The sequence below is a fragment of the Macaca nemestrina genome, chromosome 11, assembly GCF_043159975.1.
Source record: "Macaca nemestrina isolate mMacNem1 chromosome 11, mMacNem.hap1, whole genome shotgun sequence".
Classification (NCBI taxonomy): domain Eukaryota; kingdom Metazoa; phylum Chordata; class Mammalia; order Primates; family Cercopithecidae; genus Macaca; species Macaca nemestrina.
Genome location: NC_092135.1, coordinates 104,051,550 through 104,191,537, shown reverse-complemented (window position 1 = coordinate 104,191,537; position 139,988 = coordinate 104,051,550). Strand labels below are relative to the sequence as shown.

Below are 139,988 nucleotides of genomic sequence, written 5' to 3'. Positions count from 1 at the left end.
CACAGTGGCTCAAGCCTGTAATCCCAGCACTTTGGGAGGCCAAGGCGGGCGGATCACGAGGTCAGGAGTTTGAGACCAGCGTGCCCAACATGATGAAACCCTGTCTCTATTAAAAATACAAAATTAGCCAGGTGTGGTGGCGGGTGCCTATAATCTCAGCTACTCACTCGGGAGGCTGAGGCAGGAGAATCAGTTAAATCCAGGAGACACAAATTGCAGTGAGTCAATATTGCACTGTTGCATTCCAGCCTGGGTGACAGTGAGACTCTGAAAAAAAGTAAAAATTAAAAAATATTTGACAATACCCAGTACTCAGTAATTTATTATTGTTTGCTGTTGACATTAACATTTTCTTTAAGAGTATTTCTTCATCTGTAAAATGAGAATAAAAATTGTAAAATTTGTACCTACTTCTAGCCTCATAGAGTTGTTTTGATGATTATGTCAGAAAGCTTGTAAAAATCTTAGGCCTATTTCCTGACATATAGTAAATGCCCCATGTGCTAACTGAGGATGATCATTATAAGAAAATTTCATAGACTATGAGGGAAAGCCATGCCTAAAATAATCTCCAGCTGATTAAGAAGTGCATTCCTTTTTGTTTGTTTTATCTGAGACAGAGTCTCACTGTGTCGCCAGGCTGGAGTGCAGTGGCACGATCTCTGCTCACTGCAACCTCCACCTCCTGGGTTCAAGCGATCCTCCTGCCTCAGCCTCCCGAGGAGCTGGGACTACAGGCGCGCACCACCACGCCCAGCTGATTTTTGTGTTTTTAGTAGAGGTGGGGTTTCACCATGTTGGGCAGGATGGTCTCAAACTCCTGACCTCAGGTGATCCATCCGCCTCAGCCTCCCAGAGTGCTGGGATTACAGGTGTGAGCTCTGCATGCCCAGTCAATTTTTGTATTTTTAGTAGAGATGGGGTTTCACCACATTGGTCAGGCTGGTCTTGAACCCCTGACCTCAGGTGATCCACCTGCCTCGGCCTCCCAAAGTGATGGGATTACAGATGTGAGCCAGCATGCCCAGTCTGGCCACCTTTTATAAAAAGATGAAGATGTTAGAATTCCTTAATAAGATTCTGGCTCTGCTACCCAGACTGGAGTGCAATGCATGGCATGATCTCAGCACACTGCAACCTCCATCTCCTGGGCTCAAGCCATCCTCCCACCTCAGCCTCCCAAGTGGCTGGGACTACAGGCACATGCCACCACACCTGGCTAATTTTTGTATTTTTTGTAGAGACAAGATTTCACCATGTTGCACAGGCTGGTCTTGAACTCCTGAGTTCAAGTGATCTGCCTGCCTCAGCCTCCCAAAGTGCTGGGATTACAGGTATGAGCCACTGTACCCAGCCCCGAATAAGTTTTAAATAACCAATATTTTAAAATATAGCACTTTAATTAGTTTGCTGAATAATTTAGCCCAAGGGACAAGGATGTTAATGAGAAAACTGACTAGATTTCAGATCATAGATTTTAAGAGAACAAGGATTCCAAAACCAAATACCCTCTGCTTAAAGTGTCTTTTTGTGTTTTTTACTACTGAAAATGTTTAGAGATTGACTTACCTATTGCTGATATTCAAAATATCTGATATCTTAATATTTTTAAATAACTCACACTAAAAGCATATGTTGAAAATGGCAATGTATAGTCTGAGACTGGTGATTAATTTATAATATTGGTACCTAAAGAGATACTGAGATGAATAACTTATTAATTTCCTTCTTAAAATCATAATTTTGGATCTGTAAAGGACTATACAAAAAAAAATCTAGTATTATACCTGCATTTTATAATTGTGGAAATAGAGGCCAGAAAGAATAAGAGGCAAGTTAGGGGCAGATATTGGGTTTGGATCAGCTCTTCTGACGCCTGATTGTGTGACATTACAAAGCCTGAAATTCAGCTCCAACATCTATTAAACATTTACAGAATATCAGCTGGGCGCAGTGGCTCTCACAAGGCCAGGAGTTCAAGACCAGCCTGGCCAAGATAGTGAAACCCTGTCTCTACTAAAAATACAAAAATTAGCCGGGCATGGTGGCAGGCACCTGTAGTCCCAGCTACTCTGGAGGCTGAGTCAGAGAATTGCTTAAACCTGGGAGGCGGAGGTTGCAGTGATCCCAGATCGTGCCACTACACTCCAGCCTGGCGACAGAGTGAGACCCCATCTCACACACACACAAAAAATTGCAGAGTATCTACTGTGTGTCAAGTACATTAATTACCCAAGACTACAAAGAGAAATACAATTTAGCTAATGTCCTCAAGAAGCCAACAATATACTAAAAGAGATATGTAGGCATCAATTATAGTAATGATATAACATATTCTAATAGAGGTATGTACATAACACAGTGGGCATGGCTAGTTGTCTTTGTTTCTGCTGTTAAAACAGAATATCACAGATTGGGTGATTGATTGATTGATTGACTGACTGACTGAGGCAACTCTGTCACCCAGGCTGGAGTTCAGTGGCATGATCACAGCTCACTGCAGCCTCAACCTCCCTGGATCAAGCAATTTCTCCTGCCTCAGCCTCCTGAACAGCTGGAACTATGGGTGTGAGCCACCATGCCCCACTAATTTTTAATCTTTTTTTTTTTTTTGTCTGAGACAGTCTGAGTCTGTCGCCCAGGCTGGCGTGCAGTGGCACAATCTCAGCTCACTGCAACCTCCACCTCCCAGGTTCAAGCAGTTCTACCTCAGTCTCCTGAGTAGCTAGGATTACAGGCGTGTGCCACCATGCCCGGCTAATTTTTGTAATTTTAGTAGAGACGGGGATTCACCATGTTGGTCAGGCTGGTCTCGAACTCCTGACCTCGTGATCCGCCCGCCTCGGCCTCCCAAAGTGCTGGGATTACAGGCACAAGCCGCCGCGCCCAGCCAATTTTTAAAAACGTTTTATAGAGACGGGTCTCACTATGTTGCCCAGGCTCATCTCAAACCCCTGGGCCCAGGCACTCTCCCACCTTGTCCTCCCAAAGTTCTGGAGTAACAGATGTGAGCCAACACACCAGGCCCAGACTGGGTAATTTATAAAGAAATTTACTTCTGCCCGCCCCGCCGCGGCTCCCCGCGCGGGTGGCTGAGGTGTAGTGCTGCGACCCCCGCACCCCTGGGACATGGCGCTGCGAGTTGCGCTCTGCCCGCTGAGGCCCTGGCAGCTTGGGATGGGCGCCGTCCGGCTGCTGCGCATGGGACCCGCTCTGCTCTTGGGAAGGGTTGGGAGATGTTTACTGTAGTCTGCCTGAAGTTGGGACAAAATTGAACAAACAAGATGAGTTTGGTGCTTTGGAAAGTGTGAGAGCTGCTAGTGAACTCTGTTCTCCTTTATCAAAAGTAACTGAAATTAATGAAGCTCTTGCAGAAAATCCAGGACTTGTAAACAAATCTTGTTACGAAGATGGTTGGCTGATCAAGATGACACTGAGTAACCCTTCATAACTAGATGAACTTATGAGTGAAGAAGCGTATGAGAAATACGTAAAAATCTATTGAGGAGTGAAAATGGAACCCCTAAATAAACTAGTGTGAAATAACGCAACGCAGCAGAGTTGTCTTAAATTAGTAGTGGATGGAAGACTTAGAATAGCAACTTTTAGCATTACCGATGGGATAAAAAACTACTGTTAACACTGCTAATGAAAGAAAATGCGTTTTAACTTTCTAATGATTGTAGATAAACATAATATGTGTCTGTTTCACAATATCCTATCATTCTTAGACTAAGCTTTAGTAATCAGAATTCATGAAATTATCCATGGTAAAAATTAGTTATAAAAATTACATAATTAAAAGATAACATTGTTATTTTTAAGCCTCATATAATATTGTAACTTGTGTATGTCCATACCTGGATTTGGGATTAAATACTTAATGATCTTTCCATTGGAAATAACTGGGAGTGAAGAAGTTTTTATTGCTTGTACAATGTCAGATGAATAACAACACTATCTTAATTTTGCAATACACTGCATTTGCTGGTGCTACTTTTATACAGTGAAGCAACAGCTTTGCAGCAAAATAATAAAATACTTCTTCATTAAAAAAAAAAAAAAGAAAGAAAGAAAGAAAAGAAATTTACTTCTTACAATTCTGGAGGCCAGGATGTCCATGATAAGGTGCCAGCATCTGGGAAGGGCCTTCTTGCTGTCCTCCCATAGCAGAAGATGGAAGGGCAAGGGAGAACCAACATGCTCCCACAAGCCCTTTTTATAATGGCATCAATCAAATTCGACGCCAGAGTCCTTGTGACCTAATCATCTCCCAAAAGGCCCCACCTCTCAACCCTGTTGCATTGGGGTTAAGTTTCCAACACATGAATTTTGGAGACAACACATTCAAAACATAGCATTCCACACCTTGGGCTCCCCAGATTCATGTCCTCAAATGCAAAATAAATTCATTCCATCCCAACAGCCCCCAAAATGTCTTAACTTGTTCCAGCATCAACTTTAAAGTCAAAGTCCAAAGTCTCATCTAAATCAGATATGAGTAAGACTCAAGGCATGATTCATCATGAGACAAAAGATGTACATTTGCAATGTTTGTCATGTCAGACAAAACAAAAATATGTAAATATCCATCAATAGGGAACTGCTTAAAAAATTGTATACTCAAAATGAAACATGCAGATGTTTAAACTAATGAGCTAGATCTCAACATGCTAATATGGAAAGAGCTTCAGAATGTATTAAGGACATAAGTGTACAATAATGTGTGTATATATGTATATGCTTATGTGTGTATAGAAAGTATCTCAGCAGATACAATAAAAACTTAATTGTGATTACCCCTGGATCAATTAACGTAGTATAGTATAAGGAAATGAATTTTATACCTTGATCAAACATTTGAAAAATTTTACAATATATTGCTTTGTAATTTTAAAAAACAACATATTGTGGCCAAGTGCGGTGGCTCAGCCTGTAATCCCAGCACTTTGCAAGGCAAGGCAGGCAGATCACCTGAGGTCGAGAATTGGAGACCAGCCTGACTAACATGGAGAAACCCCATCTCTACTAAAAATACAAAACTAGCCGGACGTGGTGGTGCATGCCTGTAATCCCAGCTACTCAGGAGGCTGAGACAGGAGAATCACTTGAACCCAGGAGGCAGAGGTTGCAGTGAGCTGAGATCATACCGCTGCACTCCAGCCTGGGCGACAGAGTGAGACTCTGTCACAAAAAAATATATATATATATATTTTTATATATATTATAAATATATATATATTATAATATTTCCATGAACTTCATCATGGAAATATTATAAACTTGAGTGTCCTGGATTAGAAAACATTACATGTTTCTATGAATGAAATATTTAAGTATTCAAATATAGAAATAAAGCAAACATGAAAACCATTCTTTCTGATTAGGTATGAATGGAATATACTTTTAAGAATCTAGGACTAGGCATGGTGGCTTACTGCCTGTAATCCTAACACTTTGGGAGGCCAAGGCGGGAGGATCACTTGAGGCTAGGAGTTTGAGACCAGCCTGGGCAACACAGTGAGACCCTGTCTCTACAAAAAATTTAAAAATTAGCCAGGTGTGTGGCCGGGCACGGTGGCTCATGCCTGTAATCCCAGCACTTTGGGAGGCCAAGGCGGGTGGGTCACCTGAAGTCAGGTGTTTGAGACCAGCCTGGCCAACATGGCGACACCCTGTCTCTACTAAAAATACAAAAAATTAGCTGGGCATGGTGGCAGGCATGCTACTTGGGAGGCTAAGGCAGGAGAATCATTTGAACCCAGGAAGCCAAGGTTGCAGTGAGCTGAGGTCATGCCATTGCACTCCAGCCTGGGTGACAAGAGCGAAACTCCATCTTAAAAAAAAAAAAAAAGAATCATCACTAGGCAGCCAAAATTTATTTACCCAAGTATTTTCTTCAGGAATTTTCTAAGAACTGGAAAAATAATAACTAAATTGACAGCAATCTTTCTCAATTATGGGAAAGTAATTGCTAATGGTAAAACAGGCACTAGAATATAGTCACCTTATTCTGAATAACTGTGCTGAAGCTGCATTCTCCCTGAGTCACGTCATCAAATTAAAGAGGTGATTTCAACAGCAGCAATGATGAACTTGAGTCAGCAATGTCCTGGGTGCTAGTTATTGTATGTATGTTTTTTTTTTTTTTTTTTTTTTTTTTGAGACGGAGTCTTGCTCTGTCGCCCAGGCTGGAGTGCAGTGGTGCGATCTCGGCTCACTACAAGCTCCGCCTCCCGGGTTCACACCATTCTCCTGCCTCAGCCTCCCGAGTAGCTGGGACTACAGGCGCCCACAACCGCGCCCGGCTAATTTTTTGTATTTTTAGTAGAGACAGGGTTTCACCGTGGTCTCGATCTCCTGACCTTGTGATCCGCCCGCCTCGGCCTCCCAAAGTGCTGGGATTACAGGCGTGAGCCACCGCGCCCGGCTGTATGTATGTTTAACAGGACTTTGACTTACTAAGTCTGTGTAGCACTTAGGCTCTTTCTGAAATTTCCATACCTGCATGTTTTACAACCCATTGAAGTTATAGTTTTTCAATGATATTTCAAAATTGGGCAAAATGATCAATCTATGAGCAGGATTTGGAGCAATCATTATATCCTACACTATTTACTGAGTGGCAACATTATGAGATATTGTACACACTGATGTGTGTGTTAAGGGAGGAAGTAATGGGATCAGTTCCCCAGATTTAAATTCTGGCTCTACCACTCCCCAGCTATGTCATCTCTATTACTAATACCTACGAAATGGGGATGTTGATAATAATAACACCTACCTCACAGAGGTCTTTGGAAGACTAAATAATCTGTGTAAAGTTCTGGGCAGGAGTAAGTGCTTAATAAATGTTAGTTGTTTTTATTGCATGACACTTAAAAAAATTCTTCTGGGCCAGGCGTGGTGGCTCATGCTGGTAATCCCAGCACTTTGGGAGGCCAAGGCAGGCGGATCACCAAAGGTCAGGAGTTTGAGACCAGCCCGGCCAACATGGTGAAACCCTGTCTCTACTAGAAATACAAAAATTAGCCGGGCATGGTGGCACACACTTGTAGTTCCAGCTACTTGGGAAGCTAAGGGAAGAGAATCGCTTGAACCCGGGAGGTGGAGGTTGCAGTGAGCCCAGATCGCGCCACTGCATTCCAGCCTGGGCAACAAGAGCAAGACTGTCTAGAAGAAGAAAAAAAAAAAAAAAAAAAAATTCCTTCTAAGAATTTCATCTTTTAAAAAGTATGAGGAGGGACACAGTGCCTCAAGCCTGTAATACCAGCACTTTGGGAGGCCAAGGCGGGAGCATCACTTGAGCCCAGGAGTTTGAGACCAGCCTGGGCAACACAGCAAGACGCTGTCTCTAAACAAAAAAGAAAGAAAGAAAGCGAACACTGAGTATTCTGTGAATTAGTATGCAACCAATCTGTAATTCAGTACTAGAATATAAAGCATTAAATGACTTTTTACACATAATATATTTTGTTTTTTACACATAATATTTTATATCAAAAATTTTATTTCCAGTCAGTCAACAGTAATAATGAGAAAACCTTGATTTTAGAAACTACCTCCCAGACAGAAAGTAAGTATATAGGCCAGGCACAGCGGCTCACACTTGTAATCCCAGCAATTTGGGAGGCTGAGGCAGGCGGATCACCTGAGGTCAGGAGTTTGAGACCAGCCTCAACATGGAGAAACCCCGTCTCTACTAAAAATACAAAATTAGCTGGGCATGGTGGTGCATGCCTGTAATCCCAGCTACTCGGGAGGCTGAGGCAGGAGAATTGCTTGAACCTGGGAGGTGAATGTTGCAATGAGCCAAGATCGCGACGTTGCACTCCAGCCTGGGCAACAAGAGCGAAACTCCATCTCAAAAAATAAAAAAACAAAAATTAACTGGATGTGGTGCCACACGCCTGTGGTCCCAGCTATTTTGGAGGCTGAGGCAGGAGAATTGCTGGAACTCAGGAGGTGGAGGCTGCAGTGAGCCGAGATCACGCCACTGCACTCCAGCCTGGCCAACTGAGTAAGACTGTCTCAAAAAGAAAAAAGAAAAAAAAAACAAAAAGAAGAAAAAAGTAAGTATATAAATATGAGATAGTACTTGAGTTATCACTTAAGGTTAAGCTACTAAAAGCAATATCCCCATATTTTGAATTACGACCTTATATCACCAATACCTACTGCAGTACCTTGCACAGATATTCAATAAGCACTTGTTCAACGAATAAATGAATAAAAAGTAAAAGCACACTTACAGCCAAGAATATGAAGAGAATGTTTACTTTTTTTTCATTTAGGTCTGGCAATGTAATTCCCAACCAATGATCTGAATACAGGTCATATAAACTGAGCTCTCTGGACAGCAGAGTAATGCATCATGCCAAATTGTAATTGTTGCTTTTACAACTGGTAAAAATCTGAGCTGACAGACAGATGGATTAACAAGAGTTCTTCACTGTTGCTGGAGGACAAATGAAAGTCAATATGCTACCAATGGAAGATTAATGACATTACTTTTATGGAGCTAGATAAATGTGCAAATATATTGCAGATTTTAAAAAAGTTACCCACGGCCGGGAGTGGTAGCTCACGCCTGTAATCCCAGCACTTTGGGAGGCTGAGGTGGGCAGATACCTGAAGTGGAGTTCGAGACCAGCCTGGTCAACATGGTGAAACCCCATCTCTACTAAAAATGCACACACAAAAAATAGCCAGGCATGGTGGCTCATGCCTGTAGCCCCAGCTACTCAGGAGGCTGAGGCAGGAGAATTGCTTGAACCCAGGAGGCGGTGGTTGCAATGAGCCAAGATCGCATCACTGCACTCCAGCCTAGATGACATAGCAAGACTGCCTTGGAAAAAAAAAAAAAAGCTACTCACTGGAATAAGAAGGAAGAGTAAAAAGAAACATGTTATTTAAGGGACATTTTACCTTTGCCTGATTTATGTGGACTGATTGTCTTATTAGTCTAAATATGTTCATGTGGTAGGCAGAATAATGGCTCCCAAAAGTGCCCATGTTCTAATTCCCTAAACCTGTGAATATGTTACCTCAGCTGGCAAGACGGATTTCTGTAGATGTGATTAAAGTAAGGATCTTAAAATGGGGAGATGATCCTGGAGTACCTGCGTGGGCCCAATGTAATCAGAAACATCTGTATGAGAGTGAGGCAGGAGGATCAGAGGTAGCAGATTGGAAGATTCTATGCTGTTGGCTTTAAAGATGGAAAAAGGGAACATGAGCCAAGGAATGCAGTTAGCTTCTAGAAGCTGGAAAAAGCAAGGGAATGGATTCTCCCATAGCCCCCAGAAGGGATGCAGGCCTTTTGAGATCTTAATTTTAACCCAGTATAACCCATTTCAGATTTCTGTCCTCCTGACCTGTAAGACAAAAAATTTGTTTTATTTTAAGTTACTCAATTAGTGGTAATTTGTTAGAACAGCAAGTGGAAACAAACTCATTAATCTGCATCTAACCTATGAAGATGCTGATTTGAGATAAGATAGTAAATGGGTGTTGTTGTAAGCTGCTAGGCTTGAGGTAATTTGTTACAGCAGCAATATAAAACTATACGACTGGTGGCCAGGCCCAGTGGCTCACACCTGTAATCCCAGCACATTGGGAAGCTGAGACGGCAGGATGGCTTAAGCCCAGGAGTTCAAACTCAGCATGTGCAACATAGTGCAACCCATCTCTACAAGAAATAAAACAATAGCTAGGTGTGGTTATGCATGACTGTAGTCCCAGCTATTCAAGAGGCTGAGGTGGGAGGATCACTTGAACCCACGAGGTGGAGGCTGCAGTGAGCTGTCACTGCCCCACTGCACTCCAGCCTGGGCAACAGAGCAAGATGCAGTCTCCAAAAAAAAAGGGGGGAGAAAGAAAGAAAGAAAACAAAACTACACAAACTGTCTGTAATAACACATTTTGACATCATGTACTCCCTGATAGGACATTATGTCTGAGATTCTTGCCAAAAATGTATTAACTCATCTAATCATGGGAAAACATAAGACAAGCCCAAACTCAGAGACAGTGTACCAAGTAACTGACTAGAACTCTTCAAAAATGTCAAGGTCATGAAAGACAAGGAAAGATGAACTCTCCGAAAGAGAAAAAGGACAGTAGGTCGAACGTAGTGGCTCATGTCTGTAATCCTAGGACTTTGGGAGGCTGAAGCAAGGGGATCGTTTGAATCAAGGAGTTCAAGACCAGCCTGGGCAACACAGCAAGACCCCATCTGTACTAAAAAATAAAAAATAGCCAGGTATGGTGGTTCAAGTCAGCAGTCCCAATTACTTGAAAGGCTGAGGTAGGAGGATCACTTGTGTCTAGGAGTTCAAGGCTACAGTGAGCTGTGATTGTGCCACTGCACTCCAGCTTGGGCAACAGAGGGAGATACTGTTTCAAAAAAAGAAAAGAAAAGAAACAAAGAAAAGAAAAAAGAAAAAGAACATTAGTGGGAAACTGGTGAAATCTGAATATGTCTGTACTTAACAAGATGACAATAAAATATACTTGAATTATTTCTCTCTAGAATTGGGCCAGTCTATGTAATCTTAAGCAATTCACTTGCTAGTACTTGTTTTTTCCAATTGTTAAGATGAAAAGTGTCTAATGTGCTTTAAGATTCTTAGCTGAAATAGTAACAGTTATGTTGCTTACTGTTTTCATTTTAATAATTCTATTTCCCTTTAAGATAGCTTAATTTTGGCCGGGCGCGGTGGCTCAAGCCTGTAATTCCAGCAATTTGGGAGGCCGAGACGGGCGGATCACGAGGTCAGGAGATCGAGACCATCCTGGCTAACACGGTGAAACCCCGTCTCTACTAAAAAAAATACAAAAAACTAGCCGGGCGCGGTGGCGGGCGCCTGTAGTTCCAACTACTCCGGAGGCTGAGGCAGGAGAATGGCGTGAACCCGGGAGGCGGAGCTTGCAGTGAGCTGAGATCCGGCCACTGCACTCCAGCCTGGGCGACAGAGCGAGACTCCGTCTCAAAAAAAAAAAAAAAAAAGATAGCTTAATTTTGGAAGAATTAGTAGTTAGTGTGCTTCAAAAGACTTTTTTTTTTTTTTTTTTTTTTTGAGATGGAGTCTCGCTCTGTCGCCCAGGCTGGAGTGCAGTGGTGCAATCTCGGCTCACTGCAAGCTCTGGATTCAAGAGATTCTCCTGCCTCAGTCTTCCCAGTAGCTGGGATCACAGGCACACACCGCCACGCCCAGCTAATTTTTTGTATTTTAGTAGAGATGGGATTCACCGTGTTGCCCAGACTGGTCTTGAACTCCCGAGCTCAGGCAATCCACCCACCTCGGCCTCCCAAAGTGCTAGGATTACAGGCGTGAGCCACAGCGTCCGGACTGCTTCAAAAGACTTAACATGCAGTCGGCAAGGTGGCTCATGCCTGTAATCCCAGCACTTTGGGAAGCCGAGGCAGGTGGATCACTTGAGGTCAGGAACAACCTGACCAACAAGAAGAAACCCCGTCTCTACTAAAAATACAAAATTAGCCGGGCGTGGTGGCATGTGCCTGTAATCCCAGCTACTCGGGAGGCTGAGGCAGGAGAATCGCTTGCACCCGGGAGGCGGAGGTTGTGGTGAGCCAAGATTGCGCCATTGCACTCCAGCCTGGGCAACAAGAGTGAAACTGTCTCAAAACAAAAACAAAACAAAAACAAAATCAAAACAAAAACAAAATCAAAACAAAAACAAAAACCTTAACATGCCTCAACATTATAATAATTTCGATGCAATAGTACAGATTAATGAACGTAAATATATGCTGGGCGTGGTGGCACATGTCTATAATCCTAGCTACTTGGCAGGATTGCTTGAGCCCAGGAGCTCGAGACCAGCCTGGGCAACATATTGAGACCCTGTCTCTACAAAAAAACAAAAAATTAGCCAGGCATAGTGGAGCACCTGTGGTCCCAGCTACTCACTGCTTAGGAAGCTGAAGTGGGAGGATCACTTGAGCCTGGGAGGTCGAGACTGCAGTGAGTCAAGGTCTGTACTCCAGCCTGGACAACACAGCACGACTCTGTCAAAAAAGAAAAAAAAAGAAAAAGAAAAAAAGTGACTCATTGAGTTCTTTTTTGTTTCTTGGGACGGAGTCTTGCTCTGTCACCCAAGCTGGAGTGCAGTGGCTCGATCTTGGCTCACTGCAGGCTCTGCCCCCCAGGTTCACGCCATTCTCCTGCCTCAGCCTCCCGAGTAGCTGGGACTACAGGCACGCGCCACCTTGCCCGGCTAGTTTTTTGTATTTTTAGTAGAGACGTATTTTCACCGTGTTAGTGAGGATGGTCTCGATCTCCTGACCTCATGATCTGCTCACCTCGGCCTCCCAAAGTGCTGGGATTACAGGCGTGAGCCACCACGCCCGGATGATTCATTGAGTTCTGTACTGAAAGACAGAATAGTTGTATGGTTACCATGGTAAAGTTGAAAAATCCTAAATCAAATCATAGTAAATCAGGGGCCATCTGTACTAAATTGTCCAATTTTTTTTTTTTTGAGATGGAGTCTTGATCTGTTGCCCAGGCTGGAGTGCAATGACACGATCTTGGCTCACTGCAACTTCTGCCTCCCGGGTTCAAGCAAGTCTGTGGGTTCAGCCTCCCGAGTAGCAGGGAGATTACAGGTGCCCACCACCATGCCCAGCTAATTTTTGTATTTTTTGTAGAGACGTGGTTTCACCATGTTGGCCAGGCTGGTCTCGAACTTCTGACCTCAGGTGATCCACCTGCCTCAGTCTCCCAAAGTGCTGGGATTACAGGCGTGAACCACCGTGCCCGACCCAATCTTCCTGCCTCAGTATCCAAGTGATGGGATTATAGGCATGAGTCTCTGCGTCCAGCCAACACTTCATTGTAAAATGACTTTGTGTTTGATGATTCTGCCAAATTGTAGGCTATTGTAAGTGTTCCAAGCTCATTTAAGGGAGGCTAGGCTAAGCTATGATGTTTGGTGAATTAGGTACATTAAATGCATTTTTCACTTAATATTTCCAATTTGCAATAGGTTTATCATGATGTGACCTCAAAACACCTGTACATTGTGGAGGCTTTTCGTTTTTGGTTTGGTGTTTGCTTTTTGATTTTATTTCAGAATAAGGAGTTAGCATGTGTGGTATAGTATAGTATATATTTCTTACTATATATATATATATGTGTGTATCTATCTATTTGCACTTTGTCCCTGCTTTTTGACACAGAGCTCTTAAAACTGCAATTTCTTGAGCAATAGGGATGATAGGAGCGTTGTTTGTTCTAACATTTGGTCTCCGTCCCCAGTTTCCGACACAGAGCTCCTTAATCTCTTTGAATTTCCTGGTTGATAGAAGCATCTTTGGTCTACTGAGGTTTCTTGCTGAGGCCCTAGATAGCTTCAGGATGGGGCCTGGTCACCAGAAAGACTAGGCCTTGATGAGAAGCCTGGAACTTTCAGCCCATCCCCTCAATATGTGGGGAAGGGAGAAGGGCTGAAGACTGAGTTAATAATTGGTCATGCTGATTCGACAAAACCTCCATAAAAACCCCTACCAACAGGTTTAGGGAGCTTCTGGGTTGGTGAACACATCAAAGTGCTAGGAGGGTCGTGTGCCCGGAGAGGGCGTGGGGCTTCCAGCACCCCTGCCAATATCTTGCTCTCTGCATCTCTTCTGTTTGGCTGTTCACAAATTGTATCTTTTATAAACAGCCAGTAAATATTAATATAAGAGTGCTTCTGAGTTCTGTGAGTCATTGTAGCAAATAATCAAACTGAAGGGGGAAAGTTGTGGGAACTCCCTGACTTTGTAGCCAAGAAGTGTGTGTGGGTAACCTGGGGACCCGATACTTGCGAATGGCATTGGAATTGAGGCCCCTCTAAAACCTGTGGAGGCTGCTGCTAATGCTGGGTCCTTAATGTCAGAATTGAATTGAATTGTAGGATACCCCGTTGGTGTCCAGAAAGTTGGAGAATTGGTGTGAGAAAAAATTCACACATTTGATGTCAGAATTTCTGAGGAAAATAGCTCGGCATGTAAAACCATAAATACACAAAATCCTTTCAGACAGCTTAAAAGAATGAACATGTTCCAAGTTTTCGGAACTCAACTCAAGATAAAGAGATAGAAGCAAAAATGAACTCAGTAATGTATTACTCTAATAGTTTGATTCGGAGAAAATAAAAACTCCCTTCTAACAGAAAAAAAAAAAAAGTGACAAATGGCCTGCATAGCGCAGTTACGTGAGCTTTCTAATAATGCAAACGGGAGTCTGTTATTTCCCTACAATTTTTTTTCTTAGCTTAATTTCAGAGAGAAGGACACAAACTGTAGAAATTGAACGATAACTTATCATATCATTGATGATCATTGTATGAAGTATTCAGTTTGCAGCTCATAAATTTAGGTAATATCATTCTTCCCCTCCTCCTCAATAGAGAGAGACATAATGGTTACTGGCTAGCTCAGTGCTGGCTTAACGGCCTCCTCTGAGGTTAATGTTAACATCATTCTGGACAGGGCAACAGGAAGCATCTGTATATCTTACCACAAAATGAGATGATCCATTTTCCCCCCTATTTGAAGTATAAATTCTGTTGGTATTAAATTACTTAATTGCTCTTGCTTTATATATACATTTAAAATATTTAGATATATCGTAGTAATAGCCTTAGAGAAAATTAAAATGACTTATGATTATGTAAATATTCATTTAGTTTTTCCCAGTTGGTCAATATAGGTTCTTATTTTTTTTTCTCTATGATTTAAAGGACACTTGGATTATGAAAGCTATTCTTACAATCTTTTTTTGTTCTTATGTTCTAGAACCACTGATGGTGACAACAGAACTCAGGGAATGCAGTCAACAGCTGCCAAGTTACCCAGAGGAGCAGATGGTATATCTGATCATATCCTTCAAAATATGAAAAGGGAATACTCAAAGATGTTTGCTCAAATATGCTAGAGTTTCCACACAAAAGGCAATAATGGCAACCATATATATTTTTTCATCTTGTATGTTTGCTTTTTATTCCAGGTGATTCTCTTATATTCTATTTTTTAATTTTTTGACCTGTAGAGCTAGTAATCTTAAAATAACCTAGGATATGCACACGTTTTGAGTATTTTTGGCAATAGAAATGCACAACAGAAATAGGTCAATAGAAAAGAAAAAGAATACTTAATACCACTCCCAGATTTTTAAACTAGATTAGAGTATGGCCAATTGGAATATAATTCTTGAGGGTGGCTGAAATAACTTCAATTGTACAGATATTTTGCTAATCATCTTGGACTTCTGCAGTGAAGTTTGTTAGAAAGTCCAAGCTTGACTCCTCAGACTCCTTCTCATTTAACCATCTAAAAGCCATATCTTAATTATCAAATAGTAAAGAATCCAAAATCTCAAATATTCATTAATCCAACAAATATATATGGTGTATATTTCATCCCAGGCACTGTTCAAGAGGCCAAATGAACAAACCAGACAAAACAAAACAAAAAAAGACAAAATCTCTAGCCTTCATGGAGCTTGTATTTTTTAAAAGCTTGTGTTTATAAAAGCTTACATTTCAAAAGGATCTATATAAAAATAAATAACCCTAAAGCAATAATTCTTTTGTCTCTTGCCAGACTGAAGACACTTGCAGACAGGAGCTATTTCCCCAATATCTTTACCACCTGTGCCTAGCACACTGTAAGTAATTTACAGGCACTTCTTGAACATGTATGTATGTATCTATTATTATTAAAAAAATTTTTTTCCAACCTTTTCAGTCCAAGTGATTCTCCTGCCTCAGCCTCCCAATTAGCTGGGACTATAGGCTTATGCCACCACAAGTGGCATATATATATATATATACACACACACACACACACACACACACAAATATACACACACATACACACACACGTATACACACACATACATATACATATATATACACACACACACATATATACATATATATGTATATATGTATGTGTGTATACGTGTGTGTGTATGTGTGTGTATATGTGTGTATATATATACTGGAGGCAGAGTCTCCTCTATTGCCCAGGCTGGAGTGCAGTAGTGTGATCTAGGCCCACAGCAATCTCCGCCTCCCAGGTTCAAGCGATTCTCCTGCCTCAGCCTCTCGAGCAGCTGGGATCACAGGTGTGCACCACTACACCCGGCTATGTTGTAAGACGGGGTTTCACCGCGGTAGCCAGGCTGGTCACGAACTCCTGACGTCAGGTGATCTGCCTGCTTTGGCCTGCCAACTGGCTAATTTTTAAAATTTTTTGTAGATACATGGTCTCACTATGTTGGCCAAGCTGGTCTCAAACTCCTGGCCTCAAGTGATCCTCCCACCTTGGCCTCCCAAAGTGCTAGGATTGCAAACATGGGCCACTGTGCCTGGCTTGTGGTGTATTCTCTATGTACTCTTTCTGAACCCCTTTTTGTATTTTAAGACCTTGATTGAGTCTGAAGGGCACCAAAATCTCAGCTAAACTTAAAATTTTATCAATTATCTGGGTATTTAAGACTATCTGGGGCTGCGCGCGGCAGCTCACGCCTGTAATCCCAGCACTTTGTGGGAGGCCAAAGCAGGCGGATCATAAGGTCAGGAGATTGAGACCATCCTTACATGGTGAAACCCCACCTCTACTAAAATGCTGGAACCTTGTGCTTTACCCACTATGCCATTTAATCCTCAGAATACCCCAGTGAGGCAGGTGCTATTATTATCTCTAGTTTTACAAATGAGGAAACTGAGAGGGTAAGAAGTGCTATGGTCTGAATGTGTCTCCCGAGGTTTATATGTTGGAAACTTAATCCCCAAAGCAATGAGGTTGAGAGGTGGGACCTTTATGAGGTGATCAGGTCATAAGAGCTCTGCCCTACTGAATGGATTCATGCTGTTATCACAGAAGTAGGTGAGTTATTGTGGGAGTGGGTTCCTGATAAAAGGATAAGTTCTGCCACCTTCCTCTCCTTCCTCCCCACTTTCCCCCCTCACACATGTGCTCTCTTGACCTTCTGCCTTCTGCCATGGGATAACACAACAAAAAGACAATTGTCAGATGTCAGCGCCATGCTCTTGGACTTCCTGTCTCCAGAAGTGTAAGAAATAAATTTCTCTTCTTTATAAATTTCTCAGTCTGTGGCATTCTGTTATAGCAGCATAAAACAGACTACATGAGGAGCTTGCCCAGGATTATACAGTAGGAAAATGGTAGAGCCAAGTTTCCAAATCAGATGGCCTTGACTCCAGAGATCAAGCTATTAATCACTACAGCTCCTGTTGCACATGTAGAAAAAACCCCCCAAAACTAACAAAAGCTAGAAAACAACTCAAGGTATTAGAGTAACAATAAGGTCAGTATAGACAGCTTGGCATCAGAAGGCTTCAGGGACAAGACTGTGAGCAAGTCATCAGAGCAGAGTGGGATTTAATTGGCAGAGCTGAGAACAGAGAGCACCAAAACAAGAATACAGGCATGAGAACAAGAATGGCCATGACTAGATGTGTGGTGCAAAAAGAACATTAACCTAGTAGAAGGATGAGATCTAGTAATTTTTAGTAGACTCTTATCTGTTTTTTCTTTAAGAATAGAAGAAAATGCAAATACCTATAATACTATCATATGGCACCCAGGTATGCATAAATAAAATTCAAATTAGCCGGGCGTGGTGGCAGGCGCCTGTAGTATCAGTGACTCGAGAGGCTGAGGCAGGAGAATCGCTTGAACCCTGGAGATGGAGGTTGCAGTGAGCCAAGATTGCACCATTGCACTCCAGCCTGGGCAACAAGAGCAAGACTTCATCTCAAAACAACAGCAGCAAAACTTCAATGTATATGGAGTAAATAGTACAATTTTCAGTTACTGAGGTCTTTTTTTCCTTCCTGGGGTACTAGAACTGGCTTTACCATTTAATATCTTTGATAATCTTTCCCTTGACCTGAGTTTAAGTCAGGCTATTTGGGTTGTGTTCATAGTTACTCTTTTTTGTTTGAATGCGAGGATTTTCCCTGCATTTTCCCATTCTTACCATCAAACTCTGGCAGTCTATAACAACAACATGGCGAAGATGTTATAGCACAGGAAGTCCAAACTTATTAATGGGCTGTGTTCCCATGAACATCACTGTAAATTAGTTGTTTGGAACCTGGAATTTATTTTCCCATGGAAATAGTGGTTAAATTCCCAGCGGGTCTACAAAAGCTTTCTTAGCTAGGAATGCAGCAGAAATGAACACTGTCACCTTTGTGTTAACCTCTGCCTATTATTCTGAGGTCTCAATGGATTTCTCACCTTACTTCAATGTTTTAGCTAACCACCACTTTTGGGACAGTTTTTTTCATTAGATGGAAAAGGCTGACTATCACTTCTGATTCCACCACCCAATTGTTCATACTGCTTTGGGGTGTTTCTTTTTACTAATTATTACTGAAAACATGACTTCAGTTGGGGAGCTGTTTTACTTTTTCCAAGGTTAGGAGTCAGTAAAATAGCCCAAGAATGCCTATAGTATACAGTGTCTACAATGTCACATTTTCCGCCTTTACTATGATGAAAAGGCAGCACAACACTGACCATCTGGTTCCTGGAGGGTATCTTTTGGCCTTTGTGGGGGTTTAAAAACAAAACCAGGCCAGGCTCGGTGGCTCACACCTGTAATCCCAGCACTTTGGGAGGCTGAGGCAGGCGAATCACGAGGTCAGGAGTTCGAGATCAGCCTGACCAACATGGTGAAACCCCGTCTCTACTAAAAATACAAAAAATTAACTGGGTGTATTGGTGGGCACCTGTAGTCCCAGCTACTTGGGAGGCTGAGGCAGGAGAATCGCTTGAACTCAGGAGGTGAAGGCTGCAGTGAGCTGAGATCACACTACTGCACTCCAGCCTGGGCGACAGAGTGAGACTCCGTCTCAAAAAAAAGAACAAAACAAAACCAAAAACCCACTTCTTGGCTTCTGGTATGAAATCAAAGGTCTAACTGCCTCAGGTTAGATGTTAGCATTAGGGAGATTACCTGATCAATGCTCATGTTTATTTTGACTACAGCTGAATATATAAATATATATACATAATAAGTGTGTGTGTGTGTATATATATATATTTTATTATTATTATTTTTGAGACGGAGTCTCATCTGTTGTTTGGGCTGGAGTGCAGTGGTGTGATCTTGGCTCACTGCAACCTCCACCTCCCAGGATCAAGCGATTCTCTTCCCTCAGCCTCCTGAGTAGCTGGGATTACAGGCGCCCGCCACTATGTCCAGCTAATTTTTTGTATTTTTAGTAGAGACGAGGTTTCACCATGTTGGCCAGGCTGGTCTCAAACTCCTGACCTCATGATTCACCCGCCTCGGCCTCTCAAAGTGTTGGGATTACAGGTGTGAGCCACCACGCCGGCCTTTTTTTTTGAGACAGGCTCTCACTCTGTTGCCCAGGCTGGAGTGCCGTAGTGCGATCACAGCTCACTGTGACCTCCAACTTCTGGGCTCAAGTGATCCTCCCTCCTCAGCCTCCTAAAGTTTTGGGACTACAGGTGTGAGCCACCATGCCCAGAGCCTTGAATCTTTGAAAAGAAATTTCATAGTCAGTCTAAAGCTATGATGTGTATGTTGGCTAAATACAGTGTTTATCTCAGAAACACTTTCTTGTAACCACAATAAAACCAAAATCTTTGTTTTAGGTAGAAACATTACCAACAAATGTTTGCAAAACAGAAAGGCTTTAAAGTGAAAAAAATTTGAGTCTATGGCCATCATAATAGTGTGGCTTTGAAAACTTTCAGGCTATGTACATACCCCATTTCTATTCCCTCATCTTCTTGGGAGTTTTTTTATTTTAATTTTTTTTTTTTTTGAGACAGAGTCTCACTCTGTTGCCCGGGCTGGAGTGCAGTGGTGCGGTCTCGGGTCACTGCAAGCTCCGCCTCTCAGGTTCATGCCATTCTCTTACCTCAGCCTCCTGAGTAGCTGGGACTACAGGTACCTGCCACCACGCCCGGCTAATTTTTTGTATTTTTAGTAGAGACAGGGTTTTCACCGTGTTAGCCAGGATGGTCTCGATCTCCTGACCTCGTGATCCACCCGCCTCGGCCTGCCAAAGTGCTGGGATTACAGGCGTGAGCCAACGTGCCCGGCTCCCTGGAGTTTTTTTATTTTTAATTTTTTGAGACAGTCTTGCTCTGTTGCCCAGGCTGGAGTGCAGTGGTGAGATCTCAGCTCACTGCAACCTCCGCCTCCTGGGTTCAAGAGGTTCTTTTGCCTCAGCCTTCCTAGTAGCTGGAAGGCTAATTTTTGTATTTTTAGTAGAGATGGGTTTTCACCATGTTGGCCAGGCTGGTCTTGAACTCCTAACCTCAGGTGATCCGCCCACCTTGGCCTCCCAAAGTATTGAGATTACAGGCATGAGCCACCGTGCCTGGCTGATATTTTCTTAATAACTTTTTAGTATACATAGTAATGTGGTCAATTTTTAGTAATTAGGCAGGGTGCAGTGGTTCATGCCTGTAATTCCAGCACTTTGGGAGGCCGAGGTGGGTAGATCATGAGATCAAGATGGAGACCATCCTGGCCAACATGGTGAAACCCCTCTCTATTAAAAATACAAAAACTAGCTGGGCGTGGTGGTGCATACCTGTAGTCCCAGATACTCAGGAGGCTGAAGCAGGAAAATCGCTTGAACCTGGGATTCATAGGTTGCAGTGAGCTGCAATCACGCTACTGCACTCCAGCCTGGCAACAGAGTGAGACTCTGTCTTAAAAAAAAGAAAGAAAGGGCCGGGCGCGGTGGCTCAAGCCTGTAATCCCAGCACTTTGGGAGGCCGAGACGGGCGGATCACGAGGTCAGGAGATCGAGACCATCCTGGCTAACACCGTGAAACCCCGTCTCTACTAAAAATACAAAAAACTAGCCGGGCGAGGTGGCGGGCGCCTGTAGTCCCAGCTACTCCGGAGGCTGAGGCAGGAGAATGGCGTAAACCCGGGAGGCGGAGCTTGCAGTGAGCTGAGATCCGGCCACTGCACTCCAGCCCGGGCTACAGAGCAAGACTCCGTCTCAAAAAAAAAAAAAAAGAAAGAAAGAAAACTAAAATAATTAATACCAAAAGGTAGATCAATTAAAGATTCTAATGATATTAAAATTATTAAGGTTGTTGGGCAAGGTGACTCACACCTGTAATCTCAGCACTTTTGGGAGGCTGAGGGAGGAGGATCGCCTGAGTTCAGGAGTTTCAGACTAGCTTGGGCAATATAGCAAGACACCATCTCTATGTAAAAAATAATAATAAAAATAATTTAAAAAAAAATATTGCCCGAGTGCAGTGGCTTACACCTGTAATCCCAACACTTTGGGAGGCCGAGGTCAGGAGTTTGAGACCAGTCTGGCCAACATGGTGAAACCCCATCTCTACTAAAAATATAAAAATTTGCCGGGTGTGGTGGTGGGTACCTGTAATCCCAGCTACTCAGGAGGCTGAGGCAGGAGAATAGCTTGAACTCCAGAGGCGGAGGTTGCAGTGAGCCGAGATCGCGCCACCGCACTCCAGCCTGGGCAGAGCGAGACTTGGTCTCAAAATAAAAAAAAAAATTAAGGCAAGCATTTCCTACTTCAACTAAAGGCCAAACGGCTATTTGTGAAATGAAGGCATAATAGAATAAGTTAATAATTTATAACGTATAGTGCTCATTTTCAGGATCAGGAATAAAGTCTCTGTTAATCATAATGTGTTTGTTATTTTTGTTATTTATTTGCATTCCTCAAAACAACTGATAGATTAGGTGCTAGACTTCATGCATGTGAAATAAGCAACTGGTTGCCACCATTGAAGGAAAGGGGCTCCAACAGTTGGCTACTCAGTTTGTTTTTGGCAAAGAGGGTAGAGCAGGAACCTAGCACTTCAGGCATAGTGCACAGAATTGTGACAGGCACCTTGGACACTCTAAACCAGGAGAACTGAGAATCTTACTGGAAAGCTTTTGGGCCAAGAAGGTACATGATCCCTGACAGGAAAGACAATTATCCCATCTGTATTTTTTTTTTTAAAGAAAAGAAAAAATGTAATACTTTTTGGAGCTCTTACAGGAATTAAATAAGAAAACATAGATAAAAGCATCCAACAAGGTTATCAAGATGCATTAAGTGCTCAATAATGTAGCCAAATCTGAGTAGTGGAAACTTTATTGGGAAAAAAAAATAGCTTCCTCAAATTGTATCAGTAGTTTTAGCCCGGGTGTGGTGGCTCACGCCTGTAATCTCAGCACTTTGGGAGGCAGAGGCCGGCGGATCACCTGAGGTCAGGAGTTCAAGACCAGCCTGGCCAATGTGGTGACACTCCGTCTCAAAAAAAAATAAATTAATTAAAAAATTAAAAAAAAAAACAATAAAAATTGTATCAGTTTTGTTAGCATTTGCAGATTCTACAAATCAGACATAGCAATTTTTTTTTTTTGAGAGTTTCTCTTGTCGCCCAGGCTGGAGTGCAATGGTGCGATCTCAGCTCACTGCAACCTCTGCCTTCCAGTTCAAGTGATTCTCCTGCCTCAGCCTCCAGAGTAGCTGGGATTACAGGCGCCTGCCACCACACCCAGCTAAGTTTTGTATCTTTTTTTTTTTTTTTTTTTTTTTTTTTGAGACGGAGTCTCACTCTGTCGCCCAGACTGGAGTGCAATGGTGTGATCTCAGCTCACTGCAAGCAAGCTCTGCCTCCCAGGTTCACGCTATTCTCCTGCCTCAGCCTCCCGAGTAGCTGGGACTACAGGCGCCCACCACCACGCCCGGCCAATTTTCTGTATCTTTAGTAGAGACGGGGTTTCACCGTGTTAACCAGGATGGTCTCGATCTCCTGGCCTCATGATCCACCCGCCTCGGCCTCCCAAAGTGCTGGGATTACAGGCGTGAGCCACCGTGCCCGGCCAATTTTTGTATTTTTAGTAGAGATAGGGTTTCATCATGTTGGCCAGGCTGGTCTTGAACTTCCGACCTCAGTGATCCACCCACCTCGGCCTCCCAAAGTGCTGGGATTACAGGCGTGAGCCACCATGCCTGGCCTCAAGTCTTGAATATTTCGCTCAATTGATGGATAAGTATCATAGATTATAGCTAAGCAGAAGTCAAACTTTATAAAGAGGAAAGCACTGAAATGCTAAGCTGATGCAGCATAGCCCTATCCACTGGTTTCTTTGGTCACAAGGGGTATTGCAAAAAAGGGTGTAGCCAGCTTAATGCAAACAAGCACATTTTATTTTAATTTTAATTTTTGGAGAAAGGGTCTCGCTTGGTTGCCCAGGCTGGTCTCAAACTCCTGGGGTTAAGCAATACTCTCACCTAGGCCTTCCAAAGTGCTGGGATTACAGACATAAGCCATGGAATCTGGCCAAACACATTTTAATTTCCTGAAAAATTCAAAACATATCTATAAAGTCATGTCTTATATAAAGAAAAATAAGTTGTTAGAAAACACGTTTTTCAATTTCACTAGAAGTAATTTTCCTTGTGATAACTAATGTGTTTGATGTCTAAATGTTTAAAAAAAATATTGTAAATAGAACATAACTTCACAACTGAGTTTTCGAAGATGGTAAGAATCAGTTAATTTTACTTAACTTTTCCACCAAACAGAGAGGAAAAAAACCACAGAAGAAAATCCAGAATATTTAGGTAAGTACTATATTCAAAGTTATATGATAAAGGTTCAGCTAGAAACTAATAAATATTCGATATATGCATTACATCAACTCACTTTTAAATTAGGACAATTTCTAAATTTGGAAGTTACTTCTAAATGCTGTGTAATAAATTTTACAAAGAAATTAAATATTCTACTGATTCAGGGCACTAATATAACAAATTCATTCCTGCCAGGTTAGTCAACATGTGTCAGAAAAGTAACTTTTAATACAAGATTTAAATCATCATCCCCAGTAGAACATACAAAGATAGTCCATTCATTTTCTATTATTTTTCTCTTTCTTCACAAAAATTGAAAAATGTCTCTGCAATTCATTATCCTCCAACAAGCGTCCTATTGGAATTGATGCAAATGGGTATCCTTTGTCCCTCTCACCTCTATGCTAACAGCATTGTTTAACCCTGATCCCATTTATCTATTAAGCTTTGCTCATTTAAAAAAGTAAATTCATGACATCCACTGCAATATACAAAAAGTCACTCATACATGCTGGCAGCACATTGGAAGTTCTGAACTAACTAACAAAAATAGCCACATTTCTCAATTCTGTGACACAAAAAGCAGACAGCAACATGTGTAATGCACCAAAATCTAGCTAGAGTTTAAAGAATCTAAATAAATAAAAAAATTAAATGCCTGGATATAATTCTTAATAAACTATTTTACTTAAAGAAAAATCTAAAGCTGTCTTTAAAATCTCTTTCCAGGTTTACTGTATCCTTTCTTCATAACAGAATTTCCAGAAACAGGGGTCGTTTGTAAATCCCCAGTGATATCTGCCTTTATTTGCACTGTGGAAAATGACACACTGTATCATGCCTTTCTGGACAGTCCATAGGTTTTATTTACATTGCTTTGAGACAGAGACGAAAGACATGTTTTTTACAATTGTCTTACAGCAATCTCAGTTTTGAGAGTAACATGTAACAAATTTTCATATGCAATATATGAAAACATGTAAATATTTATATATACAATAACATAACTAGACAAATAAATGAAGTTACTATTAAGTCTCTTTAAGTACAAATTTACAAACTGACCACCAGCCACAGAACTTAGCCCTGTAATGGAGAAAGATTATTATTGGCCTGAAAAAATATTAAAATAGCACTGTCACTAACATGAAAAAAATTAGAAATAGAAAACAGAATACAGTAATCACCGGAAAACCTGTGTCTTGTAATGATTTCTTTCCATCAGAAGATGCAGAAACATTTTTCCCCCTGGAGCAAATGAAAACGTTTCTCATGCACCCCCAGTTTCTTCCCTGCTTTCTCCCCCAGGCGCCGGTGTAGACTGCCGGTGTGGACTTTTTCCCAGAGATGAGGAGTAAAAATTTGTACTTTATCGGGAGCGGGTGCACTTTTCCCCCTGGCCCCCCTTTGCTCTGCCTCCAAGATGGTAGGAAAGTTGTCGTTTCGGAGGGCAGAGGAGCAGCTCTCTGGTGTTATGTCCTCGCAGTGCCTGTAGTGGTGCTGTAGGAGGCTGCTGCCTCTTCTTGTACAGCCCCGGCAGCCCTGCCTTCTTGGCTGGAGAGTATATTCAGGGATTTCCCCTTAATAATCACCGACCCTGGGAGCACTTTTTAGTTTCCAAAATAAAAATATGATCCTCACCCCTCTTGCTTGACAGGGAAAGGCTCTCGCCGGAGCCCAGGGGGGAGCAGTAGCAGCGGCAGCCGAGCTTCCTAGTCCATTGCCAGCGCCTCTCACTCTGATCTGTCAGCCCAGCCGAGGGAACAGGGGGGAAGGAGAAAAAAAAAAGCAACTGAAAGGTAAGCAGAGGCGGCCCCAGGCCCGGCCCACATCCCCGGGCTCCCGTAGGGCGGCGGGCTGGGCCGCGCAGGCTGGGCGGGCGGCGAGCGCGCTTACGTGAGGCCGGGGATTCGCCGGCCCACGCCAGGCCCCGGGCGGAGAATGAAAGGGTGAGTGGGGCCGGCGCCCGGGTGGTGGAGGCCGGGGGCCTGAGGGCCTCCGGGGCGCCCGCGGGCGGCGACGGCGGGCGGGCAGGGGTCCAGTCGGAGCCGGAGTGGGGCGAGCGGTGCGGCCTGCGCGGGCCAGGTGGGGGTGTGCGGCGAGATGGGGGGGCGCCGGTAGGCCTCGGGCCGGTAGGCCCCACGGGGGCCGCGCCCTGCCCCCGCACCCCGGGCCTCCGCGCGCCCCCTCGAGTCCCCCGGGGCCTCCAGGTGGGACAGCGGCGCTGCGGGGCCGAATCCCGCGCCGGCCCGGAGGCTCTCCCGCGGGGCGGCAGGCCCGGGCTGCCGGGACAGGGGCGTCAGGGCCTAGGAGTGGGGAGTGGGGAATGAGCGCCCGGCCCCCCTTTCCCCCGGTCTCTCGCAGACGCCCCCCAGATTCCGGTAAGAGTTGAATTTATTTATCCCCCTCCTCCGCGCTCCGGACGGCCAGGCCGGGGCGGGGCGGGGCGGGCGGCCTGGCGGGCGTGGGGTCGGGTGGAGGGGCGGTGAGGAGTCAGGTGCAGCCGCGGCCCAGAAAGTTTCCTTTTAGGTCGGAATTGGGGGCCGCTGTCTCTCCGGGGAGCCCTGGTCCTAGCGCCCGGGACCCCCCCCAGGGCGTGGGGGAGCGCACTCGGCTGTTTTGAAACTCTTTGCCAGTTCCTGTCCATTGAAGAAGGTACTCCGCCCCTGCACCCCTCGCCCGCGCCCCACCCAACTCCCCGCGAGCCCGTTCGGGGCTGCTAACTCCAGCCTGTTCCCCCTAGAGCCCCCCAGGTTGGGGAGAGGGCCTTCTCTTCCGGTTTGGAAAAGTTTGCAAGGGGTTTCTTAGCTTTATTAGTGACTGGGGTTTTTGGGGTGGGAAGGAGGAGGTAAACTCAGGTGGTGTTTCTGCCGGCCAGTCTTTCCCTATTGCCTTTTTTAGCCCTTACCCCACCAACTGGGGGTGTTATTTTCAGCTTGAGTACCCACCCCCTTTCATCCCGATTCCTTTGGGTCCAAAATCCCCCTTCTGGACAGCTCCGGCGGAGAGGAAGATGTAGGGAGCAGCGAGGAGACTGTCAGTGAGAGGGGCAGGATCAGGCAGGGTTTCTGGAGCAGTCCCCAGATGTAGGAGTTTCCCCTCCTTTTTGGTCACTGTCCGGTAAAACCAACACCGGAACAGATCCCAAGGGGGAGACGTGGTTGTCAGATGGCTTGGAAGCCTCCGGGATTGGGAGGAGGGAGAGGAAGTGGGCAGGGCAGCTCCCGAAACAAGGTCTACAGTTTAAGGATCAGTAGTTCATTTATTCTGATAATCACTATTTAGATTTATGTGACATTCTTATATTCGACCTAGAAATAGAATAATGGAGATTTTAAGGAAACCTAAACTTGTTATTGCCATAACTCCGAAGGGTCTGTGGAAGAGCCCTCGGAACCTCGGAAAACTATTTTGGTTTTGGGGGGGGTTGTGTGTATGTATAACATTTAAACGGAAAAAAATATAAAATATATATGTTTATGTATATATTTTATATGCATATATATACACATACATATTTTCACACACACACACACGTATGTTTTCTGTTTAAATTGATTCAATTTTAGCTCTATTTTGGTGCCCTGAGCTCTGAACGTTAAAAGTAATAAACATAAATTTTCAAATGTCAATTTTCCGCTTTTCAGGGACAGGATGTTTCCCGTGGCTATGCTTACCTCCTTGTTGTTGTTGAGTGTTGAAATTGAAATGTTAATGAACCCTTCCACCCCCCACTGCCAGCCCCCATTGTGGGCGTGTTTGGAGAGGTTATTTTGCATCGTTTAATTGTTGGCTTTTTCCTTTTTTTTTTTTTTTTTTTTTTTGGTGAGCTTAGGGCAGAGTGTTGTGTTTGTGTGCGGTGTCCTGCTTGGTAGCAGGCTGGAGTTTGCTGGCAGGAGATGTCCCACATTCTGCCCGCTCAGTACCCCCAGCACTGTTAGTGAAAAGCTGCCACTTGCAGGGCAATGGGTAACCCACGACTTTCAGTGCTGACTTCTGTGAGGCTTCGAAGTGAGACTCATGTGATTCTTCTAGGTGTGTGCCTTTCGTTTCCTTTGGTCTGCCTGAGATCAAATTCTTTTTCTCCACAATGGTAGATATCCGGTCATTTAGCATTGAGCTTAAGAAAATCTTGATATTTGAGATTGTATGGATCTGATACAAAAATGCAAATTACATTTAATGGTTGTTTTTAAGTTTGTTGATTAATTGAAATTGCTTATTCACTTGGACATTTTCATAAACATGTGTGCCAAAAATCGTTACTTCTATTATAGTTTGTCCTTATTTTTAGAGCATATACTGAATGGAAAAAAATCATTCTTAGTCGTTTTTCTTGGGACATTTTAAGGTTTGAAAAAAATTATTGCCTCATTATTTGGTATTCAAAGGTGTATTGTTGATTTCACATTCTTAAGCTTTCCAAAACTATATATGTACAAATACCAAAAAAGTTTTGTACTTTTTCCCACCCTATCTCAAACATGTATTAATTTCCTAACCTGATTTCCTAATGGGCTACTTTATTTCCTGAAGGAATGACAGGTTTGATACTTTTAAAAGTTACATTCCATTTGAAATTAATAAAAGATTTTCAGGTCAAATACTGAATTAACTTTAAATTACTAAGGGAATATGCTTGTTTACTATTAAATGTTAGTTTAAAAAGTAAATGGTTAGTATAATTACAAGTCTGAAATAATCAAGTTTTCTTTCCTCTGGAAGATTTTTAGGAGAAAATTTGTATACCCCATTCTGACGTTTTCTCAGCAAATTATGTTGCTACTGTTTTTAGAGAAATAAAAAATTTTAGTTTAGAAGGAATTAAACATTTCTGAGAGCACCCAAAATTGACATTTCAAAAAAATGCTAAACTATTTGTTCATACCTGAGATGTTCTTTGAGGGTTAGCAGCTCTCACTCTCCAGGTTTGGTACGGTGGTTATGGCTAATGAAAAGTCATTTATATTTGATTACAGTTAGAACAATATTCTCAGACAATTCTCTTCCCCCCTCCCCCACACCCAGTAACTGGTAAAACAATGGTTGAATAGGTGAGACTGGGTTGGAGGCAGCAAATTGTCCCCAATGCTAAGTCAGTTTAACTTATACATGCAGCTCTGTGTTAGGCAAAACAAACAGCAGCAGAGTCTCCTCACTCCTTCAAGCAAGAGTTTGTCCCAGAGGTCCTGACTGTAAAGGCTGATTTTTGACAATGCTCCTGGCTAGTTTGAGATACTGAGGAAATACTCAATTTAAAACCTTAAGCCTCACTCTGTTCCCTCCTTGCACGTAAGGTGACAGACTACTTGGTTCTCATCCTTTCACAGAATGTGATTTAAGATGAGTTTTTAGGCTGGGCGCGATGGCTCACGCTTGTAATCCCAGCACTTTATGGCTCACGCCTGTAATCCCAGCACTTTGGGAGGCTGAGGCGGTCGGGAGTTCGAGACCAGCCTGACCAACATGGAGAAACCCCGTCTTTACCAAAAATACAAAATTAAAATTAGCTGGGTGTGGTGGCGTATGCCTGTAACCCCAGCTACGCGGGAGGCTGAGGCAGGAGAATCGCTTGGACCTGGGAGGTGGAGGTTGCAGTGAGCCGAGATTGCACCATTGCACTCCAGCCTGGGCAACAAGAGCGAAACTCCGTCTCAAAAAAAAAAAAAAAAAAAAAAAAAGACGAGTTTTTGGTGAAATTTTATTTGTAGCATGACATCCTACAGTGACACCTTTAGACTGGGCTTTTTGAGTTCTGATCCCAGTCCTTCCGCTGGGCAATTTACTTAATCTTTGGTTTCTTTAACTGAAAATGGGAATAAAATTCTTCGATATAAGGGTTAGATGAGATAGCCATGTGTTTGGCCCATAATAGTATTAATTAAATGTTAATTCCACTAGCCCACTTTTCTTTCTTTTTTTTTTTTGAGTCAGGGGCTCACTGTGTTGTCCAGCCTGGAGTACAGTGGCATGATTACAGCTCACTGCAGCCTCAACCTCCTGGGCTCCAGTGATCCTCCTCAAGTGTGCCTGTAGTCAGCAAGGACTACAGGTGTGTGCCACCATACAAGGCTAATTTTTGTATTTTTGGTAGAGACGGGGTTTCCCCATGTTGCCCAGGCTGGTCTCAAACTCCTGGATGCAAGGGATCTGCCCGCCTCAGTCTCCCTAGGTGGATCATGACAATTACTTAATCTGATTAAGTCTCAGTTTTCTTCATCTGTAAAAGGGGATAATAATAGTACCTACTTCATAGGGTTGCTGTGAAGACTCAATGAGGAATTGAACGTAAAGCCTTTAGAATGGTTCCTGGAGCATAACCTTTGTATTTTCTTGGTGCATAACTTTTTCTGGTACATAACTTTTTTTTTTTTTTAAGATTTTTAATATTCTTGATGTGAATTTTTAATGAGTTCTTGCCTCAGTATATATTAATAATACTAATAAGTATTTGAGTACAGAAAGAATATTATAATTACTTTAATGGGGCAAATAAATCTATTTTTGCCAGTAAAAAATTGTGCAGTATGTTCAGTTTCAGCGGCTTCATGTTAGTGTAGTCTCTGCTGTTTGAATTTGGAACTGGCCAATATAAAGGTATGGTAAGTACACCAAGGGCAAAGGAGCTTAAGGTGGGTTTGCTTCACTCTTTGTTCCCCTCTTTCAGGTTTTGAAGTGTTCTTGTGAGTCCCTACGAACCATAGTGTTGCGTGGTTTTGAAGGCACTGAGCAGTTTGTGGCCTTGATAGGCTCACTTTAGAGTCCTGGGCATGTTTACGTGACTTGATTGGTAGGAGCAGCTGCTGGTTCATTCATTTAACAGATTAGCTTCTTTGTTGTAGCTCTGAGCTTTGCAATACAAAGACACATTCTCTGCCCTTGAGGAGTTTTTAGTCTATTGGAGAAGAAAAATAAGCTGACATTTACAATGTCAATGTGAATGTTAAGTGATAGCTTAGCCTGGAGGAATATTCTTCTATTCTGGCCTAAAGGGCAGGCTAGGTTTTAAAGTGAGGGCTTTACAGGGGAAGTTTCTGTCCTAAGCGAATGGGAGGAGTTAGGCATTCCAGAAGGTGTGACCTGTAAGTAGGAATCACAGTTTAGGGACAAAAGACTATCCTGTGTTGCAAATTATGGTTCTGTTACCGCCCTGGAGTTGGAGGAGGAGGGGAATAAATAGTGAGAGGGAAAGGTCAGTCTGGCTAGGACCTAAGGAGTTTCTGTGTTAGGGTAAGGAGTTTGGATTTCTTTTATGTTACAGGCACACCCTGAAAGCCTTTGGCCACATAAATTACTTGAGATTTAGAGGATTTGAGTTGTACAGAGTAGGAAAAAGGAGAACAAGACTGTAATTAGACTAGTGAAGCAGCTCCTGACAAGAGATTTGAAGAGGGTTTGAACTAAGGTGGTGGCAATGGCAATTAAGAGGAGGAGGTGGCAGAGGCAGGTTAAGGAGGTAAGGCGATCTCAGGTGGACTGGATGTAAAGATGGGACTCATCCTCACAGATGGCAGCTGAAATGGCAGAAGGAGATAAATTTGGGCTAGTCAGTGGTTCTTAGTGTTAGACACTTCTCCAGAAAAATCCACATATGCAGTTGTATACATTTGGTTTGAAACCTGGGGTAGGCTTGTTACCATGGCTCACAACTGTAGTCCCAGCACTTTGGGAGGCCAAGGTGGGCAGATCACTTGAGTTCAGGAGTTTGAGACCAGCCTGGGCAACATGGTGAAACCCTGTCTCTACAAAAAATACAAAAATTAGCCAGGTGTGGTAGTGCATTTTTGTAGTCCCAGCTACTCAGGAGGCTGAGGTGAGAGGATCACTTGAACTCAGGTCAAGGTTGCAGTGAACCTTGATCACACCACTGCGCTTCAGCCTGGGCGGCAAAGGGAGAACTTGTCTCAAAAAAAAAAAAAAAAAAAAAGATAAAAGTAAGCCTATAGAAATGTTTTGTTTGACCTACCCTTTTTGTGATGGTCTCTGATTTTTCATCAGTGCCTTTTCATATATGAGGAAATAGATTTATAAAATAATTTAGGGTTACATGTCTTTTTCTTTTCTTTTTTGAAACAAAGTCTCACTCTGTCGCCCAGCCTAGAGTGCAGTGGTGCGATTGGCTCTCTGCAATCTCTGCTTCCCAGATTCAAGCAGTTCTCTGCCCCAGCCTCCCGAGTAGCTGGGATTACAGGAGCCCACCACTGCACCTGGTAATTTTTGTGTTTTTAGTAGAGACAGGGTTTCACCATCTTGGCCAGGCTTGTCTTGAACTCCTGACCTCATGATCCACCTGCCTTGGCCTCCCAAAGTGCTGGGATTACAGGTGTGAGTCACCATGCCCGGCTGCCTCAGCCTCCTGAGTAACTGGGACTATAGGCACGTGCCACCACGCCGGCTAATTTTTGTATTTTTAGTAGAGACGGGGTTTCACCATGTTGGCCGGGCTGGTCTTGAACTCCTGACCTCAGGTGATTCACCTGCCTTGGTCTCCCAAAGTGTTGGGATTACAGGCCTGAGCTGCTGTGCCCGGCCCTATCTTTTTTTAAAAACACGAAAGAGCTGGAAGTTCTGGGTCTACCTTTTTTATTTTTTTAAACTTTGCAACAACTTGCTGGAAATAATTTGAGCAAAGTTTGCCAAAGAATGCCCCTGGCCTACTCTTCCAGCCCATGTAGGCATTTCATCTTGCACCCCTGTAAAGTAAGATTAAATGAACTTTGGAGTATACTGGCATGGAAGCAAGGGGGCCAAGAGAAAAGAACCCACTGACTGGTCAGAAAGGAGAGATTTTCAAGAAAGAGAAAGTGGTCAGCAGTGTCAGATGCCGCAGAGAGGTCCAGTTAGCTGAAGACGGAAAAGTGTGTGTGGAATTCAGTAACAAAGAGGCCATTAGTTTCAGATTTTTAGAACAAAAGAACTTTGAGGAGTAGAGCTACAACTTAGTTTTTCTTCTTTCCTCTTGTCCTGTAATGCAGGGTTTCTGTAACAACAGAGAGTGACTGTGACATGGATAAGAACTCAGAAAGCATTTGTTGTGAAGGATTATTAACTGAACTAATAAATACTGTACCCAGATCAGTCAAACTGTGCTCATTCTGCTAGTGTTTTCCATCCCAAGAACATTAGTATTTAAGTGCTCTATAGAATGTAGGAAATATTTTTGATATTAGATTTTTAATGAGGATTATAGGAAACTATTCAGAAAACCACTAACAGCTAGAGAATGTGTTTTAGTCCTACAGATTCTAGATCAAAATGATAATACAAATAAACCACTACTTAACTGCTTCTAATGGTAGTTTTTTTTTTTTTTTGAGACGGAGTCTCTCTCTGTTGCCCAGGTTGCCCAGGCTGGAGTGCAGTGGCGCGATCTCGGCTCACTGCAAGCTCCGCCTCCCGGGTTCACACCATTCTCCTGCCTTAGCTTCCCGAGTAGCTGGGACTACAGGTGCCTGCCACCACGCCCAGCTAATTTTATTTTATTTTTGTATTTTTAGTAGAGACGGGGTTTCACCGTGTTAAACAGGATGGTCTCGATCTCCTGACCTCGTGATCCACCCGCCTTGGCCTCCCAAAGGGCTGGGATTACAGGCGCGAGCCACCGCGCCCGGCTTCTAATGGTAGTTAATATTAAGTGATTACTATATGCTGGGGTTACAGTTCATGAAATACCTAATTTAATTATCCTAAGCAACTCAATGAGGTACATACAATTACAATCTTCCCTTTACAGATGAGAAGACTGAAGCCTAAATAACTTGCCCAAGGTCTTATACTTAGTAATTAGCAGAACCAGATTTGAGCCCCCTCTCTGATACCTGGCAGAGCCAATGAGTGATCTCTTTTGCTGCATAAACTATCCTTACCTTTCTAATAGAGCAGGGAAGGACCTAGTGTAAAGTTCATTGAAATTCCTAATGCAAACTTATTTGTACAATGCTGTGTCTGAGTACAGTATATGGCACATACTAGACATTCAATAAGCATTATTTTAAAATATTCTGGTTTGAACTTGATTATAATGAATGTTGTTTATATTTTTGAGTGATAAGCAGTTTTCTCACTGCTTCTTTCTCTTCCAGTTACATCAGTTGATAGATTTTCATCATTCCTCAGTCTGATTTTATTATTTTTTACATTTATAATATAGATGTTAGGTTCTTAAAATCAATATAGCCATCTGTTTAGTATCTCATTACATTTTTATGCTTCATCAAGTTGAATTAAAACTCATTTAAAAAAGATATAACATGGAAAAATGTTTTTAAGAGTTTATGATACTCTAAATATGATTTTAACAGGATCCACTCTTTCTGGGATAAGTAAATATTCTTTTCATTTGCATTAAGTATTTAAGAAAACAAACATTCTGATAATTTAGTAGGCTGATGTTAGTTTTATTTATTTTATTTTGTTTATTGTAAAGACAAGGGTTTCACTACATTGCCCAGGCTGGTGTTGAACTCCTGGGCTCAAGTAATCCTTCTGCCGTGGCCTCCCAACATTCTGGTATTACGGTGTGAGCCACTGTGCCCAGTCTCACACTAGGGTTTTTTGTTTTTTTGTTTTTTTGTTTTTTTTGGTATGGAGTCTCACTCTGTCGCCCAGGCTGGAGTGCAGTGGTGCGATCTTGGCTCACCGCAACCTCCACCTCCCGAGTACAAGCAGTTCTCCTGTCTCAGCCTCTGGAGTACCTGGATTACAAGCATGCACCACCACTCCCAGCTAATATTTGTATTTTGTAGAGACTGGGTTTCACCATGTTGGCCAGGCTGGTCTCGAACTCCTGACCTCAAGTGATCTGCTCGCTTCAGCTTCCCAAGGTGCTGAGATTACAGGTATGAGCCACTGCACCTGGCATCTCACGCCAGTTTAAAAAAAATTATAAGGTACGGACTGGGCACGATGGCTCATGCCTGTAATTCCAGCACTTTGGGAGGCCAGGGTGGGTGGATCACTTGAGGTCAGGAGTTTGAGAACACCCTGGCCAACATGGTGAAACCCCTCGTGTCTACTAAAAATACAAAAATTAGCCGGGCGTGGTGGCACATGTCTGTAATTCCAGCCACTTGGGAGGCTGAGGCAGGAGAATCACTTGAAAAAGGGCAACAGAGGTTGCAGTGAGCCGGGATTGTGCCACTGCACTCCAGCCTGGGCAACAGAGTGAGATTTTGTCTCTCAAAAAAAAAAAAAAAAGTATAAGGTATTTCGTAGATCTAGGCTCTTTAAAAGTGGTAGGATATGAAATTACAGATGGCAATTAGAGAAAAATAGTGTGGCAGTGAAATGAACATGTTTCTTAACTAGGAGAATCAAAAGAACAGCAATGACATAGATTCCACATGGAGGTGATAAAGTGGTAGTCCCAAAGAGAATAATGTTCATATTTTTGTCAAATTGTTTTGTGGTTGTCATTGGAAGACTGAAAGGGCTGCTGGCTGCTTTTGTTAAAAGTGTATCTTCCTTACTTTTCTACTTGATAATGTCTTATTCCTCTGTATTTGTAAGAAGTAAGAAGCTATGGAAATGAATTGTTCAATTTTCCTATTAAACTCGGTGTATAATATCAAAGAGGATTTAAAAAATTTTTTTTTTTTGAGACGGAGTTTTGCTCTTGTTGCCCAGGCTAGAGTGCAGTGGCGCAATCTCGGCTCACAGCAACCTCTGCCTCCTGGGTTTAAGCGATTCTCCTGCCTCAGCCTCCCAAGTAGCTGGGATTACAGGCATGTGCCACCACGCCCGGATAATTTCGTAGTTTTAGTAGAGACAGGGTTTCTCCATGTTGGTCAGGTTGGTCTTGAACTCCTGACCTCAGTTGATCCTCCCACCTCAGTCTCCCAGAGTGCTGAGATTACAGGCGTGAGGCACCGTGCCTAGCCCCAAGGCGGATTTTTATTAAACCTAAACCTAATCATATTTCCTACTGTTTTTTTTTTTTTTTTTTTTTGAGACAAAGTTTCGCTCTGTGGCCCAGGTTGGAGTGCAACGGCGTGGTCTCAGCTCACTGCAACCTCCGCCTCCCGGGTTCAAGCGATTCTCCTACCTCAGCCTCCCTAGTAGCTGGGATTACACCCACCATCATGCCTGGCTAATTTTTGTATGTTTGTAGAGATGGGGTTTCACCACGTTGGCCAGGTTGGTCTTGAACTCCTGACCTCAGATGACCCGCCTGTCTTGGCCTCCCAAAGTGTTGGGATAACAGGAATGAGCCTCCGTGCCCAGCTATTTCCTACTTTTGAATTCTAGTATATGGATATTTATGCTGTTGAAATATTTCTTCTGTGAGACTTGAATATTTTCTATTCTCAGTAATGGTTATTTCCATTTTTTGGTAATAACAGTGTATATTCTGCTGCTGCTCTACAGTGCTTAATTACCTGCATTTTCTCCTTTAAGGGAGCATAGGTCTGTTTATATGCTAAGCAAGTTGTCTCCACCGCTGAGGATGATATTTGCTAGAATTGTTAATAAATTTAGTTTGGCTAAGGTTTTTTTTCTTCCCTTTTAAAGTGATATTCATCATGTATTAAAAAGTAGAGCTTGGCTGGACGTGGTGGTTTACGCCTGTAATCCCAGCAGTTTGGGAGGCTGAGGCAGGGGGCTCACTGAGACCAGGAGTTTGAGACCGGCTGGGCAACATAGTGAGACCACCCCCCTTTTCTAAAAACAAAAACAAAAAAAGATAGTTGCTTAGTTTTAGCCTTTTGGTTGCATGAATTAGGAAATGTGATAGGCTGAGCGTAGTGGTTTAGGCCTATAATCCCAGCACTTTGGGAGGCCGATGCTGGTGAATGGCTTGAGCCTAGAGGTTTGAGACCATCCTGGGCAACACGGTGAAACCCCATATCTACTAAAGATATGAAAAATTAGCTGGGCATGGTGGCATATTCCTGTGGCCCCAGCTCCCTGGGAGGTTGAGGTGGAAGGATCACTTGAGCCAGGGAGGTCAAGGCTTCAGTAAGGCGTAATCACACCACTGCACTCCGGCCTGGGTGGCAGAGCAAGACCCTTTCTCAGAAAAAAAGAAGGAAAGGAAAGAAGGAAAGAAAGAAAATGCGATAATATTTATATATCAGGGTCTAAAAGACATTTGATTAAGATTACATGGGCTTTATATATTGTGTGTTTCCATTCTTATTTATATCTTGCACTGAATGCCAAAGAGCGAAAGTTATGTGAACATCATCTTTAGTAAAATCAGGGTAAAAAATGCCAGCTGTGGAAGGCTAGGGGTAAAGAGTGAAAAATATGTAGGATTTTTTTCTGAGAACTGCCTTAGTGCGTTTGTCATAACTTCTTTATTTAAAAAGGAGAAGTTTATTAACGTAGAGAAGACCAGATATTCATCGGTTTCCAGTTTACAGAACAGTGATTTTGATACTACAGTAATACTCAATTAGAAGAAATTTAGGCTGGTTGTGGTGGCTCATGCCTGTAATCCCAGCACTTTGGGAGGTGAAGCAGGAGGATCACTGGAGGCTAGGAGTTCGAGACCAGCCTGGGCAATGTAGTGTGACTCCATGTCTAAAATAAATTAAAAAGTTAGTTGGGCACAGTGATGCATGCCTGTAGTCCCAGCTACTTGGGAGGCTAAGGTAAAAGGATCACTTGAGCCCAGGAGCTTGAGGTTGCAGTTAGCTATGATTGTGCCACTGTACACTCTAGGCTTGACAAGAGAGCAAGACTCTGTCTCTTAAAAAAGAAAAAAAAAGAAAGAAGAAAGTTAGATTTCAAAATCATTACAAATTATTATTAATGTATTTGTTGTAAAAAAATTCTATAGTAAGTATGCTTTATGGTTTTGATATTATTGTGGAATATTTTACTATTCAAAATTTTAAAAGACATTTGTGGTTAATGATAGCAAATACTGACATCTCTATTCTTCCTTCTCCAAACCAACTTTAAAAATAGGGAGAATTAGAAACAGAAACTAAACTGAAGCTTTGACAATTACGGTAACCTTGTAACCAAAATATATGAATTATGGCCAGGCACGGTGGCTCATGCCTGTAATCCTAGCACTTTGGGAGGCCGAACTGGATGGATCATCTGAGGATAGGAGTTCGAGACCAGCCTGGCCAACATGGCGAAATCCCGTCTCTACTAAGAATACAAAAAAATTAGCTGGGCGTGGTGGTGGGCACCTATAATCCCAGCTACTCAGGAGGCTGAGGCAGGAGAATGGCTTGAACCAGGGGGTGGAGGTTGCAGTGAGCCGAGATCAAACCATTGCACTCCAGCCTGGGTGACAGAGCGAGACTCTGTCTCAAAAAAAAAACAACAAAAACTCCCTCAAAAAACCCAAAATATATGAATTAGTACTATTAAGTGCAGTGAAAACTGAACCAGGGCAAGAGAAGATGCCAAGACAGGATGATTTCCTCTATAGACCCAGGCAAAGTAAAGGAAGAAACTTTCTCCCAAGAAAGTAACACACCCCGAGGACAAAACCAGTAATCCCCGTGCAAGGATGGCAAAGTTGGATCTGTATGTTGGGCTCCCTGTGTGGCAGGAGGGGTTGGGCTGAGTTACAAACCGTGCAGTCCTACCAGTTTTGTAGGAAGTTCAGAGTGGAGGAGAAACTGGCAGCAAGCAGCCTTTCAGCTGCTGATCTTGGTCATGTGAGGAGAAATAAAGCCTAAATTATCACCCCACCCCCAAATCTATGCCATGTGGGCTCCTGTGAGTTAGGGAACATAGTCCAGCATGGAGTCAAGCCTCAAGGGAAAGTGAAAAAATAGTTCCTATGGTGGAAGGTGGGGGTGAGACATAGCTCCTCTGAAACTAGAGTTTAAAAATGAGCTATAAAAGCTCAAGAAATAAAAGACAACAGAAGGATATAAGAGTGAGCTGTTGGAATCAGGGTACAAAATAAGAGAAAAGTAACATTGCAGAAACATTCAAAGCAGCAAATATCAACTGTAGCTGGGGGTGACGGAGGCAAGCTTGAGAAATTTGAGCAACCCAAAATGGAACAAATAAAAATGAAGAAAGACTAGAGAGAGTGATAGATAGGGAATACAGTAAATCTAGCATGCCAATAATTGATACCCCTGAGGCTGTCGGCAGAATAAATCAAGCAGAAAGCAATGTCAACACATTAAGGAAGAGTTTCCCACAAGAAAAGAAGATTTGAAGGCAGATGTGGTAACATGCACCTGTAGTCCCAGCTACAGTGGAGGATCGCTTGAGCCCAGGAGTTCAATCCAGCTTGGATATTATAGTGAGACCTCATCTCTTTTAAAAAAAAAAAAAAAGGCGTGGTGGCTCATGCCTGTAATCCCAGCACTTTGGGAGGCCGAGGCGGGCAGATCACCTGAGGTTACGAGTTCGAGACCAGCCTGACCAATATGATGAAACCCCATCTCTACTAAAAATACTAAAATTACCCGGGCATGGTGGCATGCGCCTGTAATCCCAGCTACTCAGGAGGCTGAAGCTGGAGAATCGCTTGAATCCAGGAGATGGAGGTTGCAGTGAGCCAAGATCGCGCCATTGCACTCCAGCCTGGGCAACAAGAGTGAAACTCTATCTCAAAAAGAAAAATATTTAAAATTTTAGAACAGTGTCTAGTCTTTAAATAGACTTTTACTGTTAGGTCAAAATGCAAAAAAAAAAAAAAAAAAAAAAGAAGAAAGAAAAAAAATCAAATCCCCTAGAAAATCAAGAGACTGGCCTCAGGCTTTTTGAACATGAAACAATATATACAAAGTCAGTAGATTAAAAAATGTACAACCCAAGAATTTTATGTCCAGACAAGCTGTTAAGTATAACACCAATTGACATCTTTTGTTTTCTTTTCTTTTTTTGAGACAGGGTCTCATTCTGTTGCCCAGGCTGGAGTGCGGTGGTGCAGTTTTGGCGCACTGTAGCCTCGACCTCTCAGGCCCAAGCAATCCTTTCGTCTCAGCCTCCCAAGTAACTAGGACTACAGGCATGTGCCACCACACCCAGCTAATTTTTGTTTTGTTTTGTTTTTAACAGAGGTGGTGTTTTCCCCATGTTGGCCAGGCTGGTCTTGAACTCCTGACCTCAAGTGATCCACCCACCTCACCTCGGCCTCCCAAAGCGCTGGGATTACAGGCGTGAGCCTCTGCACCTGGCCTAATTTTTGTATTCTTTATAGAAATAGGGTTTCGCACTGTTACCCAGGCTGGCTTTGAACTCCTGAGCTCAAGCAGTCTACATGCCTCAGCCTCCCAAGGTGCTGGGATTATAGGCGTGCACCACCATACCCGGCCAACATGTATTTTCAAATGGAAAAATCATGGCTTATAGTTTCCACAAATCAGCTCTTGGCAGGGAAAGAAAAGAGAGGAGACTGTGTTATAAACTATTAAATCAAGAAGTGAATGGAAGACTAAGTTAAAAAAATTATTTTGCATTGAATAAATTTAAATGTAGAACTAAGAACAACAACAGGAAAAAGCCTTGAGAGTTAGGGCTGCGTAGGTCGTTGCAAGTCTGGAAATTTTTCTCAGTATTTATAACATGGGATCAATTGCAGTAATGCTGATAAGTATACTAATTTTCTTAGTGTGGAGTAAAAAAGTGTTATCTAAAGGAGATAGACTGTAATTCTTCTAAGAAAACAGACTACAGTTGACCCTTGAACAACTTGAGAGTAGAGGTACCAACCCCACATGTTGAAAATCCACATTATAACTTTTTTTTTTTTTTTTTTTGAGATGGAGTCTCGCTCTCATTGTGCAGGCTGAAGTGCAGTGGCTCACTGCAAACTCCACCTCCCAGGTTCAAGCAATTCTCCTTCTTCAGCCTCCCGAGTAGCTGGGATTACAGGCGCCTGCCACCATGCCCGGCTAATTTTTGTATTTTTAGTAGAGATGGGGTTTCACCATGTTGGCCAGCTGGTCTCGAACTCCTGACCCCAGGTGATCCACTCGTCTTGGCCTCCCAAAGTGCTAGAATTACAGGCATGAGCCACCACACACGACCATATTAGAACTTTTGACTACCCAAGAACTTAACTGATAGCCTACTGTTAACTAGGAGCCTTGCTGAAAACATAAACAGATTAACACATATTTTGTATAGGTATTATAATATTACAAACAGTAAACTACAGAAAAGAAAATTATTAAGAAAACCATAAGGAAAATATATTTAGTATTAATTGGAAGTGGATCATCATAAAAGTCTTCACATTAGATGGAGGAAAAAGAGAAGGGTTGGTCTTACTGTCAGGGTAGCAGAGGAGAAAAAAAATCCACGTATAAGTAGAACTACACAGTTAAAACCTTTGTACTGAATATAGTGAAATGTATAAAGGCTAAAGGCAATACAAAATATAATAGGATTAGGATGAAACAGGTCATAAATATAAAATTATAAATTGGATAAACTCATTTATTAAAAGAAAATGACTTGGACCAGGCAGGGTGACTCACTCCTGTAATCCCAGCACTTTGGGAGGCCCAGGCAGGGGGATCGCTTGAGACCAGGAGTTCAGGACCAGCCTAGGCAACATGGTGAAAGCTCGCCTCTACAAAAACTACAGAAAATTAGCCATGTGTAATGGTATGTACCTGTAGTCCCAGCTACCCAGTAGACTGAGGTAGGATTGCTTAAGCCCTGGAGGTTGAGGCTGCAGTGAGTGGTGATCGTGCCACTACACTCCAGCCTGGGTGACAAGAGTGAGACACTGTCGGCCTCAAAAAGAAAAGAAAAGAAAAAAAATTGCTCAAAAGTAAAATGATTCAGATTGGGCAAAAAGTCAAACCCAACAAGAGTTGCATCTAAAAGGGATCAGCAAATAACATGTTAGTAAATAGTTTATCTTTGTGGCCATATGATATCTGTTGCAACTACTAAATTTTACCACTATAGCACAGAAGCAGCCATGGACAGTATGTAAATGAATGAGCATGGCTGTGTTCCAATAAAACTTTACTTACAAAAACAGACAGTGGGCCACATTTGTCCTGTAAGAAATAGTTTAGTTTGCTGACATGTGATCTAAAACATAATGTGGCTAGGCACAGTGGCTCATGCCTGTAATCCCAGCACTTTGGAAGGCCAAAGCGGAAGGATATCTTGAGTGCAGGAGTTTGAGACCAGCCTGGGCAGCATAGCAAGACCCAGACTCTACAAAAAATTTAAAAAATTAGCCAGATATGGTGGCACGCACTTGTAGTACTGGCTACTTGAGAGGCTGAGGCAGGAGGATCTCTTGAGCCCAGAAGTTTGAGGTTGCAGTGAGCTATGATCATGCCACTGCAATCCAGCCTGGCAACAAAGTGAGACCCTGTCCTCAAAATAAAAAATAAATAAAACACAACACAGTGCCTCAAAAGTTGAGAACAAAAGTACGGGCAAAGACTCAGTTGACAAATTCAAACCAAAAAAGCAATAGTTCAAATATTTGTGTCAGACAAGGTTGAATTCATCACAAAATGCATCAGTTGAGTTGCATTTGTTGTTGTTGTTTTGAAACAGGGTTTCCCTCTGTTGCCCAGGCTGGAGTGCAGTGGCACCATCTCGGCATACTGCAACTTCATATCCTTTTCTATCCCTACCCTCAGATTTCTTTCTATGATTTGTAAAATCCTCTCATACCTACAGACATGTAGATTCCTCTTTTTTCTTGAAGTTCTTATAGGTTTCTTTGAACTAATTTGTGAAAGATACGTGTGTGTTTGGCTTGTGGGTGAGTAGAGCAAAGATGTTGAAAAATGAAAAATGGCATGGATTTACTTTGAAATATTTCCTGTCCCAAACATCCAGGGCAGCTAAATTTAAATGTTTATGTTTTATAATTTTCAAATTTAAAAAATTTTAATGGACACAAAATAATTGTACATATTCGTGGGGTATATAGTGATGTTTTGATTCATATAATGTATAGTGATCAGCAGGGTAATTAGAATATCTGTCATCTCAAACATCATTTTTTTGTGTATTGGGAACATTCAATATCCTCCTTCTAGCTATTCAAAACTATGTAATAATTATGGTTAACTAGAGCCATCCTACAGTGCTAGAGAACATTAGGGCTTATTCCTCCCATCTAGCCATAATTTTGTATCCTTTAACAAATCTCTTCCTATTCTCTTCTTTCCCCTACCTTTCCCAGTCTTTATCTTGTAGTCTGTGTTCTACTTTTTACTTCTTTTTTTTTTTTTGGAGACAGTTGCACTCTGTTGCCCAGGCTGGAGTGCAGTGGCGCCAACTCAGCACACTGCAACCTCCACCTCCTGGGTTCAAGCGACTCTCCTTAGCCTCCCCAGTAGCTGGGATTACAGGCGCCCGCCACCACACCTGGCTACTTTTTGTATTTTAGTAGAGACAGTATTTCACCATGTTGGCCAGGCTGGTCTTGAACTCCTAAGCTCAAATGATCCACCTGCCTTGGCCTCCAAAATGCTGGGATTACAGGCATAAGCCACCACGCCCGGCCTGCTTTTTACTTCTAGGAGATCAACTTTTTTAAGTGACTACATAAGTGAAAACATGTGTGTTTAATTTTCCATACGTCATTTATTTCACTTAAGATAATGTCTTCTAGTTCTATCCATATTGCTGTGAACAAGAGAATTTTTTCTTTTTTTTTTTGGCGGGAATGGAGTCTTGCTCTGTCGCCCCTGCTGGAGTGCAGTAGTGCGATCTCGGCTCACTGCAACCTCCACCTCCCGGGTTCAAGTGATTCTCCTGCCTCAGCCTCCTGTGTAGCTGGGATTACAGAGTGCCACCACCCTCAGCTAAGTTGTGTATTTTTAGTAGAGAAGGGTTTCGTCATGTTGGCCAGGCTGGTCTCAAACTCCTGACCTCAGGTGATCTGCCTGCCTTGGCCTCCCCAAGTGCTAGGATTACAGGTATGAGCCACTGTGCCCAGTGCCCGAGAATTTCATTCTTTTTAATGGCTGAATAGTATTCCATTGTGTATATATACCACATTTTCTTTATCCATTCATCTGTTGTGGGACACCTAGTTTGATTCCATATCTTGGGTATCATCAATAGTGCTTTGATAAACATGAGAGTACAGATATCTCTTTGATGTATTATTTCCTTTTCTTTGGAAAAATGCCTAGTAGTGGGTAGTTCTATTTGTAGTTCTTTGAGGAACCTTCATACTGTTACTTTCTTTCTTTTTTTTTTTAAAGACATAGTCTCGCTCTGTCCCAGGCTGGAGTGCAGTGGTGCGATCTCAGCTCACTGAAGCCTTGACCTCCTGGGTTCAGGCGATCCTCCTGCCTCAGCCCCGAGTAGCCGAGACTACAGGCGCATGCTACCAAACCCAGCTAATTTTTGTATTTTTAGTAGAAACAGGGTTTTGTCCTGTTGACTAGGCTGGTCCCGAACTCCTGACCTCAAGTGATCCACTTGTCCTGGCTTCCCAAAGTGCTGGGATGACAGGCGTGAGCCACTGTGCCCGGCTCATACTGTTCTTTATAGTGGCTATACTGGTTCACATTCCTGGTGTACAAGAGTTCCCTTTTTGCTGCTTCCTCACCAGCATTTGTTATTTTTTGTCTATTTGATAATAGCCATCCTAAGTGGGGTAAGAGGGTGCCTTACCCCAATTTTGATTTGTATTTCCCTGATAATTAGTGATGTTCAGCATTTTTTCATATATTTGTTAGCCATTTGTATGCCTTCTTTTGAGAAATGTCTGTTCAGATCATTTGCCCATTTAAAAATTGAATTGTTGGCATTTTTTTCTTTTGAGATGTTTGTTTCTTATATATATTCTGGATATTAATCCTTTGTTGGTTCAATAGTTTGCAGATATTTTCTCCCATTCCATAGATTGTCTGTGCTGTTGGTTGTTCCTTTGCTGTGCAGAAGCTTTTTAGTTTGATATAATCCCATTTGTTTATTTTTATCTTGTTGTCTATACTTTTCAGATCTTAACTCATAAAATCTTTCCCCACATCAGTGTCCCCTGTGTTTTCTTCTAGTAGTTTTACAGTTTCAGGTCTTACAATTAGGTCTTTGATCCATTTTAAGTTGATTTTCATATGGGGTGAAAGGTGGGGGTCTAGTTTCAGTCTTCTGCATGTGAGTGTCCAGTTTCCTAGCACCTAAATTTAAATTTCTCGTCCAATTTTTTTTTCTTATATTCTCATAAGGTGAAAAGAGAAAGCTCTTATTTTTTACATTAATGTGTGATTAGATTTACTTAGTAATGAATGTGATTTTTTTCCTTCCAGAAGAGAAAATGTGATTTTTATTAACTAAGGTAATTTTTCGAGTTTTTTTTTTTTCTGCTACAGTAAGTGAAGTATTTCTTGAGAAGAATACAAATTCTCTACTTTTATTACTGGCAGGTGGAATGTAGTCATGTATTACAAGAATGAATACTTATGAATAGTAATTTGTTTCTCCAGTGTTTACCATATACTAGGGATGATACTTAGTATGTTGCATATTTTGTATCACTTGATCCTTCCAGCATCCTGATGATAACATAGCTACTATTATTATCCCTGTTTTACAGATGAGAAAACTGACATTCAGATAGGTTAAATGATTGATTCAAGGTAACACAGCAAGTGGCAGATTTTAGACTTGAACAACCGTGTCTTCTGACACCTCCAGCGTTTATGTATCTTGTCATTCACTGGTAAAGGAGAGAGTATTTCTGGACTTTTTCAGTAGCTGATATCTGAGCTGTTCCATCAGCCATCTTGATGGCTGGAAGTGCAGAAGAGGATGGGCGAGACTCCATCAGCTCACTAAGATCCTGACTTGGCAAAATAGATACAGTTTCATGATAGACTAGATGGTGTTGTAATATATAAATCCTACCATTGGGCCTTTTGTGTGTAGTTTGGTAGTGAGTATTGTGTAATTCCCTCCTTCCATTTTCTCACTGACTCTGAAAAGACTCATAAGCCATGATTATTATACTACTTAGTGTGATTGGAAGCACCACATGGTGCAGAACTCTGAACTGAATGATGTAAGTATGGTCAAGTGACTAGTCTTTGGGCCTGAGAAGTTTATTGAGATTGGATAAACTTCTATCCCTTTATTGGGATAGGTGTAGGGAAATATAAGGGAAAGAACATTTTTTAATGGCAGAAATTTGCTTTATTTTGTATTTCATAGAAACATTTATAAATTGCCAAATATTTTACCATCATATCAAAAAAAGTAGAATTTCTGAGAGAAGTTTGAGGTCTACCATTTATTCTGCTGGCATTGTAAAGGGATGTGGGTTCTGAAAATAAAGTATAGCATGCAAACATCAGTAATGAAAAAGAGACCTACTGCCTGTGACATTCATTTGGTGGAAGAGTTCTGCTGCTTTGAGGTATTTGTAAAACTTAACCAGAGCAAATGTTATTTAGTTCAATTTGGGGGGATAAGGTAACTTAATTTTTTGTCTTGTTTTGTTTTTGAGATAGATCCTCACCCTGTCACCCAGGCTGGAGTCCAGGGGTGTGATCTCGGCTCACTGCAACCTCTGTCTCCCGGGTTCAAGTGATTCTCCTGCCTCAGCCTCCCAAGTCGCTGGGATTACAGGTGCCTGCCACCATGCCTGGCTAATTTTTGTATTTTTAGTAGAAATGGGGTTTCGCCATGTTGGCCAGGCTGGTCTCGAACTCCTGACCTCAGGTGATCCACCCACCTTGGCCTCCCAAAGTGCTGGGATTACAGGCATGAGCCATGGCACCCGGCCAACTTAATGTTTCATAATGTCTTATTTTCTTATTTAACCTCATTATTGGGATGTTGATTTACAGTGAAGAATCCATTGCATTAGTAAGGGTGATACCATAGTATTTTGCTTCCTGGGTGAACTAGCTTTGCTGATTTCTGTTTGTTAACTAGGCCTTTTGATATTTTTGTAGACAATCTGCTTCATCTTGATTCTGCGGCATTCCAAACTGTGGTATCCTTGGGGGCTCTCTTAACATTGCTATGGTGCAGAAGATTTAAAATCAGGTATGGCTGTGGGGCCCGAAGTCCCTCAGTGAAATTCTCAACTTAAATCTGCCTTATACTCTCTGATTTATCATTTGGGTTTCTTTTTTTGCGGTGGCCTTTTAGCTGATGTTCACAAGGAATAGAGTCACGTGATGTATGAAGGGAAACATATACACTTCTCTGAGGTTGACAATAAGCCCTTGTGCTCATATAGCCCCAAACTGTGCAAGCAGAGGCGACTCAACGGCTACGCCTTCTGTATCAGACACGTTCTGGAGGACAAGACTGCCCCCTTCAAGCAATGTGAATATGTGGCCAAGTATAACAGCCAGCGCTGCACCAACCCCATCCCCAAATCAGAGGATCGTAGGTAAGGGCTAATCATGAGACTCAATCCTTGATTTCATTAACAGGCTTGGAATTTTTTCTTTTCTTGTTTTTTCTTCTCTTTTCTCCTGTTCCTCATTTCTCCCTCCCTCCCTTCCTCCACTTATATAAATATTGAATTCTGGGGGTAATCTAAGTAAACTATGGAATACTTTTAAAGATGACATATGGCAGTTTTTAAAAATAGAGTAATACATTTGGGGGATTACTTAAAATATGTTTCAGTGTCTTCTTTTTAATTGATTTCATGGACTTCTAGAATTTTTAAAAGATTTTTTTTCCCCTCAAAGTTGCTGCTTGAAGTCTTAAAACGGATTTGTTTGGTTTGTGACCTTATAAAGTAATTCCTGATTCTCTACCTAGTTTTCTCATTTGCCTAAATGAGAGAAATTTTAAGAACTAATTAGGTGTTGTAATTAATGATAGTAATTTTGGAGTTTAAAATCTATGCCTAGAAGTTAGTAAAGGATATATACTTAAAAACATTTTTTTAAACTACTTGGCTCATTTAGATTTATTTTCTATCAGACTTCTCACCAGTGTTTGGCATGTTTTATAACCTTACCTTTTTTGATTAAAAAGTGTTCCAAATAGAGTATGTTTACCATAATTTGGAAACACTATTTTCACATTAAGGGTCCATTTTGCCACTAGAATGATGAGTTTATGCTTTGCTGACTGGAATTGTGTTTAAAGGAGTCTTATACTGGTTATTCATCTTTCATATTGTTAGGAAAATTTACACTATCTTTCATATATAATCTCTTCTCCGTGCCTCTTTTTCTTCAGTTCTCCAGAAACTATATAGATCATTGCGGGACTTCATGGAGAGATACATGCTTGTTTCCCAAAAGTTTCAAGATACTTGTTATCTCTAGGTAGAAAATTTGAATCTTAAAACATACACACAACCTTCATCCATGTTTCTATACATTAGCAAATGTGACTTGCATAAATTGCTTGGACAGGAATCAGATATTTTATGTCATGAATACTTTTTATGCTTGCAGTATGAAATAAATAATTTGTGTTGGTGGAGATCTCACCAAAATGAGTACAAATAGTTTAATGGGGATTTAGGGAATACTCTTTTAGAATTTCTAATGAGCACTTAAGGCTTCAGATTACAATACCTGAAAGTTAGAAACAGCTGCTTAGTGGGGCAAGAAATAAAATTTTAATCTCAGGTGAGAAAGGGACCTGTGTATTAGGCTAAATATATCTATCTAGTTAGTTTTTAGCAGACTGAAAATGGTAATTTCTTACTGCTGCCTTTTTTTAACTTGAAGAATGGATGAGCTTGGATTAATTTTTTTTTATATCAAGCCCCATTGTAAACACATTTCTAAAATTTTATCTTAAAATCAGCTTATCATGGTTACAGTTGTCAGTGTTGGATTTATTTTCAGTTGAGCCAAAGCAGGAATTATCTTAATAGCAGCAAGCACTGAGTGTGATGGCTCACACCTGTAATCCCAGCACTTTTGGAGCTCAAGGCGGTGGATCGCTTGAGCTTAGGAGTTCAAGACCAGCCTGAGCAACATGACAAAACCCCATCTCTACAAAAAATACAAAAATTAGCCAGGTGTGGTGGTACATGCCTGGAATCCCAGCTACTTGGGAGGCTGAGATGGGAGGATTGATTTAGCCCAGGAGGTCGAGGCTGCAGTGAGCAGTAATTGTGCCCCTGTACTCCAGCTTGGGCAATTGAACAAGACCCCATATCCAAAAAAAAAAAAAAAAAAGCGAGAATTCAAGTGAGAGTCCTTATGAATTTCTTCAAAATATTCTCTGACGCAACTGTATTCACCTTTGTCTTTGAAATAGTTTGCTCTTTTGAGAACAAGATAAGGGAAAGGACTTTCATGTTTCTATCTCAAGAGAAGCTGTGCTTAGTAAGTGCTATTTTTTGATGGCGTCTCACTCTGTTGCCCAGGCTGGAGTGCAGTGGTGTGATCTCGGCTCACTGCGAACTCTGCCTCCTGCGTTCAAGCAATTCTCCTGCACCAGCCTCCCCAGTAGCTGGGATTACAGGTGCACACTACCACGCCTGGCTAATTTTTGTATTTTTAGTAGAGATGGGGTTTCACCATGTTGGCCAGGATGGTCTTGAACTCCTGACCTCAAGTGATCCGCCCGCTTCTGCCTGCCAAAGTGATGGGATTACAGGCATGAGCCACTTCGCTCAGCCGTAAGTACTAAGTTATAAATTTTTCTTTTTTTTCTTTGAGATGGGGTCTCATTCTGCTGCCCAGGCTGGAGTGCAGTGGCATGATTGTAGCTCGCTACAGCCTTGAACTTCGGGCTTCGAATGATCCTCTTGCCTCAGTCTCCCGAGTAGCTAGGACTACAGGCACAAGCCACGTGGCCGGCTGAGTTTTGAAAACTTTTTGTGGAGATGGATCCTTACTAGGTTGCCTACGCTTCTTTCGAACTCCTGGCTTGAAGCAATCCCCCTGATTTGGCCTCCCAAAGTGTTGGGATTATAGACATGAGCCACCATGTCAGGCCAAATTTATTCTTTATTAAATTTTTTCCTGTTCTTGGAAAACTTTTTGGTTAGTGCAATTATCCCAGCTGCCTCTTTCTTTGCTGGCCATTGCTTTGTGAATCTGTTCTGTTTTAAGATGTGTATGGGACCTACCTCAAACCTGCTAGGGAAGCACATGTGTGCGTGCGCGCACACACACAGTGTAGATTCTCTTTGCTGGCTAGAAACCTTTTTCTCTTTTTCAGTGACTGCACATGACAAAGAAAGCTTTTTCTTAAGAGGCCTGTCTTAAAGAGTGCATCTGATAGATGTATTTCTAAGACGAAGCAACAAAATACACATATTCTGTGTGTATGTGAGATTTTCTGACTATTTGGTGAATCTGTATTTTTAGCAATTACTAAAAAAACATTTTTATGATGAAGCCCAGTGAATTTGAGGATTGACATTTTTTACTTTAGTGGTCTTTTCCCAAACTGTGTTTGTAGAGCTATCACCTATATGCTACAATAAAAATAGGTTCTCTTTTGTTTTTGTTTTTGTTTTTTGAGGCTGAGTCTCACTCTGTTGCCCAGGCTGGAGTGCAGTGGCACAGTCTCAGCTCACTGCAGCCTCCACCTCATGGATTCAAGGGATTTTCCTGCCTCAGCCTCACAAGTAGCTGGAATTACAGGTGCTCGCCACCACACCCCACTAATTTTTGTATTTTTAGTAGAGATGGTGTTTCGTCACGTTGGCCAGGCTGGTCTCAAACTACTGACCTCAAGTGATCCACCCGCCTCGGCCTCCCAAAGTGCTGGGATTATAGGCATGAGCCACCTTGCCCGGCTGGTTCTGTTTTCTTGGATTTTTTTTTTTTTTTTTTTTTTTTTTTAACTGAGACAGGGTCTTGCTATGTTGCTCAGGCCAATCTTGAACTCCTGGCCTCAAGGGATCCTCTTGCCTTGGCCTCCCAAAGTGCTGGGATTACAGACATGAGCCACTGCGTTTGGCCCTGGGTTTCATTTTCAAATAACTTTGGGAAACACTGCCAGATGGGTACATTTTCCTCTTGGATCTTCATAATGTACGATATACAAAGTGCTTTGAGTAGTTGCACATCAGTAACAAAAAGCAAAATCCTTCTTTAATTTTGTTTAAGCCAGCATTTTCCAAATTTATTTAAGCATGGAGTAGTGGGTTTTTTTTTTTTTGTTTGTTTGTTTTTGAGACAGAGTCTTACTCTGTCTCCCAGGCTGGAATGCAGTGGTGCAGTCTCAGCTCACTGCAACCTCTGCCCCTGGGTTCAAGCGATTCTTGTGCCTGAGTCTCCCGAGTAGCTGGGATTACAGGCATCTACCATCATATCCGGCTGATTTTTGTATTTTTAGTAGAGATGGGGTTTTGCCGTGTTGGCCAAACTGGTCTCGAACTCCTGGCCTCAGGTGATCCACTTGCCTTGGCCTCCCAAAGTGCTGGGATTACAGGTGTGAGTCACTGCACCTGGCCCTTTTATAGGTTTTAAAAATAGCATGAAGAGTATGAAGACCACAATAAATACCTACCTTTTCAATATCCACACAGATGAAAATTTACAAGCATCAAGACCATCCAGGAAAACATGATATCAACAAATGAAATAAATAAGGCACCAAGGACCAATTCTGGAAAAACAGAGATATGTGATCTCTCAGACAGAGAATTCGAAATAGCGGTTTTGAACTTAATTTTGCTCATTTTTTTTTTTTTTTTTTTTTTAAGTTTCCACAGGAAAAGTCCATGTCAAGATGGCATCACTGGTGAATTCTCTCAAGCATTTTAAAAAAATATTTTTATTTTATTTTTGCATAAGTTACTGAGGTACAGGTGGTATTTGGTTACATGAATAAGTTCTTTAGTGGTGATTTGTGAGATTCTGGTGCACCAATCACCCAAACAATATACTTGCTCGTTGTTGAAGACTAATGAGAGTCTTCATGAACTTTGATTCAGCTGGAAAGAGTCTCAGACAAGTTAATCAATTTCTATAAAGCTTAGTTTCCTTGTGTGCTTTAAGGGCATTATTTTAGTGCCTACAGCAGGTAGATACTACAGGAGATAATTCGTGTACTTACATCTGGCTACTGAAAAAGACATTTCACCTATAACCCCATGAGTCATCTTTTACTTTCTTGTTTCATTCTCTCTTTCCTTCTGTCTCTTTCTCTCTCTCTGTATATATGTGTCTAAAGCACAGTAGACACTTGACATTCTTGAGGGTTTTATGTCATGAGAGCTTTGTGAATCTCCAAATACCTTAATGGCCTTAGAAAATATATATATTTTTCTCTATAAGAGAATTTTAAGTGATGTTTTAGACTCTTGATGAGTTACTTTGTATGCTATGAATAGAGAATAACAAAGCCATGTGAGAAGCAATAGCTGAGCAGTTATCCAGGGCCACTCAGTCACTGAATGACTTGCTTCTGTCTGGCCACCCCTGTGCATGTACAGTTCACATATTTGCCTCATCAAAATTACACTGACTTTGAGGATTGCTTGAGAGTAGTAGAGGTTTGCATGTTAAGTCGCTGGCTGCCAAGAGTCACTATAGTGATGCAGTTTGTAACGTATTAGGATTCATATGTAGTTTTATGTTCTACTTTAAAAAATATGTATCATGAATATCTTCCCATGTATGTGTGTATTTTAAAGGTACTGCAACAGCCACCTGCAGGTACTTGGCTTTATCCCGAAAAAAGAGAGGAAGAAAAAGAATGATCCTATAGATGAGGTGAAGGTCAGGCACCAGATGGATACCATGGCCTTTAGCCTGACAGTGCCCACGTTGGCCTTGAAGATGCCCAACGGACTGGATGGAATGTCCCTCTCTCCACCTGGGGCAAGGGTCCCTCTCCACTACCTGGAAACTGAGTTGGAAGACCCATTTGCTTTCAATGAGGAAGATGATGACCTAAAGAAAGGGGCAACTGTGAGAAAGAAGTTGCAGAGCAAGTTGGCCCAGAATCGGCAGCGCCAGAGAGAGACAGAGATTTTAAAAGTTCGACAAGAGCACTTTAGTCCCCCTCCTGCACCTTCACAGCAGCAGCCTCCGCAGCAGCACTCCCACCTGTCACCTTTATCCACTTCTTTAAAACCTCCAGCGCCACCGCAGGGTTCAGTCTGCAAGTCACCTCAACCTCAGAACACCAGCCTACCAATGCAGGGAGTGGCACCCACCACACACACTATAGCACAAGCACGGCAGTTGTCTCACAAGAGGCCTCTGCCCCTCCTGCCATCCAGTAGGGCTCCCACTGTGGACCCACCCAGGACTGACCGGATCCTCATGAAAGCCACAGCCTTCTCTCCACACTTCTCATGTATAAGCCGACTGCAGAGACTGGTGAAACTGTGCACCCAGAAACATCAGTTGGACACTGATCTGTTTCCCCATTTAGGTGAGTTATCTATTTTATCGTATCATAGATACATAATATGACAGAATGTGTTCTGTTGTGTGGAGCTTCCCTTTCATAATCACCCCATATGTGATGGGGGTGGAATCACAATGGGGCAGAGCGGTGCAATGGAAGATTCTGTATTTAGGTAGACCACCTTAAAATAAACACAGTCATCCCTCTACATGTGTGGTGGATTGGTTCCTGGACTTCCCTCAGGTACCAAAATTTGAGGATGCTCAAGTTCCTGATATAAAACAGCATAGTATTTGCACATAACCTATGCACATCCTCCCATATTCTTTAAATCATCTCTAGATTATTTATAATACCTAATATAATGTAACTGCTATGAAAACAGTTGTTATACTGTATTGTTTAGGAATAATGACAAGAAAAAAAGTCTGTATATGTTCAGTACAAATGTAATCTTTTTTCTCAAATATTTCTGATCAGCGATTGGCTGAATCCACAAATGTGGATCCCATGGATACAGAGGGCCAACACTGGAGGGCGTAATACTTGCTGAACAGGATACAGAAATAGAAGTTGGGAATTTAGAATTCCACACATAGCTTTTATTTGTAGTGATAGCAGCATTAAAAGACAGTTGTGTTTGGTTGTATGCTTTTGTGAGTTTAGCACCTATGCATCCAGTGAAGTTCTTTGCGTGTCTTATTCTAGGAATGATCATAGCATTGTTGATATCTACTGACAGTTTTAAAACATTTTTTCCTGTTTAAAAAATTCGCAAGGCAGTACCTGTTAATGATTTAAAAGTGAGAAAATACAGGGAAAACTTGTAATTTAATGTAGTCACATGTCTGTTTTTCTTTTGTTGCTTCTGAATTTCCTGTCTTGCTGAAGAAAACTTCCTCGATTCCAAGTTTATACAGATATTCTATGTTTTCTATTAATAGTTGGATTGGTTTTTATCATTTAAACCTTTAATTCAGTTGAAATTTATTCTCAAGGCCGGGCGCGGTGGCTCAAGCCTGTAATCCCAGCACTTTGGGAGGCCGAGGCGGGCGGATCACAAGGTCAGGAGATCGAGACCACAGTGAAACCCCGTCTCTACTAAAAATACAAAAAATTAGCTGGGCGCGGTGGCGGGCGCCTGTAGTCCTAGCTACTCAGGAGGCTGAGGCAGGAGAATGGCGTGAACCCAGGAGGCGGAGCTTGCAGTGAGCCGAGATCGCGCCACTGCACTCCAGCCTGGGCAACAGCATGAGACTCCGTCTCAAAAAAAAAAAAAAAAAAAAAAAAAAAAAAGAAATTTATTCTCAAATGCAATATGAGCTATGATTTTCACTTCAGGAAAAATTATTTGCATAATGTGACAGCAATAGAAATATGAGCAAAGATAGAACATGAAGAGATGTGAATAGTCAGTAAACAAATGAATACCTCAATCCTCTCAGCAGGCAGGAAATACAAATTAAAGCGACAATGAATTACCAGATTGGCAAAAATGATATCCATTGTTGGTCAGGGTCAGGATATGGTATCTCGTACATTGCTGGTGAGTAATTTAGCAATATCTACTAATTTAAAATGTATGTATAGGCTGGGCTTAGTGGCTCATGCCTGTAATCCCAGCACTTTGGGAGGCTGAGGTGGGCAGATCACCTGAGGTCAGGAATTTGAGACCAGCCTGGCCAACATGGTGAAACCCTGTCTCTACTAAAAGTGCAAAAAAATAGCCAGGTGTGGTGGCGCACACCTGAAGTCCCAGCTACTTGAGAGGCTGAGGTGGGAGAATTGCTTGAACCCGGGAGGTGGAGGCTGCAGTGAGTCGAGATTGCGCCACTGCACTCCAGCCTGGGTGACAGAGTGAGACCCTGTCTCAAACAAACAAACAAACAAACAAACAAAATATATTTGTAGCCAGTGGACTCACTTTTGGGGCACTATCCTGTGGATTAAAAAAATCAAAATGTAAGGATGTATGTGCAAGGATGTTCACTGAAACATTGTTTGCAGCATTAAAAACCTGCAAAGCAACAATTATTGATAGGAAACCTTGACTAAACTATGGTTCATATGTGTTTTATGAAATATTATGTAGCAGACTGGGTGCAATGGCTCATACCTGTAATCTTAGCACTTTGGGAGGCCGAGGTGGGAGGATCACTTGAGCTCAGAAGTTCAAGATCAATCTGGGCGACACAGTAAGACCTCATCTCATTATATAAAAAAAAGAGAAAAGAAAAGAAAGAAATATTATACAGCTATTAAAAAGAATGAATGAGGCCGGGCGTGGTGGCTCACGCCTGTAATCCCAGCACTTTGAGAGGCTGAGGCCGGTGAATCACCTGAGGTCAGGAGTTCGAGACCAGCCTGGCCAATATGGCAACACCCTATCTCTACTAAAAATACAAAAATTAGCCTGGTGCATGGTGGTGCGTGCCTGTAATCCCAGCTACTTGGGAGGCTGAGGCAGGAAAATTGCTTGAACCCAGGAAGTGGAGGTTGCAGTGAGCCGAGATTGTGCCATTGCACTCCAGCGTGGGCAACAAGAGCGAAACTCCATCTCAAAAAAAAAAAGGAAAATGATATCTGTATCTTTTGACCAGGATGTGTCCATGGTATGTTAAAAAGTAGAAAAAAAAATCAAGAGGTGATTATTATCCCATTTTGGTAAACATAAACAAAGTAAATAAACAGGGGATATCAGTATATTTATTGATCAAGTATATGACTGTTTGCCTGATTGGTGTGAGCAAAGGTAAAAGTATAAAAGGATATATATTTCCAGGCTGTTAACATCAGCTACCCTAGGGAGGATGGAATTGGACAGGGTGTATTTTATAGGAGATGGGAGTGGTGACTTTTCTTACAGCTTTTTGTTGTTTAACCTGTTGTTTAACCATCTGTGACTTTTTGTGATTAAAATACAAAAGTTAAAAAATTTATAAACAAAAATAATAAAACACTCCAAGCCATATTAATACCCATTTGTTAATACCTTGATATATTCTTTCCAATATATAAAATTGGGTTCTTACTATACATGCTGTTTCGTTACCTGTTTTAAAATTTTTCATACTAATGTATTTTCAAGTTGGTAATTTTTAATATACAGTGTAATTTATCATGACTGAATTCTGTCTTCCATTTAAGTTGTATCCAGTTTATGTCCTTGTAAACTGTCGTAGATGTATATAGCCTTAAAGTAAAACAATTATTGCCACATCTTTAATTTTTTTCTTCAAATAGATTGTTAATTCAGCCTAAAAGTGGAATTGCTGATTCAAAGCTTTAGCTTTAAAAAAAAACAAAAAAAGTTTTGATATATGTTGCCAAATTTTTCTTCAGAATTATTTTGTCAGCTTATCTTCTTTAAGCAGTGTGTGAAAAAACCAGTTTCTCTAAATCTTTTATCAGCCCTGGGTAGTAGTATTATGTTATTGCCTTTGCAAATTAGATAGAAAATCTGCTTAAATTTACATATCTTAGTGTTTCTCAAATATTTGGTTTTAGGATCCTTTTCACTTAAAAATTAATAAGGACACCATAAAGCTCTTGTATATGGGTTGTATCTATTTATACTGTATTAGAAGCTAAAACTGAGAAATTTAAAATATAATTTTTTTTTTGAGACAGGGTCTTGCTGTGTTGTCCAGGCTGGAGTGCAGTGGCACGATCATGGCTTACTGCTGCCTTGACCTACTGGGCTCAAGAGATCCCCTGACCTCAGCTTCCCAAGTCACTGGGACCACAGGCACATACCACTACAACTGGCTAACTTTTTTTCAAATTTTTGATAGCAATGGGGTCTCACTATGTTGCCCAGGCTGCTCCTCCTGTCGTGGCCTCCCAAAGTGCTGGTGGGATTACAGGCATAAGTCACCGTGCCTGGCCTGTCAGATTCTCTTTCAAATAAAGATGATGATGAAGGCTGGGTGTGGTGGCTCACGCCTGTAATTCCAATACTTTGGGAGGCTGAGGTGGGCAGATCATTAGATCAGGAGTTCAAGTCCAGCCTGGCCAACATGGTGAAACACCGTTTCTACTAAAAATACAAAAACTTAGCTGGGCATGGTGGAGCGTGCCTGTAATCCCAACGACTCGGGAGGCTGAGGCAGGAGAATTGCTTGAACTGGGACCCGGAAAGCAGAGGTTGCAGTGAGCCAAGATCGCACCTCTGTACTCCAGCCTGGGCTACAGAGTGAGACTCCATCTCAAAAAAGAAAAAATGATGATGAATGAGAAAAAGCAGTTTGGTCAGGTTGCAATGAAAACAGTTGTGCAAGTCCTCTTCCTCAGGACAGCTGTCGCTGTCATACTTCCTTCCTCTGCAGCAGATTCACATTTACACACACAGAATAGTATCAAGACATGTGCTCGGGGGCGATTTAATAAAAATAAATAATCTTTAATGAACAAGAATATTCTCAAATAAAAATCCTTTACAACTGTGAGGTGTGGTATCAGGAATACTGTGACTCCTAGTAAGTCTGATGCCACTGCCTTGATTCATGGTAATTAAGGAGCCTGTAGTTTTACCCATCATTGCTTTTATACCATCCGTGTAAGTGTCAACACAGTGAAAAAGGCAAATAATGTCTTAATATTATTTTGTTGAAAATAGTTTTGAGGCCAGGTGAGGTGGCTCATGCCAATAATCTTAGCACTTTGGGGAGGCCAAGACAGGAGGATCACTTAAGCCCAGGAGTTCGGGACCAGCCTGGGAAACATAGTGAGATTCTTTCTCTTTTAAAATTTAAATTAAAAAAAAACTTTTTAGAAAGAAAATAGTGTTGACCTATATACTCCAAGAATATTTCAAGGACTTCTGGTGATCTGTGGACCATACTTTCAGAACTGCTATTTTGGATTAATAATACAGTTGAGTATTTGTTCATAGGATTTTTGGACATTTTGTTTATTTTGACTTTCACTTCTTCCATCCGTATATTTATTTTCTATTGATTGGTAAGAGCTTTTTGTACGTATATCATATTTGTTGGAAAGTCTCTCCCTCGTCTCCTTTGTTTTTTGCTCCAGGGTATCTGTTATAGCCAGGCACAGTTGCAAACTTGTAATCTCTGCTACTTGGGAGGCTGAGGCGGAAGGAGCCCTTAAGTCCAAGAGCTTATGGCTGGCAGTGAGCTATAATCATGCCACTGTGACAGAGCTGAGACCCCTGTCTCTTAAAAAGAAAAGAAAAGAAATATCCATTGTAGGGATTTAAAAGTTAAAATTTTAATGTATTCTCTTCTTTAAGATTTCTTTCTTTTGAGGCTGGGTTTTGATTTGCTTGCTGCCTTGTTTGGATTCTCTTCATCACAAAAATGTGTAAACCTATTCACCCATATTTTCTTTTAGTCCTTTTATCATTTCATTATTTGCATTTTAGCTATCTAGCTGGAACATTTAGACATTAGTTTTGAGGCAGAGATCTAACAATTTTTTTAAAAGTTTGCCTCTAATTCCAACACTTACCGGCATCATCTACTAAATTTTTATTTCTAATTTCATTTATTTCTGGATGCTGATAATTTTTTAGCTTTTGAAATGATGAAATTTTATGTCATCTTAGGGGCTGATTTTTTAATTTTTTTTTTTTTTTTTGAGACGGAGTCCTGCTCTGACACCCAGTCTGTAGTGCAATGGTGAGGTCTCAGCTCACTGCAACCTCTGCCTCCCAGATTCAAGCGATTCTCCTGCCTCAGCCTTCTCAGTAGCTGGGACTACAGGCGCATGCCACCACATCCAACTAATCTTTTGCATTTTTAGTAGAGACAGAGTTTCACTATATTGGTCAGGCTGGTCTTGAGCCCCTGATCTTGTGATCTGCCTGCCTCTGCTTCCCAAAGTGCTGGGATTACAGGCATGCGCCACTGTGCCCAGCAATTTTTAAATCATTTTTAAACAGAATAAAAACATACAGAAAAAGTTTTCAGCCTTTTACATTTTTTTTTCTTTCTTTTTTTGAGATGGAGTCTCACTGTGTTGCCCAAGCTGGAGTGCTGTGGCACGATCTCAGCTCATTGCAGCCTCTGCCTCCCAGGTTCAAGTGATTCTCTTGCCTCAGCCTCCTGAATAGCTAGGATTACAGGTGCACGCCACTACGCCCGGCTAATTTTTTGTATTTTTAATAGAGATGGGGTTTCACTGTGTTGGCCAGGCTGGTCTTGAACTCTTGACCTCAGGTGATCCACCTGCCTCGGCCTCCGACAGTGCTGGGATTACAGGCGTGAGCCCCTATGCCCGGACGCCCTTTTAAATTTTTAAAAATGCAAACATATTGGAGGGCCTAAGATTTCAAAGCAAAGGTTATTTTGGGGAAACCAGAAATAGTAATGCATATACTCTATAACCTTATGACAAAGTATAGTCTGTATTCATGTCAGCAAAGAGTACTTAAATAAAAACTCAGTCTTATTAGTAGCTTTAATAGTCCTGTCTGGGCTAGTTATATGAGTTAGTTACATTAAAACTAGTGATAATGAAGCCAAGATCAAAGGTTTGCTTTATTGGACAGTTAGTTTCACAGCAGGAAAAACACTTCCATCTTAGTTTTTATGACTTAGATCTTGACTTCTTCAGAGAAAGTATAGGTGTCTTAGTAGAAATTATTCTATTGAAACAAATAAAAGATAACTCATGTTCTGTTTTTTACTGGTGCCTTAAATGCCACTTTGAAGAACTTTACCTTTCAACACACTGAAGTTGATGCTGTTGTGATCATTTAATTGCTTTTTTACCTTTTCCCCCTACAAATTATTAATTATTTCAGTTGAGAGAAAGTAACTCATTTTTAAAGGTGACCTGACATTTTAGATAGTCATCTTAGAATTAGATTTGAAGTTTCTTTATGCCAATTGCAATGTGTTATTTAATCTTAAGCATTTATAATTTGCATTTTAATTAACCTTTTCTAAATTTCCCTATTTGGCACATGTAAACTCATTTAAACTATGGAAGCAATCTGTGAAGTCCTTTTTAATGTAACTGTCTAATGAGGATACTCTTAATTTTTGAGGTTCTCAAGAAGGAAGATATAAATAAAATACTAGTTATCAAGGTGTCTAGTAAGTTTCATAGAAGTATGAATATGTTAAACTTACGTAGTCCCACATACTGTTACACTTTAGGCTGTGCAACATCAGTCTTTATTAAGACCTCTTCAAGATATAAAACTTCTTTTTTTTTTTTTTTTAAACTTTTAGAGACAGGGCCTTGCTCTATCACCAGGCTGAAATGCAGTGGCATGATCATGGCTCACTGCAGCCTCAACCTCCTGGGCTCAAGGGCCAATTGATCCTCCTGCCTCAGTCTCCTGAATAGTTAGGACTGCAGTCATGCACCACTCAGCCTGGCTAATTTTTAAGTTTGTTGTAGAGTCGGGGTCTTGCTGTGTTACCCAGGCTGGTCTCTAACTCCTTGCCTGAAGTGATCCTCCTGGCTCAGCATCCCAAACTGCTGGGATTACAAGCATGAGCCAGTACACCTGGCCAAGACACAAGACTTTTAAAAGGGTAAAACTTTTATGTCAGGAGCTAAAAATTATTCAGTCATTAAAAATTATAGCATTTGGCTGGGCACAGTGGCTCATGCATGTAATTGCGGGACGTTGGGAGGCTAAGGCAGGTAGATCACTTGAGCTCAGGAGTTCGAGAGCAGCCTAGTCAACATGGCAAAACCCTGTCTCTACAAAAAGTACAAAGATTAGTTGGCCATGGTAGTGCTGCCTGTAGTGCCAGCTACTCTGGAGGCTGAGGTGGGAGCATCACTTGAGCCCAGGTGGTCAAGGCTGTAGTGAGCTGAGATTGCACCAGTATGCTCCAGCCTGGGCAACAGAGTGAGACCCTTTAACGAAATATTAGTATACACTATGTTTATCCACTTTTCCTTCTAACCTTGTTTTACGTAACGGAGCACAAAGTCTGACATTTTTTGTTTAAAATAATTGAAAGAAATCCCAAACCTCATTAGTAATAGAACATTACCATCCCACCCTTCCATCTTCCCATGGAAGGTAAGAACCAGGGAATGGTTTGGGAGAGGAGGTTGGAGTGTTTCTGCCTTTGACACTTTATCGTAGGGCCCTTCTTGGTTGAAATGTAGAGTGACTCCATCTGTCCTTTTTGACATTTTTCTTTTTGTTGTTGTTTCATAAAACCTTTCAGAAGCGGGTATTAACCTTTTTCTTGCCTGAACGTATATTGAGCTGCTTTTCTCACCCTCTTGTTTGTATTTTATGTTTTTCTGACATCATTTTAGTGTATGAAGTTTTGATACTTAGAGAAATTTTGGCCGGACGCGGTGGCTCACGCCTGTAATCCCAGCACTTTGGGAGGCCAAGGCGGGTAGATCACTTAAGGTCAGGAGTTTGAGACCAGCCTGGCCAACATGGTGAAACCCCGTCTCTACTGAAAATACAAAAATTAGCCAGGTGTGGTGGTACTCACCTGTAATACCAGCTACTTGGGAGGCTGAGGCAAGAGAATCGCTTGAACCTGAGAGGCCAAGGTTGCAGTGAGCCGAGATCACTCCACTGTACTCCAGCCTAAGTGACAGAGCAAGATCCCATCTCAAGAAAAAAAAAAGAAATACTACCTTTTTGTGACCTGAACTCTCTCTTTGCTTGTGTTGTTTCTACCCTATTAGTGAAGTGTCTGACAAAAGAAGTTCATCTGTGGAATACAGCTTAACCTTTTTGTTGTAATGTCATTTAAAAAACCCGATTGTGTGGCTGGGCACAGTGGCTCATGCCTGTAATCCCAGCACTTTGGGAGGCCGGGGTGGGTAGATCACGAGGTCAGGAGTTCGAGACCAGCCTGGCCAATATGGTGAAACCGTGTCTCTACTAAAAATACAAAAATTAGCTGGGCGTGGTGGTGCACACCTGTAGTCCTGGCTACTCGGGAGGCTGAGGCAGGAGAATCGCTGAACCCGGGAGGCAGAGGTTGCAGTGAGCCAAGATCGTGCCATTGCACTCCAGCCTGGGCAACAGAGTGAGACTCCATCAAAAACAAAACCAAAAACAAATCGATTATCTTTGTATGAACAGAAATGAAATTCATCAGGAGGCATTTATTCACACCACGATAGTACTTGCGATAGGTGTGTTGGGTTATGTTATTTTGTGTAGCTTTTTAATTCAAATTTTGAATAAAAGTAAATGTTTTCTAATTTGCAATGCAATATCTCCTGTCTACCCCAGGTTTGGACTGGTCTGAAGAGAGCGGAGAGGAACCAGAGGACTCAGAGCAGGCCTCGCCCTACCAGGTTGCATGGTCCATCCGGGAAACCCTCAGATATCAAAGACATGCGTAAGTCTTCTGTTCTGTTTTTATTCTTTTATTTTGAGATGGGGTCTCGCTCTGTCACCCAGGCTGGAGTGTAGTGGCGTGATCTTGGCTTACTGCCACCTCTGCCTCCTGGGTTCAAGCAATTCTCCTTCATCAGCCTCCCAAGTAGCTGGGATTATAGGCGCCCGCTACCACTCCTGACTAATTTTTTTGTATTTTTAGTAGAGACGGGGTTTCACCATGTTGGCCAGGCTGGTTTCAAACTCCTGACCTCAAGTGATCTCTCCGCCTAGGCCTCCCAAAGTGCTAGGATTACAGGCATGAGCTACCACGCCTGGCCCTATTTTCCTTCTTGAATGACCGCTGTAGCAGATTGATATTTCTCGCTATATATGCTGATACTTTTATGTTATTAGATCTAGTTTTATTATAAAATAAAGGTAAAAAAAAGTTGGAAGTAAAATAGATTTCACTCTAAGAAATTGGAAGTAAAATAGATTCCACTTGGGAGGAAATGTACTATATTGTTTGAGCAAAGCTACTCTTAAATTTTCTTGGTAAATTTGTTTCTGTACCTTTCCCGCTCATCATTAAAGGAATTAATTATAATAGAACCTATAATTGAAAAGAACCTTAGAGATTAATTGATCCAATTTCCTCATTTTACAGAAGAGGAAAGCAAGGCCCACATAGGTTGAGGAACTTGCACGTGGTCTCTTGGAGGGCTACGTGGAGTCCCACTGTCTTGCCTCTCTGTATCTTCCTTGGCTATATCTCCACAGTAGTAGAAATAGTGCTTTTTTACTTCACTTCTATCTTCTGCAACATTGATACATTCTTTATTTCTACTGTGCTACAATGTTTTTTTTTTTTTAGGATAAATCTCCTGAGGGGTTTTCTTTGTACCTTCCTTATTGGAAAGCTTTTTGGGTCCACTGACAGCTGTCTTCGTTTTTTTTCCCCATGTTATGTCTTCGGAAAAGAAGCATTTGTCTAAGATCTGTAGAAGTTGAATGCACATCCCCTTCAATGATAGTAAGAAAACCAATTTTTTTAGGAGACTGCTTTTAGCATTCTACAGATTCACTTGGTGCAGTTTGACAATACCAAGATAGATCCTTGTCTGTGGGGCCAAAATATGACTCACTCACTCAGCTAACTATTTATTTAAAATGTTGTGGTTTGAATATTCAGCAATGTAGAGGGAGACCAGCTATCTGTGATGGTTTTTGAATTTATAGGATTAAAAATATGATTTGTTAGTACACCTAGATGTGATTAGGCTTAGGGAATTGATTGACTAGAGACTAATCTGTACACTAAAATGCCAGCTTAGCTGAGAAATATAATCATCAAGTAGTACAAATGGTCACTGAACAAAACTGCACAGGAAGCAAATTATCAGAAGCTTATTTGGATATGGAATTAGAGCAAGTAGGGTTAGTTGGATTTTAGTAATGGTCAGTGTCTTAAATTATAATAACATGATGCATCTATTCCACTCTTGGGATTTATCTCCCACCTAGTTGTTCCTGCCTTACTTACTCCCTAGATAGTATTGGAGAATGTTACACCTTTTTTTTCTTACGTACGCTGAGGTTCCATTTTATGTGTCATTCAAGACTGTTTCCTTACCATTAGCAGGTTCTTTCAGATACAGCACAACAGAGTCAATTGAGCTTAAGCTTTTCAGTTACAGATACCATCAGTCATACTTCCTAATGGTAATTCGTATCAACTTAATTTGACTTGTGATGTTTTGGGTTAATTTTACAAATCCAGCAAAAACCTGTTACATGGGAAATTATTAATAAATGGTAGTTATCATTCTTAATTTAATTCTTAAGGTAACCTTGACATCAGTATAGGCAGTATATGCTACTGATTGGGAACAATGTATATTCTATTCTGCCTTCTATTCTTGCAGAGTTATCAAATACTTCTTTTGTTGTTTTAGATTTGTGGCCATCCTCATTTTTCTTTATCTCTGTAGCATGTTACTTTCTTGGCCACTTTCATAACTTGCTTCCTCTTTGATTACTATGATACTCTGCTCTCCTGGTTCTTTTCCTTTACTCTGTTTTCCTCCCTTTTTTTTTTTTTTTTTAACAGATACTTTTCCTTACTTGGTGCCCAGCTGTTGTTTTCATCTTTTTCCCTTCATTCTTTTCCTTCACTCAGTCATTCATTTTTCATTCATTTGTTCATTTACTTATTCAGCACATTCTTATTGGGCTCTTATTACGCTCCAGTCATGGAGCACTCTATATTTTTAATGTTGGGCAAACATGTTGGTTTACCCACGCGTCTATTCCTGTAACTCCACATTTGTATCCGCCACTCTGCTCTCTAAGAGGAATCTCTGTCCTGTATTTTAATTAATGAATTAATTCATTCATTTATTTTTTGAGATGGGAGTCTTGCTCTGTTGCCCAGGGTAGAGTGCAGTGGCATGATCATAGCTCACTGCAGTCTTGAACTCCAAGGCTCAAACGATCCTCCCCCTACAGCCTCCCGAGTGGCTGGAACTACAGGTGTGCACCACCACAGTTGGCTAATTTTTAAATTTTTTGTAGAGATGGGGTCCTGTTATGTTACCCAAGTTGGTCTTGAACTTCTGGTCTCAAGGGATCCTCCTGCCTTAGCCTCCCAAAGTGTCGGGATTATAGGCATGAGCCAACATGCCTGACCTGACCTGTATTTTAAACTTCTGTCTTTATTCCAATTTCTTGTTGCAGCTACCTGTCATTTGTTGTACCTTGCTGTGTTTAAGTGTAGTAGAAAATGGAGAGCTGTAGAAAATTGGCCCTACCTGGCTGAGTGCAGTGGCTCATGCCTGTAATCCCAGCACTTTGGGAGGCCGAGGTGGGTGGATCATGTCAGGAGTTCGAGACCAGCCTGACCAACATGGTGGAACCCCATCTCTACTAAAAATACAAAAATTAGTCGGGTATGGTGGTGCACGCCTTAATCCCAGCTACTCAGGAGGCTGAGGCAGGAGAATTGCTTGAACCCGGGAGGTGGAGGTTGCAGTGAGCCGAGATTGCGCCACTGCACTCCAGCCTGGGTGACAGAGCTAGACTCCATCTCAAAAAAAAAAAAAAGGAAAATTGGCCCTACCTATGCTGTTCATTATATCTTCAAGAGGGTGTTGCCATTCCAAATGCCTCAATTAGTTCATTGAGTTTTTGAAAGAAAAACTGCCAGTGGTCTGGCCACCAAGTTTGTGCCTAAAGAACCTTTTTGTGAGTTTTTTGCTAATGCAGGATTGTGCCATAAGGAATTTTTTTGTTTGTTTGTCTTGAGTCAGGGTCTTACCCTATCACCCAGGCTGGAGTGTAGTGGTGAGATCATAGCTCACTGCAGCCTTGACTCTCTGGACTCAAGTGATCCTCCTGCCTCAGCCTCCTGAGTAGCTGGGACGACAGGTGCAGGCTACCATTTTAAAATTTTTGTGGAGATAGGGTCTTACTATGTTGCCAAGGCTGGTCTCAAACTCCTTGCCTCAAGGAGTCCTCCTGCGTTGACCTTCCAAAGTATTGGGAGTACAGGCATGAGCTGCTGTATCCAGCCCTAAAGGATTTTTTTTTTTTTTTTGAGATGGAGTCTCGCTTTGTCGTCCATGCTGGAGTGCAATGGCACGATCTCAGCTCATGGCAGCTTCCACCCCCCAAGTTCAAGTGATTCTCCTGCCTCAGCCTCCCGAGTAGCTGGGATTATAGGCACCCGCCACCACGCCTGGCTAATTTTTGTGTTTTTAGTAGAGACGGGGTTTCGCCTTGTTGGCCAAGCTGGTCTCAAATTCCTGACCTCAGGTGATCCACCTGCTTCGGCCTCCCAAAGTGTTAGGATTACAGACGTGAGCCACCTTTTAACTTGCTTTTCCTTTCTTTGATTCTCTTTATTGTTGTTTTTAATTTCATTGCTTTGTATTCTAATTACTATTATTTCCTTCTGCTTGTTTTGAGTTTAATTTGCTTGTCTTTTTGTAGTTTTTAAGGTGACAGCTTAAAACAGTTGACTGAGATCTTGATTGTTTTCTAATATTGACTCTTCATGTTATACACTTCCCTGTAAACACTGGTTGGAGCTGTGTCCCACAAATTTTAATAAGACATTTTCATTTTTACTCAGTTAAAAATACTTTTTTTTTGAGACAAGGTTTCACTCTGTCACCCAGGCTGGAGTGCAGTGGCATGATTACGGCTCACTGCAGCCTTGACCTCCTGGCTTAAGAGATCCTCCCATGCCAGCCTCTTGAGTGACTGAGACACCTGGCTAATTTTAATTTTTTATTTTCTTGTGAAGATGGGGTCCCAAACTCCTGGGCTCAAGTGATCCTCCCGCCTTGGCCTCCCAAAGTGCCAGGATTACAGACATGAGCCACTGTGCCCAGCCCCAAAATGCTTTGTAAATATCCCTTTTGATTTGTTGTTTGATCCATGGGCTATTTAGAAATGATATTTAGTTTTTGAGTATTTTGGGGTTTCCCAGATACTGATTTCTAGTTTAATTCTGTGATCAGAAACCACATTTGAATATAGTATTCTATAAATGTAAATTAGGTCAAGTTGGTTAATAGTGTTCATGTCTTCTACATCTGTGGTGATGTTTGTCAAGTCATTATATCAATTACTGAGAAAAGGATCTTGAAATCTCTCTTTGTGAATTTGGTTATTTCTCCTTTTGAGCCTGTCATTGTTTATTTCCCATATTTTGTATTTCTGTTATTAGATGCATAATTGTTTAAGATTGTTTTGATGAAGTAGCCTCCTTATTATTATAAAATGGTCCTCTATATCCCAGTAACAGTGTTTTCTCTAAGATCTTTCCTTATGTAGCATTAACATAGCCACTCCATTTTTCTTTTGATTAGTGAAAGCTTGGTATCTTTTTTAGTCCTTTTGCCTTTAACCTGTTTGCATCTTTATATTTCAAGTGAGTTTCTTGTTGGCAATGTATTACTGGATCTTGCTTTTCTATCTCCTCTGACAATCTCTGCTTTTTATTTGGAATATTTAGACAACTTAAATTTAATATGATTATTGATACTATTGGGTTTAAATTTACTGTCTTTTGTATTTGTCTTGTCTAATCTTTGTTCTTTTCTCCCTGTTTTTTAAATTATTTTTTATGATTGTATTTTATCTCTTTCATAGCTTATTACCTGTACTCATATGCTTTGTTTTTGTAGTGGCTGTTGTAGGGTTTTTTTATACATTTTTAATTACCACAGTCTACCTTCAAGTGTTAAACCACTTCACGAGTAAGAACCTATAACAGTTTCCTTTCATTCCTGCCCATTTAATTTCTCTACTCTGACAGTGTCTGCTTTTTATTTGGAGCGTTTGGACCATTTGAATTTAATGTTATTGTTTATAGTACGGCATTTATTTATTTAATTTTTAAGACAGAAACAAACATCTAAAACTGTACCCTCTGGAAGAACCGCTTGTTCTTGCCCGTCTTATATCTCTCTTTGAGTTGACCTTGCCCTCCCATTGGGCCTTGTGTTTAAGAGCAGGATCTCTGAAGACATCCTTGTGGATGACAGTTTTGTGTAAGGGGATATCCACAGAGTACGTTGTAGGCGTTAAGACGATGTAGTTATAAGCCTTCACAAAAGACTTGATCTTTGACCTCCTAGTAATCTTCTTTTTGCCCATGGCAGCTGTCACTTTGCAGGGATAGCGATCAATTCCAACCACGAGAGCCTGGATGTAGGGGCAGTCTGAGGTGCCATCATTAATGTTCTTTATGATGACAGCTTTGTGTTCAGCCAGAATAGTGCTGGCCAGGACCAGCACCACTTTCCCAGGTTTCATGCACTTGCCCATTTTGACAGCAACCACTGAGGGCTACAACAGAAAGGAAGGCTATTATTGCATTTCTGTCTAACATGTTAATTCTTCTTTAAATGTTTTAGTATAATTCACTAGTGAAGCCATCTGGTCTTGGGCTTTATTTTTTTGAGACAGAGTCTCACTCTGTCACCCAGGCTGGAGTGCAGTGGTGCGATTTAGGCTCACTAAACCTCCTGAGTTCCAGTGATTCTCCTGCCTCAGCTCCCTGAGTAGCTGGAATTACAGGCATGCACCACCACGCCCGGCTAATTTTTGTATTTTTAGTAGATATGGGGTTTTACCATGTTGGCCAGGCTGGTCTTGAACTCCTGACATCAAGTAATCTGCCTGCCTTGGCCTCCCAAAGTGCTGGGATTACAGGTGTGAGTCACCACGCCTGGCCCTGGGCTTTTTTTTGTGGGAAGTTTTGTGATTACTCTTTGTTATATGTTTATTTATGTTTTTTCTTGAGTTAGATTCAGAAGCTTGTGCCTCTCTAGGAACTTGTCAATTTTTTATCTAAGTTTTTGGCATACAGTTTTTAAAAATGACATTCCATTATAATATTTTTTCTTTCTTGTTTTTTTTTTTTTTTTGAGACAGAGTCTTAATCTGTCGCCCAGGCTGGAGTGCAGTGGTGCAATCTTGGCTCAGTGCAACCTCCACCTCCTGGGTTCAAGCGATTCTCCTGCCTCAGCCTCCCGAGTAGTGGGATTACAGGCATGCGCCCCACATACCTGACTAATTTTTGTATATTTAGTAGAGATGGAGTTTCACCATGTTGGCTAGGCTGGTTTTGAACTCCTGACCTCAGGTGATCTGCCCACCTCGGCCTGCCAAAGTGCTGGGATTACAGGGGTGAGCCACCCTGCCCGGCCTCATTTTTCTTTCTTTAAGTTAGATAATGTATATTCTTTTATTTCTAATTTATTACTTTTCTTTTTTTCTTGGTTAGTGTAGGTTAAAGGGTTGTCAATTTTATTGACCGCTTATATTTCATATATATTCACATATAAACTGTACAATATGCGGCCTTTTGTTGTTGGAGAACATAGTTTATATAATTTTAGTCCTTTCAAATTTATTGAGACTTGTTTTATGCTCTTGTAGAGAATCTTTTATATTGCACTTGAGAAGAATGCGTATTCTGCTGTTGGGTGGAATGTTTTTAGATCTAGTTGTTTTATGGTGTTCAGTTTTTCAATTTCCTTGCTGATTTTCAATTTTATTCTGTTATTTGGAGTAGGATATTGCAGTCTCCCAACTATTACTGTTAAATTGTCTGATTCTTTCTTCAATTCTGTCAGTTTTTGCTTCATGTATTTTGGGACTCTGTTGTTAGGTACATGTATGTTTGTAATTACTGTATTTTTCTTAAGTATTGATACTTTCGTCATTATAAAATATCCCCTCTTCATCTCTAGTGGCATTTTTTGTTTTGAAGTCTACTTTGTCTTGATGTTAGCATGGCTACTCCAGCTCTTTTCTAGTTGCTGTTTGCACGTATATCCTTTTCTGTCTCTTTACTTTCAGCCTATTTGTGTGTGAATAGTAGAATATATATTCTTTTCAATGGCAACATGGAATATACTCCAGATGGATATTTAACCTCACAAGAAGTTTAATAGTTTTTGAAGTGTTTGTGCAATTTTATACTTGTACCAGCAATGTATAAGAATTCTATTTTCTCAATATCCTCTCCAACATTTGGTGGTGTCAGTCTTTTTAGTTTTAGGTATTCTAATGAGGTGTGAAATGGTTTCTTATTGTCATTTCACTTGGCATTTTGCTGCTGTTTACGTTTCATGTGTTTATTGGCCATTCAAAGATCTTTTCTGGGAAATGATTTTTTCAAGACTTGTGCCCCCTTTCTAATACATTTTTAAAAAATTATTGATTTGTCATAGTTAATTATATATTTTGGGTACAAGTCTTTGGTACATATATATTTTTGTTGTTTTTTAGAGACAGGGTCTCACTCTGTTGCTGAAGCTGGAGTGCAGTGGTACAGTCATAGCTCACTGCAGACTCAAAGTCATGAGCTTAAGTGATCCTCCTGCCTCAGCCTCCTATTTTATTTTTTGTAGAGACAAGGTTTTTCTATGTTGCCCAGGCTGGTCTCACATTCCTGGCCTTAAATGATCCTCCTGCTTTAGCCTCTGAAAGTGCTGCAAATACAGGCATGAGTCACCATTCCTGGCCTACATATATGTTTTGAGAGTGTTTTTTTTAGTCTGTGACTTGAGTTTTTATTTTGTTAAGGATATCTTTTTTATTTTTGAAGATTATTATTATTATTTTTAAAATAATAGAGACAAGGTCTTGCTATGTTACCCAGGCTGAAACTCCTGGCCCTAAGTGATCCTCTCACCCCAGCCTCCCAAGGTGTTGAGCTTATCGGCATGAACCACCTCACCTGGCCTGTTAATAATATTTTTTTGATGAGTACAAGTTGTTAATACTAAAAAAATCCAGTTTATTACATTTTTTCCTTTTATGATTACTACTTTCTGTATACCACTTTAAAAATCTTTGACCATTCTAAAGTTGTGGAGGTTTTTCACCTCTGTTGTATTTAGAAACTTTGTAGGTTTAACTTATCTTTAACATTTATGTCTGTGACCCATTTTATATAATTTTTTGTGTGTACTGTGGTTGGGGTCAAAGTTTTTTATTTTTATTTTTTGAGATGGAGTTTTGCTCTTGTTGCCCAGGTTGGAGTGCAATGGCTCGACCTTGGCTCACTGCAACCTCCACCTCTTGGGTTCAAGTGATTCTCCTGTCTCAGCCTCCTGAGTAGCTGGGATTACAAGCATGAGCCACTACACCCAGCTGATTTTGCATTTTTAGTAGAGACAGCATTTCTCCATGTTGGTCAGGCTCATCTCGAACTCCTGACCTCAGGTGATCTGCCCACCTCGGCTTCCCAAAGTGTTAGGATTACAGGCATAAGCCACTGCCCCTGGCCAAAGTTTATTCTTTTATATGGCTATCTAGTTGTTGCAAAAGTACTTGTTGAAAATACTTTTATTTCCTATTTATTTGCTGTGGTGCCTTTGTGACAAATTAATTAAGCATATTAGGTGTGAACCTATTTCTGAAGTCTTTTCTGTTCTATTGATTAATTTTTAAATTTTTAGACTACTTCCAGACTTATTTACTTAGTTAATTGTGGTTATAGAGTACCTGTAGAAATTCAGTGGTTTGAATCCTACAACATAGTCATTTTTCACAATTATTTTGACTCTTCTAGGTATTTTTTATTTACACACAAATTTTAGAATCAAATTGTCATTTTCCACTAACAATACTATTGTGATTGTGGTTTTTATTATAAGTTGATTTGTGGAGAATTTACATTTTAACAATATTAAGTCTTCAATCCATGAATATGGAATACTGCTCTAGTTTAGGTTTTTTAAAATTGTCTTCATTAGAGTTAAATTTTTGGTGTGACAGTCTTGCATATATTTTATTAAATTTATTTCAAAGTATTTTGCTTTCAATGCTGTTGTAAACCGATTTTTTTTATGATTTTATTTTTCATTTGTTTGCCACTTATATGTAGAAATAATTTGTTGTTAGGTTGAATTGTCAATATGTATTGCAATTTTGATAATTTACTTATTCTAACTTTTCTGGGTAAATTCTTTATGATTTTCTCTGTAAACAATCACGTCATGGTGAATGACAGTTTTACTTCCTTCCAATCTTTATGCCTCATATTGCTTTTTCTGGCCTTATGTACTGGCTAAGATTTTCAATAAAGTATTGAATAGAAAGAGTGAGGATGGACATAATTGCCTTGTTTCCTTTATTTTGGGTAAAACATCCATGAAATTTTGGTTTAAAATAATTTTTTATTTTTAAGAGTTTATTTATTAAATAAAATTTTGAGGCCGTGCCACTGAGCCCAGAACCAAGAGACTAAGCCATAGCTGGAACATCATTTATACATTTCTTTTTTTTTTTTTTTTTTTGAGACGGAGTTTTGCTCTTGTCACCCAGGCTGGAGTGCAATGGCGCAATCTCGACTCACCGCAACCTCTGCCTCCCGGGTTCAAGTGATTCTTCTGTCTCAGCCTCCCAAGTAGCTGGGATTACAGGCATGTACCACCATGCCTGGCTAATTTTGTGTTTTTAGTAGAGACAGGGTTTCTCCGTGTTGGTCAGGCTGGTCTTGAACTTCCGACTTCAGGTGATCTGCCCGCCTCAGCCTCCCAAAGTGCTGGGATTACCAGCATGAGCCACCGCACCCAGCCCCTTTATACCTTTCTTACACAACTTTTGTGTGTTATAAGTCGCACCTTTGGGGTCCTTGTAAGTATGAGTCTGTCATTTATCATGTTTTTTCTTTTTGTCACACAGAGTGGCTTACCTACTTATTTGCATGGTAATCCTTGGTTTTATAGGTTTTGGACTTATCCTGGAAACTCAAATTTAGCTACGTTAACTTGTTAGGATGATAATTTATATCAGCAAGTACTTTGAAATCAGCCTACCTCCTCTCTTTTTCTCTCTGCTTCTACCTTTAGCTTCAGTTTTGAGTTCATTTGTTTGTTTGTTTGTTTGTTTTCTGAGACAGGGTCTCACTCTGTTACCCAGGCTGGAGTGACCTTCCAGGGTCAAGCTGTCCTCCAACCTCAGCCTCCTAAGTAGCTGGGACTACAGGTGTGCACCACCACGCCTGGCTATTTTTGCATTTTGTTGTAGGAATGGGTTTTGCCATGTTGCCCAGGCCACTCTCGAACTCCTGGGCTTAAGCTATCCTCCCACCTAGGTCTCCCAAAGTGTTAGGATTACAGGTGTGAGCCACTGTGCCTGGCCCAGGTTTTTTCTATTTATCATTTATTTACTTTTTGATGAGCAGTTAGGGGAAGAGATCTCCTCTACTTCCTATTGGGACCAACAATGCATTCATAAATATATTTTACCTAGTATGTAGTTGCTTTAGAATGGTAAGTTCTCTTCGTATATCTAAACTACCATATGCTGTCAAGTGTTTCTTTCTCTTTTTTTCTTTTAGAAGTTTTATCAGGTAACTTTTTTTACCCTCAAGGTCAAAGAAGAACACAATTTATTCATCTTTATACCTCAAATATTCCAAATATTCTTTTTTTTTTTTTTTTTTTTGAGATGATCTTGCTCTGTCGCCCAGGCTGGAGTGCAGTAGCCCAATCTCAGCTCACTGCAAGCTCCGCCTCCTGGGTTCTCGCCATTCTCCTGCCTCAGCCTCCTGAGTAGCTGGGACTACAGGTGCCCGCCACCACGCCCTGCTAATTTTTTGTGTTTTTTTTAGTGGAGACGGTGTTTCACTGTGTTAGCCAGGATGATCTTGATCTCCTGAAATCATGATCCACCTGCCTGAGCCTCCCAAAGTGCTGGGATTACAGGTGTGAGCCACCGCACCTGGCTATACCACAAATATTCTAATACACAGATCAAAATAGAATAAAACAGATGACTAGTAATTTTATTTCCATATTATTTGTACACATTTATGGGGTACATATGCAGTTTTGTTTTGTTTTATCTTTGAGATGGAGTTTCGCTGTTGTTGCCCAGGCTGGAGTGAAATGGCACAATCTCGGCTCATCGCAACCTCCCGGGTTCAAGCAATTCTCCTGCCTCAGCCTCCTGAGTAGCTAGGATTACAGGCATGCGCCACCACGCCAGGCTAATTTTGTATTTTTTTTAGTAGAGACAGGATTTCTCCATGTTGGTCAGACTGGTCTTGAACTCCTGACCTCAGGTGATCCTCCCGCCTCGGCCTCCCAAAGTGTTGGGATTATAGGCATGAGCCACCGCGCCCAGCCATGTGCAGTTTTGTTATGCATAGATAGTGTAGTGATCAAGTCAGGGCTTTTAGGGTACCAATCACCTGAATGACATACGTTGTACCTATTAACCAATTTGTCATCATCCTCCCCTCTTCCACCCCGTCACCCTTCTGAGTCTTCATTGTCTATCACTCCACTCTCTACGTCTATGTGAACATGTTTTTTAGTACCCACTTATGAGTGAGAACATGTGATACTTGTCTTTCTGTGCCTGGCTTGTTTCACTTATGATAAGCCTCCAGTTCTACATATGTTGCTGCAAAAGACATGATTTTGTTCTTTATTTGGGCTCAATAGCATTCTATTGTGTATACATGCAACACATTTTCTTTATCCATTTGTCCACTGATGGACACTTAGGTTGATTCCATTCTTTGTGATTCTGAATAGTGCTGTTATAAACATATGAGTGCTGATATAATTTTGATACATTGACTTATTTTCCTTTGAGTAGATACCTGGTAATGGGATTGCTGGATTGAATGGTAGTTCTATAGTTATATATTTTTTTTTTTTTGAGAGGGAGTCTCGCTCTGTTGCCCAGGCTGGAGTGCAGTGGCGCGATCTCGGCTCACTGCAAGCTCCGCCTTCCGGGTTCACGCCATTCTCCTGCCTCAGCCTCCCGAGTAGCTGGGACTACAGGCGCCCACAACCGCGCCCGGCTAATTTTTTGTATTTTTAGTAGAGACGGGGTTTCACCGTGGTCTCGATCTCCTGACCTTGTGATCCGCCCGCCTCGGCCTCCCAAAGCGCTGGGATTACAGGCGTGAGCCACCGCGCCCGGCCTATAGTTATATTTTTACTTTGAGAAATCTTTATACTGTTTTCCATAGAGGTTGTACTAATTTAGATTCCCACCAACAGTGTATAAGAGTTCCCGTTTCTCCACTTCGTAGCCATTATCTGTTATTTTATGTCTTTTTAATGATAGCCATTCTAACTGGGTTTACTTGTTACCTTTTTGTGAATGACTCCCAAATCTGTTTTTTTTTTTTTTTGAGACGGAGTCTTGCACTGTCACCCAGGCTGGAGTGCAGTGGCATGATCTCGGCTCACTGCAAGCTCCGCCTCCCGGGTTCACGCCATTCTCCTGCCTCAGCCTCTGGAGTAGCTGGGACTATAGGCGCCTGCCGCCATGCCCAGTTATTTTAGTAGAGACAGGGTTTCACAGCGTTAGCCAGGATGGTCTCGATTTCCTGACCTCATGATCCTCCCACCTCGCCCACCCAAAGTGCTGGGATTACTGGTGTGGGCCACCGCGCCCGGCCTGAATGACTCCTAAATCTTTTACTCATGTCTAACGATAAATCTTTTGAGTTTGAACTGCTTGTTGGATATTTCTCATCACGTATTTGGTCAATACCTTAAATTCAGCATTTCTAAAACTAAACTCATTCTTTTTTTTTTTTTTTTTTGAGAGGGAGTCTCGCTCTGTCGCCCAGGCTGGAGTGCAGTGGCACCATCTCGGCTCACTGCAAGCTCCACCTCCCAGTTTCACGCCATTCTCCTGCCTCAGCCTCCCGAGTAGCTGGGACTACAGGCGCCCGCCACCTCGCCCGGCTAGTTTTTTGTATTTTTTAGTAGAGACGGGGTTTCACCGTGTTAGCCAGGATGGTCTCAATCTCCTGACCTCGTGATCCGCCCGTCTCGGCCTCCCAAAGTGCAGAGATTACAGGCTTGAGCCACCGCGCCCGGCCAATATTTTTCTTAATATGTATGCCTCTTTCTGATTCTCCTATTTTTATTAGAGGTATTACCATTTTGCTGTTTGGTTTCTTAATAAAGTAAATTAAAATGAATTTCATTTGGAGAAGTTCATGTCATGCCTTGAGATTATGGACAAGCCTGGAATCTTAGAATATCAGGTGTAGAATTTGCTGCTCTGTAGGGTTGTTAATAACATTTTAGTAATAACAATATCTGTATTTATATTGTCACTTAACAGGTATCATTTCTCTCCTTTTTCTTAACAATCTTGGGGGGTAGGCTAGGTGTATCTCATTTCACAGATATGGAAAGTTAAAGAAGGAAGGAAACAAACACATACTGAGAATGCACTAGGTGCCAGGTTTTGTCACTGCTAAATGAAGGGAAACTGGCCTTTCTCTTCTGTTTCCTACTCTTCATCAGCAACCAGGTTTGAAATATCGTTGTCATTGATCTTAGAAGTGGGAAGCATCCTGGAGATGTTCTAAATTATGTCCTTTTTTGTTTGTTTGTTTTGTTTTTTGAGACGGAGTCTCGCTCTGTCGCCCAGGCTGGAGTGCAGTGGCGCGATCTCGGCTCACTGCAAGCTCCGCCTCCTGGGTTTACGCCTTTCTCCTGCCTCAGCCTCCTGAGTAGCTGGGACTACAGGCGCCCGCCACCGCGCCCGGCTAATTTTTTGTATTTTTAGTAGAGACGGGGTTTCACCGTGGTCTCGATCTCCTGACCTTGTGATCCGCCCGCCTCGGCCTCCCAAAGTGCTGGGATTACAGGCGTGAGCCACCGCGCCCGGCCCTAAATTATGTCCTTGCAAGGGTTGGCCTGTGGACCTGTGTCAGTCTACAAACTGCTTATTACTGGTCTGTGATAGAATAAGTGTGGAAATTATGAATAAGCTTTAGAAAATTGTGTAATCATGTAACATGCCTCAGCATTCAAGTGTGTCTTTCCGCACTTAACTTGAGAAGCACTGATTTAGTCCTTCCATTCTGCAGTAATAGCATCTTTTTTATTTTTATTTTTTCCGTTTTCCATAGGTTACTGGGGTCCAGGTGGTATTTGGTTACATGAGTAAGCTTTTCAGTGGCGATTTGTGAGATCTTGGTGAACCCATCACCTGATCAGTATTCACTGCACCCTATTTGTAGTCTTTTATCCCTTGCTCCCCTTCCTCCCTTCCCCCCAAGTCCCCAGAGTCCAGTGTATCTTGCTTATGCCTTTGGGTCCTCATAGCTTAGCTCTCACATATCAGTGAGAACATAGGATGTTTGGGTTTCCATTTCTGAGTTACTTCACTTAGAATAATAGTCTCCAGTCTCATTCAGGTCACTGCAAATGCCATTAATTCATTCCTTTTTATGGCTGAGTAGTATTCCATCACACACACACACACACACACACACACACACACACCCCACAGTTTTCTTTATCCACTTGTTGACTGATGGGCATTTGGGTTGGTTCCATGATTTTGCAGTTGCGAATTGTGCTACTATAAATGTGTGTGCAAGTATCTTTTTCGCATAATGACTTCTTTTCCTCTGGGTATATACCTGGTAGTGGGACTGCTGGGTCAAATGGGAGTTCTTCTTTTAGTTCTTTAAGGAATCTCCACACTGTTTTCCATAGTGGCTGTACTAGTTACATTCCCACCAGCAGTGTAGAAGTATTCCCTGATCACCACATCCATGCCAACATCTACTGATTTTTGATTTTTTGATTATGGCCATTCTTGCAGGAGTAAGATGGTATCGCATTGTGGTTTTAATTTGCATTTCCCTGCAAATCAAATTTGCAATTAGTGATGTTGAGCATTTTTCCATATGTTTATTGCCCATTTGTTTAACTTCTTTTGAGAATTGTCTATTCATGTCCTTAGCCCACTTTTTTTTTTTGAGATGGAGTCTCACTCTGTCGCCCAGGCTGGAGTGCAGTGGCGCCATCTCGGTTTACTGCAAGCTCTGCCTCCTGGGTTCACGCCATTCTCCTGCATCAGCCTCCCAAGTAGCTGGGACTACAGGCGCCCACCACCATGCCTGGCTAATTTTTTGTATTTTTAGTAGAGACAGGGTTTCACCGTGTTAGCCAGGATGGTCTCGATCTCCTGACCTCGTGATCCGCCTGCCTTGGCCTCCCAAAATGCTGGGATTACAGGCACGAGCCACTGCGCCCAGCTGAACATAGCCCACTTTTTATTGGGATTGTTTGTTTTCTTCTTACTGATTTGTTTGAGTTCGTTGTCAATTCTGGATATTAACAATATCTATATATTGTTATATCTATATATCAATATCTATATATCCTTTGTCAGATATATAGATTGTGAAGAGTTTCTCCCACTCTGTGGGTTGTTTACTCTGCTGACTGTTCCTTTTGCTGTGCAAAAGCTCTTTAGTTTAATTATGTCCCAGCTATTTATCTTCGTTTTTAATGCATTTGCTTTTGGGTTCTTGTCATGAACTCCTTGCCTAAGCCAATATCTAGAAGTGTTTTTCCAATGTTAGAATTTTTGTAGTTTCAGGTGTTAGATTTAAGTCCTTAATTGACCTTGAGTTGATTTTTGTATAAGGTGAGAGATGAGGATCCAGTTTCATTCTCCTACACGTGGCTAGCCAATTATCCCAGCACCATTTGTTGAAAGGGTGTTCTTTTTCCACTTTATGTTTTTGTTTGCTTTGTCAAAGATTAGTTGGATGTAAATATTTGAGTTTATTTCTGGGTTCTCTATTCTGTTCCATTGGTCTATGTACCTATTTTTATACCAATACCATGCTTTTTTGGTGACTGTGGCCTTATAGTATAGTTGGAAATCAGGTAGTGTGATGCTTCCAGATTTGTTGTTTTTGCTTAGTCTTGTGTTGGCTATGTGGGCTCTTTTTTGGTTCCTTAGGAATTTTAGAATTGTTTTTTCTAATTTTGTGAAGAATGAGGTGGTATTTTGATTGGGAATATGTTGAATTTGTAGATTGCTTTTGGCAGTATGGTCATTTTCACAATATTGATTCTACCCATCCATGAGCATGGGATGTGTTTCCATTTGTTTGTGTCATCCATGATTTCTTTCAGCAGCGTTTTGTAGTTTTCCTTGTAGAGGTCTTTCGCCTCCTTTGTTAGGTATAATCCTAAGTATTTTATTATTATTATTATTATTAATTTTTTTTTTTTTTTTTTGAGACGGAGTCTTGCTCTGCCCCCCAGGCTGGGTGCAGTGGCCAGATCTCAGCTCACTGCAAGCTCCGCCTCCCAGGTTTACGCCATTCTCCTGCCTCAGCCTCCCAAGTAGCTGGGACTACAGGCGCCCGCCACCTCACCCGGCTACTTTTTTGTATTTTTTTAAGTAGAGACGGGGTTTCACCGTGTTAGCCAGGATGGTCTCGATCTCCTGACCTCGTGATCCGCCCGTCTCGGCCTCCCAAAGTGCTGGGATTACAGGCTTGAGCCACCGCGCCCGGCCTATTATTTTATTTTGCAGCTAATATAAAACGGATTGAGTTCTTGATTTGATTCTCTGCTTGGTCGCTGTTGCTATATAGAAGAGCTACTGATTACATATGTTAATCTTGTATCCAGACACTTTGCTGAATTCTTCTATCAGTTCTAGGAGCTTTCTGTAGTCTTAATGGATTTCAAGGGTAAACGATCAGATCGTCGGCAAACAGTGACAGTTTGACTTCCTCTTTACTGATTTGGATGCCCTTTATTTCTTTCTCTTATCTAATTGCTCCAGCTAGGACTTCCAGTACTATGTTGAAGAGGAGTAGTGAGAGTGGGCATCCTTGTCTTGTTACAGTTCTCAGAGGGAATGCTTTAAACTTTTCCCCATTCAGTATTTTGTTGGCTGTGGGTTATAGATGGCTTTTATTATATTGAGGTATGTCTCTTGTATGCCAATTTTGCTGAAAGTTTTAATCATAAAGGGGTGCTGGATTTTTTCAGATGCTTTTTCTCCATATATTGAGATGATCAGGTGATTTTTGTTTTTAATTCTGTTTATGTGGTATATCACATTTCTTGACTTGCTTATGTTAAACCATCTCTGCATCCCTGGTATGAAACTCACTTGACATGGTGAATTATCTTTTTGATAAGTTGTTGGATTCGGTTAGCTAATATTTTGTTAAGGGTTTTAGCATCTGTGTTCATCAGGGGTATCGGTCTGTGGTTTTCTTTTTTGGTTATGTCCTGGTTTTGGTATTAGGGTGATGCTGGCTTCATAGAATGAATTAGGGAGGGTTCCTTCTTTCTCTATCTTGTGGAATAGTGTCAAAAGGATTGGTACTAATTCTTCTTTGAATGTCTGGTAGAATTCTGCTGTGAATAATTCTGGTCCTGGAATGGTTTTTGTTGGTAATTTTTAAATTACCATTTTAATCTTGCTGCTTGTTATTGGTCTGCTCAGGGTATCTAATTCTTCTTGATTTAAGCTAGGAGTGTTGTATTTTTCCAGGAATTTATCATTTATCTATCTCTTCTAGGTTTTCTAGTTTATGTACATAAAGGTGTTCATAGTAGCCTTGAATGATCTTTTGTATTTCAGTGGTATCAGTTGTAACATCTCCTGTTTTGTTCCTTATTGAGGTTATTTGGATTTTCTCTCTTCATTTCTTGGTTAATCTTGCTAATGGCCTATCAATTTTACTTATCTTTTCAAAGAACCAGCTTTTTGTTTCATTTATCTTTTGTATTTTGTTTGTTTCAGTTTCGTTTAGTTCTGCTCTGATATTGGTTATTTCCTTTCTTCTGCTGGGTTTGGGTTTAGTTTGTTCTTGTTTCTCTGCTTCCTTGATGTGTGACCTTAGAATGTCAGTTTGTGCTCTTCCAGTCTTTTTGATGTAGGCGTTTAGGGCTATGAACTTTCCTCTTAGCACTGCCTTTGCTGTATCCAAGAGGTTTTGATAGGTTGTGTCATTATTGTTGTTCAATTTGAAGAATTTTTAAATTTCCATCTTGATTTTGGTTTTGTCCCAGTGCTCTTTCAGGAGCAGGTTATTTAATTTCCACGTATTTGCGTGGTTTTGAAGGTTCGCTTTGGAGTTGATTCCCAGTTTTATTCCACTGTGGTCTGAGAGAGTGCTTGATATAATTTCAATTTTCTTAAATTTACTGAGGCTCGTTTTGTGGCCTAGCATTTGGTTCTATCTTGGAGAAAGTTCCGTGTGCTGTTGAATAGAACGTGTGTATTCTGCAGTTGTTGGACAAGGCCTTTTACTATTATATAATATCCCTCTTTGTCTCTTTTAACTGCTGTTGCTTTAAAGTTTGTTTTGTCTGATATAAGAATAGCTACCCCTGCTTGCTTTTGGTGTTCATTTGCATGAAATGCCTTTCTGTGCCTTTAAGTTTATGTGAGTCTTTATATGTTAGGTGAGTCTCCTGAAGGCAGCAGATAGTTGGTTGGTGGGTTCTTATCCATTCTGTGGTTCTGTATCTTTTAAGTGGAGCATTTAGGCTATTTACATTCAATGTTAGTATTGAAATATGAGGTACCATTGCTTTCATTGTGCTCTTTGTTGCCTGTGTGCTTTGGTTTTTTGTTTTTTGTTTCACTTTCTAACGTGTATTTTTGTTTTATAGGTCCTATATGATTTGTGCTTTAAAGAGATTCTGTTTTGATGTGTTTCCAGTATTTGTTTCAAGATTTAGAGCTCCTTTTAGCAGTTCTTGTAGTGGTGGTTTGGTAATGGTGAATTCTCTCAGCATTTGTTTATCTAAAAACGACTGTATCTTTCCTTCATATGTGATGCTTAGTTTTGCTGGATACAAAATTCTTGGCTGACAATTGTTTTGTTTAAGGAGGCTGAAGATAGGGCCCAATCCCTTCTAGTTTGTGGGGTTTCTCTTGAGAAATCTGCTGTTAATCTCATAGGTTTTCCTTTATAGGTTACCTGGTGCTTCTGTCTCACAGCTCTTAAGATTCTTTCCTTCGTCTTAACTTTGGATAACCTGGTGACAATGTGTCTAGGCAAAGGTTCCCAGGTCAATGGAGTTGTGTATTTAGGAGGATTATGGCTGCCTCTGCTGAATCACGTAGGTTGTCAGGGAAGTGGGGGAAAGCCAGCAGTCATAGACCTCACCCAGCTCCCACACAATCTGAAGGGCCAGCCTCACTCCCACCATGCCCCACCTAATAGCCCAGTCTGTTTCCAGGCAGTGGGTGAGCAGGGCTGGAGAACTTGCCCCAGGCTACCTGCCTCCCAGCTGGGAAAGAAAAGGGCTTTGGTTCTTTCCCCACCTGTGGAGTCTGCACACAGGATTTGTGGCCTCCCCCACATTCTGGCCAGGAGGCTTCTCACCCAGTTCAGATTGTTACAAAGTTCAGCTGGAGATTTCCTTCTCCCTGTGGCATTTTCCCCATGCCTCTGGCTGCCCTCCCAAAAGATCTCTGTGATGCCAGGCAGGAATGACCTGCTTGGGGAACCAGTGAGCTCCCGGAACCTTTCCCGCTGCTTCCTCTACCCCTGTATTTTGCTCAGCTCTCTAAATTGACTCAAGTCCAGGTAAGGTCGGAAACTTCTCCTGTAAACCAGACCTTCAGTTTCCCCAGCGCGGGTGTGTGTTCGGAGCAGAGGATCTCCCTTTCCTACTTCTGCAGTTTGGGCACTCACAGTGTTTGGAATGTCTCCAGGTCCTGTAGGAGCAGTCCACTTCCTTCAGAGGGTCTGTGGGTCCTCTTGGGATTCCTGGTTTGTTCTTGCAGTTGTTCTGGAGCTAAAATTCACTATGCAAGCCTCTGCACTCTGCTCTGTCAGAGCTGCAATCCAGTCCTGCCTCTCATCAGCCATGATGATGATCACTTCGCTATTTTAAGCCAGTCCTGGGGGTAAAGCGCCATCTGGGGCACACGCAGTGGCTGCGCAGCACAGGAGGCAGGCAGGGCCATGCAGCTGTGGCAGTGCTGTCCTAAGAGCGGGACTGGAGCCAGGTGACACTGAGGTGGTGATAGCAGTGGCAGGGGCGCAGGTGCATCTTTTTAAAGTAACAATTTTGGCAACTGATTATCGACCCAAGCTTTGCCTTCCCTTCAAGACCTGCCTTTCCTTTTTTGTATGAATGAGACTTCTATTTTCCTAGTTATGCAGATTCTGAGCCATTGAGTCATTGACTTTCTAATCCTTCATACTGAGTCACCAAAGTGAGTTAGTTCAATTATGATAATGGCTGTTATATGTTTTGTTTGTTTGTTTGTTTTGTTTTGTTTTTGAGATGGAGTCTTGTTCTGTCGCCCAGGCTGGAGGGCAGTGGCTTGTGATCTTGGCTCACTGCAACCTCTGCCTCCAGGGTTCAAGTGATTCTCCTGCCTCAGCCTCCCAAGTAGCTGGGACACAGGCATGCACCACCATGACAAGCTAATTTTTTTGTATTTTTAGTTCCTTGTTTTATACATTATGTTACTGTTCTTCTTCCCAGTCTTTGCTGGTGGAAACTGCTGCCTGCTTATTGTCCCTTCCCTGGTCCTTGCCAGCTGACAAAGCTTGTCTTTATACATGTCTTTATGCATGCAGATTGCCTCACGCTCTCCAGTCCTCCTCCTTCCATCCTAACATGGATCCTTGTTATCTCTTTCCCGGAGTTTTACTCTTCTCTCTCTTCTTCCATTGATTTTATATCTGCTGCTGACTGTGATCATTGTCATGGCACACCTCTGTTATTGTGTTTTCTTAACAATTACAAAGCTTAGCAGTTAGGAGTGCAAAATTTAAAAAATTACAAGTCTCCTGCTTTGCCTATGGAATAAAGGTTAAACTCTTTAATTTGATATTTAAGTTTAGAAAGCTAACCTTACCTATCATTATTCCCTTATAGACCCCTTACCTTAGCCACACCAAGCTACTTACATTCTTGCTCTTCACCATCCTATCTCTGTATCTTGGCTTAGGTTTTCTATTTGTGTGAGGTCCTCTTTCTTCAGGGTTCATTTCTGCTGTCACCTCCTCTGCAAAGCCTTTCTTTTCTTCCAGCAGAGTTATTTATTTATTTATTTATTTATTTTGTTGAGGCAAAATCTTGCTCTGTCACCCAGGATGGAGTGCACTGTTGCTGTCTCAGTTTCCTGCAACCTCCACCTCTCAGGTTCAAATGGTTCTCCTGCCTCAGCCTCCTGAGTAGCTGGGATTATAGGAATACACCACTACACCTGGGTACTTTTTATATTTTTAGTAGAGACAGGGTTTTGCCATGTTAGTAGAACTCTTGACCTCAAGTGATCTGCCCACCTTGGTCTCCCAAAGTGCTGGGATTACAGGCATGAGCCACTGTATCCAGGCCTTCCAGCTTTCTTTCCAGTGAACTTCAGTAACACCTTACCCTGACCTCTGTTGTGATACTTTACTGTTTTCTGTCTTGTGTGAAAGATATTTATCACACTTGCTAGCTCTACGAGAACTCGCAAGTGTAGACCTTCTGTCAGAGGTCAGGGAAGAATTCAAAATGAATCCTGGGCCCTATACCATGGAGATTTCTGTCTCAGTAGATTTCGGGTAGCTCCTAGGAGTCTGAAACTTTTAAGTGCTCACAGATTTTTCTGATTTGTGGTCAGATGTTTGAATCATTGGCCTGTCTGCCCCACTGTTTTTGTTACTGATTTTATTCTTTTTTGAATTGTTTTAACTTTTGGTAGTGTTTATCTTGTCTAAATTGCATTGCAAACTCTTTGAAATGTTGGTCTCTCTTCTGTAGTGCTGAGCATAATAGATAAACAGTAAATGTTGAATGTTGAGTAAATGAAAAGATTGAAGTAAAATCCTTCCATTTGTAGATCTGTAGTAAAAACTATACTGATGAGAATGTGCTTCTTAGGAGAGATACTAAGTAGAAATTTATAAAGTAGGCTGTTATAGGCTATGCTGAAGGAAAAAATAATAATATCACTTAAGAGAAACCAAGCAATGAATAGCAGAAGATTGGTAAGATAATATATGGTCCATGGTGTCACATGTGTGGTATTTACTTATGATAGAAGAGAAAGAAGCTAAAATAACAGGTCAGTTTTCAAGTCCAGAGTGCATTATCCCTAACGGTAAAAAGTAAGATCACATTTGTTCCATAAAAAAAGTGGCCTTTTAAACCTTGCTGGTGGTAGACATTGCTAACTAACCTCAGCACTCTTTCTCGTTGAGCTTAGATGTTCCTTCAGCATCACTTCCACCTAGCATTTAGCCAGGACACCAGTTAATCACATTATTAGCATGTGATGGAAAATCCTGTATGTAATCCCTGACTTATTAAATGCTGTCTAGGATACTTCCATAGTTAAAAAAAAATACATGGTAGAAAGCTGGGCGCGATGGCTCACGCCAGTAATCCCAGCACTTTGGGAGGCCGAGACAGGCGGATCACGAGGTCAGGAGATCGAGACCATCCTGGCTAACATGGTGAAATGCCGTCTCTACTAAAAATACAAAAAAATTAGCTGGCGTGGTGGCGGGAGGTGGAGCTTGCAGTGAGCCGAGATCACATGAACTGCACTCCAGCGAGACTATCTCCACCCCGCAAAAAAAAAAAAAAAGTGGTAGAATCGATGCTATCCCTACAACCAAATTTCTTTAGGTGGTTAGCAAGAAAAAGGTAGTTAAAAACCAGAATGTTTAAAAGGGCAGCTCTTAGATAATAAGCTGTTAGAATTCGCTGCCCTATTTCTGGTATGACCTGTCTTTTATGAAATTATGCTGTTTGTTTCCTCATAACTGTCATGTCATTTACTCAGACATTTTAGTAAGTAAAGGTAAAGAAATGAATTTTTTCCTCTAGAGTCTCTAATCACTTAAAATTTAGAAGACACTGGCATATTAAGCGTCTACCGATGCCACGCTAAGAAGGCTGTTTCTGAAAGCACTGGATTAACTCTGTCCTTATTGTTGAAATACTGTACTTATTTCAGCTCTATTGGAATTCTCTTACTTTAATTGTGTGAAGTATGTGCTCACATGCCACAAAAGTTTTAAACCTGTGCATTCGGCCACAGTTCCTAATTCTCTTTTCCCCTGTCTAAAACGAGCCTAATGTGTAACCAGTTTTTCATTTCTCTCCCTGCACTTTCCAGGTCAGATGATGATGATGCGGAGAGTAGGAGCTCCAGGGTGACCCAACTTTGCACTTACTTTCAGCAGAAATATAAGCACCTGTGCCGCCTGGAGCGGGCAGAATCTCGTCAAAAGAAATGCCGGCATACATTTAGGAAAGCTTTGCTGCAGGCGGCCAGTAAAGAACCAGAATGCACTGGTCAGTTAATACAAGAACTGCGGAGAGCTGCATGCAGTCGAACCAGGTTAGAGCCACAGCAACCTATTCTTAAGGGACTCATCTCAGTTTGCTTTCTTTATTTTGTGAGAGGATGGTTGAGGCACAATGGGAGATGGCCACTAAGTCGCAAACATTTAAGCATCGTGTTTTGGTTTTCTTGCTTTGTTAAAGTGCTGCAGGTGTCAAAATAATACTGCCATGAGCTAACAGTAAAATTAAAGCATTGCTAAAAGTTTGCTGAAGTTTGATTAGAATTTATTCATTAAAGATTTGAGAATGTTACCTGGCTTAAAAAAAAAATACAATGCTTAGAAATTTCATGTTATTTAAAAGTAACATTTATAGATTTTTAACTACAAAAGTAGTATTTTATGTTTATTTACTTGTGTTATTTGAGTTTCTTTTCAGTGTTGGTTTTCGTTTTTTGTTTTTAGAGACAGGGTCTTGCTCTGTTGCCCAGGGTGGAGTGCAGTGGTGCGATCATAACTCACTGCTGAGCTCAAATGATCCTCCCACCTCAGCCTCCTGAGTAGCTGGGACTATAGGCACGTGAAAGCGTACCCAGCTGATTAAAATATTTTTTGGTAGAGATGAGAGTCTCCCTATATTGCCCAGGCTGGTCTCAAGTGTTGGGATTAGAATGGGATTAGAGGTGTTAGCCACTGTAGCTGGCCTTTTCAGTCTGTTTTCTGTTAATATTTACATTACCTCACAGATTATTTGTGTAAGTATTTTATTACATTGATTTTTTTTTTAAGAAAAAATTCCTTCTGTTTATAATGCAGATACTTGTTTATTGTGGAAAATTTTTAAAATACACAAATAAGAAGGGAAAAATCTTCATGTTGTCATTCACAAGACAGAATGAGCACTGTTAACATTTTGATTCTGTTTCCTTCTAGTCTTTGTGTGTGTGTGTGTGTGTATAAATTTTCCACTGAGCCATGTGTTTATATTAAAAAGCAAAATTGAGATCATGTTCTCTACATTATTTTCGTTTATTTCCATAAATGCTTTTGTTCGTTTATCACTGAATTATGACCACTTTCTTATGACATTAAGTCTTAATTATTAATTAATTACATTAATTCTCTTGACAATAGTTTGAGTTTTCTAGTTTTCCCTCAAAAGTATACTGTAGCCATTTCCCTGTGTTCTTCAAGATTCTTTTGAAAACATGATTCATCATGTTTATATAATATTCCATTCATGAAAATCTGTATATCGGAAATGTAGAGTTATCTGATATTTTAGAAATTTTGGCATATTACCGTTTTGGTGGTAATGGTGAAAACCTTAGTACAGTAATACCTTAGTTTATATTAAATGTTTATATAAAATGTTTCAAAAATCCAAAGTTATATTTTCTAAACTGATTACAGAATTCTGTTATACATATATAAACATAAAATATCTCCTATATAAATAAATATATGTAGTATCTGTTGTGTATATATAAATACATATTTATATAACAGAATTTTGTTTTTTATATATATTTTAATTATGGTTATTTTTCTTTTTTTTTTTTTTTCCAATTTTTTTGAGATGGAGCCTTTCTGTGTAACCCAGGCTGGAGTGCAGTGGCACAATCTTGGCTCATGGCAACCTCCACCTCCCTGGTTCAAGCGATTCTCCTGCCTCAGCCTCCCAAGTAGCTGGGATTACAGGTGCCTGCCATCATGCCAAGCCAATTTTGTATTTTTAGTAGAGATGGGCTTTCACCATGTTGGCCGGGCTGGTCTTGAACTCCTGACCTCAGGCGATCTGCCTACCTTGGCCTCCCAAAGTGCTGGGATCACAGGCATGAGCCACTGCCCCTCCTGGTTATTACTTTTAACTGAAATACACATTTAAAACACTAAATTGAATTTTAAAATTTCAAAACATGGCTGGGCGCAGTGGCTCACACCTGTAATCCCAGCAGTTTGGTAGGCTGAGGTGGGTAGATCACTCGAGGTCAGGAATTTGAGATTAGTCTGGACAACGTGGTGAGACCCCATCTCTACTAAAAAATACAAAAATTAGCCAGGTGTGGTGGCATGTGCCTGTAGTCCCAGCTACTAGGGATGGTGAGGTGGGAGGGTGGCTTTAGCCCGGGAGGAGGAGGTTGCAGCGGGCAGAGATCATGCCACTGTGCTCCAGCCTGGGCTATAGAGTGGGACTGCTTTCCAAAAAAAAAAAAAAAATTCAAAATATTGTCTTACTTTAAGGAAGTAAAGTTCAATTCTGATTCTTTTCGTTGTTGTTCAGACAAGGTCTCCGTCTGTCGCCCAGGCTAGAATGCAGTGGCGTGATCATGGGTCACTACAGCCTCAACCTCCTGATAGAAGGCCAGCTTCTTTATTGAGTTTATTATTTATTATTTCTTTTTTTTTTTTTTTTTTTGAGACAGAGTCTCACTGTTGCCCAGGCTGGAGTGCAGTGGTGGGATCTCAGCTCACTGCAAGCTCCGCCTCCTGGGTTCGTGCCATTCTCCTGCCTCAGCCTCCCGAGTGACTGGCACTATAGGTGTCCACCACTACCCCCCGCTGATTTTTTGTGTTTTTAGTAGAAACAGAGTTTCACCGTGTTAACCAGGATGGTCTCAATCTCCTGACCTTGTGATCCGCCCTCCTTGGCCTCCCAAAGTGCTGGGATTACAGGTGTGAGCCACTGCACCCAGCTATTTTTTATTATTTCACACATTTTAAAAAATGTTTTTTCTTTTAAGGCTAGTCAAGTGAAGCAGTGGGAGTGGAGAAGGAAGAAAGAAATCTGTAACTGGTTGTGATAAATTACTTGTAAACACCACTGCACATGGACCAGCCTATTTCACACTTTTTAGTTATTACATTTTCTTTCTTTTTTTTTTTTTTTGAGACGGAGTTTCGTTCTTCTTGTCTAGGCTGTGGTGCAATGGTGCGATCTCAGCTGCCCCTGCCTCCCAGGTTCAAGTGATTCTTCTGCCTCAGCCTCCTGAGTAGCTGGGATTACAGGCGCTCACTACCACGCCCAGCTAATTTTTGTGTTTTTAGTGGAAATGGAGTTTCGCCATGTTGTCCAGGCTGATCTGGAATTCCTGACCTCAGGTGATCCACCTGCCTTGGTCTCCCAAAGTGCTGGGATTACAGGTGTGAGCTACCGTGCTTGGCCAGTTACTATATTTTCATATGACAACTTTTAGTATATATAGAGAGAAAAAATTTAGGAATTTATGTACCAAAATATTCTAGATGGTGGGATTATTGATAAAACAAAAAAATTCTTAGTTTGTATGGTCTCATTTTTATGTAACGATCATAAGGCAGTTGAGGAAATAAGAAGGTTTTAAAACGAAGTATTGGCCGGGTGCTATGGCTCACGCCTGTAATCCCAGCACTTTAGGAGGGTGAGGTGGGCAGGTCACAAGGTCGGGCATTTGAGACCAGCCTGGCCAATATAGTGAAACCTTGTCTCCACTAAAAACACAAAAATTAGCTGGGCATGGTGGTAGGCGCCTGTAGTCCCAGCTACTCAGGAGGCTGAGGCAGGAGAATCGCTTGAACCCAGGAGGCAGAGGTGCAGTGAGCCGAGATTGTGAACACCATATTCCAGCCTAGGTGACAGAGCAAGACTCCGTCTCAAACAACAAGAAAAAGATAAATAAATAAAACAAAGTGTTAAAATATAACCTTTATTTTGTAGCTGTTGGTCATATTACTTATATGCCTTTTTTTGATATTTTTAGTGTTGTGTATTTTGCTTTTCATTTGTTGTAATAAAGTGACTTAATTTTCAGTTGCATATCTCACATGGATGCACTGTGCCCTTAAGAGTTTTCCAAAAGTGGAACAGGTTGCAGTTGTTTGAAGTATCTAACATACCATATGTAATGGCTGTAGCCTACTCTTCCCTTACACCCAAATCATCTTGCCTGACTCCTAGACCTCTCAGTCCTCTGGATCTAGTATCTGTTCTAGAACATCCTTCAGGTCTCAGCTTACTCAGAGACTTATCTTCTTAGAGATACATTCCCTGATTCCCTGGACTATGATAGGTTCCCTCTACTATGTATGCCTACTGTGCTCTGTATTCTGTTTAATTGTAGAATTTTATACCTATATTAATGTCTGTCTCTCATGCTAGACAGTAATTTCAATGAGAGCAGGAACAAGTTTGTTCCTAAATCTCCAGTATTGATGAATGAGTGAATATAATTGAATAAATGAAGGTCTGTTCTCTATTTGTTGAAGGAATTTACTCAGTTTGACACAGGTTATAAAATAATGATATCTAACATTTATATGATATAATGCTTTCAGGTGTATACTTTTAGTAGAATTGTCCAGCATGAACCAATTTGTATGTAAATATGTACGCTGAGTCTAATATATTATTATGATCTTGTCAGAGATGTAAAAGACTATACAATGAGTTTGGAAAAATTTGGCATTTGTATGGAAAACTGTATATATCTACGATTCTTAGCTGGTTATTTTCAGAACATCTTCCAAAGTGACGTCAGCGATATTTAAAAAACATGAATGATAACTGCCACAACAAACAAGCACCAAGATGGACCCTGTTACAGTTTTCAGATTGATTGAATGATATTTGGTTGTGTTACCCATGATTAGTGAAAAGTTTATGGGCCAATGTATGGCTAATAATCATGTAACAATGTATCATAATCATTCTTTGGTGATTGGCAGCTTTTTTTTTTTTTTTTTTTAAGATGAGTCTCACTCTGTTGCCCAGGCTGTAGTGCAGTGACACAATCTTAGCCCACCACAACCTCCGCCTCCTGGGTTCAAGCGATTCTTCTCCCTCAGCCTCCTGAGTAGCTGGGACTACAGGCACACGCCACTATGCCTGGCTAATTTTTTGTATTTTTAGTAGAGACAGGGTTTCACTATGTTGGCTAGGCTGGTCATGAACTCCTGACCTGATCTGCCCTCCACAGGCCTCCCAAAGTGGTAGGATTACAGGCATGAGCCACTGTGCCTGGCCGGCAGCTTTTTATATTACATTATATTCTAGGGTCACGAAAGTCAACTTTTAGTTGCATGCTGCCCTCTATTTGATATTTTTGGTATCAAAGTCCCAGTTTCAAAAAAAAGATATATAAAATGTTGGCATTACATATTTTAGAAATTAAAAGTTTAATGGCTGCCTTCTAATGTGGACCGTTTATTAATTTTTCAGTTTTTTGAGATGGAGTTTTACTCTTGTTGCCCAGGCTGGAGTGCAATGGCGCTGTCTCAGCTCCCTGCAATCTTCGCCTCCCGAGCTCAAGTGATTCTCCTGCCTCAGCCTCCCGAGTAGCTGGGATTACAGGCACCCTTCAACCACATCTGGCTAATTGTTCTGTATTTTTAGTAGAGACAGGGTTTCACCATGTTGGCCAAGCTGGTCTCGAACAACTGACCTAAGGTAGTCTGCCTGCCTTGGCCTCCCAAAGTGCTGAGATTACAGACATGAGCCACCGCGCCCGGCCTGGATCCTTTAAAATACAGTTTGTTGGCCAGGCATGGTGGCTGGGCGTGGTGGCATGCACCTGTAGTCCCAGCTACTCAGGAGGCTGCTGTGGGAGAATTGCTTGAACCTGGAAGGCAGAACTTGCAGTGAGCTGAGATTGCACCATTGCATTCCAGCCTGGGTGACAGAGGGAGACTCCTTCTCAATAAAATAAGATATAGTTTGTATACAAGCTAAATAATGTTAGTTTTTCCTATCAAATAACTTTGTCGTATTTATTGATGAGTAAGTGGAATAAGCCATTGAAATAGCTTCAAGTATGTGAACCGAAATTAAGTATCTTGCAGCTCACAATCATACAGTGACTAATGTTGTTTGTATGAAAACATCATTTATGGGGGATGCAATAGAGCACGTCAAGGGGAATCCTGTAGTAGATTTTTTAAATGTGAAAAACATGAAAAAGTTTTGGTAATTCCCTTTGTTTTCTTGGGCTTATTTGGATAATAAAATATATCTAACATTACATCAAGCATTTTTACATTTTTTTTTTTTTTTTTCTGAGGTGGAGTTCTGCTCTGTCACCCAGGCCGGAGTGCAATGGTGCGATCTCGGCTCACTGCAACCTCCACCTCCCGGGTTCAAGTGATTCTTCTGCCTCAGCCTCCCAAGTAGCTGGGATTACAGGTGCCCGCCACCACGCCCGGCTAAATTTTTTATATTTTTAGTAGATACGGGGTTTCACTATGTTGGCCAGGCTGATCTTGAACTTCTGACCTCGTGATCCACCCACCTCAGCCTCCCAAAGTTCTGGGATTTACTGATGTGAGCCACCGTGTCTGGCCATTTTTACCTTTATTTGTCCATGGGGTTATTGAAACATAAGGCAATTTAAAAAAATGAAATCAATAGTTATTTTGCAAGTTTAGAATAAAGAAAATAAGGGAATGTATTGTACACTAGTCTTTGAAGATAGCCGAGCAGTTTATTAGAGTGTTTAATGAAAATTATCCCTTTAGGCAGGGTGGGTGGCTCATGCCTGTAATCCCAGCATTTTGGGAGGCTGAGGTGGGTGGATCACCTGAGGTCAGGAGTTAAAGACCAGCCCGGCCAACTTGGTGAAACCCCATCCCTACTAAAAATACAAAAAATTAACCAGGCGTGGTGGCAGGCACCTGTAATCCCAGCTACTCAGGAGGCTGAGTCAGGGGAATCACCTGAACCCCGGAGGCGGGGGTTGCAGTCAGCCAAGATCACACCATTGCACTCCAGCCTGGGCAACAGAGCAAAACTCTGTCTCAAAATAAAAAAAGAGAAGTATCCCTTTAATATAGAGACCCTTCTGTTTAAATCTAGACCAAGAGAATTTGAGCTTAGCTGCCAGAATAGTAAGGGTTTATTTATTTGAAATTATATATTCTTTTATAGGGCTAAATTTAATGCAAACTTTTTAAATAAATGATAAACTATTAGGAATAAACTGTTTAGTTCTATGATCCACTTCCCTACTCTTATAATCCTGACAAATCTTGCAGAAATCTTAGTTAAGGCAGGTTTTAAGGCAGCACCATGGACATATAAACAGTGTTTGTATGAAATTAATAACTATGGTAGAAGTATTATTTATATTTTGTGTGAATTCATATGTAATTTAGATTCTGTGTGGCCTTAACCTAATTAGTGTAAATCATTCCTTTGAAACCCTGAGAAAGATACTAGAAACAAACAGCTCAAAAGATTTTTTGTTTGTGATATCTGACTTGAACTTGGTACGTTAAGTAGATTTTTTTCTTCATACTCAGACTTGTAAAGGCCTAATGGTTTGTGATGCTTTATAGAGTCACGTAGATAGGATAGGTTTTGTACTTCTAAGAATTGTCTTTTTTCTTTTCTTTTTTTAATAGAGATGGGGGTCTCCCTGTGTTGCCCAGACTGGTCTCAAACTCCTGGGCTCAAGTGATCCTTTTTGATTTTGGGAGCCCTCCTCTGTCTCCCAAAGTGCTGGGATTACAGGTGTGAACCACTGCACCTGGCCCACTTCTGAGAATTTAAATGTTACTTATTTGTGTTTTTATATGTTTGTGTAAAGAAACTGGAAGGATCTGCAAACTAATAAAATGAATACATATTATAGAGGGAGTGGGGGCTGGCAAATTAGGGGGCAAGGGCGAGAAGTCGCTTCTTCACTGCGTAGCGTTCTTTCATTTTTTTTTATGGATTCATGTGAATACATTGCTTATTCATAAGATTTTAAATAAGTTGAAATATTTAAACATTAAGTGTACAAAGTGGAGATAAAATTTAATGAAACAAGGATTGCACATATAATAGAAAATTTTAAAAAATGGATCTAAAGTGAGTTCACCTTGGAGGATAAAAGCCACTCAGCCATTTCTGCATCTCAGTATCCTCTTCCCCATGTTTGAGATGAAGAGTTTTTTGCAGATTTATGGGTTTAGCAGCATGAGGCAATCAATTCCTAATAGTGGTGATAATCATAGTCATGACTAACAACCACTGACTGTTTACTGTGTAATACTATATACTGTATATAAGTGGTTTAGATGTGCTTAATCTTTTTATGCTCCCAACAACCCTGCCAGCTCAAGGTACCTTATTGTCTCTACTTCACAGATGAGAAAATTGAGGCTTAAATGAGGCCTAGCAACATGCCCGTAGTCACACAGCTAGTAAGAGGCAGAGCTGAGATTTAGAACTAGGTCTTTCTGATTCTTCTCTCATGTTCTTCATCACTTTTCTCTACTGCCTCTTTGTGAAGAAAAGGGAAATAAAACATCACTTTAAAAAAAAAAAAAAACAGACATACTTGAAACATATTGTGATGTAATTATTTACTTTGAATGTCAGAAGATTAGGGAAATAACACAACTGGTAATTGTAATACCGTGTTTCTTTAACTCATATTTGCATTTTATTTAGTGGCTGTAGATGTTATAAATACTATAATGAGAGTGTTACAGAGCTGTGACATCATGTTAAAAATTTACCCTGGATTCTTAAAGCATTTTTTAAAAATTAATTTTGTGGTTTTCTCTCCTTAGCATAAGCCGGACCAAGTTGAGGGAGGTGGAACCAGCAGCATGCAGTGGAACCGTGAAGGGTGAACAGTGCACTAACAAAGCCCTTCCATTCACCAGACATTGTTTCCAACGTATCCTTTCAACTAAATGGAATGTGCATTGAAAAAGTGCATCCTAATTTGGGGCTATATATTTCATTTTTAAATCAAGTGAATTACTTTTGAAACCATAACTATTTAATGTTTAAAATAATTTTATGTAACTTATAATTTTCATGACATCCTCTGAATAATTGTTCCTGTTTTATTCAAAAATCACAAAAAATAAGCAAAATTGTTAGCAAATAGCAGGTTCCTCCAGTGTCTGTCACTTAATTATATTTTGTTAATAGAATTCTGATCCCTCAGGTGGTTCTTGGTAGCTTCTAAGAAGGAGCTATAACACTCATTGATGGACAAAATCAAATCACATTATTAAAATCTGTTTTTAGTCTTCTAAGACAGTTACACAGTTTTACACTTTTATAGTACTTTTTCCTGTAAGATTAGTTTACTCCTTTTAATGAGTACAGTGCTGATTTGAAATGAATGAAAGGTAACAAACATCACTGACTAGGAAAGAAGATCTTTTAAAGTATAATTGAGGAAAACCTATGTTAAGAAGCTTTAGGTTAGTGATGAAATCTTATTGCTGTGACTTTTATTGAATATTTAAAATTAGGTAGCATTTAAAAATAGCAGCAATTAGTTATCTTTACCATCTATTTAATTTTTGCCCTCTGTTCTTGGAACAGCTTTTTCAGCAGCTCTTTCTATGTAATAAAGGCTTTATAGTTATACCTAAAAAACATAAAGGAAAAACACAAAGGTACTTAATAGATATAAGGTAAGTCTTAAGGAAATGTAGTAGCTAAAAGCAGGGAGTGCTTAAAAATATTGATGATGTAAAGCTCAGGTTTGTTTGTTTAGAGGCAGGGTCTCACTCTGTCACCCAGGATGGAGTGTATGACACAATCACAGCTCCATGCAGTCTTGACCTCCCTGGGCTCAGGTGATCACAGCCTCCTGAGTACCTGGGACTACAGGCATGCACCACCATGCCCGACTAATTTTCATACTTTTTTGTTCCCCAGGCTGATCCTGAACTCCTGAGGCTCAATAAATCCGCCCACCTTGGCCTCCCACAGTGCTGAGAGTATAGGTGTGAGCCACTATGCCTGGCCAATAGTAAAGTTTTGATTTAAAAGTAATTTTTCATAAGTTGTGAGTTTGAGTTTGGTGCTGGAAATGTGAAGCAAAATATTCAAATTTGGAAAGATGAGTTTTTAATAATTATGTCTTTAAATTTTTATTCTTTGTAAGTATCATAGGCAGAAACTTTTCCTTTTAAGAGCTGTTTAAAAAAAGAAAACCATTGGCCAGGCACAGTGGCTTACGCCTATAATCTCAATTTTGTATTTTACATAATACTCTTAGTGAATATGTGTAGACTTCATATGGTTGTGGGTAAGAGAATACTGCATTCAGATAGAAAAGATGATATATGGCTAAGCTGATCCAGGATCCTTGGGCTACCTGCTAGGCAGCTTGTGGTGAATAATCATAATCTCTAAAAAATACCTTGTCTGGGCTGGGCGTGGTGGCTCACACCTGTAATCCCAGCACTTTGGGAGGCTGAGGCGGGTGGATCACTTGAGATCAGGAGTTGGAGACCAGCCTGACCAACATGGTGAAATCCTGTCTCTACTAAAAATATGATAAATTATCCGGATGTGGTGACACATGCCTGTAATCCCAGCTACTCGGGAGGCTGAGACAGGAGAATCGCTTGCTTGAACCCAGGAGGTGGAGGTGGCAGTGAGCCGAGATTGTGCCATTGCACTCCAGCCTGGGTAACAGAACGAGACTTCATCTCAAAACGAAAAGCAAAAACTTTGAGTGGAACTTTAAGTGGAGTTCACCTGTTAAGAAGGAAATGGCCCTGCTTTTCCAAATAACACAATTTGGTTCAGAATGGTCGTTAAGGAGACTGGTGCCAGGATCCCATTAGCAAAACAGAGCCCTTCAGAGTTGTCATCTGATAAATTCTACTATTATTTTCCCATATCAGTAGTGGAGCTAGTGCTGATACGGGTAATATTTATATTTATTATGGATAGTAAAGTTTGTACTTATTAAACGTAAGTAAGGGAACAAGCAAATTTTATATAGAAATTGAAAAATTAGAGTTTCAGTGTGTTTTATTCCTAACTTAAAAAAAACCCAGATATCCTCTTGAACCACTCTCAGCAGCTCTTCTCAAGTTGCACAGCCAAGTTTGCAGATGGACAGCAGTGCTCTGTGCCAGTTTTTGACATTACACATCAGACACCTCTGTGTGAAGAACATGCCAAAAAAATGGTAAGTTCTGCAACAGAGGCTTTCAAACTTTTCGTAGCTATCCACTGTAGGAAATATTTTGTGACTTAGCACAAACTGTGTATGTATATAAATCACTGAAACAAGTTTTGAGACAGGATTTTTATTCCCTTAAGATACATTTTATTCCCTTAAAATATGTTTCTTATACAGAGCAGAATTTCTAAATATTCTTTGTTCCTATGTCTCTAAGTTTTTGCTTTCTTATATACAGTTCTACAAATGTTGTGAATAGTTCATAAAATTTCAAAGGCCCAGTCTTTCTAGAAATCTGTTGAACGTAATTAATTGCTTTAGTTAATGCTAGTATCATAAATCCTAATTAATTCAGAATAATTTGGAGGAGAGACGGATTTGAATTCGAGGAATATCTAAATTAAATATAATCATTTAAAGGAAGTTCCTTTTTATTGTGTTCATCCATCAAGCAGTTACTGCAAGATACTTTCAGTATTAGGTATCTTATGTACATATCCTAGGTATCTTATGTACTAGAAAGTGAGATGCTTCCTGCCCTCTATAGGCATGTTACAATTTTCAGGGATTCTCAGGGTGAGGGAATGGGTATTAGACCAGGACTTAATAGTTGGAACCTGTGATCCTGGCTTTGCCGCCAGCTTGGTGTATAACTAGGGACTAAGGATTCAGGCTTTTTGGACCTCAGTCTCAATGTGTGTGACTCACTGGTGTATTAGTCTGTTTTCACACCTCTGATAAAGACATACCTGAGACTGGACAATTTACAAAAGAAAGGTTTAATTGGACTCACAGTTCTGCATGGCTGGGGAGGCCTCAAAATCATGGTGGAAGGCAAGGAGGAGTAAGTCACATCTTACATGGACGGCGGCAGGCAAAAAGAGAGCTCGTGCAGGGCAACTCCCATTTGTAAAGTCATCAGGTCTCATGAGACCCATTACTATTAAAGAACAACGCAGGAAAGACCTGCCCCATAATTCAGTCATCTCCCACCAGGTCCCTCCTACAACACGTGGGAATTATGGGAGCTACAAGATGAGATTTGGGTTGGGACACAGAGCCAAACCATATCATTCCACCCTGGCACCTCCCAAATCCCATATCACATTTCAATACGAATCATGCCTTCCCAACAGTCCTCCAAAGTCTCAACTCATTTCAGCATTAATTCAAAAGTCCACAGTCCAAGGTCTCATCTGAGACAAGGCAAGTCTCTTCTGCCTATAAGCCTGTAAAATCAAAAGCAAGTTAGTTACTTCCTAGATACAATGGGGGTATAGCCATTGGGTAGATACAGCTGTTCCAAATGGGAGAAACTGGCCAAAGCAAAGCGGCTACAGGCTCCATGCAAGTCTAAAAATCCAGTGGAGAGTCATATCATAAAGCTCCAAAACGATCTCCTTTGACTTCATGTCTCACATCTAGGTCAAGCTGATGCAAAATGTAGGTTCCCATAGTCTTGGGCAGCTCCGCCCCTATGACTTTGCAGGGTATAGCCCCCTTCCTGACTGTTTTCACGGGCTGGCATTGAGTATCCGCAACTTTTCCAGGTGCACGGTGCAAGCTGTCAGTAGATCTACCATTCTGGGGTCGAAAGGATGGTGGCCCTCTTCTCACAGCTCCAGTAGGTGGTGTCCCAGGAGGGACTCTGTGTGGGGGCTCCCACCCCACATTTTCCTTCTGCACTACCCTAGCAGAGGTTCCCCTGGAGGGCCCCACCCCTACAGCAAACTTCTGCCTGGGCATCCAGGCATTTGTATACATCTTTTTTTTGGCGGGGGAGACAGAGTCTCACTCTGTCACCCAGGCTGCAGTGCAGTGGTTTGATCTTGGCTCACAGCAACCTCTGCTTTCGAGGTTTAAGCAGTTCTCATTCCTCAGCCTCCCAAGTAGTTGGGCTTACAGGCATGTGCCACCATACTTGACTAATTTGTGTGTAGTTTTAGCAGAGACAGGGTTTAACCATATTGGCCAGGGTGGTCTGGAACTCCTGACCTCAGGTGATCCGCTCGCCTCAGCCTCCTAAAGTTCTGAGATTATAAGCATGAGCCACCATGCCCAGCCTGTTTCTGTACATCTTCTGTAATCTAGGTGGAAGTTCCCAAACCTCAGTTCTTGACTTCTGTGCACTCGCAGGCTCAACACCGTGTGGAAGCTGCTAAGGCTTGGGGCTTCCACCCTCTGAAGCAACAGCCCGAGCCCTGCTTTGCTCCCTTTTAGCCATGGCTGGAGCGATTGGAACACAGGGTACCAAGTCCCTAGGCTGCACAGAGCAAGGGAGCCCTAGGTTTGGCCCATGAAACCATCTTTTCCTCCTAGGCCTCCAGGTTTCTGATTTCTCCTCAGAAAATAGGATTCTCTTTTCTATTGCATTGACAGGCTGCAAATTTTCCAAACTTTTATGCTCTGTTTCCCTTTTAAAACTGAATGCTTTTAACATCACCCAAGTCACCTGTTGAATGCTTTGCTGCTTAAAAATTTCTTCCGCCAGATACCCTAAATTATCTCTCTCAAGTTCAAAGTTCCATAAATCTTTAGGGCAGGGGCAAAATGTTGCCAGTCTCTTTGCTAAAACATAACAAGAGTCACCTTTGCTCCAGTTCTCACCAAGTTCCTCATCTCCATCTGAGACCACCTCAGCCTGGATTTCATTGTCCATATCATCAGCATTTTTTGTCAATGCCATTCAACAAGTCTCCAGTGAGTTCCAAATTTTCCCATGTTTTTCTGTCTTCTTTTGAGCCCTCCAGACTGTTCCAATCTCTGCCTGTTACCCAGCTCCAAAGTTGGTTCCACATTTTTGGGTATCTTTTCAGCATCACCCCACTCTACTGGTACTAATTTGCTCTATTAGTCTGTTTTCATGCTGCTGATAAAGACATACCTGAGACTGGGCAATTAAAAAAAAAGGGGGGGAGTTTAATTGGACTAACAGTTCCACATGTCTGGGGAGGCCTCACAATCACGGCAGAAGGCAAGGAGGAGCAAGTCACATCTTACGTGGACGGTGGCAGGCAAAAAGAGAGCTTGTGCAGGGCAACTCCCATTTTTAAAGCCATCAGATCTGTGAGACCCATTCACTGTTACAAGAACAACACGGGAAAGACATGCCCCCATAATTCAATCATCTCCCACTGTCTCCCTCCAACAACACATGGGAATTATGGGAGCTACATGATGAGATTTGGGTGGGGACACAGAGCCAAACCTGACCAACTGGCTTTTTCACCAAGAACTTCTTTAGTTTTTAGGTTTCTTTTACAGACCATATGTTTTGAAAAATTTGTATACTAAAGTACATATTATGATTACATATTACAAATGTTGAATAATTATTTTCCCACTTTAATATAAAAACATTTAAAATACAGGCTTTTTTGTGTGTGTGTGAGATGGAGTTTTACTCTGTCACCCAGGCTGTAGTGCAGTGGTGCAATCTCGGCTCACTGCAACCTCTGCCCCCTGGGTTCAAGTGATTCTTGCACCTCAACCTCCTGAGTAGCTGGGATTACAGGCGCATGCCACTGTGCTGGCTAATTTTTGTTTTTTTAGTAGAGAAAGGGTTTCTCCATGTTGGCCAGGATGGTTTTGAACTCCTGACCCCAGGTGATCCTCCCGACTTGGCCTCCCAAAGTGCTGGGATTACAGGCATGAACCACCATGCCCAGTGAATATAGGCTTTTTTTTTTTTTTTTTTTTTTAGCTTATTCAGGCTTTGTCATAGCTAAGGAATAATTTCTATATGCTTTTTGAACCACTTTTGTGGACCTTCATTGATGATTTCACAGACCCATGGTAATGGGGGCCCTGTAGCTTTCAAATCACGAAATAAATGATCCCAGCCACATATTTTCTTTTTTATTTATTTATTTTTTTTGAGACCGCATATTTTCATTTTAAAGTTCTGCCATTCCAGCATACTTCTAAGAGTAGGAAGATACTGTTAAGTAGAAAAACTGTACTTCAGTGTCTGCTTTAGGAACTTATTATGAGTGAATTTTTGGTTCCTATAACAATTTTTTTTTTTTTTTTGAGACGGAGTCTCGCTCTGTTGCTCAGGCTGGAGTGCAGTGGCGCCATCTCAGCTCACTGCAAGCTCTGCCTCCTGGGTTCACGCCATTCTCCTGCCTCAGCCTCCCAAGTAGCTGGGACTACAGGCGCCCGCCACCACACCTGGCTAAGTTTTGTATTTTTAATAGAGATGGGGTTTCACCATGTTAGCCAGGATGGTCTCGATCTCCTGACCTCATGATTCATCCGCCTCGGCCTCCCAAAGTGCTGGGATTACAGGCGTGCGCCACCGTGCCCGGCCTCCTATAAAAATTATTATGTGAACGCTTTCAGAGAAATTGAACGCAGTTTTATTCTTTTCGGCTAAACTTTCCTACTTAGGCAAATTCAATGAGGCAAACCTAAGACTGAATTAGTATAATGTAAATTAGTCATAAAATAATATATATTTTATATAATAATATGACAATCACAATTATACTAATCAAAATTTTTTAAAGTATTTACAATACAAATTTTTGAAAATGGTTTTCTCTCTGAAGACAGTTAAAGAATCTGGCACTAGTTTGAGCTATTTTTGTTTTAGATTAAAAATTACATAAGAGACTGTAACAAGCACTTGTACCCCATCAGTAGTCCTGTGAGAGACTGACACTGGGAGATGAAAACTATGTGTAAATCTCTTGGCTCTGCCTTTTTTTTTTTTCTTCTTTTATTGAGACAGAGTGTCTCTTTGTCACCCACCCAGGTTTGAGTGCAGTGGTGCAATCTTGGCTCACTGCAACCTCTGTATCCCGGGTTCAAGCAAGTCTTCCACAGTAACCTCCCAAGTAGCTGGGACTACAGGCACGTGCCACTATGCCCAGTTAATTTTTGTATTTTTTCGTAGACACGGGATTTCACCATGCTGGCCAAGTTGGTCTTGAACTCCTGACCTCAAGTAGTCTGCCCACCTTGGCCTCTCAAAGTGCTAGGATTACAGGCCTGAACCACTGTGCCCAGCCTCTATTTTCATATTATATTCTGAATCCAAACACGTTTTATCAGTTTCACTGCTACCATTCTAGTCGAGGCTATCGTTATCTTTGCCTGGGTTATTGTAGTAGTCTCCTAATTGATCTCTCTTCTTACCATATGCCCCTGTCACAGGGGGTATGTTGTTTACATAGCAACCAGAGTAGGCTGGGTGTGTATATGTTCTACTTTCTTTGAATTGAATTCACTTTTTAGTGTACACTCTTAGGAGTTTTGTAGATGCATACAGTTTTATAACCACCACCTAAATCAAGATACAGAACAGCTCCCCATATTCTCTTATACTACCCCGTTTGTAGTCATCCCTTTACTCCATCCCTACTGATCTATTTTCTGCCCCTATAATTTCACATTTTCCAGAATGTCATAGAAAGGGAATTCTGTAGTAATTAGCCTTTAGAGCAGGCCCTTTAGACTATACATCTGATCATATTAGCTCCATAATCAAAACCTGTTAATGGCTTCCCATCACATCCTCTTGCCACTGCCTCCCAAAGTGTTGGAATTAAAGGCATGCGTCACCACACCTGGCCTTTTCCCAAGTTTTGGCATGGCTCACTCCTTTCATTCAGGTTTATCATGTGTCGCCTCATCAAAGAAGTCTTCCACCTGCCTGTTACTCTGTCAGTTTTTATCCTCATACTCTACCTCATTTTTCTTCCTAACATTTGTCCGCCTAACAGTTATTCATTAGTGTGTTTATTTTTCTGTATTCTCCTACTAGAATGTAAACTTCACAAGGACAGGAGCATTTTTTTGTTCACTGCTGTATCCCTAGCACTTAGAGATGCTCAGTAAGTAATTGTTGACTACATTAATGGTTAGGCACACCGATGTAAGGGGTTAAGATTCAGAACTAGAATGTGACAGCCATTGGTAAGAGACTCCAGCTGTAGGAAGTCCCAGCTGTCAGGCAGAACGTGGGATTCCACGTTTGTAAGATCCTATGACAGATGGTGAGTGCATTGCCTTGACATGGAGGTAGAATGAGACAAAAATTGGGAGTGAGTAGTATTTCACTGTGCACTGAAGCTAGGTAAAAGAACAGCTGGCATTAGGAAAGCCTCAGGGAGCGGGGACTCTGGCTCTCTGGAGGCAAGCAAGGCAGGTATCAGTCGCGGGCTGTTCTGTGTGAAGTATCTGGCACAGTACCAAGAGTGCCACAAGGCCACTCCACACAAGCTTAGGAGAATCAGTCAGGAACCGAAAACCTGACCCAGGTGATCACTGGGAGTCTTACAGATAGGACTTATTTTCTCTTGGGTGAGAGCTCCCTAACTTCCTCCTGAGATCAGCACTGGTGCTGGAGGGAAAGCCTGGAATGGATGCAGAGCACCATGTTCGGGTACTGGTCCTTGTGCAGTCTCCATTTTTTGAGTTAAATAGTGGACATAATACAAGTAGACCTCAAGTGTTGAGACAGAAAGAACTACAGAGTCTGAGAAGTAGCCTTTGTTTTTTTTTTTTTTTGAGACTCACTTTCACTCTTGTTGCCCAGGCTGGAGTGCAATGGCTTAATCTCGGCTCACTGCAACCTCTGCCTCCCAGGTTCAAGCGATTCTCCTGCCTCAGCCTCCCAAGTGGCTAGGATTACATGCACGTGTCACCAGGCTCAGCTAATTTTTGTGTTTTTACTAGAGACGGAGTTTCGCCATGTTGGCCAGGCTGGTCTTGAACTCCTGACCTCAGGTGATCTGCCTGCCTTGGCCTCCCAAAGTGCTGGGATTACAGGCATCAGCCACTGTGTCTGGCCAGAAGTGGCCCCTTTTTTTTGGTTTGTTTTAAATTTGTATATTTGGAACTTAATCTGTAATTGTTTACATTCAAGCATTTGAGTAGGATTAAACCTGTTTTAGATTTCCTGAATTTATACTTCAATTTTATTCTTTCTTTTCCATTTTTTGATGCTAGTGATAGTTATTAGTCTTAAACTACTATGGTCTACAATCTTTATTTAGCTATAAGAGTTATTAGGGAATTAATTAAAGGTGACATCAATTGCAAACCCCACTGTTTTATATGCCACTAAGAAAGAAAAAAACGTTGCCAGTGATGCGGTACTTTCTTATCACTTAGAATTTTTGTTTTAGACTCATTAAAGAGCTTTTAAAAGACTTATCTAGACATAGATTTTTATCTTATATACTGTTCCTGGTTTTGGCTGTGCTGCTTGACATGTGAAAGGGAGTATTTTCTGCGTACTTCAGCAATAGAACAACTTCATCTACTTTGTGGTTATTTTCCTTTTTCACTTGGTTGTTTCCTTACAGGGGAAAAAAAAAAAAAGAATTGTGGTCAGTACTTCAGTAATGAATATGTGCTCCACTAATATTTTATGCCTGCTGCTCTTTGTGCCTTTCTACATTCACAAAAAATTTTCCTCCACACGTAGTACCAACAGTGTACATAACCTTAATTCAGAAACGATGCCAGGACAAAGAACTGGAACTGTGTGTGTGTGTGTGTGTGTGTGTGTGTGTGTGTGTGTGTGTGTTTGGACAGTGGCAGCTATTATGACCATCAGCAGGCTGACCACAATGGTAAAATACCGACAATTTAAAATGCTTCCCAGTTGCAGAGACATTAAAATGTAGATCTTGGAATTGATGAAGTTTGGTGTCTTCATTATTGTTATACATAGTTTCGGGCATACAGTATGTTTTAGGCATTAATATAAAATATTAAGGGATGTAAGTAATTTTTAGGTAGCTGTCAGGTTTCTCCCAGATAATCTCAGTTTAAAAATGTATTTATTCATTCCAAAGGATAATTTCTTGAGAGGAGATAACTCCCGTAAAGTTCAGCACCAGCAGCAGAGGAAACCCAGGAAAAAAACCAAGCCTCCTGCACTAACCAAAAAACACAAGAAGAAGAGAAGGCGTGGACCTCGTCGACCCCAAAAACCCATTCCCCCTGCAGTCCCCCAAGGGAACCTCAGCATGCCCGCCAGCGTCTCACTGCCAGTGGAGGCCTCTCAGATCCGGTCGGTGTTGCCACTGGCACCTAATTTTTCTTTACATCTTCTGATTCTTCTCAGAACATCTAGCTTCATGTGGTTATTGTAAAGCTGTCACTAGGCTACAGAAGCCATTTAATATATCAGCCTAGATTTTTAAAATAGTGTTTGGTATAAATTTTAGATTTTACCTGTATCTGGCTATATTTGATCTAAAATTAAGCTTTTGCTTACAATAAAGAGAACAGATGCTGAAATTGGGTTTAATTGTATACTGTCAACTTAAAAAACATTTTTTTTTTTTTCTTGAGACCAAGTCTTGCTCTGTCGCCCAGGCTAAGTGCAGTGGCGCGATCTCGGCTCACTGCAACCTCTGCCTCTAGGGTTCAAGCAATTCTCCTGCCTCAGCCACCCTAGTCTGGGATTACAGTCATGTGGCATCACGCCCAGCTGATTTTTGTATTTTTAGTAGAGACAGGGTTTCACCATGTTGGCCAGGCTAGTCTCAGACTCTTGACCTCAAGTGATCCACCCACCTCGGCCTCCCAAAGCGCTGGGAATACAGGCATGAGCCACCGCACCTGGCCTCTAACTTTAAAAAATTTTAGCAGAAATTCCATATATGTTCCAACAGAAGTATTCCATCAAAAATATGAGGCATTATTTATTTTGGCAGGGTTAAACATTTTGACCAGGAGAATGAAGCTTTTGTTTTAGCTAAGCATTTCAATTTTACCTGTTGCTAATTTCATTTCTAAAATTATTATTTCGACCAGATTTGAAATTCTTCTAAAAAGCATTAAGACACACTTGATACACCAAATTGTGATTCACTGTACAAATTTGAAGTAAAAGTATTACCTAGTAGTTGTTGTTGCCTCTTAATACATGGGTGAAGGTTGCAGAAATACGTGACTGCATATGGTAAGGCCTGTATTTTTGCAGTGATTCTACTTTCAGATTTCCTTCTTTTAAAGTGGGGGAGGAGACACTGTAAGTTAGAATTTCTCATGTTTCGGGAGGGGGGAGGGATTGCATTGGGAGTTATACCTGATGTAAATGACGAGTTGATGGGTGCAGCACACCAACATGGCACAAGTATACATATGTAACAAACCTGCACGTTATGCACATGTACCCTACAACTTAAAGTATAATAATAATAAATAAATTTAAAAAAAAAAAAAGAAAAAAAAAAAAGAATTTCTCATGTTTCTGGTGAGTATAAAAAACCTAGGGCCAGGTGTGGTGACTCACGCCTGTAATCCCAGCACTTTGGGAGGCAGAGGCAGGTGGATCATGAGGTCAGGAGTTCAAGACCAGCCTGGCCAAGATGGTGAAACCCCATCTCTACTAAAAGTACAAAAATTAGCCAGGCGTGTCATATCTGTAATCCCAACACTTTGGGAGGCTGAGGTGGGTGGATCACCTGAGATCAGGAATTTGAGACCAGCCTGGCCAACATGGTGAAACCCCGTCTCTACTGAAAAAAAAAAAAAAAAAATTAGCTTGGCATAGTAGTGGGCACTTGTAATCCCAACTACTTGGAAGGCTGAGACAGAAAAATCTCTTGAACCCAGGAAGCGGAGGTTGCAGTGAGCCGAGATCACGCCATTGCACTCCAACCTGGGCAACAAGAGCAAAACTCTGTCTAAAAAAAAAACCTAGAAGACATTAGGATTGGCTTTAGCTCAAGTGGTTACTTCCTTACTTTCCATCTGTCTAATCCCTGTGCTTGGGTTCAAGACCTGCCAGGGCTTTCTGACCTTTTAAAAGAAAACCTAAAAGACATTAGCTTGTTTTTTTATTTTGTTTTTGTTTTTTTTTTGAGACAGAGTCCTGCCCTGTTGCCCAGGCTGGAGTGCAGTAGCATGATCTCAGCTCACTGCAACCTCCGCCTCCTAGGTTCAAGCGATTCTCATGCCTTAGCCTCCTGAGTAGCTGGGATTACAGGTGTGCACCACCACGCCCAGTTAATTTTCGTATTCTTAGTAGAGATAAGGTTTTGCCATGTTGACCAGGCTGGTCTCAAACTCATGGCCTCAAGTGATCCTCTCACCTTGGCCTCCCAAAGTGCTGGGATTACAGGCGTGAGCCACTGTGCCCTGCCTGACATTAGCTTCTTTTCATGTTGAATGAACTTGGCTTGGTGGTATTGATGTGAAGATAAAGAGGGAGTTATGGGACCAACAGTGTCCTCTTTCCCAGGAGCCCATCCACGCCAGAGCTGAGTGCTGATGAGTTGCCGGACGACATTGCCAATGAGATCACTGACATTCCACATGACTTGGAATTGAACCAGGAGGACTTTTCAGACGTCCTGCCACGGCTACCTGATGACTTACAAGATTTTGATTTTTTTGAAGGTATAGTCAATATTTTGGCTCAAGGAAACTGGTTTTAAAAATAAGTTTATAAGAAAAGAAATAGTGTTTTGAGATGTATTTGTCATACTCCTCCTCACATGTAATGTCTTTCACTGTAGATAGGAAATATAATACCACTGCAGCTATTTTACCCCTTTCAGAAGATAAGGAATGTGCAGTTTGTTTAACCAACTCATAATTTGGTGACTAGGTTTATAACTTGTTTCTTTTATTTTTGGAGACAGAGTCTCACTCTGTCGTCCAGGCTGGAGTGCAGTGGCAAGACCTTGGCTCACCGCAGCTTCTGCCTCCTGGGGTCAAGCGATTCTTCTGCCTCAGCCTCCTGCGTAGCTGGGATACAGGCATGTGCCACCACGGCTGGCTAATTTTTATACTTTTAGTAGAGGTGGGATTTCGCCATGTTGGCCAGACTGGTCTTGAACTCCTGGCCTCAAGTGATCCACCTGCTTGGCCTCCCAAAGTGCTGGGATTACAGACATGGGCCACCACACCCGGCCCAACTTTGTGAATACTTTTACTTTATTTTTGAACAAAGACATCTTGAACATGAAGTCTGTTTGTTTGTTTGTTTTTTGAGACGGAGTCTTGCTCTGTCACTCAGGCTGGAATGTAGTGGCGCCATCTCAGCTCATTGCAACCTCTGCCTCCCATGTTCCAGCGATTCTCCTGCCTCAGCCTCCCGAGTAGCTGGGATTACAGGTATCTGCCACCACACCCAGCTAATTTTTGTATTTTTAGTAGAGACGGGGTTTCACTATGTTGGTCAGGCTGGTCTTGAACTCTTGACCTCAGGTGATCCACCTGCCTTGGCCTCCCAAAGTGCTGGGATTACAGGCATGAGCCACTGCGCCCAGCCGAACATGAGTTTTGAAGTCTTTTAGAACTTGCCCTAGTTTTATACCCCACCCTGTACTTCAACTGAAGTGCACTTTTCCAAAATGAAGTTTGCTTAATCTGCCAGTTCCCCCATGCTTTCAGGGGAAATCTTTTATACTCTTAGAATGTGTCTTTCACCATTAAAAATCAAATATTTCCATGGTGATTAATCAAGTTCCTAACAATAGATTTTTTGAATATTAGAAATGAAATCAAAGTAGGTCCATGGGCTTCCATTTTATGAAAATTAGTAAGAAATGGGAAAAGAATGAGGGGGAAGGATTAGAGAGTAAAGCAAAAGCATTTTGAAAGATAACCCATGAAATGAACTGAGTGCTTAGTGTTGTGCTAAAATAGATGCATGAGTTTCTGTGTTTTAACCTTCCACAGCTGCCCTCCAGCTGGGAGAGTCAGGAGTAGAACAGGCAAGGTGGACCTGTTCTACACAGCCTTTTGTCTCAAATCCAAGTTGATATTATATGTTTTCTATGTTAATGACAATAATATAATTTTAGGTAAAAAACATGTATAATCACATAGTTACCGTGAGTTTTACATTTGTAATCCTTAGAGTTCCTAAGAATTTAGTACTTTGATAAGATGGTTTTTGAGATGGTTTTCAGTAAATCAACTGAAGATGGTGAATCAAGTTCGTAGACAGCTGACGTTTTAGACCCTGTCCTGCAGATCATTATTTCACTTTTTCCCTCCAATCCAAATCTTGGAAACTTTTCTTTTCAAGAGGGACTCTTTTTAAATAGAATATTGTTTAAAATAATTCAAATGTATGATTTTTGTGATGTAGGACTGGTAAAAGCTCTACTGATTATTGATGGCTTTTGTTGACTCAGGGAAGAATGGAGACCTCCTCCCAACTACCGAAGAGGCTGAGGAGCTTGAACGGGCCTTGCAGGCTGTAACTTCTCTCGAGTGCCTGAGTACCATTGGGGTCCTTGCCCAGTCAGATGGTGTGCCAGTCCAGGAGTTGTCAGATAGAGGAATAGGGGTGTTCTCCACAGGTACTGGAGCTTCAGGAATACAATCCTTGAGCCGAGAGGTGAACACAGACCTAGGGGAGCTATTGAATGGGCGTATAGTACATGATAATTTTTCTAGTCTAGAGCTGGATGAGAACCTGCTCCGTTCTGCTACCTTGTCAAACCCACCTACACCCCTGGCAGGGCAGATCCAGGGGCAGTTCTCTGCCCCAGCCAACGTTGGCCTTACTTCTGCCACTCTGATCAGCCAGAGTGCACTTGGGGAGAGAGCCTTCCCAGGACAGTTTCATGGACTTCATGACGGCAGCCATGCCTCCCAGAGGCCACATCCTGCCCAGCTGCTGAGCAAGGCAGATGACCTAATCACCTCACGACAGCAATACAGCAGTGATCACTCCCACTCCTCGCCCCATGGAAGCCATTATGATAGTGAGCATGTGCCGTCTCCCTACAGTGACCATATCACCTCTCCCCACACAACATCGTACTCTGGTGATAATATGGCAGCTACCTTTTCAGCAGAGATGCCCATCATGGCGCAGCACTTGCTCCCAACCCAACTTGAGGTGCCACTTGGAGGCGTGGTAAACCCCAGAACTCACTGGGGCAATCTCCCCGTCAACCTTGGAGACCCCTCTCCATTTAGCAACCTTCTCGGCGCAGATGGACATCTTCTTTCCACTTCCCTATCCACACCACCCACCACTTCGAACTCAGAGACCACACAGCCTGCCTTCGCCACCGTGACCCCCAGCAGCTCCAGTGTGCTTCCGGGGTTACCACAGACCAGCTTCAGTGGCATGGGGCCTTCTGCTGAACTAATGGCCTCCACCTCTCCCAAGCAGCAACTCCCTCAGTTCAGCGCAGCCTTCGGCCACCAGCTGAGTTCTCACAGTGGCATTCCTAAGGACCTGCAGCCCAGCCACAGCTCTATAGCCCCTCCTACAGGCTTCACAGTAACAGGTGCCACAGCTACAAGTACCAATAATGCATCTTCTCCCTTTCCCTCCCCTAACTGAGGGTGTCTGTGTGTTTGCAGGCAGGTGGGGAACCCAGTGTTTTCTATGTTTGTTTCCTCTTTAGCACCCCTCTCCCCTTTTCCGAAAGAAGATATAACAGATGGGGATTAGAGGGGCACCCCCCTTCCCAGTTCAATGAGTGGCCCTGCAGTGGACCTCGCTACAGTGTTCACATGTGCTTCTTAGCACTGGTGCTCATTCCCTCCTGGCAGGCCCACTCCGCCCCAGTGGTTTCCTTAGTGGTTCAGCACAGTGACTGGATAGGATTGATTTTTAGCAGCAAGTCCTAGAAGTGGAAGATACCTCAGAATACCAGTGCCCTTTACTATTTCCTAGTATTCAGATCAATGCTTTCCATTCTATTGCCAGGTTTTTACATAGGTGGTTCTAGATAGAATGATCTTATTAATTGAGTTCCTGTATAAGAGATAGCAAATGGTGTGTGGCAGGTCAAGACTGACTTAGCACCAACTGCTAAACACCACAGTGAGGCCAGGATTCCATTCCTAATTGTGATCATGTTTAACTAAAAGAAAAAAATGTGTCTTTTGACTGCCTGTGAGTATGCGTGTGCCCACGCGTGTGTTTTTGTGCAGTGCAGGAAGCGGCTGTCCCATTAGTTTGCGTTTTGTTTGTTTGTTTTTTTCCCCCTCTGTAATGAGTATAAGACTCTTACTTTTCTCCTCTCCTACATCTCACAATCCTAATAAGGTTGGTCCTTCTTTTCCTCAAGTTTCCTGAATAGGGAGGGTGGTGGGCTGGTCGTGTGAATAGCACAACCTTTTTCTGCTAAAAGTTAGCCCAAGAAGAAACAGAACATAGAAAGCTTGGATTCCCGTCAGTGAGGTAGGCATGTCCTGAAAAGCTTGCATGGGACGACTGCAGACTCCTGGGGTTCTGGGACCTGATGGTCACTTTGTCTTTTCAGACGTATGTTTCTAAATCTCTCTCTCATGGAATACATTTGCAAGATGTAATTAAAGAAAATATTTTGATGTGAAAAAGCAGGATAGGTCAGATAGATTTGAAAAGATGGGATCTGTGAACTCCTTGATCCATCTTTTGCTTTTGAATTTTTCATGTTTACAGTAGTGATTCTTTGGTAAGATTTGTAAAATGTTGCAGACACTTGTAGAATCAGTGTACCAGTTGTGAAGTGATGTGTGATATCTGAAGGATACACATTTTAAAGTTTCTTTCAAAGCAGAGTATGGAAATTAGACATAAATTTTATTTGCCCTTTGGTACTTTTAAAATAATTTAAGTACTTGGGTTTAAGTAAATTTGAAAATAGTTTTGGGAAATGTTTTTAAAATCCAGGATTTTAGGGTTAAAAATCATATTGGGTAGTTTAGGGAGTTCGTGACTATGAAATGAATTTGTGAGGTTTCTTGCCTACCTTTTATTTCCCCCCAGAGAAGGGTGGAACTAGATTTTAAAGGCATCTCTACTCTGCTTTTGCTGAGTAGTTTCACTGTCCCTTGAGATACCATTGGCTATTTATACCTGAGTCTAGTCTAATTCACATATATATATATTTTAAAAGTTAAGTAGAGAGAACATACCTATTGATGTGGTTCAGTAATTCATTTGTCAGGGAATATTTGATCTTAATTCCTTTCTAATAGGTAACGATTGGATGTATTTTCCTACTTCCTGTATGTATTCTCTTTATGCCATGCTAGTTCTAACCAGTCCCTTCTTTTGAAAGCTTTTCTTTCTCTGCTTTTTAAAGGAATGATGGTGATCAGTAGGCATTATGCAGATACCACGTGCCTGAGGTTATGGAGGGGAAATGTCACATGACTGTATGAAATCATTATATGCCCTATTTTGTATTTATTGATGTTTCTTTTTGTGGGCCAAAAATATGTTTGTAATATATTTAGTTTTTTTAAAATCATGGTAATTGATTGGAAGATTTATTTTTAATAGCTTTGCCTTTTTTGCAGAGTGCAAAATTTCTAAATTATAACTTATGTCATAAAGCAAAATTATATTTGGTATCACCATAAATTTCTATTCTGAATGGTGAGGACAGATAATTTGAATATTTCTCACCTGTGAATCTATATTAGTAAGCTTTTTTATTTTAATGTACTGTAATGAAGTGGTCACGAGTAGTTACCTCTGCTCAAAACTGTCATTTAGTTTGTTAAACTATTTTCACAACCCATCGTAAGCATCACTAGGTAACTATCCATTCCCAGCAATTCAGTTTAGTCTCCATTGTGTATTTAAAGGTTGTCGCAGAGCAGCACATTGACTTCCTCATCAGCCCTTTGACAGCGAAGGGAAAGTCGTGGGTAGTCGATTTGAACTTTTTCTATCTTTTTGTCCCTCATGTTAGCTGCTTGAAATTCTTCAGTTATGATACAAAGCTGAGTTTGCAGTAAGTTGCACATTTTATTGTTTGCAATTTTCTGTTTTATGTGCATTTAAAAGCCCTTCTCTGCTTTCTAGTAAGGAGGCATGAAATTATCAGGAATGTTGCTAGTTACAGCTTCACACCAAAAACTTTGAGTAAATGCATTTTCGTTTGGATGCCCGTGATGAAAGCTGAGGAAAGTGGTTGAGGAATTATCAACAACAAACTTCTCCTCTGTTTTATCTAGTTCAAAACAGATATCAAAGTTTGCAATTTGCTTTGCTCTTGCTGTTTCTTATGAGTCCCTTTTTGGAAGAGAGGAGAACATCTATAAGCCCAGAGAGATCTGTGTTTTTCTTTTAGTTAATAGAGCCATTCTTGTCTATTAGTAGTAACTTTGCTATTAATATGTATAGAAAGGAATGAAGTGTCTTTTACTCCAGAAATATGAAAATTAGTATCTTTTAAGGTAGCTCTTATGCTATCATAAGGCAATACTGGAATCAAAAACAAATCTTATATAAGGTCCCAAATAGGTAGAAACTAGCTGTTATTCTAGTGTTAAACCCATGAGAAATAGCGGCAAAGAAGCTTCACTCTGTTTCTGCAGTTCTTTGGGACTATTTATCAAGGCCAGTTAGATTGTGTTACTGTGATTTAATTTACAAAGTCGCTGCAGTTAATGGATACATTCTGTTCTCTGAGAATCTGAATTCCATTCTAATGTGTGATATTCACTGGCTGTGATCAGTAGCATCAGAAGAAAAGATGGGCTTTCTCTACTCTCTCTACATAATTATTAATATTATTTTAATTAAAGTACTTAAGACATTGTTTTTTCTTCTGTAAAAATGGCTTAGCAATTTGCACATCTGGGTAGGTTATGTAGCTAGTAAACAACTCATAATAGTAAGTAGCAATTATACTTAACCCACCAAGTGACAGACTATGCAATGGAAAAATTTTCTAATTATCGTCACATAGCTTAGGCAGCAAAGGATTATTTTCTCTGGTAACCTACCATGTGTGATATAACTGCTTTATAAATGACTTCCTGAGCAATTTCATGTTGGCAGGCAGTGTGGTGTGTCTAGTGTCCCTCTATGAGAAGACTATAATCAGAAACAAATAGTAGGCATAGGGAGCAAGTTGGAAAGTGAGGTTATTGGTTTTTTTTTTCCTTAAAATTGGTGTTACTGTCTTTAGTGTCTTAAGGCTAAAGAAAGTTAATACTTTATCTTTGCCAAATAATTATTTATAAGATTTATTTTTAAAATAAGCCCAGTCTCTCATCTGAAAGTTAAGAATCATCATTTTCTGTGACTGACACTAAAGCTCTTCCTTATCAGAGCTTGTTCTCAATCTGTGATCACAGTCCACAGTAGCAAAGACAGCTCTTTGATGAGGAAGGAAACCATGTTTGTGCTGCACGGAGGTGCCCTGTCCATACACTTTTCTTACATGAAAGAATTGACCTTTCCGTTGACCTGTACCATTCTGTTTTTATAAAGTGGATTAGAATTTGAGCATATCTAGTAAATGTCGTGTGGTCAGTCCGCCGGTGCTTGCCCGCCATCTTTCCCGTGCCTTGGCATCCTAGGGGTGCTGGTGATGGTCAGTGGGCGCCATCAGTCGGCAGTGCACGTGTAAGGCAATCTCCTCTCCTCCAGGTTAGTTCAGAAGGTCGCTATGGGTTGGTATTGCAAAAAGATGAGTATATTAACACTAAACTTACTAAGAGGTTTGAAATTCATTAAAAATTAGTTTTCAGTTTCTTCATCTTTCTTTTAGACTTCTTTTAAAATTCTCTTCTTAATCTGGTATATATAGAAATCTAATATTATGGTCTTCTAAAGAACTCTCCAGTTTAATGAGGCAATTTAGAGGATTCCTTGAAAGAAAAGTTAGTCATACTGAACAGTCTTCATTTGTATCTCTTTTATTACCAGTATTTACATTGTTCTCAGGATATTTTTCCTGACAAAAAAATATATTTCTTGGGGGTGGAGAGTTATATATATATTTACATGAAAGAACATAGATGTTTCCCCCCTCCCAATACATTAACTGAATCTTCACTGGCTTTCTGTAGAAAAGCTAAACAGTTTAATAATGTCTTAATATCTTTATAAATTTTCCTATATTCTGAAGGAAACCAAAATCATGTTTAGTAGATTAAAGTAACGTTTTAAATACAATAATTTGTAATGAAATGCCAGTGAAAGACATGTTTGGATATCTGTTAAGCATTTCTCCCTGACTAATGAATTAGGAAAGAAAACATCAAACTTTAATGAATAGTTCTGTCTCTTCTAATAAACAGTGCCATTAACGCTGCAGTTGTTTGTGCGTCAAACTTAGGGAGCCTTATTTCTACATAGCAAAAATTCTGTTTTCACTTCAGCCCTTATCTTTTTGTTAGTTTTTCTCTGCACTGTGATACAGAGCTAATAAGAAGAAATGTGACGTTTCAGAGAGAGAGCAAGCAAATTGGGTATGACTTTTTTTACCCTATGTTCCCCAATACTGGGGATGTTTGGCTACGTTGAACGCAGTTTTGAGTGACCTAAAGTTTAGAACAATACTCGTATAAGAGAAAAATCTATCTAACTCTCAGTGAGCTCCATAGGGCAGCACGGCTTTCCATCTTCTCTTCCGCCTGCTTGCCTCTGTCCACTACAGTCCTGAAGAATGCACATGCACACATGATCTGTACCCATCCCGGCCGAAGAGGCATAGAATCCTCTTCTTTCACTTGTTTCTTTTTTCTTCGTTTGCTTGTTTTTGTTTGTTTTTAAAGCTGGGGACCACTGAAGTAAGCTCTATATGCACCCAAAGTTCCCCTTGGAAAAATTTTCAACACGCAGTGCAGAAGGCTCCAATGCAGCTAAATGCCACACCATTGCTTTTACTTAGGGGAATAGACTGATTTGCCCTGAAATGACTCCAACCTGCATCATTAAGGTACAGTTGGCTCCAGTGGATTAGTGCTGAAATGATGGGAAGTCTGACACTTGTTGACATTGTCTTCATCTGTTTGGAAGGGTTGAATCTGTTCCTCTCAACAGTGATAGTTCTTTTCACTGTATAGTATTGAGTATGTCTCAGGGATTCCTTGTGGAAATTAGGGCAGTTTTTAAAATAAGAAAATAGTTTTAAAAGAAACTAAAGGTGACTCATCATTGAAGAGAGCGGAAGAAAGAGGAAACTTTTGGTTTTGTAGCCCACAGTGTCTTGCATAGAACTTTTTCCTTTCTCCTCCAGGCTCTCATCTCAGCTTCAGAATACAGAATCCTTTCCCATCATGCACAGCTTTAAAACTTTTATTTAAAAATTTCCTTCCCCAATGAGCTTTCAGAATACTTATTGTAGATTTTAAGAGAAAAGGTATATTAATTTATGCTATTAACATCACCTCATAAATTATAAGTTTTATACTAAAGCTGTATTGAGTGTAATGAATTATGTTGCCTATGTGTTTAATAGCTAAATATATATGAGCTTTTTTTTTTTTTTTTTTTTTGACAAAACAAACTAGTGAAGCACCTTTTTACACTGGATCTCTGCCGTGTCAAGGTGTATAGCTATCCTTTGCTACCTTGCAGATATATAAAATAAAAGGATATCCTGGGGCCTCAAAATGTAGAACACCTTTAGACCATTTATAACTGTTCCTAGAACTGTTGAGAATCATGTTGTTTAGTAAATGATCTGTGGTTTACATAAGATGGCTAGAAGCTTAGTTACAGGGTACATAGAAATACATAGATCAAGTAAAACTCCAACTACTGTAGCTGGAATTTGTAAACTAAGTTTTTAAGACCTCTTTTATTTCCTATGGATTTATTCTTTAATTTACAGTTTATTCTGTAAGTTGGGAAGTAAAATAGAGAAAATAATAAATCTAGATGTTCTCAGTGTCTTATTCAGGAACTTTTTATCCCTCCTCACTAAGGAATTCCCACTGTGACTTTAAAATAGAATTAAATTACTCGTGTGCATGTATATGTCTGTATTTTTTACACACATGCAAAAATATACATTGGGGGCACGTGTGTGAGAGATATGAATGTGTGCTTATATAAAAATAGATAAAGGTAACCGAATGTATTGTAGAAACATGATTTATTTAGTTGAGGGTATTGGAGTTACTTTCTCATTGTCTCTGTTGTATAAATACACCAAATTAATCATTATGTTATCTTATGTTAAAAGGCTAGCTCTGATATCATGTGCATTTTATGTTAACCTTTGGATTAACTTATATTATGCTATGTTCATAAAATGACATGAGAAATAGAGGTTCTAAGATCAGCCTCTCACTTTTGAGCATAAAAATAAGAGAGGGAGACAGACAGCCCCAGACATGAGCTGTGTTTATCTATTGTGGTGATGGGACCAGAGATCTGTTGAACCTTTTTTATGTTTATTATAGATTTCTTTATATTCTGAGTAAGAAAATATTGTTGATCATCTTTTCTTGGTGAAGTTAAGAAAAAGTATAGGCCTTTCATAAAGAATTTTTGGAAGGGGCTGCTTTGTTTAAGGAGTTGGTGGGATCATTTCACCGTGCATATTTCAAAGCTGGGGTGATTTCATTTCCAAAATTTTTCAAAAAACTTTTACTCAGTTCTGCTGTTATTTATTAAGAGTGCTCCCATCCCCATATTTTAGCTATAGGAAAAATTGTGCTACCCCTGATTCATATGGAATTAAAAAGAAAATATACCCCTTTATTTTGAGTTTTAAGGTGTTATTTTGCTATACATTTATTACTGGAGTATCTGGTGGTCTAAAATAGTCAAAATTAGAGTTGTTATTAAATGTTCCAATGACATTTATTTTTAATACTTAAAAAATCATGTACTTCAAAATATGTCAAAACAACTTCTGATAATATACCTGAATTTGTAGTTGTCTCTTGAGCATCACTTACTTCATCTTAGATATAGTGAAGACCTAGGAAAGCTCTATATGCTGTTCTTTTCTACAGTTGTATTTTTGCAGCATCTCCTGGTTTCATTCACTCTTGTTTTGGGATTTTTTTTAATCTGCATATTTCTTGTACATATGCATGCAAATGAAAGAAGGGAGTTTGTACTGGTGCCATTTCTCCCTTCAGTTGCTGGTTAATGGGATTTGCTAGAAAAAATTCTCCCGATTGAAGGGTGAAAACAGACCCTTATGTGTATATCTGTACAGAGATGTGTATATGGGATGTGGTGGCACTTTGCTGAATGTGAACTTGCCTTGTCAATGGAAAGATTGAAAAGTATTATGTTTATTTATACATTTGTATAAATCTATATATACACGTATGTATATGTGTGTGTATAGATAAAGCTATATACATATATTTCCCTTAAAAATGTGTGTGTATAATAGGTAAACAGCCTTTGTTAAGCAAGATTAAAGTCTATGGAAAGTTCTGGATTATTCTGTAAGCCAGAGAAGGTGACAGTCTAGAGTACATCATCAGAACAGTAAAATGGAAGTCCTTTGGATTATAGTCTTGTTTATGGATATTACACAATGAATGCCTGTCTGAACAATTCTTACTTGCCAGTTCCACTATTCATCTTCACCACCTTCTACTGGTCAGTCTCTCATCACTTAAAAAGAAAAAGAAATCACACATCATTGTGGTTTTTTTCTCCTTAATTCTGTCTTTTCTAGCCAGAAACTTTTGGCTTAAGCATATTTCGTCGACTTCTCTGTTTTCTTTGAAAGATCTTTATCTCTCAAATTTTCCCAGAAGACACAAGTTTTGGTAATATTATCAATAGTAATTTTGAGAATTGGGCATTCATCTTTGTCTCAAAAACAAACAGAAAGCCAACCTTCAAGTAAAATAAATTTGAAAGTTTTACCTCAATAATGTGGGGGCATTTTACTTAAATTACAAGAGAACATAATTATGATTTTATGATTGATATTAGTGTTAGGTTTATTTCCACACTTACTGTCATTAATTTGTCATTTACATATTTTTATTTGCTTTGTAGTTTAATCATAACTTCATTTACATTTTAATGGAAAGCATACAAGGTCACATGTAAGCCTCTTGAATTCTGTAACTAACTCATTTTTCTCATGATGAAACTGCTTTGATGAATTCCTGTGTGATGAATTCTGCTATATTTCCTTTTGACTTTTCTCAGTTTGTGACATTCTGTATTAACTTTGCTGCAGCTCTCTAGAAAACTTGCATCCCTATATATTGTGCCTTTAAAGCTCTTATGCACACACAGACAACAGTGTATATATACATGTCAGAGCATGTGTACATATGCTTTCATATGTACTCACACAGTATGTCTCTAGTATATATTGTGGGAGTAGATATATAGATATTCAAAGGCAATGAAATATTGCTCTCTAGATATATATGTATATAAATAGTGTTGATATAACTGTATATACACATGTATATGTATGAGTTTTAAATGGCAATCTTTTACATTTAGCAAAATGCTGCCCCTACTGGAATATTGTCACTGCAGTGGCAGTTGTATGTAATGATTTAAAATACATTATCAAAAGTTATTTAAAGAACATTTAAAGTCTCATCTAAAGACATCCACACACTATTTATTTATCTTCCTTTTCCTTTTATTGTTGTGTTTTTCTTAACTGAAAGGGAGACTGTCATTTTAAAAATGCCATCTGTCCCATGAGAGTAAGAAAGAGCTGGAGATTCACTTGAGGAGCTTTGTGCATTTTTCCTCTCTCTGAAGTGGAGATGTTCCACAGACCAGACTGTTTATTTCACTTATAAAGCGATCCTAATATTTCCATTAGTGTATGTCATCCACCATCTCCTAGATCAACTTAATTCACCAATTTGCCTCCTCCTTTCATTAATAAATAATGATTATTGAGATCATTTTGCCTGGAGGAAGTTAACTACTCTCATGCTGCAGGGAAATATATCACCTAATTGTTATTTTGCCTTGTTCAAAATTCAAATTTGAAGGAAGGCAGCTCTCTCATGAAGCTGTCTTAAGCACATTTTAGTTAAGGGCCCTCCCAAACTCTTTTTTCTTTCTTTCTTTTCTTTCTTTTTTTTTTTTTTTTTTTTTTGGCGAGTTCCAAGTTGCATGTGCTTGAAATAGATTTAATTCTTACTTCCTATGGTTTCAGGTATTTTTCATTAGTACATCAATTTGACACACTGAATGCAAGACTATTAAGGAAGAACTATTAAATATTATTTTATTTTGTGAAGAGTTGGCAGCAGATTACATCTCAAGAACTTGCAGAGAGAGGAGGGTTAGATGGACAATCCTAAATTGTAAGATGTTAAAAAACAGTAAAGTAAGAGTACTCCTGAAGACTAAAATAGAGAGGCTGGGGTTTGAGCCATTTTACTGAGTAGCTTAGCTGGAACCTGATATCAGAAGTAGCCTTTAACAAAAAGCCTCTTGGCAATTGTATGGTACTAACAACTAGAGTACTGAAGTGTAAGTCGAAACCAAGTTGCAGTGGGAAATCAAAGGTGAGGTAGCTTATTTGAAACCAGCAAATGAGACAGGTTGGACGGTTTTAAAATCTCTTCTAACAAAGAAACTGCACGGTAGCAAGGACTAGCGGTTCTCAAAGCCCTTCTTTTTCAGTGTTCTCATTCACCTTGGCACACAAGTATGTTTAACAGGCCATGCATTAAAAATAAATACAAAAATATAAAAGCTGCTTAAAGGGAACTTACAAACTGAGAATCTCTCCTCTGTATTTGTGTTCATAGTGGCTGCGAATTTAATTATATGCACAAAAGTTAGGAGCCACTTGTTTCTGCACAGACTGTAGGAGCAAGATGAGGAGATGGGCAGGTTTTGGTAAGAGCCCCCAGTTCTAGTGGAGAGGCATACTTGTGGCATTGGGTGCGGCACTGCTGGGGGAGACCACGTTTTGGGAGGCGATTGGCTTTTGGTTTGTAATTTCCCTTTAAACAAGAAGAGATGGCTCACATTTTCCATATATATCTCAATGAATGTACTGTATTACTGTTTTAAAAAATTTGATGAAATAATAATGAATTGGTCTCCTTTTGTTATCTGGTCCTTGTTTAATTTGTTTAAGGGTTTTTGTATACAAAAGTTTACATTTTTATGTATATTTTTCTTGTGTAAAAACTGATGTAATATGTGTATGAAACACTGTATGTATTATCTGTATATAGTGTGACAAAATCATTTTTCTTTCTTTCTTTTGGATGTATTAATAAATCTTGCTGTGAAGTAGCCTTGTTTTTAGTTTAATTTTCTTTGCTGGGATATTGATGGAAGCTGCAAATCCAGGGTAAGTATTTTTCTGCCTTTATTTGAATACAGTATTTTTTAATATTTTGTATTTCACCAATAACTCTAGGCAGATATATTCATGATTTTTATGGTTGAACTAACAATAATTAATATTTGTAATAACTGTGGATCAATCAAATACTATCCAAAGTGATTTTTGATAGGGTATCCAGCCTTGAAGTTCAACCAGAAGTTGCATTTGAATTTTTTTTTTTTTTTTTTTTTTTGAGATGGAGTCTTACTCTGTCCCCCAGGCTGGAGTGCAGTGGTGCGATCTCGGCTCACTGCAAGCTCCGTCTCCTGGGTACACGCCATTCTCTTGCCTCAGCCTCCCGAGTAGCTGGGACTACAGGCACCCGCCACCGCGCCCGGCTAATTTTTTGTATTTTTAGTAGAGACGGGGTTTCACCGTGGTCTTGATCTCCTGACCTTGTGATCCGCCCACCTCGGCCTCCCGAAGTGCTGGGATTACAGGCGTGAGCCACCGCGCCCGGCTGAAATTGTTACATGCTATAATGGAAGTCTTACAAGCCAATTTCTATTTCTTTAAATCAGAAGCCTCTTCTGTCTTCATTTTCATAGCTTCACAAATATAAGAACAACTTCGTGTGTTATAGCCAAAATTTAAAAGCAATAGAAAACTGGAAGAAACTTTTTTTTTTAGAAACAGCATCTTGCTCTGTCACCCAGGCCGGAGTGTAGTGGTGTAATCATGGCTCACTGCAGCCTCAACCTCCCTGACTTGTGCTATCCTCCCACCTCAGCCTCTCCTAAGTAGCTGGGACCCCAGGCATGTGCCGCCCCACCTGGCTATTTTTTTTTTTTTTTTTAAATCTGTTTTTTAGAGATAGAGTCTTGCCATGTTACCCAGGCTGGTCTTGAACTCCTGGGCTCAAGCGATCCTCCTGCCTCAGTCCTCCCAAAGTGTAGGTATTATAGGCATAAGCCACCATGCCCAGCCCTTAATTTTCCTTTTATTTTTTGTAGAGATGGGGTCTCACCATATTGCACAGACTGGTCTTGAACTCTTGGGTTCAAGCAGTTCTCCCACCTTGACCTCCCAAAGTGCTGGGACACTCTTGTTCTTTAAGGCATTGATGTAGTTTGAATGTTTTCACCCCAATCTCAAGTTGAAATGTAATCCACAATGTTGGAGGTGAGACCTGGTGGGAGGTGTTTGGGTCATGGGGGCAGATCCCTCATGTCTTGGTGCTGTCCTGCCGATAGTTGAGTTCTCACGAGATCTGATTGTTTAAGAGTGTGTGGCACACACCCCCCGCCCACCCTTCTCTTTTGCTTTTGCTCCTGCCATGTGATGTGCCTGCTCCCCCTTTACCTTCCGCCTTGTGGTCTCACTTTCTTGCCCAGGCTGGAATGCAGTAGCATCATCATGGCTCACTGCAGCCTCGATATCTTGGGCTCAAGCGATCCTCCCATCTCAGCCTTCTGAGTAGCTGGGACTACAGGCACATGCCACCACACCTGGCTAATTTTGTTTATTTTTTTGTAGAGACGGAGTCTCCCTGTGTTGCCTAGGTTGGTCTTGAACTCCTGGGCTCAAGCAATCCTCCTGCCTCAGCTTCCCAAAGTGCTGGGATTACAGGCATGAGCCGCCACCCTTAGCTTCAGGTATTTCTTTATAGCAATGTAAGAACAGCCTAACGCAGATACTAACAACTATTTACTTGGAATTGTTTTTCAACTTTCTAATGCTATCTCTTGTTGCTGAGGGAAGCTCTAGTGTAAATGGTTTTGTTGTATACATAGAGGCAAAAATTCACATACAAAAATTAGTGACCTTTTTTTATTTGAGACAGAGTCTCGTTCTGTAGCCCAGGATGGAGTGCAATAGTGTGATCTCTGCTCACTGCAACCTCCACCTCCCAGGCTCAAGCTATTCTCACTCTGTCACCTAGGCAAGTGCAGTGGTGCCATCTTAGCTCACTTCAGCCTCGACCTCCTGGGCTCACGTGATCTTCCCACCTCAGCCTCCCAAGTAGCTGGGACCATAGGTATGTGCCACCACCCCCAGCTAGTTTTTGTGGGTTTTTTTGTAGAGACAGAGTTTCACCGTGTTGCCCAGGCTGGTCTCAACTAGGCTCAAGCGATCAGCCTGCCTTGGGCTCCCAAATTTCTGGGATTACAAGCGTGAGTCACCATGCCCACCAATTTTTTTAAAATTTTTGTGGAGCAATTGAACTTGTTTTCCTTGGTCTCTAACCCAGGCATGTTTAAGGTACATTCTAAAGTTGTGCTTTGTTTCTCTAAAAGAAGTTGACATTTTGAGGCTAGAGGCAGATGGCCACTGTACTAGTAAAATGGCCACAGTCACAGAACTTTTTCCATTTCTCTGTACTGGAGATTGACAAGGTATAGAGGATAATGCTTGAAATGGATCGTTCTGTTTCTTCAGTTATATGGTAGCTGATTTTAAGCTCTTTTGTTATTTTCTACTTAAGGCTGCTTCCTTTCTAAATCTCTGCACAAACTTTTGAGATTATGCTGGCTAAATTCTTGATTAAGAAAAAAATAGTAGCCTTAGGAGACAAGCCTGTTAGTGTAATATTTGAGTTGAGGCAACATCTTTAAAGGGGTAATGCTGAGATCCTGTGGATTGTGAGTGGAAGCAAAAATTGGAGTTTAGAAGATAATATATTTTTATTAATTCCCCTTCTTTAGTATATGTCCACCTCCTTGTTCTTCTGCCTCATTAAGATCTAACAATAATTTTTTTCTTTTTTTTGGAGACAGAGTCTTGTTCTGTCTCCCAGGCTAGAGTGCAGTACAGTTGGCGTGATCTCAGCTCACTGTAACCTCCGCCTCCTGGGTTCAAGCAATTCTCCTGCCTTAGCCTCCCGAGTAGCTGGGACTACAGGTGTGTGCCACCATGCCCAGCTAATTTTTTTGTATTTTTAGTAGAGATGGGGTTTTGCCATGTTGGCCAGGCTGGTCTCAAACTCATGACCTCAGATGATCTGCCCACGACCTCCCAAAGTGCTGGGAATACAGGCGTGAGCCACTATGCCTGGCCTAACAATAATTCTTTTAAAAGCCTGTATTGGCTGGGCATGGTGGCTCACACCTGTAATCCTAGCACCTTTGGGAGGCTGAGGCAGGATAATTGCTTGAGCACAGGACTTCAAGACCATCCTGGGCAACAAAGTGAAGCCTGTTTCTCTTTTTTGTTTGTTTGTTTGCTTGCTTTTTTGTTTTTTTAAAGTCTGTATTATTTAAAAACCTTACTTGCATTAATTTGTACTTGCATTAATTTGTACTTGCATTCCATCAATATGTGGGTCTAAACATTAAGGTGATTTTCTTAGCCTGTTTTGTGCTGCTATCACAGTACCAGAGACTGAGTAATTTATAAAGAACCAAAATTTATTTCTGACCGTTACAGAGGCTGGGAAGACCACGATCAAGGCGCCAGCATCTGGTGAGGGCTGCTCCTGAGATGGTGCCTTGGACACTGTGTCCTCCATAGGGGAATAATACTGTGTTCTCACCTGGCAGAGGGCAGAAAGGCAAAGAGGGACAAACTTCCTCATCAAACCCTTGTACAGTGGCATTAATCCATTCATCAGGGCACAGCCCTCATGACTTAAACTCTCCTAAAATGTCCCACCTCTCAACACTTGCACTGGGGATTAAGTTTCCAGCACATGAATTTGAGACACGTCAGACCATACCAGTGATGTTATTTTGTTCCTTTCACAGAAATGTCTTCTTGGAAAAGGCCTCTTTAACATGTTGTGACTATAGTCAGTTATTTTTCCTACTTCAAATCCCTGTGATGGAAAGATGGTGCTCATCACTTAGCACCCTGAAATTTCAGTCGGCCTCATGGTAGTATGCAATTGCTGTTTCTCCCATCTTTCCAGTTTTCTCTGTCTTTCTGACCTTCCATTCATTTGTATACACTGAGTTATATTTTTTCTGGGCAGTTTGTATTAGGGACAGTGAGACACATGAAAATGAATCACAGCTGGATTCTACACTCAAAGGATTCTGCCACCTAGCAGGAGAGTGTTGCATAACCATCTGTGCAAACAAGAAAGACCCCGTCAGCTGCCTAGTAGAATGATAAAATGCTGTGTAAGCTCAAGTCAGGAAGACAGAATTTGCAACCAAAGGTGAGAGCAAATTTTCTAGAGGAGAGTGATCTCGAACTCCTGATGTCAAGCAATCCGCCCACCTCAGCCTCTGAAGTGCTGAGATTACAGGCGTGAGCCACTGCACCCAGCCCTGAGTCGAGTGATCTGAACAGGACATCCATAGATGGGCAGTGTTTGGACATTCAGAAATGGAGGAGGTGTTCCAGGTGAAGCAAGCAACATGAGCAGTTAGGATACCTTGTGGTTTGTGTAAGGACACTGAGCAGTTCAGGTTGTCTGGAGTGTAGTGTGAGGGAGAGTGGTGAGGAGCAGAGAAGCTAATGCGTGACAGCATAAGGAGTGTGGAAGGCTGGAATGGGAGTGATGATCAGTGGGCACTCAGGAAATCTAATCTTTCCTCATGATCAAGGTAAGATTGCCGTGACATGATTTGGGAGAGGGCTACTGCAGTAGTCAGGCTAGACAATGAAGTCGCACCTACTTGTGGAAGTAAAAATGTGAAGGAAAGGGGAAATCAAAACGACTTGGAAACAGTGATAAAGATGTAAGGGGCAGGGGAAAGGAAAGAGCCAAAGATATTTCACCCCTGGGTTTCTGGAAGAGCGGTGTGCCAGCGACGGAAGTGGGCAGCATGGCTGTGAACACTTTACAGTTTGGAGAGGGCCAGTGGGTTCTGAGTACACATAGTGTGAGCTGGGATCAGGGGCCAGAGGGAGATGGCCAGCTCCCCTTCCGCTAGCACTCAGAAGAGAGGCCCAAGCCGGAGGTACAGATGGGGAGGCTGTGGGCATAGAATTGAATGTTGAAGCCAGCTGTAAACAATCAAGGAAAAAAGCTAAGAACAATTTGGGGGAACAGCTCTGTTATCTATTTTTATTTTATTTTATTTTATTTTAGGCCCAAAAAGAGACCTTAAATAATGTTTCCAGAGTCTCCCAGCTAGCAAATTATGGAGCTAGTATTCCAGTGCTATCAGGCTAGCTCTCCTCCCCGACGCTCTCTGAGGGGGAAAGTCAGCCCCTTCCCCAACCCTGACTTTGTAAGTGCCTAAGCATGTTCTCTTGCCTCCCCCTCACTCTCATTGTAATGACTTCTTGTTTGTGTCCCCTTCTGGAAGGTATGCTCCAGTATCTACTTCCTTAATTCCAAAAAGCTCAGTCCCTAGCACAGCCTGCTTCCCAGTATCAGCACATAGTAAATATTACTGAATGAAGTTAGTACTCTGAAGAGACTGAGGGGGGTCTAGTGAGAAGCAGTATAGCAGTTGGTTAAGGCTGTGGCTTTGGGAGCCAGACTTCCTAGGTTCTAATCTTGACTCCAAGCTGTGTGATCTCAGGCAGATCATTTATCCCCTCTCTTCTTCAGTTTCCTCATCTGTAAAATGCATTTTGCATTGAGAGGGTTGCACAACAGAACCTGTGTAAAGCACTTAGAATAGTCCTTGACATATACTAAGTACTAGGTAAATTTTAGTTATGCTTCTTTTATAACTAGAGGGAAAGACTGAAGATAAACAACATAGGCTAATTTGAGAAGTAAGCGTCCTGGGGAAATGAACAAGGGAACAGAGGTTAGCTGCAAAGGAGGAAGATAGAGATAGGCTGAGAGCTTGGGAAGAAATTTCTGATGATAAGGGATGTCTGCTGCTGATTTTTTAAATACAAGAGGATATGGGTAACCAGCATATGTGGTTACTCTTAACCAAATTTCCAAATATTCTAGGATGCATTCAGTTATGGGACTCCTGTTGAAAATATAAAGCCGTGCGTGGTAGCTCATGCCTGTAATCCCAGCACTTTGGGAAGCCTAGGCGGGTGGATCACGAGGTCAGGAGATAGAGACCATTCTGGCTAACACGGTGAAACCCTGTCTCTACTAAAAATGCAAAAATTAGCCGGGCATGGTGGTGCACGCCTGTAATCCCCAGCTACTCGGGAGGCTGAGGCAGGAGAATCGCTTGAACCCCAGAGGCGGAGGTTCCAATGAGCTGAGATCACGCCATTGCACTCCAGCTTGGGCAACAAGAGCGAAACTCCATCTCAAAACAAGAAAAAAAGAAAATATAAATTTGCCTTTGCTTTGTAACTTAAAAAAATTCTCCTACATTTTATCTTACATACTACAAAGCATCATTTAATGGAAGAAAATATATCATGGTATCCTGACTTAAAGAAGATACTTTGGGATAGAAACTACTCAAGAAAATAAAATATAGGCCAGGTGCAGTGGCTCATGCCTGTAATCCCAACACTTTGGGAAGCTGAGGCAGGTGGATCACCTGAGCCGAGGAGTTCGAGACCAGCCTGACCAACATGGTGAAACCTCATCTCTACTACACATCCAAAAAATTAGCCAGGTGTGGTGGCACATGCCTGTAATCCCAGCTACTTGGGAGGCTGAGGCAGGAGAATCGCTTGAACCCGGGAGGCGGAGGTTGGAGTGAGCCGAGATTATGCCATTGCACTCCAGCCTGGGCAATTCTGTCGCAAGAAAAAAAAAAAGAAAATATAGAGCTGGGTGCAGTGGTATGCACCTGTAGTCACAGTTACTCAGGCAGAAGCAGAAGGACCCTTTGAGCCCAAGAGTTTGAGGCCAACATGGGAAACAGCAAGATCCCATGTCTGAAAGAAACGAAAATATGACTATAAGTATAAAGAATTAGTAGACAGTCCTTTATCAGAAGATGTGCATGTCCCTCTGTAGACCCAGCTACTGGGGAGGCTGAGGCAGGAGAATCGCTTGAACCTGGCAGGCAGAGGTTGCAGTGAGCCGAGATCGCACCACTGCACTCCAGCCTGGGTGACAGAGTGAGACTCTGTCTTAAAAATAGATAAATTTTAAAAAGATAAAAGTAAAAAATATAAACTATTTTTCAACATAAGCTCCATCAAATTCAAGATACTTTTGCTAAACTAAAAAGTAGAGGATGGGCACAGAGGCTCACACCTGTAATCCCAGCACTTCGGGAGGCTGAGGCAGGTGGATCGCTTGATGTCAGGAGTTTGAGACCAGCCTGGCCAACATGGTGAAACCCTATCTCTACTAAAATTACAAAAATTAGCTGGGTGTAGCGGCGGGTGCCTGTAATTCCAGCTACTCTGGAGGCTGAGGCACGAGAATCGTTTGAACCCAGGAGGCGGAAGTTGTAGTGAGCCGACATCGCTCCACTGCACTCCAGCCTGGATGACGGAGTGAGACTCTGTCTCAAAAAAAATAAATAAATAAAAAGTAGAAATCTAAGAGGCCAGACCATATGTCACCTCCACAGTACATAGAGGCCAAATATAGTGTCCCACAATGCTTACTACTCTCAGTACCAATGTCTCTTCTTGAAGACTAAAATCTTCCCTCCCCTTTCTTATTCCTTTAATTGCAGTTCTTTCTTTGTACTGGTCAACATTATACCCGCTCTTTCCACTGACCGTCACTCCTCAACCCATTGCAGTTTAGCTTTCACCTTGTTTCTGAGGCCATCCATGCCCTTTGATGTCATTCTCTTTAGCCTCTCTTGAACCAGTCAAGACTGATGACATTGCATTGTTTCTTTTCTCTGTTTTATTCCCATATTATGCCTTTTCTGGGCTCTTTGTCAGTTCCAATTCCTCATCATCATTCCTCAGCCTTCTCTGTTGTTCTCACCCTGTACATGATCTCCCAGTTTAGGACCCTTCTATGCCCTGGCTTAAACATTGACCTCCCTGGAGATTAACTTGAAACCTGTACCCACTGCTCTGATTACTCTCAAACTTTAGCCTGACATCTCCTGCTGCTTCCTGAGGACTCCCACCTTGATATCCAGCCATCATTATAAATTTAGCTTGTCTAAATCCAAAGTTAACATCTTTTCCTTTTTGACCAGCTCTCACTGTGAACTTTTGCCTTTATTCACTTGCTTTTTTATTTATTCATTCATTGAACAAATAGAAAGACTCCCAACTCACACCAGTATCCATGGTCATCTTGATTTCTCCCAGTGTTCCAGGTTTTCCTCACTTGCTGATCAAACTCAGGCAATCATTTCCTAACAGATATCGCTCCAGAGGCTGCAGTGAGCCGAGATCGCAGCGCTGCACTCCAGCCTGGGAGACAGAGCAAGACCCTGTCTCAAAGAAAATAAAAATAATACAAATAAAAATCCTTATTGCTGGAGATAATGGTTCAATGCATATAGCAGAACCTGGATAAACTATTGCTCATTATGATGCTAGCAGAAGCCAAACAATATATTTGATTTTTTTTTTGAGTGAGGGAGAATGAGGAACCTTCAAATATATCTTGATACTCAAAATTGGCAATTTTTTCTATAACTCCAATTTGTCACAGCATATGTTAGATTGTCAGCATTTCATTAATCTGTGTTCTGTCTCCTAAAAACTGTGTGCAGAAAACAGTATGCACAGAATATTAATCATTAAGAACATCCATCTAGCGCCTTTTTTGTTTTACTTAATTTTTATATACAGATAGAATAGCAGTGCCAAAATTGTATTTGAATTTTGGTATCAAAAGTATAATGTGATGTAATGTTTGTGGATATTACCTACATTTCCCTCTGAAAATGATAATGAAGCTTGGAGCTCTATTTACTTGTATTATTATCACTTGTTTCTCTTATCATATTCCTGTTATAATTAACAGGCTACTTAACAAAATAAATGTATTCCTGAAAAGTTGGCAGTAAATCTGATTTATATTAATTAGTCGTATTTTCTTATTGACACAAATGCCCAAATGAGAGATGCTCTTTTTGGAAAGTGTTTTGGTTGTAAGACTAAATTAAAACCTTGCTTTAAAATGCAATGAAATAATGAAATATTAAAATCACATTTTCTTAAGTATCTGGATAAAACAATGCTTTAAAAAATAAATAACTAACAATGTAGCAATTCTTGATGTCATTGAACTAGTCTGGTAAAAAAAAGTGTTTTTTTAAAGGCATAATTTCAGCTTCAGAATAGTAGCATTGTCAGAAGTTTCAGTTTTGCTTTGGAACAATTTCTAACTGGTGCAGTTTTGTGTTGGTAAGCAAAAACGTGTCACAATTTAGAAGTAAGTAGTCCACTAGAAGCAGCCTTGGACCATGAGGAAATGGTTGAGCTCAAGCCGTTTCTCCACAGTAGAAGTGTAACCTTGGAAAATCATCTCACCTTTCTGGACCTTTGGTTCCTCATCTGTAGACTAAGAGAATTAGACCAGATTAGTAGTTCCCTTTTTCTTTCTTTCTTTTTTTTTTTGAGACAGAGTCTCACTGTGTCACCCAGGCTGGAGTGCAGTGGTGGGATCTCGGCTCACTGCAACCTCCGCCTCCCGGGTTCAAGCAATTCTCCTGCCTCAGCCTCCCTAGTAGCTGGGATAACAGATATGCACCACCACGTCCGGCTAATTTTTTTGTATTTTTAAGTAGAGATGGGGGTTTTGCCATGTTGGCCAGGCTGGTCTCGAACTCCTGACCTCAAGTGATCTACCCACCTCAGCCTTCCAAAGTGCTGGGATTACAGGTGCGAGCCACTGTGCCCGGCCCATGTGGTTTTTTTTTTTTTTTTTTTTTACTGTTAAAGGAAATGATATATGCAGTGGTCTATTTCCAAGACAAAGTGCCTTGAATCAGCTTAGGTCAGAAAACTACAGAAGAAACAGGTTATACTAGGCCTCTGCTTGGATAGCCAACACCTGCTTGTCGGCTTCCTCCCTCCCCCGTCAACCCCTTAGTTGCCTTCACCCCAACCAAAGTTTAGTCTAAGATGAAAGTTTACTAGTCTTCAAAATAGCTTGCTTTGTCTATTCTTATCAGTCTGCCCAGCTACTTAGGTCATAAGTCAAATACTTGAAGAAGCCCCGAGCTAACTAGGATTGCAGTGCATTGTGGGCTGCAAAAACAATGCAGCAAGACAACCCTAAAGAAACCATCTAACTCCCCTACCTAACAATCAATAGGCGATGTCTGGGAAGATTGTGACCCCATTGTCCTCAGCCTATGAGGAACTGGGGAAGGGACATGCGCACTAGGGGACAAATTGCTTGTTGAAACTGTACTGGGTGTGCCTGCTCATCAGACACCCAATCTCGCAAGACCATCATTAAAAGTCTCACTTTCGCGATTCTCCTGGTCTCTGAGTCCATTCTTTGGGTGTGGACAGGTGAGTTTGTTTCTCACAATGTCAAGTAGCATTTCCAGATCCCTGTGTTAGGAATGGTCTAAAGTGCCCTGTTACGCTGTGTCCAGTTGGGCTTTCACTAGCCCTTTGCCCATGGTAGATTCCCATCTTAACGAACCAATACTGCCCGTGTAACCTCTTTCCCTTGTAGACCAACTAGTGACTCAGCTTGCTAATCAGAGCCCTTTTGGCTATTTTTACGGACCTCTGCATGTCGTTCTTCCCTCTCTTTCATAATCTTTCCCAAGAGACTCTTTAATTCCACCATGGCCTAGGGGAATGACTCCACCATGATGTCCTCGTCATCTGTGCAAGTCTCCATGTAGGCCACATAGGCAAAGCTTAACCACAACTGATCTAAGTCTTGGAAGAATGCCCTGTGATTGTCCCAGAACATGAAGAGCTTCTGAGGAGATGCCCTAAGGCCTTTTCCCCTCACCTCCCAATCTTCCATGGAGGCCATCATGAGACACTCTCATTGCTTCTTGGATTCTGATGAGGTATGAGGCCTTGTTTTTACCCGTAGTGAATAGCTGTAGGCTATAAAATTGCTTAGCTGCATCATGCCACAGGCTTCTCAGCTACAGTGTGCTATCATCCATGCTGTCATCGGGCCACTTTTGTTTCAGTGTTGCCTTATGGCACAAAGGACATGAGGAACTGGCCTCTTTGGTTTTTGTTTTTTGAGTTGTTGTTGTTGTTTGATGTCTAAGCAATAAACTAAGTTCAACAGGTTATAAGGCTTGTTGTTTCTCTACTGGACAGATCTGCCAGCCTTGCTGGACACATGGCAGTTACCAATGGACATGTTATATCTGTCCCTGCTACTCTTCCAATTTTTTTCCAAGTATGCTGCAGAAAAATTTTAAAAGTACTAACATGCTATGAAACAAATTAGACTGGAGAGTACTTTCCCGATTGTATTTTAAAGGCGTCTTCTCAGCTGTGGCCATTCCTCTTTATTGGAAGCAACTTACTCATCCTTTCTGAAAAGTGTTTCCTCTGGAGCAAACTTGTTATCCAGTTACTGGTTGCTATCAGGAAAATGTTTGGAGTAGTTTTAGTACCACTAAGAATGTTTGGGGCTTGGCCGGGCGCGGTGGCTCAAGCCTGTAATCCCAGCACTTTGGGAGGCCGAGATGGGCGGATCACGAGGTCGGGAGATCGAGACCATCCTGGCTAACACGGTGAAACCCCGTCTCTACTAAAAAAAATACAAAAAACTAGCCGGGCGAGGTGGCGGGCGCCTGTAGTCCCAGCTACTTGGGAGGCTGAGGCTGGAGAATGACGTGAACCTGGGAGGCGGAGCTTGCAGTGAGCCGAGATGGCGCCATTGCACTCCAGCCTGGGCGACAGAGCGAGAGTCCGTCTCCAAAAAAAAAAAGAATGTTGTAGAATAATGCCCTTGGAGCCTAAGTTCATCAGTTGTTCAAGGACTAATTATCTGTTCTGTTTGTTACCCTAGCTTCTCTGCTCTTCCAACTACTCCACTGACTGCTTGTCTTATAGACATTTTATACTGTATAAGCACATATGAGTAGGGGAAATAAGGAACTTCAGTCAGTACTGATGCTTCCAAAGTTGTAATTGAAGAATTTAGGGGAAGGAGGCTTTTATTTAAAAAATCTTTTTTTTTTATTTGTTTGTTTTTTACATCCCCACCCCCTGGGAGGCTTTTAAAGGAACTAATGGGATTTCGTTATTCTAATAGTCCTAACACTGCCTCGGTATTATTAATAAACAGTGCACAATATTCTTAAATATGTTTATCTCTATTTGAAGTGTGGAATATCAGAGCTGGAAGGTTAATTAAGACTAACTCCCGTAATGCAAGAACCATCCTTCATGTGTGAAGTCTTCTAACCTTTTTTTTTCTTTTTAGATGGAGTCTCACTCTGACACCCAGGCTGGAGTGCAGTGTCGTGATCTCAGCTCACTGCAACTTCCACCTCCAGGGTTCAAGCTATTCTTCTGCCTCAACCTCCTGAGTAGCTGGGACTACAGGCACGTGCCACCACACCCGACTAATTTTTGTATTTTTAGTAGAGACAGGGTTTCACCGTATTGCCCAGGTTGGTCTCAAACTCCAGACCTCGTGATCCACCTGCCTCGGCCTCCCAAAGTGCTGGGATTACAGGTGTGAGCCACCGCGCCTGGCCAAGCCTTCTATCTTTACTCCCTCTCACGTAGCCCATCCCATTACTGGATAGCTCTATTAAGAAAGTCTTATACTTAGATGAAATCTAGAAATTCCAGCCATTGGTGTGTATTCTGCATTTGGGAGTCACACATCAAGTATTAGTTTTCTTCCCCATCATAAAGATCTGGGTTCTGCTGCAGACTTGTTTAACAAATGTCTTAACTTCTCTGGTCTTCCGTTTCTTTCTCTGTGAAAGAAAGAAGTTGAATAATAGTATTTAAAGTATCTTCTAGTTCTTTTTTTTGTGGGGGCTGGGGGATGGAGTTTCACTATTGTCGCCCAGGCTGGAGTGCAATGGTGTGATCTTGGTTCACTGCAAACTCCATCTTCTGGGTTCAAGCAATTCTCCTGTCTCAGCCTCCTGAGTAGCTGGGATTACAGGTGTGTGCCACCACGACCAGCTAATTTTTATATTTTTAGAAGAGATGGGGTTTCACCATGTTGGCCAGGCTGGTCTCAAACTCCTGACCTCAGGTGATCCACCTGCATCGGCCTCCCAAAGTGCTGGGATTATAGGCATGAGCCACTATGCCTGGCCCAGTATCTTCTAGTTCTAAAAGTCTAGGGTCCTTAGATTAGAGTATAGTCAAATCAGTGTTTCCATTTATTGATTTCAGATTATTCCTTAAAAATTTGAATTATAAACTGAACACATTGGTTCATGGCTGTAATTTCAGCACTTCGGGAGGCTGAGGCAGGAGGATTGCTAGAGCCTGAGTTTGAGACCAGCCAGGGCAACATGGCGAAGCCTCATCTCTACAAAAAGTACAAAAATTAATAGGCATGGTGACATGCACCCTGTAGTTCCAGCTATTCAGGAGGCTGAGGTAGGAGAATTGCTTGAGCCTGGGAGGCAGAGGTTGCAGTGACCTGAGACAGTGCCACTGCACTCCAGCCTGGGCAACAAAGCAAGAACCTGTCTCAAAAAAAAAAAAAAAAAAAAGAATTATAAAGGGTCTGAGATATGGTCTGAGAGATGATTTTATGGTCACTAAATTCAAGTATACCCTTAATGCCTCCAGCAAAGCGTCCCTTCACTCTTCTCCCTCTCCTAGACGATGCGATACATTCATACTTTCTCCTCTCTTCTTGGACCTCAACTCATACCTTGTCCCCACCTTTAGCAGATATAGTTGCTTCCTATTTCACTCAGAAAATTTAAGCAATTGAAGAAAAGTTCTACATTCTCCCACCACATTTCCCTCACTGGAAGAGACATCTGTTCCTGTTCACTCCACCTTCTTGTTTCCATGGATGATGCGTCTGTGCTCCTAGCAAGGGCCTGCTCTCCCACTTGGACATGGATCCCACACCCTTTCATTCATCAAAGACACCTTGCTATGGCCGGAATGGCAATGTCCTCCCCAAATTCCTACGTTGAAATCCTAACCCCCAGGATGGAGATATCAGGAGGTGGGGCTTTGGGAGGTGATTAGGTCATGAGGGTGGAGCTTTCCTGATAGGATAGGTGCTCTTATGGAAGAGGTGCAAGGGAGCTCCTGTACTGCTTCCACCAGGTAAGGCTAGGGCAAGAAGGTCTCATCTATGAACCAGAAAATGGGCCCTTCCCATGCTGGATTTTCTAGCTTCCTGATCTTGAACTTTTAGCCTCCAGAATCGTGAGAAATAAACTTCCTTTGTTTATAAGCCCCAAGTTTATGGAATTTGTTGTAATAGTCCAAATGGACTAAGACATGCTGCTCTAGTAATTCTACCTTCTCTACTCTATTGTAAGTGTTTTCCTATCTAAAGGATCATTTCCATTTACATACAAATATGCTATTATTCTGTTTCACATTTTAAAACCAAAACCAGTAACACAAAGTGTGTGTATATATACATATATATATATAGGTTTCAATTGATAGAAAGGTGCTGGCAGATTTGGACAGGAAGGGATCTAGGGCAGGTACCCAGGACAGCTGTCTTCAATTATTTAAACAATAGGGATTACATGTATTTCATGAGGTTCTGGAAAATAGTACACGGATTAGTGGCTGAACATTAAATGAAGGTAAATTTGAACTTCATAGCAATAACTTTGTAACATTTCTTAAAAATTGGAGATGATGTCTTATTGGGGTAGTGAATTCTTTCTGGAAATTTTCGAGGAAAGTCTGGCTGTCCTTGTTTCAGAGGAATTCCTGCTTTGACAGGTGCATTAGTCCATTTTCACACTGCTGATAAAGAGATACCCAAGAGTGGGAAGAAAAAGAGGTTTAATGGGCTCACAGTTCTACATGGCTGGGTAGGCCTCACAATCGTGGCAGAAGGCAAGGAGAAGCAAGTCACATCTTACATGGATGGCAGCAGGCAAAAAGAGAAAGAACTTGTGTAGGGAAACTCCCCCTTATAAAACCATCAGATCTCATGAGACTTATTCACTATCACAAGAACAGCATGGAAAAGACCTGCCCTCATGATTCAATTACCTCTCATCGGTTCCTCCCACAGCACGTGGGAATTCAAGATGAAATTTGGGTGGGGACACAGCCAAACCATATCATCAGGAGTGAAGTCCTATAGATCTATGACTTCCATTAACAAGTCCTGTAGGCAAGTCAGAAGTGATCCTCTCATGCTGGTTTTCCCTGGGTAAACACTGTGGTTTCAAGCCTGCTCCTATCTCTAGGCTAAGGCAGGGAAACTAAACTCCAGAATTCATCTTCTTGTGTATAACCTGGGAACCAAGAGTAAAGAAGTAAGAAGGCAAATGGAGGTTAAGAGCTTAGAACTCTTTCCTTTTTTCTCTTTATATTTACTCACTTTCATTTTTCCTTCTTATTTTCTCCTTTATTTTCTCCCTTTCTGTGACTTTTTCTTTCTTTTCTTTTTTTTTTTTTGAGATGGAGTTTTGCTCTTGTTGCCCAGGCTGGAGTGCAATGGCACAATCTCAGCTCACTGCAACCTCCGCCTCCGGGGTTCAAGCGATTCTCCTGCCTCAGCCTCCTGAGTAGCTGGGATTACAGGCATGTGCCACCACGCCTGGCTAGTTTTGTATTTTTAGTAGACACGGGGTTTCTCCATGTTGGTCAGGCTGGTCTCAAACTCTGGACCTCAGGTGATTCGCCTGCCTTGGTCTCCCAAAGTGCTGGGATTACAGGTGTGAGCCACCGCCCCCGGCGACTTCATTTTTGATACTAAATTCAGGCCACAGGATTGGTGAGCTTGGCTGTAGCCTGAGGATTCGGGACCTGGATCTCAGCAGCATCCAGTCAAGGAAGGGCAGTGAGGAGGCAGGCGTGGGAAGTGGTTGAGGAGCTCTGGGGCTTCTCCCTTGGGCTGCCTCTCACCCACTAGTCTTGGCCACCCTTACTTCCCAACGTGCTTGCTAGATTCTCTGTTGGAGGGCTCCGAAACGCAAAAGCCCTCCTTCCCCTCCTGGAAGCATGGTTCTTCCTGTTTCTGATAAGTAGACCTCAAAAGACATGATGTTTCTCTTCTCCATTTCTGAGACTCCCTTTCTGAGTCTCTATGACCTCTTAGAAGACTCTCGATAGGAACAAATAGAGTAGAATAATTCCCCGTAGTGTTGGCTGCTTCGTGGTATGGCTGCTTAGGGAGTCCAGAACCACTGAGGAGCCCCATGGGCCGTGCTGTCTTGTACGTAGCCACTGCCCTTATGGGACTACTGAGCCCTTGAAGCATGGGTAGCTGGAATAAGAGGTTCCGGAAGGGTAAAATACCTGCCAGCTTTCTAATACTTAGTATGAAAAAACGAATGTAAAACACTTCATAAATAAAATTTTCTATTGGTTCCATATTGCAATGGTAACATTTTAAGTTATTAGGTTAAATAATATATTATTAAAATGAATTTTACCTGTTTCTTTTAACTTTTTTGGTGCAGCTACCAGAAAAGTTAAAATTATATACAGGGGCTTTCATTTTTGCCTTGCTTTATGTTTCTGCTGAACACTGATGCCTTAATATCTTGCTACTTTAAAGTGTGGTCCCTGTACCACTAGCAACAGCAGCAGCAGTAGCAGCAGCATTTCCCGAGAGCTTATTAGAAATGCAGGGTGTCAGTGCCCACCCCAGACCTAAAGGATCAAAATCTGCATTTTAACTAGATGCCCAGGGTTTCAGGTGCAATTCAAGTTTGAGAAGTGCCTCTGCCTCTGCCACCATAGAGGCCTTCCTGTAGGTTTAGCATATCCATCTGCTGCCAGGAATGCATTCTAGAATGGCTACTGCACTGTGGCAAGCTAAGCAGCACATACAAGGCTGTCAAAATATTGCTGCTGAAACTGGTGTTGTTTTCCTATCTCCCAGTATGGACTGTTTGGGTCAGGTTGAACTTCCAGAGAGAGACTGGTGTCTGATAACGTTGAACACATTGGGTTGGGAGATGGGGGTGGGGAGAAACAGGGTGTGTCACAGGAGAGAAGGAAGTACAGAGAACAAGACAAAGTCCTTGTTTGTGCACTACAGTTAATGTTTAACTTTACCTTGGAGAAAGAAGTGGTTGAGAGGGTGGACTTTGGTTTCTGGTTTTCTGAAAAAATATGTGGACTTAGTTTGATTATCCTCCTGTCTTGAAGAATTGCAGCTGTTGGGAATACATTAGGCCATTTTATACCCAAGTCTCGTGAACTAGGGGAGTGAGCCAAGTAGAGAAAGGTCTGGGCTTTTCATTTGTGGTCTGGTTTTCTGCTCTGCTCTGGATGAATAAACAAGTCATTTAGCCACATGAAACCTCAGTGAGATATCCCACCTTTAATTTAGGAATTTGTGTTTTGAAAACGGGAATGAATAAATGACTCGAGTAGAATGTTGAATAACATTATTGGGCTATAGTTTACATGCCATAAAATTCACTCATTTTAAGTGCACAATTTGTAACAGAATTTTTATTATAAACAAGTAGAAAAGTAATGACACTTTTCTCAGTCCTCTTGGATCAGATTGAATCATACGAAATTGTGGATGTTTAACTGTTTTTGACCCTACAATGTGATTCAATCATAACTGAAATGCCCTTTTTCAAAATTCTTTCAGAGCAAGAAAATATTTTCCCAGAGAATTTTCCAGCTAATGGGATGTCCTTCCACATTCCCTATCTCTCTTTGAAGTAAACTGTAGTAGATGTGTTACTGTATATAATTTATTCCTTTATACCTTCATTTTGAAACAAACTTTAAATAACCTCTAAACTGGACAAAATTACTTTTCCTTTAGCAGAAACCACATCTTTATGTCTTCTTTATAAACTTTTCTGTAACCAAAATCACATTCAATTTTATTTTTATTTTTTATTTTTAGATGTGATCTCGCTCCTTCGCCCAGGCTGGTCTGGAACTCCTAGACTCAAAGTGCTCCTCCCAACTCAGCCTCCTGAGTAGCTAGGACTACAGGTGTGTGCTACCACACGCAGCTACTTAAAAACTTTTTTTTTTTTTTTTTTTGTACAGACAAGGTTTCCCTGTGTTACCCAGTCTGGTCGCAAACTCTTGGGCTCAAGCAATTCTCCCACCTCAGTCTCCCAAAGTGCTGGGATTATAGGTGTGAGCCACTGTGCTTGGCCTTCTTACACATTCCGTATGCAGAATTGTGTCTTTTATATCTAGCAGTTTTAATTTCATATATTAATTACAATTTTAACTCCTAGTAACCTTAATTTTCAATGGAAAACATAGAAATAAGCAAATTTGGTGGGGCACGGTGGCTCAAACCTGTAATTCCAGCACTTCTGGGAGGCCAAGGGAGGAGGATTGCTTGAGCCCTGGAGTTGGAGACCAGCTTGGGCAATATAGTGAGAACTTCTCTCTACAAAATATTTAAAAATTAGCCAAGCGTGGTGGCATGCACCAGTAGTCCCAGCTACTCAGGAGGCAGAGCCAGGAGGATTGCTTGAGCCTGAGAGGTAGAGGTTGTGGTGAGCCAAGATTGTTCCACTGCACTCTAGCCTAGGTGACAGAGTGAGACCCTGTCTCAAAAAAAAAAAAAAGCTATTTTATTTTATTTTATTTTATTTTATTTTTGAGACGGAGTCTCACTCTGTTGCCCAGGCTGGAGTGTAGCGGCATGATCTTGGCTCACTGCAACCTCCCTCTCCTGAATTCAAGTGATTCTCCTGCCTCAGCCTCCCAAGCAGTTGGACTTACAGGCACGCACCACCACACCCAGCTGATTTTTTTTGTATTTTTAGTAGAGACAGGGTTTCACCGTGTTAGCCAGACTGGCCTCAAACTCCTGGCCTCAGGTGATCTGCCCACCTCAGCCTCCCAAACTGTTGGGATTACAGGTGTGAGCCACTGTGCCCAGCCTATTTTGTTTTGTTTTATTTTGAGATAGGGTCTCACTCTGTTACCTAGCCTGGGGAGCAGTGATGTGATCATGGCTCACTGCAGCCTCGACCGCCTGGGCTAAAGGTGGAGTAGCTGGGACCACAGGTGCATGACACATTTGACTAATTTTTTAAAAGTTATTATTTGAAGGGCCAGGTGCAGTGGCTCATGCCTGTAATCCCAGAACTTTGGGAGGCTGAGGTGGGCAGATCACCTGAGGTCAGGAGTTTGAGACCAGCCTGGCCAACATGGTGAAACCCCGTCTCTACTAAAAATACAAAAATTAGCTGGGCATGGTCGTGGTGCTTATAGTCCAGGCTGCTTGGGAGGCTGAGGCAGGAGACTTACTTGAAACCCTGGGAGGCAGAGGTTGCAGTGAACTGAGATTGCACTATTGTACTTCATCCTGGGGAACAGAGCGAGATTCCATCTCAAAAAAAAAAAAAAATTATTTGTAGAGACAGCGTTTCACTATGTTGCTCAGGCTGGTCTTGAACTCCTGGGCTCAAGCGATCCTCCTGCGTTGGCCTCCCAAATTGCTGGGATTTACAGGCATGAGCCACTATACCTGGCTGAAGTAAGCAATTTTATTTTATTTTATTTTTTAAATTTTAAAATAATTTTTTCTTTTTTAACACAAAGATGGGGTCTTGCTATGTTGACCAGGCTCC

At 41.3% G+C, this 139,988-nt stretch overlaps 1 protein-coding gene, 1 long non-coding RNA gene and 1 pseudogene across 6 annotated transcripts; 1 reads left to right on the top strand and 2 right to left on the bottom strand.

Annotated features, from left to right (window-relative positions):
- The first annotated feature begins 25,323 nt into the window (after positions 1-25,323).
- Positions 25,324-120,497, top strand: LOC105468036 (INO80 complex subunit D). 5 transcript variants are annotated; one of them, XM_011717958.3, is made up of 11 exons: positions 25,324-25,448; positions 46,473-46,566; positions 46,672-46,918; positions 52,100-52,845; positions 62,021-62,129; positions 85,535-85,759; positions 94,236-94,345; positions 96,480-96,613; positions 104,419-104,636; positions 106,818-106,975; positions 108,724-120,497. In XM_011717958.3, the coding sequence occupies exons 3-11, from the start codon at positions 46,701-46,703 to the stop codon at positions 109,887-109,889; spliced, it is 3,084 nt and encodes a 1,027-aa protein (XP_011716260.2). In that variant the 5' UTR covers positions 25,324-25,448; positions 46,473-46,566; positions 46,672-46,700; the 3' UTR covers positions 109,890-120,497. The 5 variants fall into 5 exon arrangements, with proteins under 5 accessions (XP_011716260.2, XP_011716262.2, XP_070929379.1 ...); XM_011717960.3 differs by having other exon boundaries at positions 25,386-25,598; XM_071073278.1 differs by lacking the exon at positions 25,324-25,448 and adding an exon at positions 25,896-26,030.
- Positions 28,538-52,808, bottom strand: LOC139357199 (uncharacterized). Its single transcript, XR_011609994.1, has 3 exons — positions 52,725-52,808; positions 50,971-51,069; positions 28,538-28,597 (listed from the first exon to the last, which is right to left on the bottom strand). It is a non-coding gene; the product is annotated as an uncharacterized lncRNA (long non-coding RNA).
- LOC105468035 (large ribosomal subunit protein eL27-like) lies at positions 67,533-67,945 on the bottom strand (annotated as a pseudogene).
- Positions 120,498-139,988: the final 19,491 nt, after the last annotated feature.

Coding starts and splice junctions, on each gene's coding strand:
- LOC105468036 (XM_011717958.3), top strand. CDS start 46,701: ATGTATGAAGGGAAACATATACACTTCTCTGAGGTTGACAATAAGCCC. Junction 52,846..62,020: donor TGATCTGTTTCCCCATTTAG/GTGAGTTATCTA, acceptor TGTCTACCCCAG/GTTTGGACTGGTCTGAAGAG. Junction 85,760..94,235: donor GCTGCATGCAGTCGAACCAG/GTTAGAGCCACA, acceptor TTCTCTCCTTAG/CATAAGCCGGACCAAGTTGA.